The sequence below is a fragment of the Lagenorhynchus albirostris genome, chromosome 6 (genome assembly GCF_949774975.1).
Source record: "Lagenorhynchus albirostris chromosome 6, mLagAlb1.1, whole genome shotgun sequence".
Classification (NCBI taxonomy): Eukaryota; Metazoa; Chordata; class Mammalia; order Artiodactyla; family Delphinidae; genus Lagenorhynchus; species Lagenorhynchus albirostris.
The window spans coordinates 35,396,729-35,540,907 of NC_083100.1; the positions used below are offsets into that span (position 1 = coordinate 35,396,729).

A 144,179-nucleotide genomic window follows, 5' to 3' on the forward strand; every position below is an offset into this window, starting at 1 on the left:
TAAATGCTAACCTGGCTTCTAAACATTCCTTTGAACTCACTAGTAATCAAAGAAGCATAATGTAAAATAACACTAACAATCTATTATTCATCTATCACATTAATAGAGATTCTTAAATGATGACAATATGGAGGAGGATTTGATGAAATAAGCACTTTCATGCCTTATGGTGAGAATATAATTTGGGACAATCTTTCCGGACAGCAATTTGGCAAGAGGTACAAGGGCCATAAAAATATTCATATATTTTGATACCATCATTTCATTCCCAGGCATCTATCTTATAGTATAAACCATGGACAGAGATTTAAATGTAAGAATGCTCCTTGCAACACTATTTATAATAGCCAAATGTACAATGAAAAAAGAATGATTAGCAAATTATGTACATCTACCACATTCTATGAGATGTTATGCAGTCATTAAAAATCATGTTGACAAAATCACGTTCAAAGGCAGAAGGGGAGTGAAAATAGGATACAGAACAATGGATACACCATGATCTTAACTATGTAAAATAATATATCCAACACACATTGCAAACAAAATGATGTTATGTTTAAAAATTCAGCCATTTCTGAATTCCTAGATAGAAGCTGAAATGTGTATTAGTTAGGGATTGGGAGGGTGGGGAGGGGAAGTGCCTAAGCCGTTGTCCTTGGGGAAGCTCTAAACCAGCAGAATAATCCAAATCCAATTGCAAAAAATATTCTGTTTAATATTATCAAAGTCTGGAGAGGGCAGAAGCAAGAAGAACTACAACTCTGCAGCCTGTGGAAGGAAAACCACATTCACAGAAAGAGACAAAATGAAAAGGCAGAGGCCTTTGTACCAGATGAAGGAACAAGATAAAACCCAGGAAAAACAACTAAATGAAGTGGAGATAGGCAACCTTCCAGAAAAAGAATTCAGAATAATGATAGTGAAGATGATTCAGGGCCTCAGAAAAAGAATGGAGGTAAAGATCGAGAAGATACAAGAAATGTCTAACAAAGACCTAGAAGAATAAAAGAATAAACACCTAGAAGAATTAAAGAACAAACAAACAGAGATGAATAATACAATAACTGAAATGAAAAATAAACTAGAAGGAATCAATAGCAGAATAACTGAGGCAGAAGAACGGATAAGTGACCTGGAAGACTGAATGGTAGAATTCACATCTGCAGAGCAGAATAAACAAAAAAGAATGAAAAGAAATGAAGACAGCCTAAGAGACCTCTGGGACAACATTAAACGCAACAATGTTTGCATTATAGGGGTCCCAGAAGGAGAAGGAGAGAGAAAGGATCTGAAAAAATATTTGAAAAGATTATAGCTGAAAACTTCCCTAACATGGGAAAGGAAGTAGCTACCCAAGTCCAGGAAATGCAGAGAGTCCCAGGCAGGATAAATCCAAGGAGAAACAGGCCGAGACACATAGTAATCAAATTGACAAAAATTAAAGACAAAGAAAAGTTATTGAAAAAAACAAGGGGAAAACGACAAATAACATACAAGGGAACTCCTGTAAGGTTTACAGCTGATTTCTCAGCAGAAACTCTACAAGGCAGATGGGACTGTCATGATATATTTAAAGTGATGAAAGGGAAGAACCTACAACCAAGATTACTCTACCCAGCAAGGATCTCATTCAGATTCAACAGAGAAATCAAGTTTTACAGACAAGCAAAAGCTAAGAGAAATCAGCACCACCAAACCAGCTCTACAACAAATGCTAAAGGAACTTCTCTAAGTGGGAAACACAAGAGAAGAAAAGGGCCTACAAAAACAAACCCATAAAACTTAAGAAAATGGTAATAGGAACATACATATCAATAATTACCTTAAACGTGAATGGATTAATAGCTCCAACCAAAAGACACAGGCTCGCTGAATGGATACAAAAACAAGACCCATATATATGCTGTCTACAAGAGACCCACTTTAGACCTAGGGACACATACAGACTGAAAGTGAAGGGATGGAAAAAGATATTCCACGCAAATGGAAATCAAAAGAAAGCTGGAGTAGCAATACTCATATCAGATAAAATAGACTTTAAAATAAAGAAGGTTACAAGAGACAAGGAAGGACACTACATAATGATCAAGGGATCAATCCAAGAAGAAGTAATAACAATTATAAATATATATGCACCCAACATAGGAGCACCTCAATAAGTAAGGCAACTGCTAATAGCTAAAAAAGAGGAAATCGACAGTAACACAATAATAGTGGGGGACTTTAACACCTCACTTACACCAATGGACAGACCATCCAGACAGAAAATTAATAAGGAAACACAAGCTTTAAATGACACAATAGACCAGATAGATTTAATTGATATTTATAGGACATTCCATCCAAAAACAGCAGGTTACACTTTCTTCTCAAGTGCACATGGAACATTCTCCAGGACAGATCACATATTGGGTCACAAATCAAGCCTTGGTAAATTTGAGAAAATTGAAATCATATCAAGCATCTTTTATGACCACAACGCTATGAGATTAGAAATCAATTACAGGGAAAAAAACGTAAAAAACACAAACACATGGAGGCTAAACAGTAGGTTACTAAATAACCAAGAGATCCCTGAAGAAATCAAAGAGGAAATCAAAAAATACCTAGAGACAAATGACAATGAAAACACAATGATCCAAAACCTATGGGATGCAGCAAAAGCAGTTCTAAGAGAGAATTTCATAGCAATTCAAGCTCACCTCAAGAAACAAGAAAAATCTCAAATAAAGAATCTAACCTTACACCTAAAGGTACTAGAGAAAGAAGAACAAACAAAATCCAAAGTTAGTAGAAGGAAAGAAATCATAAAGATCAGAGCAGAAATAAATGAAATAGAAACAAAGAAAACAATTGCAAAGATCAGTAAAACTAAATGCTGGTTCTTTGAGAAGATAAACAAAATTGATAAACCTTTAGCCAGACTCATCAAGAAAAAGAGGGAGAGGACTCAGATCAATAAAATTATAAATGAAAAAGGAGAAGTTACAACGGACACCGCAGAAATACAAAGCATCATAAGAGACTACTACAAGCAAGTATATGCCAATAAAATGGACAGCCTGGAAGAAATGTGCAAATTCTTAGAAAGGTATAACCTTCCAAGACTGAACCCAGAAGAAACAGAAAATATAAACAGACCAACCAGAAGTAATGAAATTGGAACTGTGATTAAAAGTCTTCCAACAGAGGCTTCCCTGGTGGCACAGTGGTTGAGAGTCCGCCTGCTGATGCAGGGGACACAGGTTCGTGCCCCGGTCTGTGAAGATCCCACATGCCGTGGAGTGGCTAGGCCCGTGAGCCATGGCCACTGAGCCTGCATGTGCAGAGCCTGTGTTCCACGACGGGAGAGGCCACAACAGTGAGAGGCCCACATACCGCAAAAACAAAAAAAACAAAAAAAAAATCTTCCAACAAACAAAAGTCCAGGACCAGATGGCTTCACAGGTGAATTCTATCAAACATTTAGAGACAACTTACACCCATCCTTCTCAAACTCTTCCAAAAAATTGCAGAGGAAGGAACACTCCCAAAGTCATTCTATGAGGGTACCATCACCCTGATACGAAAACCAGACAAAGATACTACAAAAAAAGAAAATTACAGACCAACATCACTGATGAATATAGATGCAAAAATCCTCAACAAAATACTAGCAAACAGAATCCAACAACACATTAAAAGGATCATACACCATGATCAAGTGGGATTGATCCCAGGGATGCAAGGATTCTTCAATATACGCAAATCAATCAATGTGATACACCACAGTAACAAAATGAAGAATAAAAACCACATGATCATCTCAATAGATGCAGAAAAAGCTTTTGACAAAATTCAACAGCCATTTATGATAAACACTCTCCAGAAGATGGCATAGAGGGAACCTACCTCAACATAATAAAGGCCATATACAACAAACCCACAGCAAACATCATTTTCAATGGTTAAAAACTGAAAGCATTTCCTCAAGACAAGGATGTGCACTCTCACCACTATTATTCAACATAGTTTTGGAAGTCCTAGCCATGGCAATCAGAGAAGAAAAATAAATAAAAGGAATACAAATTGGAAAAGAAGAAGTAGAACTGTCACTGTTTGCAGATGACATGATAGTATACATACAGAATCCTAAAGATGCCACCAGAAAACTACTAGAACTAATCAATGCATTTGGTAAGGTTGCAGGGTACAAAATTAATGCACAGGAGTCTCTTGCATTCCTATACACTGACAACGACAGATCAGAAAGAGAAATTAAGGAAACAATCCCATTAACCACTGCAACAAAAAGAATAAAATACCTAGGAATAAATCTACCTAAGGAGTCAGAAGACCTGTACTCAGAAAACTATAAGATGTTGTTGAAAGAAATCAAAGATGACACAAACAGATGGAGAGATATATCATGTTCTTGGGATAGAAAAATCAATATTGTGAAAATGACTATACTACCCAAAGCAATGTAGAGATTCAATGCAATCCCTATCAAATTACTGATGGCATTTTTTACAGAACTAGAACAAAAAAATCTTAAGTTTGTGTGGAGACACAAAAGACCCCGAATATCCAAAGTAATCTTGAGGGTAAAAAAAACGGAGCTGGAGGAATCAGACTCCCTGATTTCAGACTATAGTACAAAGCTACAGTCATCAAGACAATACGGTACTGGCACAAAAACAGAAATATAGATCAATGGAACAAGATAGAAAGCCCAGAGATAAACCCACACACCTATGGTCAACTAATCTATGACAAGGAGGCAAAGATATACAATGGAGAAAAGACAGCCTCTTCAATAATTGGTGCTGGGAAAACTGGACAGCTACATGTAAAAGAATGAAATTAGAACACTCTCTAACACCATACACAAAAATAAACTCAAAATGGATTAGAGACCTAAATGTAAGACCAGACACTATAAAACTCCTAAGAGGAAAACATAGGAAGAACACTCTTTGACATAAATCACAGCAAGATCTTTTTTGATCCACCTCCTAGAGTAATGGAAATAAAAACAAAAATAAACAAATGGGACCTAATGAAACTTAAAAGCTTTTGCAAAGCAAAGGAAACTACAAACAAGACAAAAAGACAACCCTCAGAATGGGAGAAAATATTTGCAAATGAATCAATGGACAAAGGATTAATCTCTAAAATATATAAACAGCTCATGAAGCTCCATATTAAAAAAATAAACAACTCAATCCAAAAATGGCAGAAGACCTAAGTAGACATTTCTCCAAAGAAGACATACAGATGGCCAAGAAGCACGTGAAAAGCTGCTGAACATCACTAATTATTAGAGAATTGCAAATCAAAACTACAATGAGGTATCACCTCACACCAGTTAGAATGGGCATCATCAGAAAATCTACAAACAACAAATGCTGGAGAGGATGTGGAGAAAAGGGAACCCTCTTGCACTCATGGTGGGAATGTAAATTGATACAGCCACTATGGAGAACAGTAGGAGGTTCCTTAAAAAACTAAAAATAGAACTACCATATGACCCAGCAATCCCACTACTGTGCATATACCCAGAGAAAACCATAATTCAGAAAGAGACATGTACCCCAATGTTCATTGCAGCACTATTTACAATAGTCAGGTCATGGAAGCAACCTAAATGCCCATCGACAGAAGAATGGATAAAGAAGATGTGGTACATATATACAACAGAATATTACTCAGCCATAAAAAGGAACAAAATTGGGTCATTTGTAGAGACGTGGATGGATCTAGAGACTGTCATACAGGGTGAAGTAAGGCAGAAAGAGAAAAACAAATATTGTATATTAACGCCTATATGTGGAACCTAGAAAAATGGTACAGATGAAGCGGTTTGCAGGGCAGAAATAGAGACACAGATGTAGAGAACAAACGTACGGACACCAAGGGGAGAAAGTGGCGGGGCTGGTGGTGTGATGAATTGGGAGATTAGGGTTGACATATATATGGTAATATGTATAAAGTGGATAACTAATAAGAACCTGCTGTATAAAAAAATAAATAAAATTCAAAAATTCCATAAATAAATAAAATTAAAAATTAAAAAAAGAAACCTAATGAATCTCAAACATAGTAAACAAGATGAAATCCCCCCCCAAAAAAAATATATATCCAAAGTCTGCCTTCACTTTGATAGGCAGTGGGAGCCTGTACAGAGCACCTCCATGAATTCAAATAACAAGTACTTATGGAGCCTCCACTATGTGCCAAAGCACTGTGCTTGGTGAAGTGGAGACAGTATTAAGCAAAAGAGACACCGTTCCTGCCTTCACAGAGCTTACAGTCTGATCAGTCATTATCATTACGCTGTCTACTGATATTTTTTTTCTCAATAGTAGCAACAAATCAGGGATTTGGGAAAGAGATGTCCAGTGGGATATGTGTGGTTAATGGATGCTGGACACAGCAATGTCAGATACTCCGTTGTCAGTTTCCTTTCCTGCACTGAAGTTCCCTTGTGGGAGCCTCAAGACATGTAAAGTCTGTTAAACACGACTGCCTCATGCTAGCTAGGCTACGGGGAATAACAGGATGGGCTAGTGCCCACCCTTTGCAGCAAAGCAGGCATAAGTGACCAGAAGAAGCCTAGCAAAGTGCTCACAAGAGATGCTGAGAGAGAAGCGCAGAGCAGCTGCCAGTCCAGAGCAAGAAGCAAGGAGAGCAACTGGCGTGTGTTTGTGGAATGTGCAGACTGGAGAACATATGAAGCATCTCTAGAACACATGAGACAGATATAAAATCCTGGAAGGGAATACACCAAATATACCTTCGGGTAAGGAGGGTTCTGGGTATATTTATTTTTTTCTTCAATCCACATATATTATTATTACATGAACGAAATATAATTTTCAAAACCTCAGCCCTTAACGCCCTCATATCGTTTGTGTTCCTATTACTCTTTGTCTTCCTTCTTCATCTTTCATATTACTTTCTTTTTCTTCCTTCCCTCCTTTTCCTGCCCACGGATCACAAGTCTTGTCAGACAGCCACATGTGTAAGCAGACTCTTTGTGCCATGACCTGTGTTTGGTATTAAAATAGCAACGCTCATCACGCACTGTTTAAGCATTTCACGTGTATTGACTCCTTTAATCCACATGACAACCCTCCTGGGTGGTAGTAACACTATCCTCATTTAGCAGACAAGGACAAGGAAGCACAGAGGCATAAACCAACCTGCCTAGTCACACAAGCAGGACTTCCATCTGAACAGGGGCACTCAGGTTCCAGAGCACACACACACCTAACCACTTCACTGGACAGCTTGGGGGAAATCACAAAGGACCACAGTTACAATTCTTACCCCAAGACTGCTTAGTATCTCAGCTTTTATATGAAATTGAGGGTACAATTCCTGGGGTCCTGAGCCCAAGTATCTGATAAGTGGTGTGACACAAATCCCAGCTTAGTGCCCTAGAGGGCACACTGTATCCACCAACCGTGCCATACCCTCACCAACAGAAAGGCAGGCCATGGGACTCCACTACTTAGCCATGTGATCCCAGGTAAGTTACTTAAGCTTTCTGACTTTCATTTCTCAATCTAAAAAATGCGACAGTAATACCCACCTCATTAAACAAAGTTTATATATCCTAAGCATGATGCCTAGCACATAATTAGTTCTCAATAATGTTAGCAAACTTTGTGTGTTAGGGGACTCAAGTGTCCTCATGTAGCTTACCTTCTAGGGGTCAGCAATCTGCAGCCTATAGATTAAATCTGGCCCACTGCCTGTGTTGTAAATAAAGTTTTATTGGAACAGAGCCATGTTCATTTACTTACGTATTGTTTAATGGCTGTTTTCATATTTCGATAACAGAGCTGACTAGTTGCAACAGAAACTATATGACCTGAAAAGCCCCAAATTTTTGTTCTTTGGTCCTTTACCAAAAAAGTTTGCCAACCTCTGCTATAGACACACTAACTAGATGGGGTAACAAAACAAATACACAAAATCACATATTTTTGTCATGTTTTAGATCTATATTTCTATTTTGTTTATTTTATGGAAAGCTAAAGTAAGGTTTACATTCTAGACAAATAGCATAGAAAACACTAACATAAATATTTTTAAATTGTCATCTTAAAAAAATCACAAATACACAAAGTCATTCGGCAAGATGTGAAATGGTTTACAAGTTCCCCACATCATTTGTCCTTTCATGTGTCATTTCAACGTTGCTGCTGAAGGCTTCCTTCCTAGGCACTGATATTCTTATCAGGGAGGCAATGATCTATGTTTCAGCCTCTTGGTTCATACGTTTGGGTATCATCTGCCTTGCCCTGAGATGAATCAGAATGAAACATTACAGGCGTGAGAATGGGGAGGTTATGGCTTCCAGAATAAAACAGCAGCCTAGTGATCTATAGAATGTCTCCAAAGAATATTAAATTAATCATCCAAGGATTATTGTGTATTTTTCCGAACATCTGTGAGCTCTTTCTTTAAGGTGTTTGGATGGAGTTTCTACGATGAGGTTGTAGCAGGGAGAGCACCGTTACTGTCACACAGATGGCATATGGGCATCAGATGGGCACCAAGGACTCAGCATTTAGAGTCCGGTGGATTCTCTGGAATATGAATACCTGCTTCCCCGAGGAAAGGACACTGGGCTCTGTGGTTTGTTGAGAGGAGGCTTAGGTTGGTAGGCATGGAAAATCTGTTTTTCCTTTTGTGCTCTTTCAGAATCAAACAGCAGCCAAAAATCCCAGAGGAAAAAAATAAGATCTCTTTTTAGAAAGATAATTGAGGGGGAGGGGGGGCGGACCCAAAGTGTAGCGCAATCATACATAGTTACCAAGAAAGTGAGGGATTCCTCCCAAATTAAATTTCACATTGAGCGATGAAGATTACAGATCCTGACTAACCAGGGACTTGGGGGAGCGCGGTTTGGAGCCAAAGAGATGACTGTGGAGAAGTGGAAACAATTTAGTCTAATGTAAAAAGCTGTTGTGTCTCAAGCATCCATCAAATTAATTGTGACAAAAATGACTTTTCAAGGAGGGTACTTAACAGAAAGGCATAATATCAGGGTTTGGTTAGACTGTACTGCACAAAGACAAGGCAGTGAATCAGAGAAAGAACAGGGACTCTGAACTGAGACAGACCTCAGTTTGCAGCCCAGATCAGCCACTCACCCTTATAGAAGCTCAAAGAAATTACTTCGCCTCTTGGAACCTCCCTCTCCTTTCTCTGCAGCCGGTCATGCCTTACAGTCCACTCCAGAGAGAAAATGGCAACCCTCAGCCCCAACCTCAGGCTATCTGCACTCCCTCCAGCTTCAAGCTCATCTACAGCCACACCTTTTCATGCCTTTTTCCTTTTTTTTTTCTTCTGAAGACATGCATGTTGTTGTGGGGTTTTTTTAAACATCTTTATTAGAGTATAATTGCTTTACAATGGTGTGTCAGTTTCTGCTTTATAACGAAGTGAATCAGTTATACATATACATATGTCCCCATATCTCTTCCCTCTTGCATCTCCCTCCCTCCCACCCTCCCTATCCCACCCCTCTAGGTGGTGACAAAGCACCGAGCTGATCTCTCATGCCTTTTTCCTTCCAGCTAATGGAGGGCCTCTCCTCCGGTTCCCTTTAAGACCACCTGTGTTCCCGCCCTTCTCCCCTTCTCCCTTCCACCTCCTCTGGAACCCCAGTCTCTGTATCTCTGGTCTGTTCCTCCCTACCCATCTCCTAGTAACACGAGCAAATATTCCTCTTCTCTGCCCTAGAACTCCTTGATTCTCCAGTTGCCTCCAAATTCTGAAGACACACTGGGCTCCCAAACTCATTCTCAATCCCATTACTAGAAATTCTGGGTCAACAGATCCAGAGTGGGGCCTGGGGAATTTGTGTTCTGAAAAGATTCTCCAGGCCATTTGAATATTTCCTTCCACCCCAACCTGCTTCCCAGATGAAAATCTCTGCTTTGAACTTAAGCATCTTGTGAATGACTAAGCCAGGCCAGGTCATTCACAAGATGCCTGAAGTCACAGGTGTACACCTTTTCAGTTGTATTAGCTCTGTGCCCTCTTGGGGAACCAGATGCATCTATGAAAACTTAGCTCTACCAGGTACCTTCTGTTCCACCTAAGGAGTCAAGCCAATTGTATTTGGCTGGGCCAAGTACAGAATTGAAAGTACCCTTTGAGAGATCCTTTGCAGATTTCAATGGCAATTAAGTATTTTCATGTCTAACTTCCCACTCCAATGCAATTATACATATGCAATCCGTGTTTTCAGGTGCTGACCTCAAATCCCAACAAAATCTCCATCAAGTATCTCTGGGAGTTCTCAGAGGTGACTCATTAGTGATTTGTGATATTTTCATTCTCTTTTCTTGATTCATTCTCACTTCCCTGGGTGCCACCATGTTCATCAGTCTCTCCTGAACCTGTTGGGCCAGCCACCTTCCCCATGACTCTACTGTTTCCATCCCCTCTTCCAGATGCCACTGCCTTAGCTGGATACCACTTTGGCCAGACCACTCATCCAACAGGTTCTGCTGCCTCCTTCAAGAAATCACAGGCTTCTAGTGTTGATTCAAGGGGAACTTGATCCCCAGACTGCTGTTGGGAAGTAGGGAAAAATGTGTCTTTCTCCTTAGATTCTCTTAGAGGAACATCAGAGCAACATGACTTGATTCATCAGCATAAAAGATGTTAGAAATAGCTTTTTGGGGGCTTCCCTGGTGGCGCAATGGTTAAGAGTCTGCCTGCCAATGCAAGGGACACGGGTTCGAGCCCTGGCCCGGGAAGATCCCACATGCCACGGAGCAACTAAGCCTGTGCACCACAACTACTGAGCCTGAGCTCTAGAGCCTGTAAGCCATAACTACTGAAGCCCGCACGCCTAGAACCCGTGCCCCGCAACAAGAGAAGCCAGGACAACGAGACGGTGCTACAAAGAGTAGCCCCCATTCGTTGCAACTAGAGAAAGCTCGCGCACAGCAACGAAGACCCAATACAGCCAAAAATAAATAAATTAATAAATAATAATAAAAAAAAAGAAATAACTTTTTGGTAGTGAAATTAGTGGTATTCAAGATGGGTGCTTGGCTAGATTTTGTTTTTGTTTTTGTTTTTTGCGGTACGCGGGCCTCTCACTGTTGTGGCCTCTCCCGTTGCGGAGCACAGGCTCTGGACGCGCAGGCTCAGCGGCCATGGCTCACGGGCCCAGCCGCTCCGCGGCATGTGGGATCTTCCCGGACCGGGGCACGAACCCGTGTCCCCTGCATCGGCAGGCGGACTCTCAACCACTGTGCCACCAGGGAAGCCCTTGGCTAGATTTTGATGAGGGTATCTGAAATACTTCTTAGCTGTTTTTGGTGTGTGGATTGAAGATTGGGGGATTTCCAGTGCTAACCAAAGATTATACTAACCCTCAGATGTAGGTTAAAATTAATTTACATACATATATCACATTGTTCATACTGAACTGTTTCAAAATAAAATACTACACAGGCAGTACAGCAGACTTAGACATGTTTCTAGTGGAGATCTGGATCAGGAGAAATATCCCAGGGACAAACACTCTACTACCCGCAGAGTTGCCCTTCTCATCCATATTTAAGAATTAGTAACATTCTAATTCAAAGTATTGAGCCAGATTCCTTTTTCTAGAATGAGTTCTTTTTCTCTCAGGAAGTTGCTCAAACTCATTTAAATAGACTCTGGGTGGCCCATCCAATATTTCCCCAAATATGCCCAAACTTGGCATTCCACCTCAATGTAGCTCTTGAAATTTTGCTACCACGCCAGCATATGTATGTATGTATGTATATATATATATAAAGAGAAAAGAACATATATGCTATGTTCTTTTTTCCAGTCATATTTCTTTCCTCTCAATAATTGAGTTGCCCTTCCTTTCTCTTTCAAGAATTGTTTATCGTGGGACTTCCCTGGCAGCGCAGTGGTTAAGAATCCGCCTGGCAATGCAGGGGACACGGGTTCGATCCCTGGTCTGGGAAGATCCCACATGCCACGGAGCAACTAAGCTTGTGCGCCACAGCTACTGAGCTTGTGCTCTAGAGCCCACGTGCCACAACTACTGAAGCCTGTGCACCTAGAGTCCGGGCTCCACAACAAGAGAAGCCACCGCAATGAGAAGCCCGTGCACCGCAAACAGTAGCCCTCTGCTGGCTGCAGCTAGAGAAAGTCCTGTGTGCAGCTACGAAGACCCAATACAGCCAAAAATAAATAAATAAATTTATTAAAAAAAATAAAGAATTGTTTATCGCATTTAAGGTTCAATGATACCTTTGTTTTACTTTGCTGTTAGAAGTGGAGAGGACCCATCACTCACTCCCCATTTATTAGCTCTAACCTATTTATAACTAGATTCAAGGAGTCGATGAGGAAAGTAGTACGGTGCTGGCAAAGTTGATTTGCGTAATGTGCAGAGACACTCAGCCTCTTACTCCAATTTCAACTTATCCACTAATGAGACTAAAAAGCTGGAGAACTTCAGACCTTCCCAGCAGGTGAAGGTCTAAAGCAGCTATAGAAGATCAGGCTCTATGAAGCAATTCCATCTGAAGTCAGGAAAACCCAAAAGGGGGAAAAAAAAAGTGACCCAAGGATTAGCATGAGCCATTGGCACATTAGACCCATCCAGGAAAGACCCCATGGACATGGGACTCTCATCAATGTCCTGCTCCAGGGTGTTGAGGTATGAACAAGGGGGTAGGAGGAGAATGCCCCCTCCCCATATACTCCTGATCAAATACTTTGACCTCTAGGGCATAGTCATAACTTCCCTTCTGCCCAAATTCACTTTTCAAGAAGACATAAGGGGTCTTCTGTGCTAAGGAAATCGAAATTTCAGAGGAGGAGCAAAATGGAGTTAAACTCCCTCTTTTTGGTTCTCTCTAGCTTTCTTTCCTCCTAGGCAGCTGGAGGGTAGGATGGGAGTAGACGAGGGTCTCCTGCTTGGGAAGTGCTTCTCCTTTTTGAAGACTTCACAGACAATGGTGGCAGGGGGGACCGGAAACAAGGGGGCCTGGAGATAGCTATCAGGACTGTCTATCTCAACCTTAAGTTAATGGGGTGAACAGAGTCCATAACTGTCCCATGTATCTGCCCACTTCCCCAGCATTTGGGCCTAAAGACCTAGGTGGATATTAAAAAGTCAGTAATAACTCTTAGGCATTTGTGCCTTCAGAACCAACTGGAGCATCTCCACCAACCATTCAGATAATAGGGAGCCCAGGCATCTCTTTGCTTTCCTTGGAGACCAGCATTTGACCACAGATAAGCCTTTCCCAAAGCACCTGCTTAAGTTTCCAAATATATCCTGCATTAGCATTAACCCCCACTTCATTATCATAGGATGACTGTTCTTCAGCAAAGCCTGTGTGCCATTTCCATCCCTCACACTCACGTAACAGCAGTGGAGTTTGGACACATGCTTGATTGCTTCTGATACAAACCTGACAGTTGCTCATCAGATTCTTTTCTAATGGCCTAATGTTAAAGCCTTAGTAGACCTTATTAAGGAATGATTACCTCATTTGAATCTTTAATTATCTTCCACCTTTTTATGGATATAAACATGCAACTCCCTCATAGAACTATCATCATATGAGTATGTTCATTAAGTCCAAAAGCTGTCCTTTACCATCGAGGCCCAGAACATTTAAGCAATACTTTTCTGAATATCTCATCAGTTGAATTATCTGATTTATTTTACACTTTTCAAAACAGTAAGCCCTAAGTTATGAGGTTTTGTCATATCGCTTACATTGAACGCTGCCGTTCCTCTGGTTATCTCAAAACAGTGGATGCCAATTTTCATTTGGAGGTGTGAAATTCTGACTATTGGTCAGTTGTCAGAGGTGAGAAGAGCCAGATGATTGCTAATTATAAGTTGAGTCCTGTTTAGTAAAATCCATATTCTGTCTTGATAAACTTTCTGCTAAACATCTCAATTAATAGCAAAATGGTTCTGGAGTTTATTCTGAGGTGACAAGTTTACTTTCCAAAATCAGATTAGAAATTAGTTGGGTTTTTATTTTTTCTTTTATTTCTTTGAATTTTTAACTTTTCTGCAGAGAAGATGAATTTCTCGTATAACTTAATAAAACTGTTGTAAAGAAGTGAGTAATATTGTGAACACTTCAAATTACCATGAAACTGTTAACCCCAAGGGAGGACTGTTTGGATGGAGTTGCTGCCCAGCACTGACTCTGAGTGCAGACTTTCAATGCTTCTATAGTTCGTTAAAGTGAGGTCTTCTGGGCTCATATGGCAGCGTGAATTCAGCTTTGAAAACTCACTCTGCTCCAAACACATACATGGATAAACACATGGATCAAATACAGAAATACAGAAAAAGAGTACTAAGAAATTCGACTGACAGAAAAGGCGAGATTAATATCTTACTGGGCCAGTCATGGAAGAGAGATATTTTTTTCTCTAATTCTCTGTATTTAAAAAAAAATAATGGGGGGAAGGGAAATAGGTGAAGGAGGTTAAGAGGTACAAACTTCCAGGTGCAAAATAAATGAGACATGGGTATGAAATGTATAGTGTGGGGAATATAGTCCATAACTATATAATATCTTTGTATGGTGACATATTGTAACTAGACTTACTGTGGTGACCATTTTGAAATGTATAGAAATATCAAATCACTGTATTGTATAACAGGAACTAACATAGTGTTGTAGGTCAATTGTACTTCAAAAATAAATAAACAAACTCATCTAGAAATCAGATTTGTGGTTACCAGAGGCAGAGGGTGGGGGGAGGGGAACTGGATGAAGGCAGGCAGTCAAAAGGTCCAAACTAAAAAAAAATTATGTTTTAAAATTTGAGATAATTGTAGATTCACTTGCAGTTGTACGAAATAATATAGCGAGACCTTATGTACCCTTTACTCAGTTCCCCCAGATAACACCTTGCATAACTATAGTGCAATATCACAATCAAACTATTGACATTGCTATAATTCAATGATCGATCCATATTTCTTAAGTTATACATGCACTTATTTGTTTGTGCATTTAATAATGTGCAATTTTTTTTATGTCACCTCTTTTTTTTTTTAAAGATGTTGGGGGTAGGAGTTAATTTATTTATTTTTGGCTGTGTTGGGTCTTTGTTTCTGTGCGAGGGCTTTCTCTAGTTGTGGCAAGCGGGGGCCACTCTTCATCGCAGTGTGCGGGCCTCTCACTGTCGCGGCCTCTCTTGTTGCAGAGCACAGGCTCCAGACGCACAGGCTCAGTAGTTGTGGCTCACGGGCCCAGTTGCCCCGTAGCATGTGGGATCCTCCCAGACCAGGGCTCAAACCCGTGTCCCCTGCATTGGCAGGCAGATTCTCAACCACTGCGCCACCAGGGAAGCCCAATAACGTGCAATTATATATTGCATGTATAGATTCATCTAATCACTTCCACTGTCCAAATAGATAAGAGGTCCATCACCATAAGGATCCCTTCTGTTACCTCTTTTTTTTTTTTTTTTTAATGAAACCAAAGAGAACACCAGAGATGTAGAAGAATGGTTGTGTGGAGTTTCCTTTGCCCTTCCTAAAACACAGCTGCCCTGTGGTGGGTCTGCCTCTTTGCTCTGAAGGCCAAGAAGCTCCCTAGGCCATTCGTGGCGGGATGGTGGCGGATCACAGCTTTGGTTCTGGAGATTGTGGAGGAGATGGGACATCAGGGCAGAAGATGGGGGAGAAGAGCAGCCCTGTGAAAAGAGAAAGTCAGTTCCCGGCCTTCTCCCTCAAGCCCAGTGAGTCCAAATGGTGAAGGCGTTTTGTGCATGTGCTCTGTCCACATTTTTTCCTTGAACCCTGTGATCCTTCATGAGACACTGGATTTCTGTTTTCTTCTTCTGCGGAGCCCCTAGACATGTCGTCAGGCTGCTTTCTTGGGGGCGGTGGATGAAGCAAACATATATTCTCCCCTCGTCTCAGTACTCGGTCACCTGAGCCAACTCGGGTGTCAAATTGACAGTAATGTTTTTATACAAGGCATCGTATGTGACGTTTGCAAAGTAGTTCAAGTTGTTGAGACCGTCCAGCCCTTGCCGTTCTTTGGACTTCCTCAGCAACGCGTACCTGCCAAGAAACTGGACTTCTCCTCGGTGGTGAGGAAGAATGGACTTGTACTTCCCTGTGTCATCTTCCGGCCGACTCACAGAACAGCCTGCATTCTGTACTCGGTTCCACAGGTCGTCATCTTCTCCACCCCAACCCCAGAAAGCATTAGGAAAGCCGTTGATTTTCTGAAACTGTTCCACTGTTAAGCCGCTCACTCCGCCAAAGAACTCAGTATAAGGAAGCAGATACATATACTTATCCAGTTTAGTTGCAAAGTGCCTTGGCATCTGTTCCACATCCATAGTAGTTACAATCGCTTTCTGGTATATGATCCACATCACGAAAAATAAGACAGTCCCAGTCCAAGTCCTTCATTGCTTCTTGAAAACCCACATTAAAAAGCATGGCTCGGGGGCTTCCCTGGTGGCGCAGTGGTTGAGAGTCCGCCTGCCGATGCAGGGGACGCGGGTTCGTGCTCCAGTCCGGGAAGATCCCACATGCCGCGGAATGGCTGGGCCCGTGAGCCATGGCCGCTGAGCCTGCGCGTCCGGAGCCTGTGCTCCGCAACGGGAGAGGCCACAACAGTGAGAGGCCCGTGTACCAAAGGAAAAAAAAAAAAAAAAAAAGCATGGCTCGATTAAAGGGTTGGGTGCCAACTTGCTCCACCTTATAAAATGCAAACTGTAGGCGCTGGCGCTGGAGCATGGGAATCAGGTGTCCGAGCAGGACCAGGAGGTGCTCATGGCGGTTCCAGAAAGGGATAAGGATTGCCACCTTCCATCGAGGAATGCAATCCGATGGCTTCCAGTGACCTCCGAGCTTGATGGTTGGGTCTCTAGAGAAGAGTTCATGGACGACATCCATTCCAATTTCACTCATGTTTATGGCTATGGGGCCCTTCATGGAAGGGAGCCTTTCAGGGCAGGTATGGTTTGCAAAGTAGGTGAAGTCTTCAGGAAGCAAAGTTGTGGTTTGTAGGAAGGTTTCGCTGTGGTTCAAGTCAAGAGGATAATCTGAGTCATTCACGCTGCTGTTCCTCTTCGCGTAAGCGCTCCGAACTACCTGCTCGTAAACCTGAGCGCCGATCGTTCTCATGTTGTCCCAGATGAGAATGGCTTGAGCCTGCATCATGAAGAGGTAGGTGTTCACTGCTAGTGTCGGAGGGTCTCCTGCAGAGGCGGGGGATGGCTGTGGCTCACCGCGGGAACCAGGACACTGGCAGCAGAAGCCCTGGGAAGCACTCCCTGGCGTGAGCCCTCCCAGAGTCCCATTCTACTGCCTTTTTATGACCACAGACACCGTCTTCCCCGCCCATCACTATCCCCTAGCAACCACTAATCTGTTTTCCATCTCTAAACTTTTGTCATTTCAAGACTGTCGATAAATGGAAGAATCACAGAGTATGGGACCTTTTTGAATTGCCTTTTCAAACTCAGTATAATTCATTTGAGATCCATCCAAGCCGTTGCATGTATCACTTCCTTTTTACTACTGAGTAGTATTACATGGTATGGATGTACCACAGTTTGTTTATCCATTCACTCATTGAAGGATCTTTGGATTATTTTTAGTGTTTGACTATTACAAATAAAGCTACCATGAGTTATGTATATATTTTTGTGTGAATGTTAAGTTTTAATTTCTCTGGGATACATGCCCAGAATTTTTTTCAATCTCCAAAACTAAAAACATAATAGGATGAAATCATGTATCTCATACAGTTCTCACAACTAGTCTTTGAGCCTGATCTGGACTACTGTACCCATGTTAAGAGATAGAGAAACTGGAATTATAAAAATGATTCATCAGATTACTCCAAATGTAAACTTTGAAGTTGGAATTCTTTCTCATTAAGGCCTTGTTTATTCTTTAAGGCAGCCCTTTTAGAAGGGAAGTTTTCTCCATACCTTGAAACATGATGTTATCTGCCATCTCTGAGATTTTTCATCTTAGTTTAGGTACTGATATCTAAAATATCCAAATTCTGCACACATTTAGATGTCTGTGATTTTGAAAATTGATCCCTATCCCTTTTCTCTTAATGAAGAGAGCAGCCCAACCACTGCAGACAATGAGGAATGCATTAGCACCAACTGGGGAAGAGCAGGAATTCTGCAAACCCTTCATCTGAAGCTAGCTAGCAGCCAGAAATTCCTCCTCCCCATAAGCTAGAAAACAGCTGTCCCTGAAAATTGTTGCTCCAAAGAAGGAATTACTTACACTCTTTTCTTTAACTCAAAAGATCAAGGCCTGGCAGAATGGAAGACCAAATCATTTGTCTGTTTATTCACAAAGGGCAGATTTAGCATCCCCAACCTCTAACTGGCTACAACCTGCAAAAGCAAAACTGGAAACCAAGAACCACCGAACCCTAAGCGTCATTATAGCTTCCTTTGACCGTTTCATTTTATTCAACTGGGCTACTCACTGATTACATTTTTGTCAATGTTTTTCTGTGAAGGAGATGAAAAGACTTAAAGACTTAAACCTGTGATCAGCAAAACCTAAGAAAAAAAAATTCTAAATCCATCAATCCCAAAATGTGCATTTCAGAAGATAGGGAGCCGGTCTAATTTAACAATATGCTAAACGGGTAAAATATTTTGCCTTAGAATTAAACTCGTCAGCAGTGAACCGTGAAGCTTCTACAGTCTGTCTGGAAAAGACAAGAAGTGGTCGGGCTCTGCTGTGAGAGCCATGAATTCAGCTTGGGGCAGGCAGAGGACCAAGGGACCTGAATATGCCACTTACAACAACTAATTCAGATTAAGTGACTTAAATCTATATCTACCTTTCCTGGATCCTGGGTTGGACTTACATATGAATAGAATTGATCCTTGCCAATGAGATGGGATTTCACAAAATAAAACAACAATGACAATAACAGCTAACATTTATCAAGTGCCAGCATAGGGCTAAATGCTTCACAGGGATTATTTCCTTGAATCTTCATGATACTCCTATGAGGTAGGTATTATTATCCCTATTTTACAGTTAAGGAAACTGAGACTTAGGATAAGTAACTTGCTTATGATCTCATAGCTATTAAGTGACGAATCTAGGCTTCAAATCTGTGCATGTGTAATTGTTGGAATTCAAGTTCTAAACCATATGCTCAGGTTTTTACTCTTAAATTTTACCATTAGAAAGCCATTTTTTTGGCATAAGACATAGTCCCTTATTAATTGCCAATCTCCTTTGAAGGGATTACATGTTAAGGCGTTATCAATTACCAACTCCATTGTCAATGAGTTCTTCAAACCCTTACAGCTTGATAACAAACTGGGAGGAAATGCTTCAAAGAAACAAAGGGGAGTGGGAGTGGGAAGTCTAAAGGAGGGCAATGAAGTTGTGGAGAGGCTCTGGGACTCTACAAGAAGGCTGGAGCCAGAGTCACTATGACTGCCAACAAGCCTGCCTGAAGAGACAGATTTAGAGCCAGCCCACTTTTATCCTTCTATCTGTAAAAGATATTCACACTGACACAGAACCAGCCCTACTCACTGCCCATTCTTTTATGCTATAATTAACTTTATTGATACTTTTAGGAGTCAGTAGTACACATCCCCCAAAACTGCCCATATGCTTTCATCTACTCCTTTGCGTCTTACACTCCAATCTTCTTGCCTCTGTTGATATTCAGTAACCTTTGATGAGTAAGGAACCCATTTACAAATTAAAAGGATAGATAGGAGTGGAAATGAACGTGAGCTGAGGATTTGTTATGCACCAGATACTGTGCCAGAGATTGACATACATAACCTCATTAAATACCCTCAGCAACCCACCCAGGATGGTGTATTATCTCTGTTTTACATAAGCAGAAACCAACAACCAGAGCCCACTCACAGTCTCACAGTTTAGTAAAAAACCAAGCACAGCTCTTTCCAGACTCCAACTTCCATTTTTGAGCCACTACATGATAAAGTAAATGAACTACAAAATAAATATCTTTGAAATGAATCCCATATTAAAATTAAAACAATATTCAAAGGGGAGCAGAAAGGGAGCTGATATCTCATATGGATCTTAGTAGTCAAGACATAAAAGAAGGTTGGATTGGCCTGGAGGGGGGAAAGATAGTGAAAGTGATGGTAAAGAAAAATTAGCCAACCAGATGCCTCAGTTGATAGTCACTTGTTTCGTGTGGTTGAAAATGACACACACTGGTCATGATCAACAGAAAGATGGCCGAGGTTTTGAATCCTCAAATCCTTACCTGAGAGGTGGACATGTGCAGTTTACATTCTAAATAAAGGTACATTTCTTGTTACAGTGATGGTTGGGGCCCCAAAGCCCAATGTGGTCTCCTGGCGAGGTGGGATAGGCCACCGCGAGCCCTGGCTCCCAGTTGGCCTTCTAGTAGCAGCCAAGCAGGAGACAGTCCCGGCCTTCTCATCACCCTGTTACAAATGAAGCTTTCCCGGTTCTCTGCCCAAAGTGAGAGCTTTTAGCTTTTGCAGCTCTCATTGGAGTTTTCCCTCCAGTCCTTAGCATGACTTTCTAAATGAAGGAAAGGATGCACAAGAAAGTGGCCAAATTATGTCCTTGTCTCATTCCCAAGTGCGTTTCTCTTGGCTTGAGGAAGAAAGCTTTGTTCTTCTCTTCAGGTAAGTGTTTAATCACCCCCTCTTCACCCTACTGGTGAAAAAGGGATTTCTATCCTAGGGTTATGGAAATGGCCAAAAGCATGACACCTAACACTGCACAGCAGTTTATCAGTCATATATACTCATAGCCCGGGAGAGGAGGACACAACATACCACACATTGTCATGTGGGGACTTGGGAACAGAGTGAACGGTCGGGGGTTGTGGGAGACTGCAGTTGTAGTATCAAAAGGGTAGTATCAAATCAGGTGCCTGCTGAGTTCCATGTGATTGGCTTATTTGAATAATTCCATGGGCAGGCAGGGAACTAAAGCCTGCTACTCAGGGATGAGCAGGCTCTGTGGCTGGTTCCCAGGATAAGGCTAGAAGACCTTATCCATGGGAGCAGAGTTGTGGGGGGGAACCTGTGGTTAGGCCATTGGAAGCACTCTCAGTTTCCCTCAGATGTCAAGGCATATCTGTTGGGCCTTATACCACAGTAGGAATATCATTAATGGAACAAACAAAAATAGAGAAGGAACTATACACATTTTGATTTGTGTATGTCCTTCTTCAATTCACATGCCCTAGAAGTAAAGAAACATACTGTTCCTCCCCTTTTGTTCCCCTTCATGAAGCCTTGGAAAACATTTTGTCCTTTTTTTTTTTTTAATATTTATTTATTTATTTTGGCTGCTCCAGGTCTTAGTTGCAGCATGTGGACTTCTTACTTTGTTGCAGAATGTGGACTCTTAATTGTGGCATGCATGTGGGATATAGTTCCCTGACCAGGGATCGAACCCATGCCCCCTGAATTGGGAGCACAGAGTCTTACCCACTGGACCACAAGGAAGTCCCTACTTTGTCCTTTTTGATGGAACACCTCAGTAACTGGACACTTAGTTAGTGTCATTGTTTGAGGAAGCTAATTTTTATCTGAGCAAATGCTGCCATCCAAGTTTTTTTTTTTTTTTTTTTTGCGTTATGCAGGCCTCTCACTGTTGTGGCCTCTCCCGTTGCGGAGCACAGGCTCTGGACGCGCAGGCTCAGCGGCCATGGCTCACGGGCCTAGCCGCTCTGCGGCATGTGGGATCTTCCCGGACCGGGGCACGAACCCGTGTACCCTGCATCGGCAGGCGGACTCTTAACCACTGCGCCCCCAGGGAAGCCCCCATCCAAGTTTTTAAAATTAATTTATCAAATAGTTATAGATACTCTAAGTACAGACCATTTGTATTGGAGCTGTATCAGTCAGAGTTCTTTGGTTGCACACAGCAGAAACAGAAGCTGGTTGATTTTAGCAAGAAGTAATTTATTGGACTGGATTTGAGTAGATCAGAAATGCACCCGCCCCCCCAAAAAAGCTTAAGGAACCCAGATTCAGAAAGAACAATAATTTGGGCAGCTCTGCTGAACTTGTCAGCAGGAACGAATGGATGCTCTATTGAGGGCAGCATAGTAGGAATGAATTAGCTCTAACACAGTCACTGGCTTTAACATTCACATTCCAGGAAGAGTCACTGGCACAGCTTGAGTCTTGGCCAAGGGAAGGGGGACACATTGAGTGAATGCTGAACCCAATCTGCAACAGGTTGGGGATGGCTTCTCAAAGGAAAATCAAATGACTGTTTACCCTAAGAAAGGAAAAGGGATTCTGAGCAGACAAAACAAAACAAAACAAAAAGAGGTATTCATTTCTAGAGATACTTTATTACCTTATGTGAATTAGAAAATCAATGCTTATCAAATGAAAGAGGTAAATCATATTTTGGGTCATTTGTGGTGCTTTCTACCGTGTCATTTCTGTTTGTGTATATACTTTCTCATTTCATCAAAATGAAGCATTTTCAGGGCCTCAATACTGGTTGTAGGGTAGATTTGTTATGAACTTAATCCTCAGATGGGTCAATCTGCCTTTAAGCCTTACCTCTTAGTCCAACCACAAGAATGGGTCTTTTAAACTTTTTTCACAAAGAAGTAGGGATAGGAGTGGTTCAGTGGAAACTCAATATGTTGAATGATTTAAAAACTATTTAGGGGCTTCCCTAGTGACACAGCGGTTAAGAATCCACCTGCCAATGCAGGGGACACGGGTTTGAGATCTGGTCTGGGAAGATCCCACATGCCGCAGAGCAGCTAAGCCCATGCGCCACAACTACTGAGCCTGTGCTCTAGAGCCCACAAGACACAACTACTGAGCCCACGAGCCACAACTACTGAAGCCTGCATGCCACAACTACTGAAGCCCGCGTGCCTAGAGCCCGTGCTCCACAACAAGAGAAGCCACCGCAATGAGAAGCCCACACACAGCAACGAAGAGTAGACCCCGCTCGCCGTAACTAGAGAAAGCCTGCACGCAGCCACAAAGATCCAACGTGGCCAAAAAAAAAAAACTGTTTAGCGAAAGCTTTAAAAAAAATTTTTCTTTGGGCACACCACCTCACAGCATGCAGGATCTTAATTCCTCGACCAGGGATGGAACCCACGCTCCCTGCAGTGGAAGTGTGGAGTCTTAACCTCTGGGCCGCCAGGGAAGTCCCTAATGAAAGCATATTATGTGCACATTGTAGTGCTAGACTCATGGGCAGTAAAAAGATAGAAACACACAACAAAAAGTACAACTGCCTATACCTAAGGAGTTTACAATGAGCATATGCACACACAATTAAGTGAAAGTTCAAATAATAAATATGTAACCCAGATGCAGCAGAAACTCCACATTCCTTTCCCTCCCAAAGTTACATGAAGAATCCCAGAAGCTTGTATACTCAAGGTCACTTTTGAATCTTAGTATATACTACCCCTGGAATCTTATTTTCACATTTATTTCTGCCCTACAATTGCTTCCTTTCTCTGATCTGTACCAAACCAGCAACACTCACACTTTTTTTAAAAAGGCATATTTGAGTATAGCAAACTTCACTCAAACCTTGGAGAAACGAAGAGGACTCACATCACAGAAGAGCTAATAGGTTAAAAAGTATTCGATTTCTATATTTTTAAAAGTTCTTTGGATATTCCCAACAATTAAGTCCCCAGCATCCTGCTATGTATTTTAGCCCTCTCCTTCTCTCATTCCTTGCCAGTAATTTGTCCCATGTTATTATGCAACGCATTTCAGCTCTCCTTAATTCAGCCCCAGTCCTCTCTTGGCAAATCCCAAGCTGTTAGACTCAAGCTCTAAGAAGAAGCTGGCTATGGGGTGGTAGGCTGGGTGAATAATTAAAGTCTTGCATAACAGTGCACCAGCCCTCTGCTCTCAGAGTTGCAGGCTCTGTTCTTTGCCCCAGGACTGTGCCCCAGGATACAATCTTCCATTGGCCAAATAAACGTAAAATCTGATACAAAGCTTTCCAAAGGTGGTTGCTGGGACCAGAAAATCAGGATAATTTAATGCCTAGGTAATATATGATCACTATGTAATCCCCAATGGAAAAAGAAACAACTTGTACATCTTTCCTTCTGCTTTCCTTATCAATTATCAAAAGAAAGTTTGCTCTATTCAGAACCTGTCACTGCCAAAGAAGCAGGGATTTTCATTTGAGCTAGGGAAATGCACTCCAGCTCCCAATCCAGGTCATTAATAAATATGAATATACAGCCAACAATCACCAATTATTTGAAGGAAATGAATAACATAAAAGAGAGGGAGCAAACTCAGAGAGTGGGAGAACTAATTCCTAAAGAAACAGGGTTAATAGAAGAAACCAGAAATAAGAGTTAATAGAGTCAAGAGTATGTCACATCCAAAGGAAGAACAGATGGCTGTGAAAAAGAATCTATCAGAATCCTTGGAAATTAAAAATATGATCACCAGAATAAACAACAGATGGTCCAAATAACAGAATTTACATAGCAGAAGATAAAGTTAGTAAATTAAAATATCTGGCCAAGGAAATTTCTGAGTGTGCAGTAAAAAATAATAAGATGAAAATAGGTACAAAATTAAGAGATAGGAGAGAAAGATACAGGAGATCCAACATTCACCTAACTGGAGTTCTAGAAGGGGAGAAAGACCAAGAGAGAATAACCAAAAAAGCAATTAGGTAAGCTCATGAAAAATGCTCAACATCACTAACCATTAGGGAAATGCAAATCAAAACCACAATGAGATACCACTTCACATCAACTAGGATGGCTATTATAAAAAAACAAAACAGAAAACGACAAACATTGGCAAGGATGTGGAGAAATTAGAACCCTCTTGAATGCTAGTGGAAATGTAAATGATACAGCTGCTGTGGAAAATGGTATGGTGGTTCCTCAAACACAATTAAACAGGGACTTCCGTGGTGGTCCAGTGGTTAAGACTTCACCTTCCAATGCAGGGGGTGTGGGTTCAATCCCTGGTCAGGGAACTAAGATCCCACATGCCTCATGGCCCAAAACATAAAACAGAAGCAACATTGTAACAAATTCAATAAAGACTTTAAGAATGATCCACATTAAAGAAGAAAAGCAATCTTTTAAAAAAACAAACAAAAAAACAATTAAACATAGAATTATCATATGATTCAGAAATTCCTCTTTTAGGTATATATCCAAAAGAACTGAAGGCAAAGATTCCAACAGATATTTGTATACCAGTATTCACAGCAGCATTACAATAGCCAAAAAGGTGGAAACAACCCAAATGTCCATCAATGGATGAATGAAAAAACAAAATGTGGTATATCCATATTATAGAATATTAGCCTTAAAAAGGAATAAAATTCTGATATCTACAATATGGAGAAACCTTGTAAACATGCTTAAATGAAACAAGCCAGAAACAAAGAGACAAATATGGTCTGATTCTACTTATATGAAGCCCTTAAGAGTAGTAAAATTTGTAGAGCCAGAAAGTAAAATGGTGGCTACCAGGGGCTGGAGGAAGCAGGGAACGGAAAGTTATTGCTGAATGCTTCCAGTTTCATTTTGGGATGATGAGAAAGGTCTGGAGATAGATAGTGGTGATGGTCACCACAACGTGAATGTACTTAAGGCCTCTGGATTGTGCACTTAAAAATAGTTAAAATGTTATGTTATGTACATTTTAACACAATAAAAAAATTTAAAGCAAAACAAAATATATTACAGATTGTGTTTGCATTTAATTAATGACATTTTTAAAAAGAAAAAATTATGCAAAATTTCTGAAATAGTTCATTGAGCACTGAGCAGGAATAATTTTAAAAGAAACAAACCTAGACACACCATGGTGAATTTTCTGAACTCTAAGATTAAAAGAGAATCCTAAAAACGATGAGAGAAAAAGTAGATTACCTACAAAAGAGCAGGAATCATATTTGCATATTCTCTACAGTACAAGATGCTAGAAAACAATGGAGTGATGGCTTCAAAGGGTTTTTTTTTGTTTTTTAATATTATTTTTTTCACATCTTTATTGGAGTATAAATGCTTTACAATGTTATGTTAGTTTCTGCTGTAAAACAAAGTGAATCAGCTATATGTATACATATATCCCCATATCCCCTCCCTCTTGAGCCTCCCTCCCACCCTCCCTATCCCACCCCTCTAGGTGGTCACATGCACTGAGCTGATCTCCCTGTGCTATGCAGCAGCTTCCCACTAGCCATCCATTTTACCCTTGGTAGTATATATACATCAGTGCTACACTTTCACTTCATCCCAGCTTCACCTCCCCACCATGCCCTCATGTCTGTTCTCTACGTCTGCGTCTTTATTCCTGCCCTGCCACTAGGTTCGTCAGTCAGTACCGCTTTTTAAAATTCCATATATATGTGTTAGCATACGGTATTTGTTTTTCTCTTTCTGACACTTCACTCTGTATGACAGATTCTGGGTCCATCCACCACACTACAGATAACTCAATTTTGTTCCTTTTTATGGCTGAGTAATATTCCATTGTATATATGTGCCACATCTTCTTTATCCAATCATCTGTTGATGGGCATTTAGGTAGCTTCCATGTCCTGGCTATTGTAAACAGTGCTGTAGTGAACATTTTGGTACATGTCTCTTTTTGAATTATGGTTTTCTCAGGGTATATGCCCAGTAGTGGGATTGCTGGGTCATATGGTAGTTCTATTTTTAGATTTTTAAGGAACCTCCATAGTGGCTGTATCAATTTACATTCCCACCAACAGTGCAAAAGGGTTCCCTTTTCTCCACACCCTCTCCAACATTGATTATTTGTAGATTTTTTGATGATGGCAGAGGATTAGACCCAAGAGCCCAACAGGCTCCCCAGTGCCTAAGTGGACAGGGAAACCACTGGCCCTGTTCCCTTCCATTCCTGCGTGCCCCTGCCCCATGTCTCCTCCAGGGTCTTCCCCAGGTTAGGGGTTAGGTGGACCCCTAACCGTGGGTGGATCCCGCTGTGTGTAGGAACTCCTCCCCTCCCTCAGTCACCCCTCAGGGGTGCCGGTCCCAGAGGTCCAGCCTTTACTTTTGCTACCCCTTCCCTCCCTCCCACTCCCTCAGGACCCGCATGGCTGGAAGGGGCCTAGGTGGGCAGAGTATCAGGCCTGGGATCTCAGCAGGCTTCCAGGGGCCCAAGTGGGCACGGGAAACCTGGCCACGCTCCCTTTTCATCCTCTGCCCTCCCAATGGTCCCCCAGTTTCCCCCTTCGGGCATGGGATCCCTTCCCTTCCCCCAGCCGCCCCTCAGGGGCACCAGTCCCCTCCCGCCTCCACTTCTCCTCCTCCCTGGCTCCCCTCCACGACCCACATCCTATCCAGTCGCTGGGGGTTCCTCCCATCCCCTTAGGTGTCCATGGTCCCCCACTGGTGCCTGGTAGGTACCCTAGTTGTGTGGAGATGTGAATTCCGCATCCTTCTAGTCTGCCATCTTCTGCCTTCAAATTTTTAAAGGAAATTATTTTGAGCCTAGAAATCTTTCTTCAGCAAAACTGTCATCCACATATCCATGGAGGGAGGGAAAGTTTAGGCATTTAAGTTATCAGTTTACCACTTAAGAATCCTTCCTAGAACAGTTATTGGAACATAAGGCAAACTAAAAAATTGATTTTAAAAAAAAGTGCAATTTAAGGAAAAAATAGATACTAATAGGAGATTTAATTAAAAAGTAAATAATCGTTGATAATATGGCTATAAAACACACTATAATTTTTTAAGAAAAGATAAGCATGATATAAAATAATTCATAATAATTAGAATTTAAAATTCAGAGTAATTTGAACAAAACCTGAGAAAGGGAAAGGGATATAGAAATTAAGTAAAGGGCTTCCCTGGTGGCACAGTGGTTGAGAATCTGCCTGCCAATGCGGGGGACACAGGTTTGAGCCCTGTTCTGGGAAGATCCCACATGCTGCGGAGCAACTGGGAGCCACAATTACTAAGTCTGCGTGTCTGGAGCCTGTGCTCCGCAACGAGAGGCCGCGATAGTGAGAGGCCCGCGCACCGCGATGAAGAGTGGCCCCCGCTTGCCACAACTAGAGAAAGCCCTCGCACAGAAACGAAGACCCAACACAGCCATAAATAAATAAATAAATAAATTTAAATCATATGGGCTTCTAAGAAGACCTCTGCTTAAAAAAAAAAAAAAAGAAATTAAGTTAAAAGATTTGCCTTGTTTTGAGGAGAGTGAGATTTTAGATACAGATTAAATATCAATTTCAAGAGAGAATGTAAGTTTAAATATAGTTATTAAAAACCTAAGAATACTAAGACAATAAGCATAAGACTTAGAATTTTCAAATACCATGGAGAAAAAAAAAAGAAAGTCTTATTAGCAAAAGTGAAAAAACAAGGACCCAAAACAACACAGGCAAAACAAAACAAAACCAAAAAACAAGAAAAACCAAAGACAAGAAAGCTTTTCAAACAGGAAGCACAACCCAAGCAGGCAAGAATAGAATGGACTGATTGATTGAACAAGCATATGAAGCACTTGCCTTGTCCTAGGGACTGTTCTAAGTGTTTTACAAGTATTAGCTGATTTAATTGAGCAATCAAGCATGCTGGTATCTCAATGAATGTGAATGGATTAAATTCCTCAATTAAAAGAGATTCTTATGTCTTAAGTTGTGTTAAGGCAGAGAGAGAGAGAGAGAGAGAGAGAGAGAGAGAGAAGAATATCTTAAAACTGAATTAAATTTTTGAAGATGAAAGGTAGGAAAATTACAACAAAACAAGACAAACAAAGCGGGAATGGCAATATTATTATTGAACAAACTAAAATTCAAGTTGAAAAGTATTAAATGAAAGAAAAAGAATTATTTTATGATGATAAGAGTTATAAACTATTAAAAGCCTTGGGAATACCTACTTATGAGCCTCGGAATAATATCAAAACATTAATCTAAAGCTATTAGGAATACCAGGATTTGAATTGATTCAGGGGGTTCAAAAAGGAGGGAGAGATTTTTGGTAAAAAGGAATTCCCCAACAGTACTCGTAACTGAGCAATAGCAAGGCCACCTCCACCAAAACTGAGGGTCAGTGGAGAAGGAGGCTGAGGGAGAAATAAGATTAGAAAGATAGAGCAGGTTGAATAGCAGGTAAAGAAGTCTAGATTTTACCCTCCAGGAAAGGTGAAGAGGAGCAGAAGAGAGAAGTGATGAAAGGTGATCTTTTGGAAGATGGGGCAGGCAACAGTGTGCAGGTCTGGCTGAAGAAGAAATGGAGTATTCACAAAACAGGCCCAAGTGCCTGCTTACTATTGGTAAATCAGTAGTACATTTTCTTGTTATCCTTAGGTTCCTAGCCTATCACAAACTCTTTGGAAATTGAATTCAGTAAGGTATATGAGAGCATGCTGAATATTGAGGTGTTATAAGTATGTAATATTAATATTAATTATTCTCATTCATTCTATAGTATTATGTTTAAATACTTAGAGTCCTCTAAATTATGATCAATGTAAATTGGTCCCCATAATCCTTACCCTGTAGGTAATTGGAAGCTTTGAAGAACTTGATCAAAGTGAATTCTTTCATCAAGAATCCAAGAAAAGACAGAGTATGAGCAATTACAGAGGCTATCCAAGCATATCTGCTTTTCTTCTCCTTTCTTTCTGTGCACAGTATCCTTCTCTACACGAGGCAGAGTTAAGATCTGGGAACTTGGGAAGGGTCCTACCAACTAGGACAACTCCTGTTTCTCCTGTGGGAGAAGCTTTTTTTGGAATATTAAATCAGTTTTATAAATTTAAGAAAACGTTGATACCTACATTTTTAAGGAAATATAATTCCTGACTCTATAGTGCTTAGGATATGTGGAGAAGCCTGGTTTTAGGAACTGTTATCAGAGATGGTCTCCCTGCCAGTCACCTGCATCAGCGGAGAGGAGCCAAAACAGAGATAATCCCAAAAGTAGATCATTCGAAAACACTTGCTCTTTAGTTCAGGAGCACAATCAATTACTTTTACTTCTTGCAGCTAGTTCTTTCTAATTACATATTCCCTAGGTTAATGTTCAAAGTCATTTTCTATCCCTGACCACACAGTAATTTATAATGGGAAGAATGGCCCCGGTATGCTGGTTGGCAATGGTACATGAGCCTGGGATTAACTAGTTGCAACAGATAATTACAAATGGGTAATTCACAGCCAGTAAATTGAGAATGCTTTTTTTTTTTTTGGCCACACCCCACAGCTTGTGGATCTCAGTTCCCCAACCAGGGATTGAACCCGGGTCACGGCAGTGAAAACCAGGAGTCCTAACCACTAGACTACCAGGGAACTCCCGAGAATTCTTAAACATATATTTGTTAGGAGCTAACAGTAAAATTTCTATGATATCTGTGATTCTGTGTGTGTGTGTGTGTGTGTGTGTGTGTGTGTGTGTGTGAGAGAGAGAGAGAGAGAGAGAGAGAGAGGAGGAGAGAGAGAGAAATGAAGAAGGATTTTATGATAATTTTATGGTAATCCTTTAACACTAAAAGGCAACTACTAAGGTCTTGCTTTTAGGAATTGAAGTAACTCTCTTTAGCTACTTTCTAAATTTGAAAATGTGAGGATATTTATTTTTAAAGGAAAAAGTTCAATAATAATCTTTAAGTAAATGATTTTAATGTCACATACCAGAAAGAGAAGATATTTATTAAATACAAGGCATCTTTTCTTAACTGGTTTCATCAAGAACAATCATTTGCAGGATTTTTTTGTTTGTTTGTTTTTTGCGGTACGTGGGCCTCTCATTGTCGTGGCCTCTCCTGTTGTGGAGCACAGGCTCTGGACGTGCAGGCTCAGCGGCCATGGCTCACGGGCCTAGCCGCTCCGCGGCATGTGGGACCTTCCCGTACCTGGGCACGAACCCATGTCCCCTGCATCGGAAGACGGACTCTCAACCACTGCGCCACCAGGGAAGCCCATTTTCAGGGTTTTTATCAAAACCTCACATTAGCACTGGCAACAAAAATAACATAGTTTAGAATCTTTCTGGCTTCACCAAGCACCTTTGTGAGCTACTAAGAGCATTTATTAAGATAGATATAATTATTATTGAAGGGTATGAGCTATTTATCTATTTTTCCATAACATCTATAAATATAATAATTTAGAAGGAATTACTATAATCAACGTGTATACACAATAACATTTTCTTGGCAGGTAGGAACAGGTGGGTAACCTATTCTTTGTGAGTCTGTCCCAAATTACAAGGTTAAAGATAAGATGGCTATTGATATTTGGTAATAGCAATTGAGAAATTAAATAGATACCAGCTCATAAAACCTTATATTGGAGACAACTGTAACTCTACCCACCTCTCATTTTCCCCTTCCCCTTCTCAGAGAGGATGCCTGGTTGTGACTGGAAGGGACATTAGAATAATGTGTCCTTGCCTGTCGGACCGTGTGAGCTGAGTGGACCAAGGTTGAAATCTCACCAAAGCTGAGGCCATCGCGTTCTCTTTCCTGGCTGTGGAAGTACAGGCTAGAATGCCATTTGTAATCAGAAATGGAAGCTGCTGTTTTAGGGACAGTTGTAATGGGATATTTTCCCAAAGACAAAAGTATGAAGCAGGTGCAGCAGAGACAAGGGTCATGGGGCCAAAAGGACAGGGAAAGAAAGAAAGTGAGAACGAAAGCAAGAATTTTACTAATACCTCTCTGGTTCTGTAAAATTCTGCTAGACTTGCTAAAATAGGGCACCTTGAGATGTGTTTGTATCCTTACAATAAACCTCTCTGTAATTAGCCCAGCTTAAGTGAATTTCTTCTTGCAACTACGCATAAGAAACTGTTCAACTACTATGTTAATTTTCAAGACTTCTAAAGATGGCAATAACTTACATTTTCCTGCCAGAATTTGAGAGAAGCAAGCAAATCTGACACCAGAAATGCAGTTGCCTCACTATTGGTTTGTATCCCAAACCAGTTTAGGGAAGCAGTGTGTAAACCTTATTTTTATATGGCCATAGCCAATTTACCCTACTTAAAAGTATAACCATAACACTAAGAAGTGGCCAAGTATTTTTAAATTATTTTCTTTTAAGTGGTGGTCATACTACGTGTAGAGATTATGTGGAGCAACTGGATCTTTCATACATGCTGATGGAATAGTTAAATGATACAATCACTTTGGAAAACTACTTGACAGTTTTTTTTTAAGTTCACAATATAGCTACCTTATGATCCAGCAATTCTACACCTAGATACTTACACCAAAGAAATGAAAACACATATCTATAAAAAGATTTAAATAAGAATATTCATTACATTATCATTTATTATAGCATAAAATCAGAAAGAACCAAATTGTCCAACAGGAAAAAGACGGGCAAACCAGTTATGGCATAATCACACAATGGAATGCTGCAAAGCAATAAAAAGGAAGAAACAACTGATGCAGGCAATGACATGCATGAGACTCTAAAAGACCTCGTTGAGTGAAAGAAGTTAGACCCTGAATTACATACCGTATGTTCAATAACAAGCAAAATTAACATATGGAGCTAGAAACCAGAGCAGTGGCTATCTGAGGGGAGTGGTTGCAGACTTTGAAGACAATTTTCTAGGGTAAGAATTTTCTACGGTGATGGTAATGTTCTATGACTTGATTGGGTTTACAGGTGCATACATTTGTCAAAATTCATCAAACTGTACACTTTAGATCTATGTGCTTTACTGTGAGGGGAAAGTCAAGATATTATTTGACCAAAAGAAATATAGGGGGCAAAAGACTGTTACTAAGACACAGTCAGTAAAACAGGAACACAGATGCGGGGCACCCTCAGAAGAAACAGGCTCTGGCATATTGTTCAACCTCAAGGTTCCTGACATGTCTGCTTCCCCCAGAGGCCTTGATAGTAGATACTTACCATGAAATTCAAGCACACGGAAAATGCAGAACATTTTCATGTGTATCAACAGTAATAGTTTTGAGGGCAAAACATACAGTAAACGAGTGCAGTCCCCAGCCCCCAATTGCAGTGTTTAATCCCCAGCTCTGCCACTATTTATGAAAGCCTAGACAAGTTAGCTAAACTCTCAGCTGTAAAATAGTGATGATAATAATAGCAGTCATCTCGTGGGACCACTATGAGGATGAAATGACTCTCACATGCAAAGCTCTTAAAAAATGTTTGGCATATAAGAAGTGCTTGATAAATGTTAAGAGTCCCACAGAAAAGCAAAAAAGGATTAGAGGTGAGAGCTTCCAGGAAGATGGCGGAAGAGTAAGACGCAGAGATCACCTTCCTCCCCACAGATACACCAGAAATACATCTACGTATGGAACAACTCCTACAGAACACCTACTGAATGCTGGCAGAAGACCTCAGACCTCCCAAAAGGCAAGAAACCCCCATGTACCTGGGTAGGGCAAAACAAAAAATAATAAACAGAGACAAAAGGATAGGGACGGGACCGGCACCAGTGGGATGGAGCTATGAAGGAGGAAAGGTTACCACACACTAGGAAGCCCCTTTGCAGGCGGAGACTGCAGGTGGCGGAGGGGGAAAGCTTCGGAACCGCGGAGGAGAGCACAGCAACAGGGGTGCAGAGGGCAAAGCGAGGAGAGATTTCCGCACAGAGGATCGGTGCCGACCAGCACCCACCAGCGCAGGAGGCTTGTCTGCTCACCCGCTGGGGTGGGCGGGGCTGGGAGCTGAGGCTCGGGCTTTGGTCGGATCCCAGGGAGAGGACTGGCGGCGTGAACACAGCCTGCAGGGGGTTAGTGTGCCACGGCTAGCCCGGAGGGAGTCTGGGGAAACGTCTGGACCTGCTGAAGAGGCAAGAGACTTTTTCTTCTCTCTTTGTTTCCTGGTGCGCGAGGAGAGGGGATTAACAGCGCTGCTTAAAGGAGCTCCAGAGACAGGCGCGAGCTGCGGCTAAAAGCGCGGACCCCAGAGACGGGCATAAGACGCTAAGGCTCTTGCTGCCACCACCAAGAAGCCTGTGTGCGAGCACAGGTCACTATCCACACCCCCCTTCCGGGAGCTTGTGCAGCCCGCCACTGCCAGGGTCCCGGGATCCAGGGACAACTTCCCCGGGAGAACGCACGGCGCGCCTCAGGCTGCTGCAACGTCATGCCGGCCTCTGCCGCCGCAGGCTCGCCCCGCACTCTGTGCCCCTCCCTCCCCCCGGCCTGAGTAAGCCAGAGCCCCCAAATCAGTGGCTCCTTTAACCCCGTCCTGTCTGAGTGAAGAACAGACGCCCTCCGCGACCTACACGCAGAGGCGGGGCTAAATCCAAAGCTGAGCCCCTGGGAGCTGTGAGAACAAAGAAGAGAAAGGGAAATCTCTCACAGCAGCCTCAGAAGCAGCGGGTTAAAGCTCCACAATCAACTTGATGTACCTGCATCTGTGGAATACATGAATAGACAACGAATCATCCCAAATTAAGGAGGTGGGCTTTGACAGCAAGATTTATGATGTTTTCCCCTTTTCCTCTTTTTCTGAGTGTGTATGTGTATGCTTTTGTGTGAGATTTTGTCTGTATAGCTTTGCTTCCACCATTTGTCCTAGGGTTCTATCGATCCGTTTTTTTTTTTTAATTTTTTTTCTTTTTCTTAATAATTATTTTTTTATTTTAATAACTTTATTATATTTTATCTTTATTTTATTTTACTTAATCTTCTTTCTTTCTTTTTTTCCTTCCTTCTTCCCTCCCTCCCTCCCTCCCTTCTTCCTTCCTTCCTCCCTCCCTCCCTCCCTCTCTCTCTCTCTCTCTCTCTTTCTTTCTTTCTTCTGCAGCCAGGAGTCAGTGCTATGCCTCTGAGGTGGGAGAGCCAACTTCAGGACACTGGTCCACAAGAGACCTCCCGGCTCCATGTAATATCAAACGGTGAAAATCTCCGAGAGATCTCCATCTCAACACCAGCAGCCAGCTTCACTCAACGACCAGCAAGCTACAGTGCTGGACACCCTATGCCAAACAACTAGCAAGACAGGAACACAACCCCATCTATTAGCAGAGAGGCTGCCTAAAATCATAGTAAGTCCACAGACACCCCAAAACACACCAACAGACGTGGACTTGCCCACCAGAAAGACAAGATCCAGTCTCATCCACCAGAACACAGGCACTAGTCCCCTCCACCAGGAAGCCTACACAACCCACTGAACCAACTTTAGCCACTGGGGAAATACACCAAAAACAACGGGAACTACGAACCTGCAGCCTGCAAAAAGGAGACCCCAAACACAGTAAGATAAGCAAAATGAGAACAGAGAAAAACACACAGCAGATGAAGGAGCAAGATAAAAACCTACCAGACTAACAAATGAAGAGGAAATAGGCAGTCTACCTGAAAAAGAATTCAGAATAATGATAGTAAAGATGATCCAAAATCCTGGAAATAGAATAGAGAAAATGCAAGAAACATTTAACAAGGACCTAGAAGAACTAAAGATGAAATAAGCAACAATGAACAAAAAATAAATGAAATTAAAAATACTCTAGAAGGGATCAATAGCACAATAACTGAGGCAGAAGAACGGATAAGTGACCTGGAAGATAAAATAGTGGAAATAACTACTGCAGAGCAGAATAAAGAAAAAAGAATGAAAAGAACTGAGGACAGTCTCAGAGACCTCTGGGACAACATTAAACGCACCAACATTCAAATTATAGGGGTTCCAGAAGAAGAAGAGAAAAAGAAAGGGACTGAGAAAATATTTGAAGCGATTATAGTTGAAAACTTCCCTAATATGGGAAAGGAAATAGTTAATCAAGTCCAGGAAGCACAGAGAGACCCATACAGGATAAATCCAAGGAGAAACACGCCAAGACACATATTAATCAAACTGTCAAAAATTAAATACAAAGAAAACATATTAAAAGCAGCAAGGGAAAAACTACAAATAGCACACAAGGGAATCCCCATAAGGTTAACAGCTGATCTTTCAGCAGAAACTCTGCAGGACAGAAGGGACTGGCAGGACATATTTAAAGTGATGAAGGAGAAAAACCTACAACCAAGATTACTCTACCCAGCAAGGATCTCATTCAGATTTAATGGAGAAATTAAAACCTTTACAGACAAGCAAAAGCTGAGAGAGTTCAGCACCACCAAACCAGCTTTTCAACAACTGCTAAAGGAACTTCTCTAGGCAAGAAACACAAGAGACGGAAAAGACCTACAATAATGAACCCAAAATAATTAAGAAAATGGGAATAGGAACATACATATCGATAATTACCTTAAATGTAAATGGACTAAATGCTCCCACTAAAAGACACAGATTAGCTGAATGGATACAAAAAAAAGACCCATATATTTGCTGTCGACAAGAGACCCACTTCAGACCTAGAGACACAAACAGACTGAAAGTAAGGGGATGGAAAAAGGTATTTCATGCAAATGGAAACCAAAGGAAAGCTGGAGTAGCAATTCTCATATCAGACAAAATAGACTTTAAAATAAAGAATATTAGAAGAGACAAAGGAGGACACTACATAATGATCAAGGGATCGATCCAAGAAGAAGATATAACAATTGTAAATATTTATGCACCCAACATAGGAGCACCTCAATACATAAGGCAAATACTAACAGCCATAAAATGGGAAATCGACAGTAACACATTCATAGTAGGGGACTTTAACACCCCACTTTCACCAATGGACAGATCATCCAAAATGAAAATAAATAAGGAAACACAAGCTTTAAATGATACATTAAACAAGATGGACTTAATTGATATTTATAGGACATTCCATCCAAAAACAGAATACACATTTTTCTCAAGTGCTCATGGAACATTCTCCAGGATAGATCATATCTTGGGTCATAAATCAAGCCTTGGTAAATTTAAGAAAACTGAAATTGTATCAAGTATCTTTTCCAACCACAATGCTATTAGACTAGAAATCAATTACGGGAAAAGATTTGTAAAAAATACAAACACATGGAGGCTAAACAATACACTACTTAATAACGAACTGATCACTGTAGAAATCAAAGAGTAAATCAAAAAATACCTAGAAACAAATGACAATGGAGACATGACGACCCAAAATCTATGGGATGCAGCAAAAGCAGTTCTAAGAGGGAAGTTTATAGCAATACAATCCTACCTTAAGAAACAGGAAACATCTCAAATAAACAACCTAACCTTGCACCTAAAGCAATTAGAGAAAGAAGAACAAAAAAAACCCAAACTTAGCAGAAGGAAAGAAATCATAAAAATCAGATCAGAAATAAATGAAAAAGAAATGAAGGAAACAATAGCAAAGATCAATAAAACTAAAAGCTGGTTCTTTGAGAAGATAAACAAAATTGATAAACCTTAGCCAGACTCATCAAGAAAAAAAGGGAGAAGACTCAAATCAATAGAATTAGGAATGAAAAAGGAGAAGTAACAAATGACACTGTAGAAATACAAAAGATCATGAGAGATTACTACAAGCAACTCTATGCCAATAAAATGGACAACCTGGAAGAAATCGACAAATTCTTAGAAATGTACAACCTGCCAAGACTGAATCAGGAAGAAATAGAAAATATGAACAGACCAATCACAAGCACTGAAATTGAAACTGTGATTAAAAATCTTCCAACAAACAAAAGCCCAGGACCAGGTGGCTTCACAGGTGAATTCTATCAAACATTTAGAGAAGAGCTAACACCTATCCTTCTCAAACTCTTCCAAAATATAGCAGAGGGAGGAACACTCCCAAACTCATTGTACAAGGCCACCATCACCTTGATACCAAAACCAGACAAGGATGCCACAAAGAAAGAAAACTACAGGCCAATATGACTGATGAACATAGATGCAAAAATCCTCAACAAAATACTAGCAAACAGAATCCAATAACATATTAAAAGGATCATACACCATGTCAAGTGGGGTTTATTCCAGGAATGCAAGGATTCTTTAAAATACGCAAATCAATCAATGTGATAAACCATATTAACAAATTGAAGGAGAAAAACCATATGATCATCTCAATAGATGCAGAGAAAGCTTTCGACAAAATTCAACACCGATTTATGATAAAAACCCTGCAGAAAGTAGGCATAGAGGGAACTTTCCTCAACATAATAAAGGCCATATATGACAAACCCACAGCCAACATCTTCCTCAATGGTGAAAAATTGAAAGCATTTCCAGCAAGATCAGGAACAAGACAAGGTTGCCCATTCTCACAACTCTTATTCAACATAGTTTTGGAAGTTTTTGCCACAGCCATCAGAGAAGAAAAGGAAATAAAAGGAATCCAAATGGGAAAAGAAGAAGTAAAGCTGTCACTGTTTGCAGATGACATGATACTATACATAGAGAATCCTAAAGATGCTACCAGAAAACTACTAGAGCTAATCAATGAATTTGGAAAAGTAGCAGGATACAAAATTAATGCACAGAAATCTCTGGCATTCCTATACACTAGTGATGAAAAATCTGAAAGTGAAATCAAGAAAACACTCTCATTTACCACTGCAACAAAAAGAATAAAATATCTAGGAATAAACCTACCTAAGGAGACAAAAGACCTGTATGCAGAAAATTATAAGACACTGATGAAAGAAATTAAAGATGATACAAATAGATGGAGAGATATACCATGTTCTTGGATTGGAAGAATCAACATTGTGAAAATGACTCTACTACCCAAAGCAATCTACAGATTCAATGCAATCCCTATCAAACTACCACTGGTATTTTTCACAGAACTAAAACAAAAAATTTCACAATTTGTATGGAAACACAAAAGACCCCAAATAGCCAAAGCAATCTTGAGAACGAAAAATGGAGCTGGAGGAATCAGGCCCTGACTGCAGACTATACTACAAAGCTACAGTAATCAAGACAGTATGGTACTGGCACAAAAACAGAAAGATAGATCAATGGAACAGGATAGAAAGCCCAGAGACAAACTCACACATGTATGGTTACCTTATCTTGATAAAGGAGGCAGGAATATACAGTGGAAAAGCACAGCCTCTTCAATAAGTGGTGCTGGGAAAACTGGACAGGTACATGTAAAAGTATGAGATTAGATCACTCCCTAACACCATACACAAAAATAAGCTCAAAATGGATTAAAGACCTAAATGTAAGGCCAGAAACTATCAGACTCTTAGAGGAAAACATAGGCAGAACATTCTATGACATAAATCACAGCAAGATCCTTTTTGACCCACCTCCTAGAGAAGTGGAAATAAAAAGAAAAATAAACAAATGGGACCTAATGAAACTTAAAAGCTTCTGCACAGCAAAGGAAACCATAAACAAGACCAAGAGACAACGCTCAGAATGGGAGAAAATATTTGCAAATGAAGCAACTGGCAAAGGATTAATCTCCAAAATTTATAAGCAGCTCATGCAGCTCAATAACAAAAAAACAAAAAACCCAATCCAAAAATGGGCAGAAGACCTAAGTAGACATTTATCCAAAGAAGATATACAGACTGCCAACAGATGCATGAAAGAATGCTCAACATCATTAATCATTAGAGAAATGCAAATCAAAACTACAATGAGATACCATCTCACACCAGTCAGAATGGCCATCATCAAAAAATCTAGAAACAATAAATGCTGGAGAGGGTGTGGAGAAAAGGGAACCCTCTTGCACTGTTGGTGGGAATGTAAATTGATACAGCCACTGTGGAGAACAGTCTGGAGGTTCATTAAAAAGCTACAAATAGAACTACCATATGACCCAGCAATCCCACTACTGGGCATATACCCTGAGAAAACCATAATTCAAAAAGAGTCATGTACCAAAATGTTCATTGCAGCACTATTTACAATAGCCCGGAGATGGAAACAACCTAAGTGTCCATCATCGGATGAATGGATAAAGAAGATGTGGCACATATATACAATGGAATATTACTCAGCCATAAAAAGAAACGAAATTGAGCTATTTGTAATGAGGTGGATAGACCTAGAGTCTGTCATACAAAGTGAAGTAAGTCAGAAAGAGAAAGACGAATACCGTATGCTAACACATATATATGGAATTTAAGAAAAAAAAATGTCATGAAGAACCTAGGGGTAAGACAGGAATAAAGACACAGACCTACTAGAGAATGGACTTGAGGATCAGGGGAGGGGGAAGGGTAAGCTGTGACAAAGTGAGAGAGAGGCATGGACATATATACACTACCAAACGTAAAATAGATAGCTAGTGGGAAGCAGCCGCATAGCACAGGGAGATCAGCTCAGTGCTTTGTGACCGCCTGGAGGGGTGCGATAGGGAGGGTGGGAGGGAGGGAGATTCAAGAGGGAAGAGATATGGGAACGTATGTATATGTATAAATGATTCACTTTGTTATAAAGCAGAAACTAACACACCATTGTAAAGCAATTATACTCCAATAAAGATGTAAAAAAAAAAAAAAGAAAAGAAAAGCAAATAGGAACTCTAAAGTGGATTCTCATGCATGGACTCACTGTTGGGCAAGTTTTAACATATGTAAGTAGAAAAAGATAAAAAGACCTTTGAAAACTGTAATCTGCTTGTATATTTCTCTGGAAATGGCATTGGCAGTTTTGTGGGCAATCAGCAGTGATGGTTTCCATTCAGAGAAGAGGCACTTCTGAACTTGATACAGCTGTTTGCAGGGAACAGAGAGACTGTGAATTCTAGTCAAGGTTTCACCATGTTGCCTACCAAAGTCAGTTGGTTTATAAAGGAGCTTTGGGGTTAAAAGCATTTTTTCCCACACCAATGATTGTAAAGTCAACATTCCACTAACTGAGGCTGTTACTATGTCTGCTTGTTTTTTCCAAATTAGATAAACTGTAACTAGTCAGAATACTAGTGGAATTTTTATTTTTAAGATTTTTTTGATGTGGACTATTTTTAAAGTCTTTATTGAATTTGTTACAATATTGCTTCTGTTTTCTGTTTTGGTTTTTTGGCCTTGAGGCATGTGGGATCTTTGCTCCCCAACCAGGGATGGAACCTGCACCTCTTGCACTGTAATGTGAAGTGTTAACCACTGGACCACCAGGGAAGTCCCACTAGTGGAATGTTGAATAGTGCATTTCCTCTTATTGGTTTGTCCTTCATTTGATCAAAACCTACGAACATCTTCATTTCATTTCAGATTTGACCAATGGTATCCATGAATTTGACCTCAAAATGACTACTTTACTACAAACTAGATTAACTTAGCCAGCTATATTACCAGCAATAGTTTGTCTTTGTTCTGAGATAAATATACTGTCCTAAAAATCTGATATAGCCCTCCTGACAAAAATTTGATGAATTCCCTAGCAGGTACAGGAATCCAGAGACATTACTTACTGAAATGGATACAGCCATATAATGTATCTTATTGAATCAGAAATATTTCCCAGTTGATTATTGGATGCATAAATCTAATCAGAGTTATCACCTATCAAATTGAAAACATTAAACTTACAAAGCCAAATGGAGCCACTGGCAAATCATAAATATTGCCATGGCATCTGCATATCAGAACACTGTTTCTTGACTCAGGACTTGGGAGAAATGTTAACTCTTTCAGGGGACCAGGAGTAGGGCAGCTGGGCTCTCCTAGAGACAACTTCAAATAATCAGGTTTAGGAAACCAAACTGCCCTTCACATCTGAAAAGGCACCCTTCCAAGCAATACATGACAAAGAGTCTCCTTCAGACTCCCTGTTCTTTCTCTGCTGGAGCCGGTGACCTCCAAAGCTGTAGACAAAGCAGCTTTTCTGCTGCATTTAAAATAAAACAAACAAACAGCACAGGAAGGTGACCCAAGGTGATCAAGAGACTATTAGGCTGTTCTCACTGATCATAAGAATGTAAAGTTGAACTCATTAATATGCTGTTGCTGTTTTTCTCCTGAGAGAAAGTTGAATTTGGGGTTACCAGGAGAAAGCAGAGCCACCCCAGGGTGAAGCAAAGAAGGTTTTTTTTTTTTTAATTTTAGAGTGGCTTATCAAATACTGTATTATTCTCCTCCTCTCTATGGCCCATTATGTTTTTCTTTGTCTTGTATGTACACTTAGACATCAAGCCACCAAACACCTTATGTATTTCTAGATAATTCAGCTTTCAAATAGATTATGTTCTTTTCCCAAAAGCATACTCATACCAGTCAGATCATGTTTCCTACTTTTTAATTTGGAAACCAAGGTCACCAGTATGCCCAGGATGAAAACACTGCCCCATTTTTTGCAGGCTGCCTGTCTTCATTCCTCTGTCATTAAGGGGGGCAGACATTTTGCTACATTGGTATTCTCTGCCATAATCTGTATGTTAGTTAACATTCTTTTGGTTGCCAGTGAGAGAAACAGTCTCTGGCTGAGTTAAGTGAAAAAGGTAATTTCCCACTAGCCATCATTTTACAAGGAGATCCGGCTCGGTGCTTTGTGACCTAGAGGGATGGGATAGGGAGGGCGGGAGGGAGGCTCAAAAGTGATCGGATATGGGAATACATGTATACATATAGCTGATTCACTTTGTTGTACAGCAGAAACTAACACAACATTGTAAAGCATTCATACTCCAATAAAGATGTGGAAAAAAAAAAAAGGTAATTTATTGAAAAAATGCTGAGGCAGCTCTCCAAGTCAGAGGATGAAGAAAATGGCCAAGGCTGTTGGAAACCTCAGCATCAGAGATCTGTGGACCTTTCCTCTACAGCAGGGGTCCCCAACCCCCAGGCCATGGAGTGGTACTGGTCCGTGGCCTGTTAGGAACTGGCCCGCACAGCAGGAGGTGAGGGGCAGGCAAGTGAGCGAAGCTTCATCTGTATCTACAGCCACTCCCCATTGCTCCCATTACCGCCTGTCAGCATTATGGTGAGTTGTATAATTATTTCATTATATGTTACAATGTAATGATAAAAGAAATAAAGTGCACAATAAATGTAATGAGATTGAATCATCCTGAAACCATTCCCCCACCCCCCTAGTCCGTGGAAAAAGTGTCTTCCACAAAGCCGGTCTCTGGTGCCAAAAAGGTTGGGGACCACTGCTCTAGAGCACTGACATTAACATGAGTCAGCTTCAAGTGATCCCATCTCTGTATGTCTCCATTCAAAACCGGAGATTCCAGAGAGAATCTGATTTGCTTAGGTTTGGTTGATTGTCCAATGCTGTATCAGTCAGCTCTAGCTAGAGGGGAAGGCTACTTCACGTAACTTGTCTATCCAGAACAGTTTCCATTCAGGTAAGGGAGAATGGCCATGCTCTGAAAGGTGATAGAAGCCCAGGAGCCCTCTGGCATGGTATAGAGAGTGCCAAACTAGCAGCGGATTATAATATACCTACCAAGTGTGACAGACTAAGTTTTAAAAAAGAAAACTTCTATAGCCAAGTAAGATACATCCACCTCCCAAATAATAGGATAGAAGAAAGAAGGGCTCTTTAAAAATGCCAGCCAGTTAGTTTATGGTCTCGATCAGTGCTGCAGAGATGGAAAAGGAAGGTATCAAAAAAAGTAAAATAGCAGATTTACTATCTACAAAAGATTAACAGCTTTGCCAGGCATCGGCAAGTGTAGAAGTAGGGCAGAGTGAAATGTTCCTGTGGGGTCCACACTGATGAAAAGGGGTTGACTGAGCAGATTGACCAACTTCTTTCCACCATGGGGAAAAAAAATCACCACCCATCACGATCACATCTGGTCAGTCTAAGGAGGTGTGTGGGAATCCAGATGGCTTAAGGTTTATTTTCACAAATTGAGACAAACAAAGGATTCTGGGACTAAAAAAATAACCAAATTTCCAATTCTTATCAAAATGAGGGATATCACAGACCATCAGTCTCCTCTGAGGATTTATTCACGTCCCCCTTTTTGGATTAGGAGATACCAAAAGGCCCAGAAAGAAGCTGTAACTTGGTGAAGGTTAGCATCAGTAGAGTTGATAGGGCCAGAATATGGGTGAAACCCAGAAAACAAGATGTCGGCCAGCACACGAGGCAAGCCAGCTTCAGAGCTAGAGTTGCCTTGTCCAAGCATCAGATTGGCTCATCCTCTCTCTGAACACTGGGAGAGGTAAGTGCCTGGCTGGGAACCGCAGCCCCTCCTGGCCTGGGGCAAGAGCTGCACCAACCCTCACAACCAAGCCTGAATCTGGAGGAGAGGACGAGGAACTGAGTGCAGGACAGTTGCTTCCATACATGTGGAACCAAGACCATTGACTGAAAGAATCTAAGGAGGTCATAAAGACATGGCTAGGGGCTTCCCTGGTGGCGCAGTGGTTGAGAGTCTGCCTGCCGATGCAGGGGACACGAGTTCATGCCCTGGTCCGGAAAGATCCCACATGCCGCGGAGCGGCTGGGCCGGTGAGCCACGGCCGCTGAGCCTGTGCGCCCGGAGCCTGTGCTCCGCAACGGGAGAGGCCACAACAGTGAGAGGCCCATGTACCACACACACACACACACACACACACACACACACACACACAAAGCCATGGCTAAATTCTAGAACATATTGAAACAAAAATAAGAAAATATCTTTCTAAACCTATAAAAAAGAAAATCACATTCTTTACTGGTGTGTTAGAAAAACCTGTCACAGTCTCACCTAGTTTCTAAGCATTTCAGTGTGGAAATTTATCTTTCTGTTTACCCGTGACCCTGGGTAGAAATCTATAGAATGGATGGCCTCTCTCATATTTAAATTGTGCCAACTAGGCCTCTGAGAGATATTCTATCCTGATAAGTGTTTATTAGCGTAGTGCTTCTAAACCGTATCAGACCCAATGTCTCCTTTTAGAGCAAATATTTTATAACATCTTCTTTCTTATCTTGAGATTATAATCACAGATAATATCTTACCTTCACACATAATTTTTAAAAATCTATATAATGCTATAGCTGTAATTTTAAGGAGAAATAAAAGGCAAGTAATTAATCATAGAATAACATATTTCGATATGTAAAAAGTTCAGAAATGACTGCATGAGAAGACGGCATGAAAAAGTCAGATGTTTGCACCTATATGTAGAATTGCCATGATTTCAACAGCTAAAAATGCCAAGTGCCAACTGATATAGGTGCCATGCTGGCAACTCAAGTGCCCCAGTTTTTTGAAGTGGCTAACAATTCTTGTTTAGTTCCCAACAAAGCAAAGTGTACTCTTCCCCCCATTTGAATGGTAGTTGCACTCATGGAAAAATTCAGTATATATTTAAACTGTATCCAAAATAGTCTGTGTTTATATAAAAATAGAGTAAGGCTTTAGGCTTCGATCATTATAAACAGATTTTTCCCCTACACTGATGTCTTCTGGGACATTTAAAAGTCGTGCAGCTCATGCATCCCTTATTCACTATGCAAGACTGTCCTGTATATCGCAGGATGCACAGAATCCCTGACGCTTACCCAGTGTCTGGCAACTGTGCCATTCATTGCGGTAGTTAGAAAATTCTCCTCCATGTTTCCAAGTGGTCCTTAGGGGAAGATATCCCTGAAAGCCACTGCATTAGGGCATCTCAGTATGAAACACCACTTAAAATATAAGGATCAATTAATTGGCCCTTTTGTGTTATCATCATACTTTTAATGAGAAAAAATTTCAAGCAACAGGACTGGAATCTGGGAGCAGGGAGAGAGAGGACAACTTGAAGATCCCTCATATGATTTAACTAGAGAGCAAATAAGAATATTCTAAAAATTAGACATTTGATCCAAAAAACTAATAACACTATTGTTGAAAACCAAAATCATGTACCAACCTATACAGGCCAAACCTGCCAGGTTTTAATCAAAAGGCCAGAATGGAAAGTCTTTCACCCATTTTTAGATCCTCATCTACCTGCGAGATCACTAACATGGCATCGGATCCTAATCTGTCCTGTATTTCTGACCTTCTAGAATACTTTGTGTCTGCGGGTTAAACATTTGATGTTAACCATCTGTGACTTTTGTATAACTGAAGTGTTAAGCCCTTTGAGGGCAGGGATCTTTTCTCCTGTTTCTTGTGTTTCCTCATAGGAACCAGAACAAGACGACAGACTGGTGAACACTTCCAGGGAGAAATGGATGGGAAGAACTACTCACAGCGATGCCCTAATCAAGAACATTCACTGTCTCCAGAGAGAGGGGAGCTGGCAGGATGTGCCCAAGTGGATTTCAGAGCAATTTCAGAATTGAAAGATGGAGATAACTTGTGTTTTTAGTTCATAAGTCTTCAGATCAAGAATTGCTGTCCTGGAAGAGTACACCTGAAGCACCTCATCAGCTGTTGGAGCTGATTTCAATAATGAAATCCTAGACTTCAAGTCTAATGCCATAATGACATGAGACTTTTGAGGGGCATGTAAAGACTGTAGTAGATTTGAAAAAAAGGGGTCACAATTTCTTTGAATTTCCTCCCATTAACACTTGGTCCTGTAACTTGCTTTTGCCAATGGGACATTAGCAAATGGGAAGCAAAGAGAAGCTTGAAACGTGTTTGCATGTTGGATTTGAAATATTTGCTTGGAAACTATGTAAGCGAACTTGAGCTAGCCCCCTAAAAGATGGAGCATGTGGAAATAGGCCCCAGCCCTTCAGCCCATCCATGAGCTGACTGCAACCACATGAGTAAGCCTGAGTTAGACCAGCAGGACTGCCTGTGTGAGTCCAGCCCACATGGCCAACTTATAGAATCATGAGCTAATCAACGATTGTTGTTTCAATCCACTACTTTGTGCGGATGGTTTGTTATGCAGCACAGATTAACTGATACAGTAACTATATAGCATCTAGTGATGAGAACCTCAGCACCATGAACAGCTTGTGTTCCCTGGCTAGTACTGTAGAATATTTCATTATCTGGCTCACTGGAGACATCCAAGATACCAGCTTATCAAAAGGAACACTGACCTCTCTGATTACTGACTTGTTTTATATATCCAACTTTCACACATAAAGTTTTCAATCTTGCTAAGTTATCAGATCCTGAAACCGCCTGAGAAAAAGAAACTTCATGGTCCAGTACACATACCTGACATTTTTAGGCAGTTTCTCTAACTTTAATTTTACCTTTGGCTTATGAAATCTTATATAATGGATCAGTTGTGCTCCCTAAAAGCTTTGGAATTTTATCAAATTACAAGTTGTTAGTTGACCCCATGTATCTCTCCCCATTATCCTGGCTTACTGCAAGGTACATGTGATTAAATATCATTAACCAAAGAGAACTGAGGAAGTCTCATAAATAGACACGCCAACCCTTCACCAAATACATTTCACAGGCTCTTTCAGAAAAGAAATGCTGGACTTTTCTTTTGGCATTTCTGTTACTGAATTCAATCAGAATTGTGTGAGATGAAAAGGGTACTAAACTAGGAGTTAAAAAGCCTGGCTTCCTGTCTAGACCTTTCCATCTGTTTGCCATGAGCTCTCAGAGTAATTTAACCTCACTAAGCCTCGGTTTTCCCATCTGCTGCTGGGAACAATAAAACCTGCCCTGCCTTCCTAGGTGTGAGGAATAAACAAGGGGATGCTTTGGAAGGGGTTTTGAAGACTGTGAGATGGTCTACACAGATCAGCAGTATCAGGTGTTGTCTGGCCCACAGAGCCCTTGCTTTGCAATGTTTCCTCTAATGATAAAATTTTGCCCATAACAGTAACATGTTAGTGAAGCAGTAACTGCAGTGCTCACCAGACAGAAGAGCAAGCAGTCTGAAGCACCACCTCTGCAAAGCTCCCCCAAGCCTTGCTGCACTGACTGTTGGGAAGGGGGGACTTGGCCCCCTCCCCGGGGGCTGTCTCCACCTTCAGAACTGCCCTTCCCCCCACATTGCAGAAGGTCTCCACATGATGAGACGTCTTGCAAGGACATGTGTGGACATCCCAGCCCTCATGCCTAAATTCCATCCACACTCCCTGAGAACATCTTCCCTTTACCCACCTCGTTCTCCAGATGTCCACCCAGGGAAGATGCCTGCATGGGCCCTGGAAGCAGGCCTGGGCTCTCTGGACAGTGGAATTCTGGGGTCCTGGATACCCAAGTGGATGTGGTCAAAAAAGGGGGATTGGGGGCTTCCCTGATGGTGCAGTGGTTAAGAATCCACCTGCCAATGCAGGGGACACAGGTTTGAGCCCTGGTCCGGGAAGATCCCATATGCAGTGGAGCAACTAAGCCCGTGCACCACAACTGCTGAGCCTGCGCTCTAGAGCCCACGAGCCACAACTACTGAGCCCACGAGCCACAACTACTGAGCCCGTGTGCCACAACTACTGAAGCCCAGGCGCCTAGAGCCCGTGCTACACAACAAGAGAAGCCACCGCAATGAGAGGCCTGCGCACCGCAACGAAGAGTGGCCCTGCTCGCCGCAACTAGAGAAAGCCCGCGCGCAGCAATGAAGACCCAACACAGCCAAAAATAAATAAAATAAAATAATTAAAAAATAAAATATTTTTAAAAAGGGGTGATTGGGGCTTTAGGTGGAGACATCCTTCTAACCTAGGGATTGGCATGGCTGGGGAAGGGTAGGAATGAGGCCCCCTAAAGCCTGAGGTCCAGGGCAGGAGCTCCTCCTTCCCAAGTCTAAGGGCTATTCAGAGAGAGAGAATGAAGAGATTTGCTTTTAGATGAGTCAAGTTTGAGGAGCTGGTGAGAAATCCACGGGGAGATATCCTGTAGACCTTTGGAAATGTGGATGTAAAGTTTGATCAAAGAACCACAAGCCAAAGAAACTTGAACATCACTAAGCTAAAGAAATGAAATGAAGTGGGATTTCCCACACAAGCTGACAGATGGTAGAAAGTTGTCAGAGACAACAGAGGCTTGCAGTGCCCCTGAAATCACTGCTCCTAATAAATAGCACAGCGGTGGTTGTCTCTCCCTGTCTTGGAAAGGCTGTTTTAGTGAGATATGTGACTTTACAGTGACCATTAGGGGCATTTGAAGGTATCCTAAGATAGATTAGGTTTGATTACAAGTGCCAAAAAATATCCATTACTTATATAGTAGCTGTCCAGGCTGCAATCTTGGTGCCGCAATCTTTAGAGGCCCAGGCGCCTTCTGTCTGTCATTCTGAAAAATAGTTTCCACCTCCTGGTTTAAGATAGCTGCTCAAGCTTCAGTCATCATGTCCACATTCCAGTCAGCAGGAAAGAAGAGTAGAAGATATACCTCTCTCTCTCCCTTTACCAGAACTTAGACACATGATCACATCCAATTGCAAGGACTTGGAAATAATAATTTATTTCAGTCAACCAGGGTCCCTCCCTCCTAAAAATTAGGGCTTCCATTATTAAAGAAGTAGATAATGGAAACTTAGGGACAATTAGCCGACTCTGCCACAGGTTGGAACAGAAGAGATAACAGAAAGAGTTGCCTTAGCAACAGCCTCACTTTGCTACTGATTCACTGAAAAGTCCTGGGCAGTATGTCCACCTTTATGTTCTGGTCACTCTGCTGCTGTTTAGGAGGGTGTGGCAGAAGCCTTCCCAGCTCCCCCATCCCATTTCTTCTCAAATAAGCCTGCAGCAGCAGGCTACTATCTAGATACTGAGCGGGAGTCACGTCTTAATTTGTCCTTGCACTGCTCATCAAAGGCTATTTGTCTCTGAATGAGCTGTAGCTGTAGCCGTTATTATGCCCAGAAAGGCTGTGAAGTTTCCACGGATCAGCAGTTTTGGTAGTTGACTCTGCCTGATCAGATGTAGAACAAATCATAAACTATTCAACATGTAAACACTGAGGATGTGCTCTGCATGGGTAACTCCAAGGAAGTTTGGTTTGACTAAATGCATCCTGGGAGGGTTTTAACCCAGTCCATGGATTAAAGGAGGGAGGGGCAGCTCTAAAACCTATCAGCAAAGTTGGAGAGGGTGTTGCAAGGGGGCTAAGGGGCAAAATAAGGAGCATGGGAGTTATTTTCCATAGATGAGTCTTTCCTATGAGAGTCTGCTGTCTTCCTTCCTGATTAGCCCCTCAAAGTCAAGGACTTCCTGGGTGCCCATTGAGGAAAGACTTTGTCACACAGCAGTCTAGGCGAGGAACGACGGCATGACAGATCCCTTGGAAGGAGAGCAAAGCTGCCACTCAGGCTGAATCCTAGTGTTAACCTGCCTCACCTAGTAACTCTTTTCCTAGAACAACTCTTCTTGGTCTGTTTTTTCCACCACTAGCCACTCACTGAAGGGCCAGGATGGTAGAGCACCATTCTGGCACACGCATGGGATTTGGAGCCACAGGTTACAATGCCAGATCTGCTATTTACTAATCACATAGTCTTAAGTGTTGTAACTTTCTGAGTCTCGATTTGCCTACCTGTAAAATGACGGGGAGGGGGACGTAGCTCAGAGGATTGCTGTGAAGCTTAAGTAAGGTAATTTGCATAAAATCCTAGCCCGTTCAGGTCCACAAGCTATAATTTCCTTCCCCCTTTCCTCCTCCCCGGCTGGAAACTCTGCGGCATATGTGAGGACTGCCCCGGAAAACCTGCTGTTGCCCAGGACAACAAATCTCCCGTCTTGCTGTTCCTGACTGCCTGGTTGGGCACTCCTCTTCTGCAGCTCTTTGCTCACCAGTCACAGACTGTCCTTTCTCCACAGCTGCCTGGCCCCCATCAAGTTCTCCTTGCCCCAGAGAGGCTTATGGAGGAAGTCTTTAATTTCTCCGACCACAAAAACTGCTTGTTAGCTAAGCAATACGTCAGCCCAGATGAACGGGGCCTGGCCAGTCCAGGGTGTTAGTAAATTCGCAGCTGTGAAAACATGCCGTCCCGGTGGCTGAAAGTCCCTCGATGCTGAGGGCCCTCTGGAACACCCCACAGTGGCTGAAATCTTCTCTTGGATCAGAGCAGGATGCAGGTCTAAATGGACAGACTGGAAAGCTGACTTGCTTCCTTAGGGAGACAGAAGCGGTGAGACCTGCATCTGCCTCATCTTATTCTTCCTCCTCACAATGCAAGGAGCCCCTGAAGCCAGCCCTCTACTGGGGCTCAGGTCCCAGCCCTTCACAGCGTCTCCCTCAGTCACCCTCTCCTCTTCCCTGTCAATGCTGCCCTCTGGATTGGATCGCTCCCATCACCATACAAACAGACTTGATCATCTCCCATTGAATAAACAAACAAAACAAAACAGAGACCCTCTCCTCACCCTCCATCACCCACCAAGCACTACCCCATTTCGCAGACGCTCTTAGAATAATTGTCAGCACTCTCTGTAGCCCTTCCTCACGCCCGTTCCCTCCACAACACAATCCAACCTGGTTTCCATTCCCTTCTCTCTGCTGCCACTGTTGTTATCAAGACCTCCAACAATCTCCGTGTTGACAGCCCCAGAGGAACGCTTTTTGTCTTCATCTCCCTTGACTTAGCATCAGCTTTCAGTGAAATGGACGGCTGTCCTTCTTTTAACCTTTTCCTGTCTTGGCATCCGTAATCCCAATCGTCTCCTGGTTTTCCTCCCCGCTCACTAATCGTCCTCTCTCCGGCTCCTTTGCTGGCATACCCTCTTCTATCCAACCACTAAATACTGGAGTAGCTCACTGCTCAGCCCACAGACTTATTTGTTTCTTTTTTATAGCCGATCTTCAAGGGCAACATATGTCTCATCCATTCTCATGGGTTTAGATCTCTTTAAATGCCATTTATATGCTGATTATTCCTCAATTCATAAATATTTCTCAGACTTCTCTTCTGAAATCCAGACTCAGCTCACTACCAGAATTTTCCACTGGATGTCTCATAGGTATTTTCAAATGGTCAAAATGGAACTTTTGATTCCCTTAAGCTCCTCTTTCTTCCTCAGCCTTCCTCAACCAAGAAAAAGACATAACAACTCTATCCAGTTAGTTGCTCAAGCCAGTAATCCCTGTTAAATGTAAGCTCCACAAGGGAAGGGATCTTTGTCTATTTTCATGGTTGACGGTCCCAAACAACTAGAGCAGTGATAGACACATACTGACTCAATATATATTGTTGAATGAATGACTCCCTCAATTTTTCTCATGCCTCACGTCCCATGCATCAAGTCTGATTAATTAAACTTCCAAACCATATCCCACACATCTTCATCTCATGCCCACCATTCTGCTCATCTTTCTCCTAGATGTCTGAAAGAGCCTTTCTTTTTGTCTTGCTGATTCCAGTTTTTCTCCTTGCCAATCTGTTCTGTTTATAGCATCAGATGATATCAGTCCTTGGCTTAAAATCCTTCAGGGACTTCCCCTTGGGCTTAAAAGGAAATAGAAACTCCATTATTTGGCCTACAAAGCTTTGAATGACCATTGTCCAACTCTTCCACCTCATTTTATAACCTTTTCAAATTTTCTCATTAAGTTTTGGTCATTGGTCTTCCATGAATTCCTGGAAATTTCCAATCTCTTTCCACCTCAGGGCCTTTGCACTTTCTGCTTCTTTTCCTAGAGTGTTCTTCCCATTGCTTTCTGTATGGAGGGTTGTTTCTCAGCCTTTAAGTTTCAGCTTAAATGTCACTCTCTCAGGAAACCTCATTGACCATCCCTCCTAAAATAGCCCGCCTTGGTATTTTTCTTATTACATTTCTCCCATTATTAACATTAAAGAGAAACTATCATTATTTTGACCATTTGTTTGTTTAAATGTTTATCATCTCTCCTCATCTTTTCCCCTACTCCTCCCACAAATGTAAACTCCATAAAGTTAGAGACTGTCTGTCCTGTTCACCATCGTATGGCTCTGGGTCTGGTCTGTAGCATTTGCTCTACATTTATTGAATAATAAATGAATGACTCAGATGTGCTTCACCTATCAAGTTACATGTGCATTCCTGAGATATCTGGTCCTACCTTCACATTCATTTGAATGTTAAGTAATTCAGATACCAGCTGAGGTACCCATTCTTTCAGATTTACATATAGTTGAGAGGAACTCCCTCTCCTGCAAAAGTCCAAGGCCCTCGTCAAGATGTTTTCGAATTCCTGATGTCTTAGGTTCTTAAGAGCAGTTCTGCTTTTAATTTTCTGCTCCTGGAAATTCTCAATCTCATTCACATCTCTTCTCATGCAGCTGTTCTTAGCTCTCTGCTCCAAGTTGACCCATATGAGAAACTCAGCTTTCTCTTTCTCATTGGCCTCAAACACCACCAAACCAGACATATAAGGATACAGCAGACTTTGTTGAAGTGTTGGAGCACTGGTCAGGATGGAGAAGAGGCAGCCAGGGAAGCAATAGAGTGTTTATACTATGGCACTATAAAACAAACGGCTTTACATTTAGATATTAAACTTTGTTGTCCTTAAGTGTCCTTTAGTCCCCAGCAGTAGCACCACCACCCTGCCATTGTTGATTTTTCACTGGTGCCATTTCTCAGCCCCTCTTCTCCTTTGCCTTTGTTTTTCACCTCATTTCTTTTGGAAAGTAGCTTAATGCTCTCTTCCTGTTCTTTCAAACCAGAGGAGTGGTGGGAGGGGGCAGGATGGGAGGAGAAAAGGGGCACTTGTCTTCCAGATAAACAGAGGGTAATCTACTCCAGGAAAATAGTCCAGTCTCTTAGGAACAGTGGCTTCAGGTTATTGGGGTTTTAAAAAGCACTTTTTAAAAACTCCACTTTAGGGCTTCCCTGGTGGCACAGTGGTTAAGAATCCGCCTGCCAATGCAGGGGACACGGGTTTGAGCCCTGGTCTGGGAAGAGCCCACATGCTGCAGAGCAACTAAGCCCGTGAGCCACAACTACTGAGCCTACGTGCCACAACTACTGAGCCCACGTGCCACAACTACTGAAGCCCATGCGCCTAGAGTCTGTGCTCCGCAACGGGAGAAGCCACTGCAATGAGAAGCCCGCGCACCACAATGAAGACCCAACGCAGCCAAAAATAAATAAATAAGTAAATAATTTTTTAAAAAATTCTAAATAAATAAATAAAAACTCCACTTTACCTACACATTCTGTGTGCCAATTAAGAGAAGTATATTTATTGCCATATGTGCCTACATTAATAGTGATATAGGGGACTTCCCTGGTGGCGCAGTGGTTAAGAATCTGCCTGCCAATGCAGAGGACATGGGTTCAAGCCCTGGTCCAGGAAGACCCCACATGCTGCAGAGCAACTAAGCCCGTGCGCCACAACTACTGAGCCTGCGCTCTAGAGCTCGCAAGCCACACTACTGAGCCCGCGTGCCACAACTACCGAAACCTGTGCGCCTAGAGCCTGTGCTCCGCAAGAAGAGAAGCCACCGTGATGAGAAGCCCGCACACCACAACGAAGAGTAGTCCCCGCTCGCCACAACTAGAGAAAGCTCGCGTGTAGCAACTAAGACCCAACGCAGCCAAAAATAAGTAAATAAATAAGTAAATTTATTAAAAAAATAGTTTTATATATATATATAGAGAGAGAGAGAGAGAGAGAGATGGAGAGATGGAGAGACAGACAGAGAGACAGAGCGAGAGAGAGACAGAGAGAGAGATTTGGGGCAACTGTTTTGTTGTTTTCCAAAGAGCTCCTGTAGATAGGCAAGAATTCAGTGAACTTGATTCTCTGTGAGTCAAGACTTTGGAGTCTGAGTAATGATTCCCCTTGACTGGGTCTGCATTCACCTCACCCAACCCGTTCATGCTGATACCTGTTACACCTCGGCTCAGGTTGACCAAGTAACCAAGCTGGCAGAGTGATCTGGGGAAAGGGTTAAGACATTTACACAGGTTCCAGTTAAGATCAGAGCCAAGGAAGAGTAAGAATCCTCATTTGGATGTACAGTTGGGGACATTGAAGGGAATCGTCTGACTTGATTTCCAAAGAAACGCTCTGAGCACATAGGAAAACTCACACATCTCAGAAACAATAAAGAAAATAATTAAAGGACTATGCTCCTCTGGTGAAAGATTGAAACCATTTTCTCTAGATGAAAACAACTGAGAAGGTCATGTATAGATTACCCAAGAAGCATACTAGCTGACTCTCTAGAGCCCAGAGCCAAGAATACTCTCAGACTTCAGTCTGTGATTGAAGTAGCTTCCCTTCGTTCTAAGTGCAAGTTGATATATTCTAGACCATTCGGGGTCCCAAAACTTGGTCTCTGAATACGAAGAATTTATACTTTTAGAGAGAGTTCTGACCCACTGCTGGCTTGCTTAAATTATGGGGAATGGGGCCATAAACAGAATGATCTGCATTAGTTTTTGTGTGGGTTACTGAGTGACATACATGCCAAGTAATCTAGAGAGGATGGAGGTGGGACTGTCCCACCACCCCCGGTGAGGGGGAAAAGGAGAGGTCATTGCTGTGCTGTGCCCTCTCCTTCCCCACCGAGGGCAGAGGGGGCCAGTCCTCGCTCCCAGCTCACTGTCTCTCCCAAAGTGTCCCCTTTGTAAACTGTCTGAAAAATCAAGGGAAGCAGAGGTGGATTCTTTGCCTTTGAAGGGATCTGTGGCCTGTGCGTTGGGACGAGCCACAGTACCTCTGACAAGAATTGCACTCTCGCTTTCTGAATGGTCCCTACGGCCCACTGTTCTCCTCCCCCTTCTCTGCCTCTTGCCTTCTCGAGCACTATGCCCGTAGCCCAGGTCAGTGGAGGCCACCTGGTCAGAGCTAATGAACTCCTCTTCCTGTTCCTCTCCTCGCCTTCAGACATAACTCACTCGGGAGATCCAGAGTGAGGATTGGAGGGCTTCTGGACTAATGTTTGTGGCCAACAGGTGACCCAAAGTCCTCATATCCCCTTCACTGAGTAGTTTTGTAGTCCAGGCATTGCTATGGCTCTCCCTTCCCTCAACTCCCTCCAAATTCAATCCACAGGCAAGACTTGTCTATAGATCTCTCAAAGCCTGCTCCTTCCCTCCACTCCCACTGCCACCAGCCTCACCCAGACCTAGACTCCTGCATCGGCCAGTTCCAGCCTCTTCCTTTCCCTTTTTGCTTCTCTTCCTGTTTTACACACACCAGCCTGAAGGATCTTTTTTTTTTTTTCTTTTGGTACACGGGCCTCTCACTGTTGTGGCCTCTCCCGTTGCGGAGCACAGGCTCCGGACGCGCAGGTTCAGCGGCCATGGCTCACGGACCCAGCCGCTCCGCTGCATGTGGGATCTTCCAGGACCGGGGCACGAACCCATGTCCCCTGCATCGGCAGGCAGACTCTCAACCAGTGCGCCACCAGGGAAGCCCTGAAGGATCTTTTAAAATGCTAATCAGATGATATTACTGCCCTTCTAGAGTCTCCAATGTGAAGGCAGCTTCAGAATTTCTATACAGGTTGTATAGAAATTGTGGAACAGCAATTAAAGAATGAGGGGAGGGGGCTTCCCTGGTGGGAGGGTGGGTGTGGAGGGGACAGGGCGGCAGGGAGGCCCCCAACCACTTTGAATAAAATCCACTGTATTCCATGGCTTTAAAGCGCCTACATGGAGGAGCCCTTCTCTTCCCTTCTGCCCTGAGGTAGTCCCATTTTCCCTTTGTTTACCAGTCCTTCCCACAAACCAAGCTTGCTCTGACCCTGCTCTGTCCTTCCCACAGGTCCTCCCCTCCACCTCTGCTGCTGCAGGACTGGATGCTCCTTGGCCAGCATGTCACCTCTTCAGAGAGGTCTTCTCTGACCTCCCCGTCCAAATTGAGAACCAGGTCCCATTCTTCCTTCTTCCTCCCTCTCATTATTCTGTGTCACCACACTGTTTTTTTCATAATACTTTTCCCAATTTTGTCAGTCTTCCTGACTAGACTGTAAGTTCCAGCATTGCAAAAAGCATATTAATTTTGTTCATTGCTACTCCCCAGCTCCTAGCACAGTGCCTGTCATCGTAGGCACTCAAAAAATATTTGTGAATGAATGAAATTTACACTGGCTGGCTGTATTATTTCTCTTCTGGTCAAAAGAATCATGTGTAGCTAAATTAAGAAAGTAACAAGGATTAATAGAAAATTTGGGCTCTGCACACAGAGCTTCAGAAATTCAGTTGCATAATCCTAAAAGCTGGAGTTGAAAATATAGATGTGTTATCAAAGGACAGACTGATGGTGCCTGAACCCAGAGAACAGGTATCAGGGATTTGGGAAGGGACATTGAGAGATATATCACCACCACATTTAAGCATTGAATATGTCTAGAATCATATGGTCTAGTGCAGGGTTTCTCAGCCTCCATACTATTGAAATTTGGGGCTGAATAAGTCTTTGTTGTGAGGAGCTGTCATGTGCATTGTTGGACATTTAGTAGCATCTGTGTCTTCTACACACTAGATGTCAGTATCACCCCATCATCTGTGGTAAACAACCAAAAATGTCTCCAGAAATTGCTAAATGTCCCTGGGGAACAAAATCATTCCAGTTGAGAACTACTGGTCTAGAGGAACACTTAACCATCTTCAGGTGAACTGCAGTGAAACCTTGGGTACCACAAAAGAAGGAGACTAGAAAACTAGATTGGTAGTACCTTGCTTTTTATTCCTGGCATGAGGACTGGCACGAAGTATTCAAAGGCCGAAATGTGTAATCAATCTAGCTTTAGCTTCAGAAATAGACAAAAGACCTAGAGGATGAAGCTTGAAGCTCACTAGAGATTTCCAAAAGAAGAAGGAGGTGAATTAAATATGACTAGATAAAATAATTCATGCAACAGAGGAGGATTTAATTACGGGTGACTGCAGTCTGTGAATGTGAATCCAAAATGTGCCAAAGGCACATCATGCAATGATGACTGAAATAATGCTCATCATAAATGACTGGCTTATAAACCAGGGCTTCCTGGATGGCACATGTGGAAGGAGCTGCACATGGCAGTGGCCTTAGTCAACAGGCAAATCCAGGTAAGCAGTCCAGAAGCTGACAAACTGACGGTATCATTGGCCCATTGTACTGGGATGAGAGTGCTTTATAAATTGTCTTGACATCAGTCCAAGCACTTAGAAAACCAGAACTAAGGTTTCAGGTCTTAGGTCTGGAAGGATGTGGCATGTGTGGAGATAAATGGAGTAGAGAGAAATGACAGGAATGAGACAGAAGTGAAACACGCTCTACCCACTCGAAATAAACGACCAAACTGTACTGCAGAAATGCAAATTTCGACACAGAGAAGGCTGCAAAACAGTTAAGTAAATCAGTGTCGAAGGAACTTGGAATGGAAAAGTGATTACAGTACAGAGCCCTCCCAAGGAAAACAGGAAACACGCTGCACTGGGAGGAAAGCACAAAACCTTTCTCAAACAGACAATTCTACATGCAAATGGAAACTTGAAAGGAGATACGGAGCCACCAACTCTCACACAAACACTCAGTAACCACATAACAGCTGCCTGATGCAGAGCCGAGTCTGTGAATATGTCTTTGAAATTATCAGTGGCAACAGCTGAATAGGACAGAAGCTGTGAAGGCTTCTCTGTTAAGACAGGCTTTTAGAAAAGATGTGGGAGACCACAGACTTCATGATTTCAGCAGCAAGAGAAAAGTGTTTTGAAGCTCTAAGCCATAGCTTGAATGTAAGAACCGCTAAGAAAGTTATGTTTAATTACAAAGAAATCAGCAGAAATTTTCAGTGGGGAAACCGTCCTGCAAATCTGTGAGGTTAAACTGCAAAGGAAAATGTTAATGGCTGAAGCAGGCTATCCAAATAATTTCAACATCTTTCTGGAAAGCATTTGACACCGTTCTTTGTAAAAAAAAAGAAAGAAAGAAAGAAAAGAAAACCCTAATCTGCAAAAATATATTCTGGCATTTACGAGGCAAGCTATTTTGACCACAAGGAGAAAAAGAAGCCCCCAAACCAATTTTGAGATAGGCTATTGGATTACAGTCAATATTCTGGCATGGCAGGAAGAACACTGAGGCACATCTGAAATACCGTGTGCGGCTGTGATAAGGACATAAATATGGAGAAGGTGGAGCAGAGAGCAACCAAATGATAAACAGACTCAAAGGTGACATACTTTACATTAGCACGTATCTTGCAAAATCAGCAACTGCGCAGCACTTGGTCAGCAAAGAAGGGAATTTATGAGAGAATTTCATTGAGATGTTAGGGAAAAATCTAAAGGGATTACCGATAATGCAGCAGGGCTGCTTAACTTTGAATGTAAGACCAGGGTCTGCAAATTCAGGTGAATAAGACAAAGAAATTAAAAATATTTTTCCTGTTTGTTTGTTGTGGGAGGGTTTGGGGGTTTTGAGGTGGAGAGAGGAGTCTTGAGGGGTGTTGAATGGGAAAGAGGAATTGTCAGAGCTGTGGGAAGGATAAAGAAGAAGAGCATGGGACTGCCCTGGCGCTCCAGTGTAAGACCCTGCACTTCCAGTGCAGGGGGCATGGGTTTGACCCCTGGTCGGAGAAGATCCTGCATGCCACGTGATGGGCCAAAATAATAATAAATAAATAAATAAAGAACAAAAGAAGAGAAGAAAGGAAGAAGAGCATGAATTTTACAGCATCTTGGACATGACAGTATAAACTAGAGAAACAGACATTTTTCTCCTTGGGTCCACCCTTGGTTTTATACATAAATACTTCCCTTCGTGGGTCCACCTCATAAGTGGATTTTGTAAAATCCTGCTCTACAATGTAGAAAGCAACTTGTTTCACTGTGATAGAGAATCTGGGTCACATAGATCAGAGCTCTTAATGTCCTCTCTGGCTTCTTTCTTCTGTCATTTCAAGGCCAAGTGCTTAGCCAAGATTCAGCCCAAATTCCATCTCCTCTGGAAAGTCTTTGCTGGCTTCTCCATTGAAAGCGATCTCTTCCTGTTCTGAACTCTTCCACCATGTACTACCTTTCACATTCATTTGAAACTGTTTAACTGCCAGCAAGGGGAAGCCAACTCGATTATAAGAAATTTATAGGCAGCAACAATATCATATATGTTTTGTGTTTTCCTTAATACCTTTCATTGCACATTTTGGTAGAGGTGTTACTCCTTTGGTAAAAGAGTTAACTTAAAAATGAGTTATGTTTGTTTGATGAAGTACACACAGAATCTCATAATGAGCTCATTGAATCTTATTATCTTAGGAGAGCCATGCAGTGGGGTTCTGTTGTGGTAATAATAATAGCTACCGTTTATTGTCCCATTACTATATACTTAGCATAAGTTATGACAAGAGCAAAGAAAAAAAAAGAATCGAAAGAAGAGTAAGTCATTTTGAGCGGTGAAAAGAAGCAGGAACAGATTAAAACTGGGAGAGAACTGGGATCTAATTCTAATTAAGATTTTAAAATGGAAGAGATCAATTTTCTTAGAAAAGAGAAAAAGGACTTTTAAATGCTAATGTACGGCTATATTTACACTACATTATTTCATTATGTCTTCATTTGGTGATCGTACTCTACAATATATGAGTGTGTACCTATACATATGTAAATGTATTTTTTAAAGTTCTAGAGGGACAGACACCTGCTAATAACTGTGATTTCCTCTAGGGAATGAAGTAACTAAGTGATTGAGTAAACCCAAATGAGACCTAATTTATGTGACCACATCCAGTACGGGGTGTGAAAAGAGAAAGAGAGAGAGGAGATGACTGAGGACTTTTGATTTACCTCTATTTGTGGATTATTTTTATTTTTATAAATGCGTATTCACGTGTGTATCATCCAGAGTCTATCAGAAGAAATAAACCACCCCAATTATTTTAACAGTGAGAATTTAATATAAAGAATCTTAAGCTACATATTACAGAACTGAAGAGGCAAAAAGGGGACCCTGAAATATCACAGGGGTAGTAGCTGCACAAAGCAGCCGTCACCTCGGGCTGGGGAACAACGAGAGGAGGTTGGGATTTTACACTTCAGGAGTTTGGAGCTTGGCTGGTGCTACTGCCTCAGGCCCTCCCAGGACAGATTCAGACCTCTGACAAAGCGGTGTCTGCAAAGGTTGGGAAAACTGCAAACTGGAATCACCTGCCTCTGGGGAGGGCTTAGGGTGAAGGGCCATAGCTGGGCAACACCACAGGAACAGGAAGCAAGCAGGAAGCAGCTAGTTCTTCCTCTTCCTGCCACCTTTCTGTCTCCCTTTGGCGCCCCCGCATGGAGACAAGTGGCTGAGCATTTTTCTCAGTCGCAGGGCATGTGCGTAGCTTATTAATTAACCTATTTACAGCTTATCGATTAAGCTGTGCTGCAAACTATGATCCTGGGGGATGAAGTAAACAATTCAGCTCTATCATAATCACAGGAGTCAGAAATCGCCTCAGAGAAGTTATAAATGGACCCTATGCTTATGTGGAACCAGTTTCCTTGGAGAGAAACATTACTTTGGTAGAGAGTACACACAGCTAGGAGCCAACAGTTTTTATTCTCTTTCTGGCTCTGCTACTGAGTGGGCAGTCTTATATAAGCCACATAATCTCTTGTAAAATAACAGCAATAAAAATTAATTCTTGTATGGTGCTTATCATGCATCAGGCACTAAGTGTTTTACGTATATTAACTAATTTAATCCTTGCAACAGTTCTATGAGGAAAGGGACTTTAGTTACTTCACCTAAGGTCACAAAATAGTGAGGAAAAGACCAGAGTATGAACTCAGCAGTCTGATACACAAATTTTCTCTTCATTACCAAGCGTTGCTGCCTCGCGAACATCTATATGAGGCTTATTACATGCCAGGTACCTTTCTATACCCTTAAAACAGAGAAAACCCCTCTGAGGTAAGGACTGTCTCCCCCATTTTACAGATGAGGAAAATGAATCCAGGAGGCTCTCTGGCCTCCATTTCTCTGTCTGTCAAATGAGGAGGTTGGATCAGCTGACACTGAAGGATGTTTCTGCAAGATGCTAAGATTCTATTATAAAAGAACTCAAGGGTCCTGGCTAAAACTGGACTAGAAAGACTCGTCTTACACATTTGCAGACCCTCTGATCTCACAAACTTGATAATAGCCCAGTCGTGTACAAAAGTACAAAAATTGCCAACTTGACCCTGGTTATTATTCCTCATCATCTATTCTCTTGCTAGGAATTAGATGGGAAATAAAAGGAAGGGTGTCAACAGCTTTAAAAAAAAAAATTCATTTAGGATAGTATGTTTCTCGCTTTTGGCAAGTAGCTCCGAGACCATATCCACATCTGACTATAACCCTTCATGTTAAATTGGGAAGGGGATAACACAAACTTTTTATCACCTTGCTCTCCCCCATTTTTATACTGTTTGACTTTTAGATTTTCAGTCTATCACAAGCCTTTGAGATAGGTTAGTATTTTCACAGCAGAAAGGTTCAGAGACTAGGGAAGCTCAAGATCTTGCCTGAGGACACCCACCTGGTAAGAACTGAACTGGGATTTGAACTTGTGATGAGTTTTACCTAAAGTGACAGTATCAGGACTGCGAAGACTAAAATTGATCTTGTCTTAGAAATCCTTTTTTTTTAAATAAAAACTCTCCTGTCAGTGTGTATAACCTTGTAACTCTTGACAAGTCAGGGATAGGGACACTGATAAACCTGCAGCCCTTCAGCAAAGTGACCTGACACCAGTGAGTCGCTGGCAGCAACACTGCAGCAAGTCACAGGCCAGCCAGGTCCCACGCTGACGAGGTCTGGGGGTCCCCAGGTCTCTAATGTCCCTAGGAACTTCACATCACACTATGGGGCCTGGTATGTGAAATATGGACCTCAGGAATTCAGTGATTTTTTTTGTATGACAGACACCCATCTTCTTAGAAATGTTCCTGTGAAAACAATTGTGCAGGTAGGCAAAATCAAGCCCTCTCTGTTCACCAACAGATGACTTTAGCCAGCATGTTTACAGTGCCACTTTTATAAAAGTTCCTGATAGTCTTGTGGACCCTAATCTGCTGGGAAATGAGGGTTTCCCGCAATAACAAGAGGCCTGTCTCAGAGAGAGATTTGATTCCTCATTTGAACATCTGTAGAACGCCTTAAATTATTTAGACAGGAATGAAAATGAAGGGAGGAGAGCAAACCTCCCCAGGGAATGGTCCTGGAATGCAGGTTCTATGTGACTTACTCTAAGAAGAGTTCAGTGGAAAGAGGGTGGAGAGCTGCTTCAGTTTCACCCCCTCCCTCCCCAGAAAGGCCAGAAGTCCTTTGGGAATCCTATACTCCCCTATACAATACACCTCCCACAGCTTGTGCCCCATGTCTGCCTCCAACTTGGAAATGAATTACTGTAATCAACTATCAAGGTCAACAGCTAATTGAATCCAACACTACTGAAGGGAAGTTGGAAGGCTTTGGGGGTTTGTTACATTGGGCTCAAATCCCAGGTCCTCCATCGACTGTGCAAACCTATGCAGGTACTTTGAGCCTGGGTTTCTTCATTTGACAAATGAGGTAATAATACCCTTCTCATTGGCTGGTGTATTTGTTTCCTATGGCTGTCGTAACAAAGTACCACAAACTAGGGGCTTAAAATAACAGAAACTTTTTCTCTCATAGTTCTGGAGGCTGGAAGACTGAAATCAAGGTATCAACAAGACTATGTTCTCTCTGAAGGCTCTAGAGAAGAATCCTTCCTTGCCTCATCCAGCTTCTGGTGGCCCTTGACGTTCCTTGGCTGATGGCAGCATAATTCCAACCCCTGCCATCTTTGCATGGCCTTCCCCTCTGTGTCTCTGTTCTCCCTTCTTATAAGGATATCACTCATTAGATTTAGGGCCAACCCGAATCCAGGACGATCTCATCTCGATCCTTAACTAATTACATCTGCAAAGACCCTATTTCCAAATAAGATCAAATTCTGAGGTTCGAGGTGGACATGTGTTCTTGGGGTTGGGGGGCACTACCAACACAGGATAACTGGTTAGGGGGTTGAATGAGAAGGTTGTAGTTAAAGCACCTCATATAATACCTGCACATTATAGGTCTTTAATAAATACAGGGGTGGATATTATTTTCTGTTATTATTGCTGCAGCTGGGGTCACCTTTGCTTTTCTAGGGAATAAAGAAAAAGGTTTGATTTGGGAATGAAAGGACAGGGCTGGGGAGTAGCAGGGGAAGGGGCAGCGGAGAAAAAGTAGGAAGTTTGGAAAACGGGAGGAGAAAGTGCTGAAGGGACACACACTGCCTGGGCTTGCTTGGTTCCTGTGCCCTCAGAGGCCAAGGCCTGGGATGCACTCGGCATTAGGCAGGAAAACTGGACACCTCAGCCTGGCCCAGGCCAGCCACCTCCCATTGTGGCCTCCCTTCCCTGAGGGATAAGAAACTGAAGAATCTGGGGAAAGAAACTCTCTATGTGCCCACTTCTTCCTCTCCTTCTGGTACAGGTATTTCAGAATTTTTCTTATGGGAGTGGGAGAAGAATTGACTCTGGAAGCAAGAGTCGCAGAGTGTAGAGGCCTCCTCCCTGAAAAGTAAGTGAATCTCAGCGCTGAGTGTGGAGAGAAACTCCTGTTATTTCAGAAGATTCCTGAGTCCTGGAAATGAACCAAGCATAACAAAAATATGAAGTCAAAGGCAGCTGGAAAAGCTAGGCCTCTTCCTCCCCAAGGCCAGAACGATGGGCATCCTGGATGCTCTAAAATTAAGTCAATTCTGAAGACACCAAAATTTCATCCTGATGTAAATTTTACACTGCCAAGCACTGTAGCTAATGGTTTGATAGAACTGTGGTACATGTTTAGGTCACTGGAAGAGATCGAACGGCAAGAAGTGAGTCATGACTAAAAATCATTAAGTATAAAGATTCTCTTGAAGTCTAACTTCTTTCCTCCAGAGACCAGGCCCAGTAGCCTGTCAGCCAGGTGTTTGTTTTTTTGTAAGTGTTCATGAACACTCAGTCTAAGTTCATGGGCTACTTCTCAGAATAATGTTTTAAACAAAACAAAACAAAATAAAATAAATAAAGTAGTACAAAGCAAACTAATAATATCAAAAGACAGTTATTAAAATACCAACAACAAAACAACAGATTTGTGATATGGTCCATATGTGTTTCTTTCTTAATGTACTAAATCACAAGATCTAGCAGCAGGTCCTACAGCTACTGTAATTTTGCAGTAAGGAGGGATATAAACGATACTTCAAGATCTCTGCAGAAACCGTGGTGAGCTCGACAAATATCCGTGATTTGCTGTCTACATTCATAATTGAAGAAAATGCTAAATTTCAGTTGGAGGGTAGTCGAAATAAACACAGTTCTTTTCTCATCCAAGTTCACAGAATTCTATTCTTAGGGATCGGTGGGCCCCATATTTAGAACCCCTATTCTGAGCACACTTTTCAAAAGTACCCAATTTTTGGTGGGGCTCTGCCAGCAAGCCCAAGTACCAATTCCGTTATGTTAGCAAAGGAGGCCCCCTGCTGGCCAAAATGCGCATGCCATCCATCCCAAAACATTTAATTGGCCGTGTTAGAAAACAATGGGTCAGGCAATTAATTCACTGACTCGCATCAAGAAATGAAGCGCGGAAGGCTGCCTGTCAGCCAGGCCCCGGGGTATCTAATCAGTACAGATTTAAAAGCCCCATTTGGCTTAATGGGCAAGTGCTGATGGCTTGTGCTGTTGTTCATTAGCAGAAGAGGTGATGCCAGCCTGGACTGCTGTTTCTAAGGGGGCCGCTTTCTACTCTCCCGGCCAACGACAAATGCGGCAGATTGCTTAAAGGTTACATTTCCCCAGGGGCTTGTCTGACCAGGGTCTTTAAACTCTGCTTTCAGTGCTTTTGGAGCTTGGAGCCAAGGGCAAAAGAAGAAGAGGAGATACGAATTCAGGACTTAGTATGTGCTAGAAACCAGGCTAAGTTATTTTCACTTAAGCTATTGCAGTTAACTCCTCAAGCAATCCTGCATGAAGTTACTATTATTATTATTTACAGAGGTAACTGAGGCTTGGAGAGGAAGGTTGTCACTTGCTCATGGTCGCTGTGAATGAAGGGCTGTGTGGGCTAGGGGTATGCGTAGCACATCTGATGCCCAGTTTCTGCCGCCAGAGGCAATGAGATTCCCACACCAGTGCCGACTACTGTTAGCACAGAGTTCTGGGGCCTGTTGTCTGGTTTGAGCCCGAGGCTTCACTCTTACTGATGGCGTGAACTTAGACATGTTTATCAATCATTCTGTGCCTCAGTTTCCCTATCTGGAAAAGTACCGGTTGTAAGGGTTGTTGTAAAGATTAAACATAAAACCCACAGAACGGTGCCCAATATCTGTAGATATTCAAGGACTGATAGCTATTATTACTCTGAGAAGATACTGCCTCCTGAACATAAAAGCAGCAACACAGCAGCCAACAGCCTAAACCAGTGTTCCTCAACTACAGGCAGTTTTGTTCCCTGGGGGGCATTTGGCCATGTCTGGAGACAGTTTTGGTTGTCACAACTAGGGCCCATCTAATGGGTAGAAGCCAGCGATATTGCTAAACATCCTAGAGCGCACAGGACAGCCTCACCACAAAGAATTATATGGCCTCACATGTTAATAGTGCTGAGGCCGAGAAACTCTGCCCTAACCCTGAACACCAGTGAGGTGGAGAATATTTTGTCAGTTACGATGAGGGGCTAGGTTGAAACTGGAAGCCCCCATCCTAATGGAGGGAGGCTAGGTAATAACCAAGTAAATAAACAGGAAACTATTAGATGACAAGAAATTCTGTGATAAAAATAAAGCAGAGTGGCAGACAGAGAGTGATGGAGTTGGGCTCTTTCTAGTGGATGAGCAGAACGTACTCTTAGAGGAGGTGGCGTTTAAGCGGGACTTGAATGACGGGAAGTGACCAGACCTTGAAGATCTGAGCAAAGAGCCTGGTTGGCAAAGGAACAATTCCTGCGAAGGTGTCAAAGCAGGGACAACCTTGATGTGACTGAGGACAGAAAGAATAGGAAGTTAGCAAGTAGTGGTAGGGAGGGAAATAGGGAGTCAAATAAAATTCCAATAAGGCGTCACAGACGGCTTCCTTTAGATAGTCCTACTTCTTGATGTACTTACTCCCTAGGAAAAAATCTTGCCTCAAAGTATTTGACAATAACTAAAATATGTGATTTGTTATGTGATATAAACTTTAAGTTGGTTTTAAAATTGTTGTTGTTGTTTCCTTTAGGAAGCAATAACAGGGAGTCTCTTCCCTGGCAATGAATTAGTTAACAAGGTCAATTATTGGATTTGGTTACTTCCGGTTTGAGATAAACCATATTGTGTCTTCCTGTTCTCTGTAGCATGGGGCTTGTTCAAATGCAGTACCATAAGAGGAAGTTTAAAAGGAGGGAGACCAGAACACAGTTCCATTTTGCTCCGTTTGAGCCTTTCAGCTGCCCTGAGTAGAATGCAATATTTTGAGAATCAATAAAGCCGGGATAGGAGGCGGGGAGGACGGCAGGCAGAGTGCCAGCCTTGCCCATAGCTACTCTGCACTCACAACATCAGAGGCTGAGGAAAGGTCCATAAAAGGAATCGATTATCTAATTCTTCCTCTGTTTCTGGTGAATTTCTCACATATTGCTGAGCCAGAGTTGTAATTTATTAAGCAAGTAAATGAAGTAAATTTTGATAGAATGTCTAATAGACTGGTTTATAAAATGGAGTGGGAGGGGCAAGCAGAAGGAGGTTTCTATTTTTGAAGATGGGATAAACTATATTCAGGGTCCTCCAGGCAGAAATGTGTGTGTGGTGTAAATAACAGGGACTGAGCCCCCAGAGGTCTGGACAGATTGTTTGGAGCATCCTTAAACAGCTCTAGAATCGAAAGTCTTCTCCGGTGCTCTGTTACATTTAGTTTAAAAAATTTGCTGGGCATTGTTTAGGACTATTACCAGACCCCAGTTAGAAAGCACACGGGCTCCTAAAGCTAGCTCTCAGTTAGTGAAGCTGGCAAAGCAAGTCAGCCAGCTACCAGAGTCAGCACTGGTTCATGACTCAAGTAACCCAATTAGGGCAATTTGCTGTCTCCTCCTCTTCCTTAATCTTAGGACCCCTAGTTTTATTCAGGACAATAAATTGTACTCAGCTAAAAGACTATGTTTGTATTTCCCACCACAACCAAAGTTGTATGTGGCCATATGACTAACTCCTAGCCAATGAAATTAAGTGGAAGTGTTTTGTGTAAACTCTTGGAAAGCATCTTAAAAGACAGCTGATGTATACACTTAGCTCATTCTTTCCTTTCTCCCCTTCTGTTGCCTGGAATATGGATATGATGGTTGGAGCTCTACCAGCCATTTTGTGCTATGAGGACAGGGTCATACTCTAAGGAACGTAGTGGTGACTAGAAAGAGCCTGGATCCCAAAGACCTTTGTGGAGTTGGCATACCAGCCCAAAGAATCCTATCTCTGGACTTCTGTTGTATGTAAGAGAAATCAACTGCTTCTATGTTACTTAAATCATGATTTTAAAGTTTTTGTTTAATGCAGTCAGAACTAACCCTAAATGGCACACCAATATTTGTATAATGTACCCATATTGCGAGATTGAATGACCAAGATTAAGTACTCTCATAAAGCCTTATTTTATCTAAGTTTCTTAAAATTATCATTTTGAAACAATAAACAATTTATAGTAAGATTGACACTATATAAAGTCTTAGCTGACCAATTTTGATTTAATCTAAGGGGTATTTTAATGCACCTTGGCAGATCTCATCAAATGAAGAGAATGGAATTCAGGTGTTCTATGGCCTTTTTCATTTAAAACTGGTTTAAGACATCTGCAATCATTGGTGTATACAGGACTAGAGAGAGACTAGAGAGATCTTCAGGCTCCTATAGCAGCGTATCAATAATTCTCAGTTTATGTCACCAAAAGATCCCAGAAGTCCCTCTATTTCTTGAGCCTCCTGATCTCCCAGATGCAATCGTGTGCACTGACTGGCTCCACAGTAGCCATCCCTGGGGTTAAAACAAGAGAGAGTTCTTTGCAGCTTGTGGTAATCATTACTGCTGCTCACCAAATGCTTCTCAGACTCTGCCTTCCAGCCACATGATAGAATTGTACTTCCTGGATCTCTGTGGTTGAGTAGGGCCATGTTCTGCCCAGTGAATTGTATTACCTCCAAGTATGGCATGTATTGCTCACGTGAGACCCTTCAGAGTTGTATTTTTCATTTGCCATAGTATCAGGCAGTGGCTGCCCATCACCTGTGTCCAGGAGGGAAGGTGATGCCACCACTGAGCGGTGTCTCCAAGTGTCTCTTATTGGACATGTAGTTTTGAACAAGAAATATACCGTTTTTTGCTTCAATCCATTGAGATTTGGAGATTGTTACTGCAGCATAATCTATATTATCCTGACTGATGCATTACACCATCCAGAAAAAGGCTTCCGAGGATGGCAGTAATCACAGAGGAACTGAATGTTATAATCTATGGTTCCAGCAATCAGAGAAGACATGAGGGTAAAAGTTCCCTCTGATTTGACTCATACATTTAACCCTTTTAAATTCTGTTAAAAAACTTTTTTGTTGAGAAGCTGCCTATAACATATCTATGTACAAAAATCTGTCAGTAAGCAAAGCAATCCTCCTGTTTCTCAGTGACTTCAGACCCTAACAAACTTACTGCCGATCCCGCATTTACATTCCATACACAACTGGCTCCACCGTGTGGTGTTCAGAATAAATAGCATTTATTATAGGACTATAAAAGCAAGGTCACGTAGCTAGTAATACCATATACGCCTTGAGGGGGGACCGTACATGATAAAATAAATTACATCCAGCTTGCTAGGGCATTAAATCAAAAGCAAGAGGGAAAATATTTCTGTCACGTGAGCCAGGAAATGCAACAGGAGTGAGGCTCGCTCATTTATTTGTTGATTCAACTAATATTTACTGAGCTCTACTATGCACCATATATTATTCTGGGCCCTGGGGATATAGCAGTGGAGAAGACTGACAAAGTTCCTGCCTTAGTTGGAAAGACAGACAATGGAACAAATCAACAAAGTAATATTTACTACAATGTTGGATGTGACAAGTGCTATAAACCAAATTAAATCCAGGTTAGGGCATAGAGAGAGATGGGGAGGGGTTCTTTTAAATAAGGTTGACAGAAATAAAGGCAAACAATCCATATTTAGCTCTCCCAAAGTTCATTTAGATAAATGACCCAAAATATCAAATACATATAAATATGAACATTCTCTTGCAGACATAAAAGGTTAAAATGCTTCAAGATGCCCAAATCTTGGTTTCTAAACATGATCCTGCCTCAGGCTCTTCAGGCTGGTATAACAGAAACACCATAGCCTGGGTGGCTTATACAACGAACATTTATTTCTCGCAGCTCTGGAGACTGCAAAGTCTAAGATCAAGGTGCCAGCGGATTCAGCGGCTGCCGAGGGCCGCTTTCTGGTTCCTAGGGGGCCACCTTCTCACTATATCCTCACATGCAGAAGGAGGAAGCTCTCTGGGCTCTCTTTCATGAGGTCACTAATCCCACTCATGAGAGCTCCACCTTCATGACTTAATTCCTTCCAAAGGCCTCACCTAATAACATCCAACTGAGGATTTCAATATATGAGTTTGGGAGGGACACAAATATTCAGTCTATAGAAATTTCCCTGAAAAGAAATGATGACTCCTTGGAGAAAGCACTGATTTTTCAAATCTGAGGCAGGAAGTGGACAAGAAGATCCTGGGACTTGTTGTTGTGCCAGAAAACACAGACGCATTCAGACAGGGTCGTGACAGTCTTTAACTTGAAATAGCAGATTATAGGGGATCCCACTGGCAAACTGGGGGCGATTTAAGCACCAAGAAGAATAACTACTGTAATTGATATTACATTGAATGATTAAAATTCATGAGTTTGTGGTGAGTTTTTTAAAGGGAAGGGGCTCTGCTTTATAGAATGCCAGCAAAAGGTATTATAGAATTAGAGAATCATTTTGCTAATTATAATGGAATACTGATTCATGTAAGGATTATCTTGTATATTAATTTCCTGTTGCTGACGTAACAAATTACTACAAACTCAGTGGCTTAAAACAATACAGATTTATCATTTTATAGTTCTGGAAGTCAGAAGTCTAAAATGAGTCAGCATAGCTGTGTCCCTTTTGCAGACTCTAGGGGAAAATCTGTTTCCGCCTTTTCTAGTTTCTAGATGCCGTCTACACTCCTTGACTCTCATATCACTGCAACCTCTGCTCCATTATAACATCTCCTTCTCTCTGACTCTGACCCTTCTGCTTCCCTTTTATAAGGATCACTGGGATAACACTGGGTTCACCCAGATAATCCAGGATACTCTCCCCATCATGAGATCCTTAATCATATCGACAAAGTGCCATTTCGCCATGTAAGATAAAACATTCAGAGTCCAGAGCTAAGGTTGTAGACATCTCTGGGAGCCGTCATTCAGCCTACCACAAATTGTATGTGTGTGTGTGTATATATGTACATATATGTATATACATGTATATGTATATATAATGTGTGTTATATATTATGAAGTACACAAATCACTTACAAGATATTCTTGAATCTAATTAAGGCTTTAGCCCTAACTTCCAGGTTATAGAAATGACATCATAATAAAGTAATCAAACACATTCAGGATATGGGACATGCTGTATGTCTACTATCTCCTCAAAATTGAAATGTCATACAAAGGATGGAGGATATCCTAAAAATTTTAAAAAGACTTAAGAGATAATAACAAAATACAATGTGTGAACCTTGCTTGAATCTCAGTTCAAAAAGATATTTTTAAGACAATTGGTAGAATTTTAAATTTGTTTTTAAATATTAGATGATATGGAATTATTGCTAATGTTCTTATGTTTACATAAGATAATGTCTTTATTTTGGGGGAATGCATGTTGAAATATTTAGGAGTAAAGTATACGACGCCTGAAACTTACTTTCAAATGGTTTAGATAAAAACCGTGTGTGCGTGTGTGTGTGTGTGTGTGTGTGTGTGTGTGTGTGTAAAGAGAGAAAAGGAAAAAGAGATAGCAAAATGTTAATGTTTGATGAATCTAAGGGAAGAGTATATAGTTGTTTATCATAAACTCCTAGAGAAAGCATAGGAGGTAATCTCCTTGACACTGGTCTTGGCAAAGATTTTTTTGGATTTGACACCAAAGCAAAGGCAACAAAAGCAAAAATTAAGTAAGTGGGACTACACAAACTAAAAAGCTCCTGCACAGTAAAGGAAACCATCAACAAAATGAAAATGCAACCTGTGGAATGGGAGAAAATATTTGCAAACCACATATCTGATAGGAGTTAATATTCAAAACATACAAGGAGCTCATACAACTCAACAGCAAAACCAAACCAAAACAAACAAACCCAAATAACCCAATTAAAAAATGGGCAAAGGATCTGAATAGACATTTTTCCAGAAAAGATACACAAATGGCCGACAGGTACTAGAAAAAGTGTTCAACATCACTAATCATCAGGTAAACGCAAGTAAAAATAAAAACCTAATACCTGTAAGGATGTTTATTATCGAAAACTCAAAAGATTAACAAACACTGGTACGGATGTGGAGAAAAGAGAACGCTTGTGCACTGTTGGTGGGACTATAAATTGGTACAGCCACCATGGAATACAGTATAGAGGTTCCCCAAGAAATTAAAAATAGAACTAACATATGATGGAACAATCCACTCTGCATATATATATCCAAAGAAAATGAAAATGAAATCATTATCTCGAAATGATATCTGAACTCCCATGTTCATTGCAGCATTATTCACAATAGTCAAGGTATGGAAACAAACTCAATATTGACAGATGAATGAACAAAGATATGGAATATTTGTGTGTGTTTGTGCATGTGTGTGTGTGTGTGTGTGGTAAATTATATAATGGAATATTATTCAGCCTTAAAAAAGAATGAAATCCTGTCATGTGCTACAACCTGAATGAACCTGGGGGACGTTATGCTAAGTGAAATAAGCCAAAAAAGACAAATATTGCATGGTATCACTGATAATGTGGAACCTTACCCCCTCGCTGCAAAAATAAAAAAGACAAAAAAAAAAAAACATTGAACTCACTGGGAGCAATTGGATTGTAAGATCTGTAAGGATAAAAGCTAGTGAAGTCAAGACAAATACCTTAGGACCCCTACCATACAAACTTAAATGGTCAAAATCTTTGGTGAAATGACTCATCACAGTAGGGATAAAACAGCTATATTCAATAACACGGATAGGAAAATTTTCCTGGGGTAGAAGATATGCCAATTTACTTCATCTGTATCTAACATAATTTGGGGGGAAAATTTAAAGATCGGTTAGAGACCAAAAGTGACCCAGTGCATCCAGCCTTTCAACCATCTCTAAGAAGGAGCCAGACGCACCAGTAAAGCCATGTTGGATCAGCTTGGCCTTCACATAAATATCCCCAAGTGACCTCAGTCAACACCACATAGAGCAGACAAACTTTCAAGTCAAACCCTGCCCAAATTTATGAGTAAAATAAGTGATTGTTATTTTTAAGCTACTAAGTTTTGGGTTTGTTAAATGGTAATAAATAACTTTCAACATTACCGCAGTCAGCTTTGATAGTGTCCTTGCTTCCCAGCCCAAGAATATGTCTCAGGCTACTCTTGCTTGTTTTCTGCATAGACCTGGAATTGCTCCCAATGCCCGTCTCCTTTCATTGAGAAACCATATACAAAGAGCATTATTTGGGTATCAGGTACTTTTTTTTAAGAAACAAAACATTACAGTCACATTCCACTCCCGTCCTCCCGAGGTAGTTGTCACTATAATGAGTTTAGTGCCATATTAATCTCTTGAATTTTAAAAAAGTTTTACAATTTATGTATACTTTCACAAACAATAAATCACAGTGTATTTCATTGATTCTAAACCACACATTCACCATCCATTTTAAAATCACTGGAGATGCATCTTAAAACAGATGGGAAGTGATAGTTTAACTGGTTGCATTTTTTTTCATTTTAGCAATATGTGCCTTACTGATCTATTATCTGTTTCATCTAAGATTAGATGAAACATAGATTAGCTCTTTTATACTTTATAAAAAATTTAATCATTTGAGCTTATTTTCCTACAAATTACTTTTCTTGCTAAATATTTTAGCAAACTTTGTTTAGGTATAATTTGCATTAAAAATATATAATAATGTAGGGGCAGGACAGGAATAAAGATGCAGACGTAGAGAATGGACTTGAGGACACGAGGAGGGGGAAGGGTAAGCTGGGACGAAGTGAGAGAGTGGAATGGACATATATACACTATCAAATGTAAAATAGCTAGCTAGTGGGAAGCAGCCGCACAGCACAGGGAGATCAGCTCTGTGCTTTGTGACCACCTAGAGGGATGGGATAGGGAGGGTAGGAGGGAGGGAGACACAAGAGGGAGGAGATACGGGGATATGTGTATATGTATAGCTGATTCACTTTGTTTAAAAAAACAGTATATATATATGATAATTTACATATAACAAAATGTACCCATTTTAAGTCCACAGTTTGATGAGTCATGATAGCTGTACAAAGCTGTTTAACTTTTCATTATTAAGCTATGAGCATTATTTATATATTCTGGATACAGGTCCTTTGTCAGATATATGGATTACAAATAGTTTCTCCCAATCTTTGACTTGGCTTTTCATTTTCTCGCTGCTGTCTTTCAAAGAGCAGAAGTATTAATTTTAATAAATTCCAATTTAGAAATTTTTCTTTCACGATTCACACTTTTTGTCTCCTAAGAAATCTTTCTCTATTCCAAGACAGCAATTTCTGTTTCCTTCTAGAATTTCTAGAGTGTTAGATTTTGTTAAGTCTATGATCCATTTTGCAATCTAAATTTTGCACTAAAATTGTGTATGGTGTGAGGCGAGAGATGAGGTTATTTCCTATTTGAATATATAGTTACCCATTTGTTAAAAAGACTTCTTTTTTCTCATTGAATAACTATGGCACCTTTGTCAAAAATCAGTTGTCCAATATGCATGGGTCCTTTTACTCTATTCTGTCCACTAGCCCCTAACATTTCTTATAAAACAGGTCTTCTGTCAACAAATTCTCTCATCTTTTCCTTGTCTGAAAAAGTCTTTTCTCACCTTTTCTGAAGGATATTTTTGCTGAATATAGAATTCTAGGTCAACGGGTTTATTTCCTACGGTACTTTAAAGATGTCATGCCAAGGCCTCTAACCTGCATAGTTTGAGAAAAGAAATATAGTCATTCTCTGTATGGAATGTGTCTTTTTTTTTTCCTCTAGCTGCTTTTCTAATTTTCTCTAGTTTTCAACAATTTGATTATGATGTACCTTAGTGAGGTTTTCTTTTTTTTTTTTTTTGCAGTACTTGGGCCTCTCACTGTCGTGGCCTCTCCCGTTGCGGAGCACAGGCTCTGGATGCGCTGGCTCAGCGGCCATGGCTCACGGGCCCAGCCACTCCGCAGCATGTGGGATCTTCCCGGACTGGGGCACGAACCCGTATCCCCTGCATCGGTAGGCGGACTCTCAACCACTGCGCCACCAGGGAAGCCTGTGAGGTTCTTTATGTGCTTCCCTGCTTGTTGAATTTCTTGGATCTGTGGGTTTATAGTTTTCATCAATTAGGAAAACTTTCAGACATTATTTCTTACATTGTTTTTGTCTCCCCTATCCCAACTTCTAGGAGTCCAAATACAAGTATGTTAGAGGACTTCATATTACTTCATAGGGGAGTAAGTTACTGTTCTATTTCTTTTTTCTCTTTGTGCTTTAGTAAGCCTCACTGATTTTTAGTACTGTAGTGACCCATCTGCTATAATTCCATCTGTTCTTTCTCATCCAGCTAGTGACCAAAGAGGTAATCAAATAGCAGCAGTGATTTTGAAAAAGAAATCTTACACATACTTGAATTATTGGTATAAGTGTATTAACCACAAATAAAATATTTAAGGACTATTAATTTTAAAATGTGTGATTTTTTCAATATCTTCTTTACTGTCTATAAAATGAGTTTGTGTATATATACATATACATGTAACATTAGAAATGATACTGAATATGATGCCAATGATGGGCTGCTGTAATTTTTTTACTTTGACTTCCTTCTACAGAAAGTGATGACAATCTGTGGAAAATGCTTTATTGTATCATGCCAATTTACTACAAGGAGTATTTCAAAATAATACAAAAGTAATCCACAGACTTGATTAAGTGAAGATCAACTGATCTGAAAAATTTTTCTTCCTTAGTTCTTCTCAGTAATTGCTAAAAGTCCAATAAGCTGATTTTTCCAAGATTGATTATTCTAATAACTTTGGGTGTTCAATCCGTGAAATGGTCCAGTCAGGCTTTACTCCTTGTGTAAACTCCCTCTGAAATCTAGGGAAAAAATTATAAATAATGTGAATCTTATATCAGTCCAAATACTTCCTGGATAACTACATAATTTGCAAGTATATATTAGAGGCAGTTGTTAGCAAAAAGCTAACAGTTAATGGTAAATAAAAATCAAAAGTTTAATCTATTAATTTGATCACAAAATATATCCCCACAAAATCAGAAGTGCATTCTCAACTAAAATGAGTATTTTTAATGGACTGATCTACACACTCTCCAACATCTGCCAGTCCTTGAGAGGAACTTCAGTGTTATTCTATTGTTAAGTACTAGCCATAATATACGCCTAATACGAGGAGAAATAAATTGGAATATGGTGATAAAAACAGCACTTTCATGGAAGCTGGTTTATGTGGTTAGACTTACTCATAGCTTGCATTAAGACCAATCTTGAAAATAGCAGTGTTTATGAGCTGCCCGTGATCTTAGTAGGGAATATCAGAAGAACCAAAGGTTAGTGTTGATTATAGTGTTCTAAATGACATCTTAAAAAAGAGACAATTCAGCAGATTTAAATTAAGTATTTAAATATACAGAATATTTTGGGTAATTACAAATAAAGCAAAATTCAAAACAGAAAAAGAAAAGAAAAAAAGTACATCTCCTTCAAGAAAAGTGAAGAAAAAGAAGATATAATTCCCTTTACCTTAGCAAACCAGCATATTTTCTTTCCTAGGTCGTTTTTGGGATTTGTTCATTATTTTAAAGCAAATTTGTATAACTCTGGTGACATAACAGTATTCTCTTTTAAATAGATATTAAAATATGACATAACAGTATTCTCTTTTAAATAGATATTAAACTATGTCTCCACTGACTCGCTTGACTTTTTCACTGTTCCAAATTTTATTAGTACAATAATACACTAGAGTGTCTCTTTTAAATAGTTTGTTAACCTCCTGTTAGACAGTACCTCCTTAAGGGCAGGAACCCTTCAATTCTGTATCTGAACCCCTACCAGAGTACTTGGTAAATAGGAGATGGTCAATAAATGTCTAGTGAGTGGATGGTCCATGTGCCAATTATGGCAGATCTTATTTTCCCAAGATGGTCATAACTACATCTTGCATCCCACATGCTCTTCTGCAACGTGAACTTGCTGCTGCCCCATGAAGAGGTGGAGTCTCTCCATGCCCTTTCACCGTGCAGATCCTGTGACTGCTTGGACCAGCAAACCATGGTGGAAATGATGTTGTTCCAATACTGGGCATAGCCCTTTACTGGTCTAGCATCTTCTGGCTTCTGCCTCTTGGAAGCCAACCACCATGTAAACATGTGACTAGCTTAACACTACCACAAGCCCAAGCCGCAAGGAGAGGCCTTGGAGAATGAGACGTCATGTGGAGAAGCCAAGGAGCACCATGGTGCTGCCCACATGAGTGAAGAAGCCATTGTGGAAATGAACCCCTAGCTCCGGCCACCCCACTTGATGCCAGAGGGAGCAGAGAAAACTCCACAGCGGAGCCTTTCCAAAATTCCTGAGCAGTAGAATAGCAGGCAAAATGAATGGCTGTTTGATGCCACCGAGTTTTGGAGTGGTTTGTAACGTAGCAATAGACAGCTGAAATACAGTTTAATTAAATTCAGCAATATTACCTCTTCCTAATTTCTGAACACTCCTGTTTCATGGCCAGTGTGTCTTTCTGACTTTCTCTCTTCATAAATAACTTGTCAAATTTCAATCTTTTTCTCCCTAAATCTCCCTTTAGTTTTCATACTTTCATACTACCTTCTATTTTCTAGAGAAAGGAAACAACGAAATGTGATTAGACTTACTCATAGCTCGCACTAAGAAGTTGTTTAGTTTCCACGTTCTGATCCCCCAACTTAACCTGGAACACACTGGCTCCACTTATAGTTTCACTGGGGATGTTGGCACTGGTTAGATACCAAAAGCACATCAGGATGTTAACAAACTTCCTTCCTTAGAGAAAAAACATACACACATACAAATACAAATCACAATAATCTATCATTCTTATATCCTTAATGAAATCAGCAACTGGCAGTAATTATACAGCTGTTACAGACCAAATTTGGGGCTCATTCTAGTCTAACTTAAGATACCTGTATTGACACGTTTTTATTTTTAGAAAATTCTCCTGGGGTTTATGACACCTTCCTCTCTGGATCACAGTAGTAAGAGCTACTATTTACTGAGCAGGTACTTTTTACCAAGTACACTACATGGATTACTTTCAATTTGTGGCATTTTCTAAAATTATGATAACAGATATCTATTGTCAAACCAAAAATGAGGGGGGGGAACACTTTTTTGCTGCTATGTCATTAACTTAACCCCAACTGCCAGAAAGAAGCCTTCTATTCTACCCCTAATTCACTTTACTATGCCCAGTGATTATGACAACGTCCTGTGCAAAAATCAGGTAGTAACCATGGTGCTAAGATGCAATTTGAAATATTAGGAAGAAGAAAATATCATTAAAAGTACCTTTACAAATGTTTCAAATTAATATGTGTGTGAAAATTTTTTCACTATTAACAGTCCTCAGTCAGAACTGCCTTAGCAAGTGTGTAAGCAAAGAGTAGATTTCCTGTGTGCCTAGCACATAATACACTGCAAATATTTGTAGAAGGAGTAAGTCAGTAAGTTTTCAGGGAAAATAGGACAAGGAGATGAACAAGATAAAGGCTAAAGTTCCTTTCAACTATTTTCATCATCTCCAAATAAATCCAATTTGGGAGTTCTGAGTTAATGTTACTTTCAAAACAGTCTTTAGCTAATATTATTTACTTTTTCTTTTACTCTTTACTCCTACTTAACATACAGCTAGACACCTAAAATATTCAATTGTTTTCCTTTCAGTTAGGAAATCTGAAACACAAATATTTTCATGTTAAGGTATGGGAGCAGCTTGTCTTAGACAATTTTCTTTAACTTAAGTTACAATGCTCTCTTCTGTGAATTAAATAACATTAGGGGAAAGTTCTAGATAGAAAGGCATAAGAAACTATTACCATGTCCCAAGTCTTCCAGAACTAGGGCTTTAAAGAATGAATATATTATTTTCTCTGCAGTTCTATAAGTATCCACTTGTACCAACAAAATGTCACTATTCCATGATTATTCACTAACTTAGCTTATCTGGACAATCGTGGGTCATTTAAAGTTGACTATGCTCCAGCATTACCTTTCTCATCGTAGTAAATGGAGATGTCTCCTGTTGATGTATATACAATTTCATCTATGTCAGCAGCAAGGGCATTTTTATGGTTGTCAGGTAGTGAAGTAACCTTTCCTTTCAATACACGTAGTGTCTAAGTATGGAAAAAGCAAACCATAGGTCACTTGTTGAATTTTCAAAAGCTTTTCAAAAAGTGGAGTGAATTCTTCATGGAATGAATTTTGTAAAAATATTTTAAAATTTACTGCCATATTTATTCATTTTCAAAAGCAAGGCTGAGGGGCTTCCCTGGTGGCGCAGTGCCTAAGAATCTGCCTGCCAGTGCAGGGGACACGGGTTCGAGCCCTGGTCCGGGAAGATCTCACATACTACGGAGCAACTAAACCCATGCGCCACAACTATTGAGCCTGCGCTCTAGAGCCAGAGAGCCACAATTACTGAGCCTGCGTGCCACAACTACCGAAGCCCGTGCACCTAGAGCCCACGCTCCACAACAAGAGAAGCCACCGTAATGAGAAGCCCGCACACCACAACGAAGAGAAGCCTCTGCTCGCCGCAACTAGAGAGAGCCCGTGCGCAGCAACAAAGACCCAATGCAGCCAAAAATAAATAAATTAAATTAATTAATTAAAAAGAAAAAGCAAGGCTGAAAGGGATCTGATTATTCAATTAGATAATTCGTAATAGAACTGTTCTTATACAGAATTCTATATAAGAACTGAAAGACATCATATTAACTTACTTATGCCTTAAGTAGCAAGTCATTCTATACTTTTATATGACCCCAAGTACCCCAAAGGCAAGATACAGGGACTCTACTTTGGCTGATGGCATGCATACTATTTTATTTTATTTTTTATTTTTTTATTTAAGGGTGATTTATTTTACTTAAGGGTGGCAGTGGGAATAGTCATAGATTTCTAATACAAACCAAATACAGAAGTCAAACAACCATAAGAATAATGAAAATCTAAATATTAAAAGCTAGTCTTTTAGGAGAAAAATAAGGAGACTTTTTTTTTTTGTCAATGGTAATGGATATGTAAGGATACTGACAACATTGGAATAGCAGAGGAATTGAAAATGCTATACATTGATCAATGGGAAACTAGCTAAATTAATTATATTGCATATACACAATAAAATACCATGAAGAAAGCAAACACATATATAGTCTTTGGTTGAACCATATACCATTCTAAGTGCTCTACATTACATATACTATCTCACGTGATTTCCCAACAATACTACTACTATCCCACTTTACATATAAGACAAGAAGTTAAGTAAGCATGCATACTACTTTACAACATAAATAAGGACAACGTATATCATTCTACTGCAAGAGAATAATACATTTATTTTTAAAGGAAAAATAAAAGTATACTTTACCTCTTTGGCCACAAGTTCTTCCAATAGATCAAACTTACTCTGTGACAGCAACTTGGACACATGAGCAAAAGCCTTAAAAAAACAGTGGAGGGAAGGTGGTGATTATTATTTCAAAATATCATGTGAAATACCATACAATGTACAATGCTCATACTTGAATGTCTAAGTGTAACAAAGACTATTTTATGATAAAGGCAATAGACAATGTCAAACACTAGATATCGGTGTTAGGCATAACTCCTCCAAAGTTGGTTGACTTTTCTTTTCTCATATAGCCTTCCCACATGGGCTGAATTGTGTTCCCCCAAATTCATATGTTGAAGCCCTAACTCCCAGTACCTCAGAAGGTAACTGTATTTGGAGACAGGACCTTTAAAGAGGTGATGAAGTCAAATGAGGGTGGGCCCTAATCCAATCTGACTGGTGTCCTTACAAGAGGAAATCTGGATACACACAGAGATACTAGGGCACACAAGTACATAGGGGGAAAAAAAAACAACATGTGAGGACACAGCAAGAAGGCAATCATCTACAAGGAAAGGAAAGAGGCCTCAGAAGAAACCAACCAACAAGGTGCCAACACCCTGTACTTGGACTTCTAACCTCCAGAATGTGAGAAAATAAAGTTCTGTGGTTTAAGCAACCCAGATTGAGGTATTTTGTTGTGGCAGCCCTAGCAATAATGGAGTTGAATTTTGAGGAAAAGCACACTTCCAAATGGATTCAAGGATCCCTTGCAAACACTTTAGAGGATCTCAGGGTTCAGAAACACTGTATGTTTTAGTAAGCCTTTGCGTGCAGAAGATGGGTGAAATTTGGTAAGAAGAAACAAAGACCATAACCATCATGTTGAAACCCAAACATGAGACTCTAGTTTGTGTGGCCAAAGAAGATCACACCTGAGCAAATTATCCTATAAGGTAATAATGAACCATTAGGAGGCTGCCCTGATAAGGCTTTGGTGATATAAGATTGCCTAACCTAAACAGGCTTCTAGGAAATAGCCCTCTTTTTCATAGAAAAGGCCAAAATATGCTAGCAAGATACAGGAAAACAGACAGTACATGGTTAGTGGTTTGAAAGCAGTAATAGGGAAGGTATCATGTCATATGTGCATATCAATGGAAAGTAGGGTTTGTGGAGCTAATAAAGCTGTTTAAGGACCACCTATTCCTCTGGCTCACATGATGAATAAAAGCTTGCCTAGATTGGTATAAAATAAGCTACAGGATATATCGTATAACGCAGGGAATATAGTCAATATTTTATAATAACTATAAATGGAATGTAATCTTTAAAAATTGTGAATCACTACATTGTATACCTGTATTTTATATATATATAATATATATAATATTGTACATCAACATACTTCAAAAAAAATTTTTTTAAATAATTTTTTTTAAAAAAAAGCTTGCCTAGATTGTACTTAACCATCTCAACTTCTAGTGACTCTGGAGGACCAAGACTGCTTATAGAGTGGGTTACAGGACAATGCACCTCAGCACTTGCTAGCTATGCATCCTTGAGCCAATCGTTTCACCTTTTTAGAACTTGATTTTTATCATCTGAAAGAATTAGACTAGGATAATGAGCACGAAGGTCCCTTTCTGTTTTATGTTCTATGATTAAAAACAAAAAATCTTAAAGAACATGATCTAATTGATAACTTGATATTCACATCCCAAGATAACATCTTATTGATAGGAGGTTAGTCTAAGGAGAAAGGGCAAATTGAGCCATGAGAGTAGATAATCTACCCAGTGTTTTTGCATCAGATTATTTCCAAGCCCTAGAGTTACATCTATGTAAAGTTACATCTATGCAAAGTTACATCTATGCAAAGGAGATCTAGTAGGAGGAAGGTTTTTCAGCTATGTCCTTTGAAGTCGTACGTGTTGAAAAACTGGTTTGCTTGATCTGAAAGGTATGTTAAAGTAACCGCTGGTTTAATGGAATCACTAAATATTTGCCATGGATGACCCAACATTCTTTTTGGAAATCAGAATGGTTAAATGCACAAAAATTGACTTAGATGAGGCAAGACTGTATACAAACTGGCTGATGAAGGGGTGCAGATACTACTTAACAGCAAGGATAAGGGCTAAAATAGCTCACAGCTGGAGAACCTTTAGGATCAAAGAGTGACTAAAAAGTGTCCCATGCTCCTCTGTGTTCAGAGAAAATAGGGACTTAGGCTTGAATCCTGCCCATAGTGGGGAGATGACTTCCATTCTTTATTTATTTATTGACACATAAATAAGCATGAGGTAGACAAGCTCAAGTCATCAGCAGAGTGGTGGAGAACAGTAGCATCATGCCCATTTACCTCTGCATGGACAAAAGATTTTGAGAACTGACATGAGCAGAGGTTTATCCCTTACAATGCTGTTAATCAAGCTTGCTCTTTACTTTTTAATTTTTTTATAAAAACATAAATCAGTCAGGAGTTGACTCGGGGAAGCAAAAGCAGGAGTTAATATTGACATTGATTATAAAGTTGAAAACATTTAATTTATAACTGACAGGTCACATAAATAAATATCAATGGCTGTGTTTATAGAAATAATCTGAAAAAAAGCTAGGATTAAATATATCAATACCAGCATACGATCAATTTTGTCTTTTTCAGAAAAAATAAAGCCATGTAGCTTTTATGTGGCAGAAACAGGCTTTGAATCCATTTCTGACTCAAAACCTGTAGAGAGTAGAAAAAGTAATTAAGGGACTTCACTTGGTGTCTCCATCGAAACCCTATTTCTCGGCGACCTTGCAACAGAAGCAGAAGCTTAATTTAAATCAAGAAGTGGCCAGAGGGCTCTGTGTCTGGGTCACTACCCACATGTTATCATTTGAGACCCAGTGGAAACCTCACCGCTAAACACTTCTGCGTGTCTAACAGTTGAACGCATGAGAGGTGGAGAGATTATTTGTAGAGAAATAAACAAACCTGCTTCGCTCCCTCTGAGAATTCTGCAATGCTGAACTCTTGGTCGAAATAGGCCCAGATAAGGAAGGAGTAAATTCGAGTCCGAATCCAGTTGATGGGGTTGGAGAACCCCAGGATGATCATCTTGGTTTTCTGGCGCTGCTGGGGCTGCTCCTCGGTGCTGTAGATTCGCCGAGGGCAGGAAGGGAAAGCGGGAAGGGTTGTGGGGAGTCCCAGAGGGCTGAGCAGGGGACGCTGAGGAGCTCGAGCAGGCAGCGCCAAGGCCGCGGAGGCCCAAGAGACTCGAGGAAATGGGGCCGCTCCCGAGCCGAGGCGGCGGCGGCAGAAGCAGCAAAGTCCAGCCAACGGCGGCCACACGTCGGCCGAACCGGGAGTCCAGAGTCGGGCAGCCGAGCCCGGCAGAGGCCGAGAAAGCAGCAAGCGGGGTAAGAGACTGACGGCCAGCGCCATTTTTGTGACCTTTCACCCCTTGCCTGTGCAGTACGGAAACAAAGTCGGCGGGAAACCACCTCGGCGGGACTCGGAGAAAGAGGCTGGAGAGTCAAGCTGGCCAGTTACTGCACTTCTGATGAGTTCGCCACTTCCCTGCTCTCCATCACATGCCCGTCGGCCCCCAGCCCCGCGCTCGGAACCCGCCGTTTTCGCGACTCAGCCGGCCTCGTGGACCTTTTCTCTCCCGGACCTGTTTCCGGGCGGTCCGCGCGGTTGGAACGTGTTAGGGCCGAGGTTCCCAGGACTGGGAAGAGGACGGGCGTGAGCAACCATGGCCGGGCAGTGCTTCCCGGTACCCCGGCTCGAGGGCGTTTCGCAGGAGCAGTTCATGGAGCACCTGTATCCGCAGGTGAGGCCCTCTTGCGGGCAGAACCGCGGGAAGCCGGTGGATACCCGTCCCTAGCGCTCCAGTGGCTCCGAATTGGTTTCTTGCGATCCAGGGTGTGGGAGGAGGTGGCTGTCGGCCTAAGGTGGCAGGTTGGCCCGGCGGCCAAGGGAGAGGGCACATAGGGGATGTTGACTGGCTCATCTGTTAAGTTTTCCGTTCCACGTTTCTGGGGAGCAGGTTGACGGCAGAGCGCTGGCTACGAGAAATATTTTGCCCAAGAAGCCCTACTAGCTGCTTAGCGGCCTTGCGGGAGTCTGATTACAAAGTCTTCTACCGTTACCATGGCAACCCAGGGAGTTCCCCACCATCACCACCACCACCACCAGTCTTCCATCGGGTTTTCTAAAATGTAGAGGAGGTTTCGCCCCCAACCCCAGCCAGTGGCTTGAACGGCGCCTGTCAGTCTACGCGAGTTGCTGGATCTGAAGAAGTTTTTCACTGCACTGAGCCAAAAGGGGAAGCAATGGGAATCCCCCGACAAACTTCCAGTGGTCTTGGATTCTAACTAACGTGGGTTCTAGTTCAGACGTTCGATTCTCTTATACGTATAATTTGAACCTTAGTTCTCAGAGAAAAATACTAATGGGGAAAAAAAGTGTTTTTACTTGCCGTGCTTTGCAAGGGAATCCAGGCTTCAGAAACACTAAGATAAAGAGGCCAGCAGATATTTACAGAAAAAAAAAAAACCCCACAGGTTTACAGTTAGCCTGCTCATGATAAAGAAACCCGCCCCCCCTCCAGCAATTTCAGTTGATATTTACACCTATAAGGGTGGTCATTGAGCTACAGTCCTTACAAAAGTCAGGGATGAACTTTTTTTCTTTTAGGAGTTAGCAACCTATAGGGAGGATTCAAGCCTTAATTTATTTGGGAGACTAGTGCTAGATAGGTTGCTGTCCTCCCTACCTCACTGCAGGACACGTTAGTATAAGATGCCTTCAGGACAGTATTATGAAGACCAAATGATGTATGTATGTGGAAATGCTTTGGAAGATGAATAGCAAAAAGTGTTTTGTAATTTAGGCTTCCCAGACAAGACATACAATATGTCACAAAGCATCACTAAGCTTCATAAAGTGGAAAATTACAAACAACACTCTGGTCACAATGTAATAAAACTAGAAATTAATAACTAAATTGCAAAACAAGACATTTTTACCTGAAAACACTGAAGAAAAGCTGTGAGGGGTTATAGTCCTATCAGATTTTTTAACATGTTTTAATATTGAATAGTGTGGTAGGGGTGCATGAATAGACAGACTAGAGGAATAAAATAGAAAGTCTGGATGAAGATAGACGTGTGTACACACACACAAGTATTTATCCAGGCTCTGGAGATATATATATATGGAAATTTAGCATGTGATGAATGTGACATTTTAAAAATCACTGGGGCAAAGATGAACTTTTAAATAAATGGTGCTTGGACAAGTGGATAGTCACAGTCATTTAGAAAATGATAAAATTAGATTTATATCTGACACTGTACAGAAGAGTTATCTCCAAATGGATCAGAGATCTAAATAAAAAAAAAGAAACTACGTTAAATACTAGAGGAAAACATTGGTAAATTTTTCTGCAATCTAGGTCTATGGAAGGGCTTTCTAACTATGACTCAGGTGTGATAAATGATTAAAATTGTACATAAAATACAAACTGGGAGAAAAATATTTGCAACATATTTCATTAAAGGGCAGTAAAAGCCCATGTATGTAAAGAACTTTTAAAAATTAATGGAGGGGAGGGCAAAAATCTGATTAAAAAATGAACAGTTGACAAAAAGATAAAAACGGCATCTAAACACATGAAAAGATGTTCAGTTTTATTCATAAGAGAAATTAAACTGAGATACCATTTATCTATAATATTGGCAAAAATCAAAAGGCTTTAATAATAATATTCTTTGTGGGTCTGTGAAGAAGCTGGTACTCTCACGTTTTATGCCAAGTAGTACAACCCTCATGGAGGGGAATTTGGCATATCTAACGAAACTATTGATGTGTTTACTTTATGATATAGCAATTCCTCTTTCGGAATTTACTCTGGGGATATATTTCCAACAGTATGAAAATTTCTAGTGTTTATTATGCTTGCGAATTATTACAAATAACCTAAAAACCTATGCATAGGAGACTGATTAAATTGTCCATTTACACTAAGGTGTACTAAGCTGTAAAAAAGAATGAGGGAAATAATCTGAACTGATGGTAGTGATTTCCAGGATATATTTAAAAATTTTTAAAAAACAAAAACAAAAACAATACATAATAAGACACTTTTTGTATAAAAAAGAAGGGGAAATAAGAAAGTATATATATTTTTGGTCACTATGCAAAAAAGAAATACAGGGACGATAAACCAGACATTAATGAGACTGGTTATGTATAGGGGATGAGTGATTATGAGGTGGGTGATTATAGATGCGGTGACCTTTTTTGTACAGTTTTGACTTTGGAGATCACGTTACTGTTTTATATTCTACAGTAATAATAATAGTAAAATTAACAAGGATAAGGAATGGTTCAAAAAAACCAACCAAACTCTAATATAGAATATAAAAGTAACAAGTGAACCTAAGTAAGGGAGAGGAGGAGAAGTAACCTAAATCACTTTTGAACACAATTCTTTGATTATATATCAGTCTAAAAACAAAAAGAACCGTAAACAATACTGAATTCTAGTTTGTAGACTTTTTTTTTACAGTGGTATAACTTAGCAATTGCAAAAGCACTTATTGTGAATTCTGGGATTGTACAATTGATTAAACATTGAGGATGATAGGAACCAGGTTTCCGACTAAGAGAAGGGAGTTTACAAATACATAAACAATGAATATTAGAATAAATCTTGTGGTATAAGATCAGAATTAGGTATCCATATTGGGAGTATCATGGTTCATCATACATCCATTAATTGTGTGTGTGTGTGTATAGTACATATTGAGAGAGAAAGAGAAATAGATAAATAGATATAACTATATGCATATGCAGAATATGTGTGTGTATATATATATATTTGGGGAGGAGTGAGTATATACACACCTTCATGTGTTTCCTAGCTCTGTCCACTGAGAAGGCCTAAAAGTAATGACACACCAATAGTCATAAACACATTCAGCACCCAGATCATGGTTTCTAAACAGCATTCCCCACTAGAAGAAACCAGAGCTGCTTGAAGAAATGACTAGAGGGCTGGGACAGAGATGTAAAAGGATACTGGATTGTGTTATTTTTCCATAAAGTAAGAAGTGCTCAGGTAAAACGTCACAAGAGGCAGGTCGAAGGGACTCCTGCTGGCCAAATCTGGGATAACTTGAGCATCAAAATTATATCAGTAGACTATAACTCAGTGAATAAAATAAGTGAATGGAGAAGTTAGAGCTGATTTTTACATTAGAATACCAACTAGTACATGTAGAAGGTGATGGAGTTTTTTTTTTTATCACGATTTTTACACTCATCGTAGCAATACTTGATTGAGGCAGGAATTACCAGTTGATCAAAATTAACATCATAAATAATAGGGAAAATATCATGTGCTACCTGATGTGTTGCACTGAGAAAGACACAACATTGCTTTTGTGGTACATTCTTTCCAAAAATGAGTAACCTGAATCTAATCATGAAGAAACATCGGATAAACCCAAGTTGAAGGGCATTCTACAAAATAACTAGCCTGTACTCTTCAAAAATGTCAATGTCATAGAAGAGAGTCTGAGGAACTGTTCCAGAGTAAAAGAGATATAGTAATTAAATACAATGTGGCATCTCAGATATAGGGAAAAAATATAGAGGATATTATAAGGACAGTTAGCAAAATTTGGATACAGTCTGGATTAAAGTATTATATCAGTGTTAAATATAATTTTGATAATTATTCTGTTGTTATATAAAAGAATGTCTTTGTTCTCAGAAAATATACTCAAGTTTTAGAGATAAAGGAGCATGATGTCAGCAACTTACACTGAACTAGTTTAGAAAAAATTAAATTATCTTTAATATGTTTCTCTCTGTACACATATAACAAGAGTGAGAGCAGATGGTAAAGTAAGTGGAGCAAAATGTTAAATTAACAACTAGTGACTCAGAGTAAATGGTATACGGGAGTTCTTTGTAATGTTCTTACAACTTTTCGTTAAGTTTAGAATGGTGTCAAAATAAAAAGTTGCAAACAGTATTTGAGTATAAAGCACAAATTTTAATCAGTTGTATGTTTTGTCATAAATAACACTTTAAATAAATATGCTTTAAATAATACTCAGATTTCTCTTGTTTCTAAGCTTATGGTGGCACTTCTGTTTTGTTTGGTTTTGATTTCCTAATGTTAAAATTTTGTTCTAACTATATTACATGGGTCCTCTTCCTGTTTTAGTTACAGCATGAATTGTCAGAAGGTTTGATTTTTAGCATCTTGGGATAAAGAATCATTTCTTATTTGTTTTTATCCCTTTATTACCAAATATAGCTCCTGATACATTGTTGGTTTTCCCTAATTTTTGGTTGATTTTTTCCACACAGAGAAAACCTCTAGTGTTGGAAGGAATTGATTTGGGGACATGTACAAGCAAATGGACAGTGGATTACCTAAGCCAAATTGGAGGGAGGAAAGAGGTGAAGATTCATGTTGCTGCAGTTGCCCAGATGGACTTCATTAGTAAGAACTTTGTGTATAGGTATTTTCTTCTGAGGTTTACTCTGGGGATACACATAACTTTTTTTAAACCTTTAAAATATTTTTGCATTATTATACAAAGATTATATGGCATTTTCTCTTTTGGCTAGTTTGATATAATTGTGGAATAGCTTACTAATTTTTAAAGAATGGCTTTTAAAAGACAAGAATTCTGAGCTTACATAATTATACAAAGACATTTCCAAAGACCATTTTAAAAATATAGTGTGTACCCAATACCTTCTGGAGTCATGGAAAGAGCAGAATTTCTGTAACTGAAGTTAGATTCATCTAAAGCTCAGTGTACTGTATTCATTCAATGCTTCATTAATTACTTGATCCTCCCACATTAGTAATTGTTATCTAGAGTAATAAATTCTAAAGTTTTCCTTTATAACCTATTTTGATTTTTAAGTGCCTTATTTTGGGAAGATTTTTTAATTCCAGATTGTTTTTAGATAAGTATAAGCTCATGTTTTCTTTTTCTGCCCTCTCCAGAAATATAAGACAAGTGGTTACTATGTTTGGTATAATCTTTTATCAACTTAGATAAATCAGGCTTAATTTTCTTTTTTGTCCAAATAATCTTAAATACTTTAAATGTCCCTCATGGTTGTCGTTTTATGCTTTGGAATGTCTTAAAAGTAAAAGATAGGTAAATGCTGCGGAATATCTAAACTTGAAAGCTTTAAATGCTACAGCCTTATAGATTTAATATGCTATTTATTCCCATGAGTTTATTCCCTTGAGTTTCACTAAAAATGTTAAATTTAAAAACAAACAACTTTCCAATTCTGAGCACATGCAGTTCCCAGCAAATTCAGTCTATTGAAAAACCATGTTGTTCACAAAAGACTGATTTTTAAAGAAAGGTGGCTTTCACTGTTCCTTCCAGAGTTTAAAGATGAGTTAAACAGAGCTTCTAATGTCCAGGGCCGTTCTTTTCTCAGTAGAGTTTCCCAAGTTCATATAGCAGCTTGCCAAAGCATTTCTCGGTTTTTGATCCTTTGAATATTTGCCATTACAGTTTTGGTTTTTAATAGGCCATGGATTGAATTTAATTACCATAAATTTTTCCAAGTGTAAGAACTTTTCATTTTTTATTAAATCAAGAAAGTGGAAGAAAGTGCTGGAATGATGAGCATTTTTCAGCCTGCAGTTAATGATGTTTATTTTCCAGGGAGCCCAATGCTGTAACAAATGGGTATTGAAACTTCATCTTGAGTTGCCTTGATGTTATGTCCTATAAACTTTTCAAAACATGTTTTTGAAGCACATATATTATGTAATAGTTCCTATTCCAGCTTCCTCTAAGCCTTTCACTACAGCTACTAAGGAGTTGCAAGATTAGTTTCTTAGAGTAAGAAGGAGAATAGATTTAGTCATTTTTGGCAGTTATCAGGGAGTAGGAAAGAAGGGAGGCATCTAGACCAAAGACAGAGACTAGAAAGTAAGAAAACCTACGCACATATATAATTATTATCAGTTCAGATTAAGGTTGCATTTCTGCTTTTTAAACATTTGAAGATAAATATGTTTCCAAGTCTTAGCTTTTACTTCTCTCCTCTTGGTAGCTCTAACTGTTCTTCCAGAGTCAGTATACTATAAAAAAGAAGAGCCTTGTGTAGTGAAAGGATACAGTTGTTATTCTTCTGGCCATAGATTTTTTTTTTAAGTCTGAATCTTATATAAGCTTTGCTTCACTGCTTCTGCCTATCACATCATCTGACTCCTATCATCATCCTGCTCTCATTGTTTGTTATACTTTCATCATTCCTGATCTTGATTTTGTGAAGCAGCCTTTCCAAAATGGGGAGCAGAACAGTGAAGATTTTTTTTCTTCTTTTTCTAAATGTTGGTAACTACTGCATGCTGCTGTATTATCATTGTTGTTAACCCCACCACCTGTCCTTTATTGAACACCTACTATATGTCAGGTACTGTGCATCCTAGATTATATTGCTCATTTAGACTTCTGTGAGGTAGATTTTTTAAATAATAATTATACAGATGAGGAAATGGAAGTTTAAAAATGTTAAATAACTTAAGATTGTATAGCTCTAAATGTTGGAACTAAGACTTATACCCAAATTTGCCTGACTCCACCAAGTCCTAATAATCCTAAGTCCTCCTTGATACTACCTCCCTTACTGGTCTGTATGTCAGTCCAGACAAGTGGAACTTCTATAGCAGATGCCCTTCTTACTGAAACATGCATAGGATAGATAAGACCTTAAGACCAAGGAACTTAACAATTCATATACCTCATTTCCTCTTCTCTCAACTTAGTTTCTATAGAAGCTCTGACAGGTACTACGACCTAAAGGAGAAGGTTGCTGGGGGCACCCGAGTTCTGCTTCTCTGGACTGAGCTACTCTATCTGGCCTCTTCTTGTAAAGGTCTTGGGTTCTCTCCAGTAAAAAAGCTAAGCCTTAGCAACTGCACCAATTTCAGAGGTAGTTTTGGCCCAGAGAGGCTTCCACATTGTTCCCAAACTCTTCAAAGATGCTTTGGTAGGAATGAAGAGTATATAGTGAGGTCAGAGATGGAAAACATTGAACAAATAAATTTGTTGATATTATTAGCCAAAACTGTAGTAGTAGATTGGTCTGAGTAGATGACAGACTCCTTTCTTCTCTCTTGGAGTGCTCACTCTACATAATTATCAGCAGTGTGTCCTCAAATTCTGATTGACACCTGCTCGTCCATAATTTGGCATCAGACTCACTTACCTTTGCAAAGGGATACAAGGCAGGAAACGGTATTCCAGCAGGATAGAATCAGTGGGAGTCCTTATACCAATCCAGAAACCATTTTTTGGCTCACCAAGTGACAGCTTACTTGTAAGGGAACAAGACTGACTATAGAGGTGGTTGCAGAAACACCCTAGCTTAGCTAAGCCACTTAGTGCGCAGAAACCAGCAGCATGAAATGGCTCATGACCTTGGCTTCTCAGTTCCTCCAAGGAACATGCTCAGTTACTGAATTATGCTGCACACGGAGAAGCCAAGTCCTCTGCTTCCTAACAGGTGGCTATAGTCCACTCACCATCCTTCTAGTCTAGACACAATAAATAAGGGGTCTTTTTATTTATTTATTTATTTTTGGCTGCACTGCACAGCATGCCAGATCTTAGTTCCCCGATCAGGGATTGAACCTGTGTCCCCTGCAGGGGAAGCGTGGAGTCCTAACCACTGGGCCGCCGGGGGATTCCCAAAGGGTCATTTTTTACAATAAACAATGTTACCTGTTCTGACAGCTGACATTCCACATTTATCTTAACCTAGTATGTTTCTAGGAAAACATTGCAAGGTCATCTTCTTACAAGGAAATCTTACCTCCCCAGTACAGATATCAAGTGGAAAGATATTTGGTAATAAGAGTGAAAGATTACAGGTATCATCTGCAGATAGGGGGCAGTACATTTGATTCTAGAAGGTTGAATGGATAGGATGTGATGCAGAGAAAAGACAGCCCTTCAGGCTCAAGAGCGTGAGGTAAAGGAAACAAACTTTGCTTCTGCAGTGTTCAGCCCTGTTCACCAGGATGGAAGGAGACAGGCATTTGGGCAGAAATATTTAAGAAGAATAAAATTTGGTCACTTCACTGGAATTCCTGAGCTATTCCTCAGAAGCCTGAAATGATAGAGGGTGGTACAAGGAGGATGAGAGCAGTTTTGTGTGCTACTGCCAGAAGGCAGGCAGGTTGGTGAGAAGCAGAGGGGCTTTGTCTTCATTGGACTGTTTGCTTGTTGTCTCTTCCGAAGTAGCATTGGTGTTGATAGCTTGCCCCATTCATCACAAGACTTGTTTTGCGAGGACACTTGAAAATTAGTAGCAATAAAAGCTTGAAAGTTGGTTTATTTCCAAAGATACCATATATACCATAGAACCAGAAACATTTTTCTTAACAGCAACTTAGAATAGGAGTATATTGATATGAGAAGGATCCATCTGTACTGTGGATCTATTTGAAATCAAAATTTCAGCCAACCTAGGTCAAATAAGCTCAATGCTAAATGAATTTTGAAAATTTAGAATTCCACATAATAGGTTATAATAAAAATTATGGATATTGTAAAACAGAAGATATATCAAACTCCAACAAGCAGTGTGTGTATATATATATATATATGCATATATATATATATAGTGACTAGAGTATTACTAGATGATTTATTGTTACTAAGTCCAAGGATTCTTTTGTGTTTATTTCAGAACTTTACCTTTTGGCAAGTTGGTTCAGAGGGCAGCTGAAGAAAAGCATAAGGAATTCTTTATTTCAGAGGTAACTGCTTTTAACACATTTTCTTAAGAAAGAATTAATATGTAAATACTAAATTATTTTCTTATAAAAGAATATTAGATGTGTAAGAACTATAGCCTTCCATATATCCTAGCTGTGTTATTTATTAGGTCTCAAACCTTGTCCAAATTATCTTTCTATGCCTCAGTGTTCTCATCTATGAAATAGGAATAATAACGGTATCTATTTCATAAGCTTTTTGTGACAGTTAACTAAATAAAATCTATAGAGTACTTAGCACAGTGCCTGACACATAGGAACCACTCACTAAATGTTAGCTATTAATATTACTTCCTCTGAAAACGCTTTGGTCTGATATGCCAAGTTCAAATGCTAATGGAGAACTTTATTTTCATATCTTACTATTAATTTCTATATTTTATTATTGTTATTATCAATGTGACTTCTATTGTGTGTATTTACTATAATATTTGTTCAGGATTAAATGCAGAAGAATTCTACTTATTTACATTAAATCCAGCTTTAAATAATTTAAATGTCTTGAGATAAGTCATTGAGGCTTTTATAAATACATTTTTTTAAAAAAATTTACTCTGTTATCTCAAAAGCACATTTGAAAAATAAACTGCTTTTTAAGCTTTGAAGAAAGCTATTGTCTGCATCTGAGCCAGCTGGGCTGCTGGTCAGTTTGGTGGTAAAAATGTTTTGTTTTCACAGTTCTGTCATCGGGTGATGTTTACACTAGATCCACCAGTATCCCTACAAACTCCAGAAATCTGTATTCTATAGTATGACTAGAATATCTACTAAAACTGAATCCATTAGCTGTACCTGAAAAATGTTTTTTAACTTTACAGCCATGCTTTAACATACATGTTCAGTTGCCCTTTGGTATCAGTCCTTTCCTGTCCAAGGGTAATGAGTGGCACAGATGTAAATAGCCATGAAATGTCAAGTGAAGTAAAAGAAACAGAGACAAGATAAAGGGCAAGACAAGATAAATTAAAGTCTAAAAATTAGGGTGAGTGTGTAAGTAAGATGAATATGGACTATTAGTTCAGTTCTCTAGGAAGCATACGCTGAGATGGAATTAGGACTACAGAAGGTTTTTTGGGAAGTAATACCTGTGAAAGGAAAGGAGAGGATTGGGTAGAGGGTGCCATCAGATGGTGATGCAGAGCTGACAGTCTCTCTGCCAGATCAGTGTGGAACTCCTGAGCGAAGACGACCTCTTAGAGGAGTCCTGTCTTGGGTAGCAATGTCTAGGCCTTTTACCATCTTGCTTAGTCATTGGCTGGGGCTACCCCACGAAGAGCATGACCTTTAGTTCAAAGGGTGAGGTGGACCTGCAGGAGTTAACAGCTGGCAGCTGTAACTTAATCACACTCCTTGCAATAAGTTATGAACCCTTTCTTGAAGGGCAGTCTGCGGTGCATCTCTGTACCTGCCACATGAATTTACCTTTTAAATCCTGAAACATTAGAACTGGAAGAGACTCTTAGAATTTTAAAGAACATACTTTGAAATCTATTTAGCCAGTAATAAATTTATGGAACTTATCTGTTATGGTACTAGTTAAAATTTCAAAAACAGTGAATCTAGGAGTTTAGTAAAATTTATGAACAGAGATGTATAATATATTGTTAGGGTAAATAAAATACATTTTGAAGTTCGTGTTATAATGGTCAATGTAAGTATAAAAGAGGCAGAATTCTTGAGTTGGGTTGCCCCTGTGTTTGACCTGATATATCTCAGTTCTCTAATTATTACAGGAAATGCAGGCAATACAGTGCGTCATAATTCAAATAGTTCCCTATTAGAGCTACTCAGTGAAGTTATAATTGACAATTTTTTAAAGCATCAACTTAAACTTATTACTATGAAATGACATATTTCTAATTCGTACATGAGCTGACTCTTAAGGATTTGGCTTGAGAATTATGTGATTAGGGATAAACTTAGCTTTATAAAATGCAATGTTTCAGATTTTAAAAAAATTATTTTTAAAAGTATAAAGTATTTTATTTATCTTCTATTCTACATTTATATTATATTAGTTTGTTGTTGGCCCTTAGCAATGCTCTGAGATCATATGTGCTATACAAATGGGAGTTCTTTTAAGTCTTAAGGCACTGTTAAGATTGTAAATAATTTGGAGTATAAAGTCTAAATTAAGCATTGTGGCTTTAGATGTGGTATGTATGTGTTGCCTTTAGGATTTATTTTACTTAATGTTTTGTGGATCCTGTCGTTATTACTAGCGGCATATAGAGACATTTCTTCATACAGCCACCAGAGAGCATTAGTACAAAGGGTAAGAAAATGGAACTTTTTCAAAAATGACTTGAGGGTTAGCTTTTCAGATTCATTTCCTTCCATCTTTACTTTCTAATATTTTTAAGTAAATACTGATGTTGTTTTTCTTTGGAATGTTTAAGAATGAGAAGTACTACCTACGATCACTTGGAGAAGACCCTAGAAAGGTAAGAATTCTGAATGTAACAAGTTGTCTAATCTCTCCACAATTAAGAAATCTGTTCTACTGTATATTTTACAGATGGCCATTCAGCTAGTAAAATATAATCTAAAATAATTATAAAAATCCTGGATAATTCATATATATGTATTCAGAATCAAATTGATATGGACACAGTGTTAAGGAGTGGTCCCTAAAATGATCAAGTCAGATTCTATCTTTTCTCTTTATGGCACTATTATTTCTTTACCTTCTTTTATTCTTCTCCCTTAGTAGTACCCACAGGTTTTATGTAATTGATACCTTATATTCAAGTTGATGACTCCTAAACTTCAATATTAGAGTAGATGGCAATTGTATGATTCTTGCTTAAAGTAGGAAGAACTTTTCTATTAGTGAAGCATGTTAAGCTTAACAATAGTGATATTGTTGAATGTCTTGGTACATAGTCTGTCATTCCTTCAGTTGAAAGATCATGCGTTGGCTATGGTCACATCCTAGTATTTTAAAGCAGTGAGCAGAGTTTTGCCCCATTCCTCCTTATTATCATGGGCTCTGATGGCAGCCTTAGATAAAATAAGCATTATGCCAATATTGTGTTTATTATTAAAATTCTCATTATGTTTCTCTCAATGCAGGATGTTGCAGATATCAGAAAGCAGTTTCCTTTATTGGAAGGAGATATTAAGTTTCCAAAATTCTTCAAAGAAGAGCAGTTCTTTTCCAGTGTTTTTCGAATTAGCTCACCAGGGTTACAACTTTGGACCCACTATGATGTATGCTACATAAATGAGAAATCTAAAACTACAGTAGCTCTTTAGAATTTATGGACTTAACATTCACAGTTTCAACTTTCTGGAGGTTACCCCAAAGATCTTTGACATGTAATTTGCTGAAACATGAAGTTTGAAAACAGGTGCTCTGCAAGGCAGTGGTATGGGAGTGAATTATTTTAGTTAATGCCAAAGCCTAGTTAGTTTCTTATATTTGCATTTCTCTGTGGTCTTATTCTTGGTTCCTCATAATATATATACTACGTTTTTTGAAGTGTTTTTTTTAACATGTGAAAAGTGGACACCAGATGAGGGGGAAAGCTGCGAAAGTGGGAAAAATGTTAAGGTTGTAGTATGAGGATGTTGAAGTGATACATGACTAGATGGAACCATTGTTGAGGAGAAAGGCAAAAGTTTGTGGAGAGCCATTTCCAATTATAAGAATTTGGGGACACCTGAAGGTCTTAGGCTGTATATCCCTTGAGAATGTCAAGTGTCTGCTGTATTTATTGAGCAGCAAGATGTGTAGAGTATTGATCTTGATCATTTATTCTATGGTGTTACAATTTTATTTGCTTAAACATATGCATATAAGTATCTAAAAATATTAAAAATCTAGTATTGTGTTTGGTTTGGTGTTGGGTGGAGAAATTTAGAAAGCTTAAAGCAATACCTAATAGGTTTCTAAAGATAAAAGAATATTTTGAAAAGTTCTGAGTTAAATTTAATAAAGTTTTAGAAGTGTGTTTTACAGTTTAGCTGAGGCCCTCGGGAGGATTTTAACATAGTAACTCTATAATTAAATGAGATAGATATAAAGTCAGCATATTTTTTAAGGTTTTATTTACATGAATGATAAGGTGAGAAAATGATGTAACTCAAACTTTTTAACTGTATTCAATGACTATTTTATGTAGTATCCATTTTATCTTAAATATAAAGTTTTTCTTAACCATAAAAATAAGTCAAAGGAATGCTAGTTATATAGTTAAAGTTTATATAAGTCAAGGGTTAGTGGTAAAAGGAGAAATGCTTAGGTAGAAGTGATATGTACTCAATAATCATGAATATATCTTGCTTAGTATATATTTTAATTCCTTAGCTGAGAATTATGTAGCTCTGCCTTTTAACATTTTTCAAAATTTGTACTAATTTAGTATACCCTTAAAAACACAGGAAAAGTCAGGATTGCTCCATTATTAATAGGTTCATCAAGAAAATTTGCCAAGTTATAGTCCTATAGAAATAATTTGGAAATTAAGATACATACCTATAACCAAATTATGGTTGGCCATATAGTAAAAGAGTTTAGCAGTAGTTGCAGCAGTACTGTTTATTTTCCCAACACCTGGTTTTCCTAAGTGCTTTCAACCTGTTGTCTAATTTTGGCCTTATAGCATTCCTTGACAGATAAGTAAAATAGATACTTACCAAGGGGAGCCTCAAATAGGTGTAACTGTACTTGCTGTCAGAATGGTGGGGCAAAGGCAAATAGTCTTCTGACTTCAGATTTCCTAGTAGCTTGCCCATCCTTCCCATTTTAAGACAGTGTTGGAGAAATAACGACACAGTTGTGTAATACAACTGTTTTCCTTGTTAAATTAGAATATTACTATAAGTTTTAGGTAATGTGAGTCAAGCTTTATTAAAGGATAGGATTTACGGTTAACTGTTTGGAATACCATTGGTTCTGTGTATTTGAATTTTAGATACTGCTTATTCATAAGTTCTTATTTGTCTTCAGGTAATGGATAACTTATTAATACAAGTGACAGGAAAAAAGCGTGTTGTACTATTCAGTCCTCGAGATGCCCAATATTTATATTTATCAGGTACTGTTTTTTTTTTTAAGTTTAAATTTCTGAAGTTTTATTTATTCAGTTAGCTTTTTTTTTAATCTCTTCATTCTCATAGAAAAACTTTATAGGGCTTCTTCCTAATTATGATGTATTGTATTCTCCATTGTGTATGTAATGATAGGCAATATGAAGAATGAGATTTTCAGATTATCTTAATTATATTACATGGAAGTCAATGGTTATAAATAAAGGATGTGTTATTGAAAATTGTCTTAGGTTTCAGGAGAATAGTAATCATTCCCACATTGTGAGTACACAAAAGTAGTTGTACAGGAAAAAAAAATTTTTTCAAATTTATATTTGTGGTTACTTTTTAGAAAAATGCTAACTGCTCAATCTATATTATCCTTTTTTGGAACTTTTCAGGTACTAAATCAGAAGTACTGAATGTAGATAACCCAGACTTAGCTAAATATCCACTGTTTTCCAAGGCTAGACGGTATGAATGTTCCCTTAAAGCTGGAGATGTATTATTCATTCCTGGTAAGATTTCTAGACTTCAGTAATTTGATGTTTATAATATTTGTACTCTGTCTTCCATCCATTATATGATTATTTTAGTAAAAAAATTTGTTAGATGTATCCTGTCATATACAAGATGATTTTTATACACAGATGTGTGTGTGTTTAAAGTATGCTTAGACAAATTCTTACAATATTAACAATCTTGTTTTCAAAGGCAACCTATAAATATAATATTATATATATATAATATTATTATACTCTAATTTCTTTATTCTTTTATGAAAGGATCTCAAACAAGATACTTTATATCTAGGAGAAGATTATACCTCATTGTACTTTTAAAATCATTTTGTTTCTAAAATATTAACATGTTTTAGAACTGTCACTTAAGTATTTACCAAGAAATAGTAAATATATTTCAAAGCCAAGAGAGATTAGAGATTTTATTAAATATAAAAATGTTAGTCTTAATACCTATGATATCTTTTGTGTGCATCATTTTTCTACAGTCTGAATTAGTGTCACTTAATGTTTTTGAACAGTAAATAGGCATTAGTTACTGTTAGTAACCAGTGATATAATTAACATCTGTAATTCTTATGCAAAACTGAATACCTGAAGATTATAAAGATTATAAAATCATAATTAAGATTAAAGGGATGCATTAACAAATTCTATTTATATAGTTTTATTTTCCATATCTAAGTTAATAAGTTTAATATGTTTAATAACTTTTCAGTGATAATAAAATTAAGTTAAAAAGTATTAATAATAATATGATATTCTCATTTGGGACTAGATTATAAATTCTTTGAGGACAAGAAACCATGTTTTGTTAATCTTTGTATTGTCCTGATAAAATGTCCTTCACATAATTGTGTATAAAAATTTGATACCTTGGGGCTTCCCTGGTGGCGCAGTGGTTGAGAGTCCACCTGCCGATGCAGGGGACACGGGTTCGTGCTCTGGTCCAGGAGTGGCTGGGCCCGTGAGCCATGGCTGCTGAGCCTGCTCGTCCGGAGCCTGTGCTCCGCGACAGGAGAGGCCACAACAGTGAGAGGGCCACGTACCGCCAAAAAAAAAAAAAAAAAAAAAAATTGATACTTGACTTCTTAATCTTCATTGAAAACAACCAGCACATTTTTTTTTAACATCTTTATTGGAGTATAATTGCTTTACGATGGTGCGTTAGTTTCTACTGTATAACAAAGTGAATCAGCTATACATATACATATATCCCCATTTCTGCTCCCCCTTGCGTCTCCCTCCCACCCTCCCTATCCTACCCCTCTAGGTGGACACAAAGCACCGAGCTGATCTCCCTGTGCTATGTGGCTGCTCCCCACTAGCTATCTATTTTACACTTGGTAGTGTATATATGTCCATGCCACTCTCACTTCGTCCCAGCTTACCCTTCCCCCTCCCCGTGTCCTCAAGTCCATTCTCTACATCTGTGTCTTTATTCCTGTCCTGTTCATCAGAACTTTTTTTTTTTTTAGATTCCATATATATGTGTTAGCATAATTTGTTTTTCTCTTTCTGACTTACTTCACTCTGTATGACAGACTCTAGGTCCATCCACCTCACTACAAATAACTCAAATTTCTTTTCTTTTTATGGCTGAGTAATATTCCATTGTATATATGTGCCACATCTTCTTTATCCGTTCATCTGTCAATGGACACTTAGGTTGCTTCCATGTCCTGACTATTGTAAATAGTGCTGCAGTGAACATTGTGGTACATGACTCTTTCTGAATTATGGTTTTCTCAGGGTATATGCCCAGTAGTGGGATTGCTACAACAAGCACATATTTTTTAAATCCATTGCCATTACTTAAATTTTGGGGTTTTGTGTCTTGAGAGCATGGTTAAGGGTGATGCAGTTCTCCCTTATTCTGTATACAACTTTAAAGGAAGAAAAAAAAACAAAACAAAAGAGAAATACTGAACATTTGCATATATTTTGAAGTAAGAGCAAAAGTCCCATCTTCGGATGTAAATTTAACAGAATAGTTACCTTTTTTTCCTGTTACATTGAATATGGAAAAAAAGGTTCTGAAAGAAAGAGTAGTTAAGATTAAAACCATGTTTGGAACCTAGTTTTGTAAATCAAAATATTTTAAGCTTTTGTTTCTCCTAGAGCACTCAGAATGAGTTTGTTTCTAAAATTTAGCTTCTTATAAATCTTCCTTTCTCCTTTCCACAGGATTAAACTTTTTTTAGATGTGACTAGTATTTCATCTTTATTATATTGTAGTGTTGCTTTAGTATTTCTGTAGCACCTGTGTTTTGAAAATATTTAGACTCAATTGAAAACAAAGAAGTAAGCTTTCTAGTGGAAGTAAAACATTAATTAGCTATATGATAAAAGTTTACTCATCCTCTCCACAACCAAAATATTTGCTTTAGTTTTATATACTTATTATAAAGGAGCTGAAAGAAATATAAGACGATTATAATTGCATTAGAAATGTAAAACTGAGGAGGCTACAGTGAATGCAGATTCAAGCAAGTTAGAAAACCAAATGCAGCTTGTACAGGAAGTCTTTGAGAACAAAAGTACTGTACTGAGTCAGAAAAGGTCAAAGATACTCCTCAAATAATTGAAATGTTCTGTGTATAAAAAATGAACACTTTTGATGTGGTTGTGTGACTCAGGAAGTGTAAACAAGTAACACAAAACACAGCCCCAAATTACAGAACTACAAAACAAATATAACTTTATTATGTCTTTCAAGTTAAAAGGAAAATTTGCTACTTCCAAAGGTTTTAAACGTAGGGTTGTGCTATTGACACTTTAAATTGGTTGGCAATTCATAAAAGTTAAAATGATTCTGTTAAAAGCTGGGAGTGTGCTAACGAAGGGATCTAGTTACAAGAATTATTTCTTGCATTGGCTATAATGCAATTCGTGATATTTCACTGACATTTTGGGTTTTTTTTTTTAACTGTAGCTTTTATTTTTAACTTTTTTTTTTAAAAAACTTCTCCAGCTTTATGGTTCCATAATGTAATATCTGAAGAGTTTGGAGTGGGAGTGAATGTCTTTTGGAAGCATCTTCCATCTGAATGCTATGATAAAACGGATACCTATGGAAACAAAGATCCTACAGCAGCATCAAGAGCTGCACAAATTTTGGACAGAGCCTTAAAAACCCTGGCTGAATTACCAGAGGAATACAGGGACTTCTATGCACGGCGAATGGTCTTGCACATTCAAGACAAAGCCTATAGCAAAAACTTTGAATAAATATTGAAGTGAATGCAGTGAGCATAAACTTTTAAATACAGTTCAACTCAAATATTGGAGAAGTATAACAAGATGTAAATTATTTTCTTAAAGATTTATCCTTTGTTAAAATAGGAAAGATACATCAATCTCAGATTTACAGATTAAAGAAGTATGAAGACATGTTTGTGTGGTTTCTACTTAATACAGATTGTTATGGTTGAAAAAGTGCTGCAGTGGGACAGCTCTTTAGCTTTCAGGTGCAAATAACTAAAAATCCAACTTAAAATGACCTAAACAATAAGAACGTGTATTGAATCATTATACATGAAGTCTACTGATAGAAAGGGCTTCAGTATTTCTATTCCAGTGATTCAGAAGGGTCACCAGGAAACTTTGAGGGTTTTTTTCTCCTGTTTTCAACTGCAGCATTGGCATCATACTAGTGCTGGCTTCCCTCGTGGTCATGGGATGGCTGCCAATAGCAGTTGGGGCTGGGTGCGTGTTCATTTACATGAAGTGGAGGAATCAGGGAGGATTCCAGGGGCCCTCTTAACATGCAAAGCTTTCCCAGAATTTGCCACCAGATGCTTGGGTCTCTTTGATCTAAAGTGGCTTAGACCTGTCCATCCCTGAGCCAGTCACTGGTAAAGGATATGGAATAACTCTTAGGTCAGTTGGAGCTACTGGAGCTGGAAGTAGAATCCGCTGCCCCTGAGACACATGAGGTTGAATGGATAATTTTTAGAATCAGAATCCAGATAAGGAAAAAACATGGGCAACGAACAATATGTACTACCTTAATCTTTTGAGCTTTTTATAACATACAGATGCCTAGGCCCCATCTTTGTAGACTCTGATTCAGTATTTTTAGGGTTTGGCATAGGTATCTATTTAATAGAACTCATAGATTGTTTTGATGCATAATTAGGATTGAGAACAACTGGATTAGATGATAGTGATTTGGACTATTAGTTTTGTGATTTGTCCAAAGCAAGTGTTTAATCTGATCCTGGTTTTCTTGGTACCCAGTAAGTTAGGCCTGCCCTTTTCAGTTTTTGAATGTCAGAAAATATTCAAATCAGTTTTAATTTATACCTATGGCTAAACTTTAACCTAATTCAAGTTTTCCCCAGTAGATGTTTTCTGCCTATCCCCCTTTTTTTAAAAAAAATTTCTTTTAAGAATGAATACATGAGAGATCCCAATAACATCATTATTGAAGACAATCAGCGATTGTTTGTGGATCTATGCCATTCTTTGTTTTGCACCTAGTAATTTTATTGCAGTGTCATTGAAGAAAGCCCATATATATTTACTGAATACAAATGTGCCCATCTAAAGCAATCTGAGTACATCGATTTAGTGCATTTTAATTATGGAGAAAACTTTCTTTTAAAAATAATTTATCCACTCATACCGTGTTTGGAGTTGGATTAATTTCAGGTATGAAAGGCAAATTACAACAAATAAGAAAGGAAAAGTATATAAAAAATTGTTCTCAACTTCACAGGCATCTTTGGGAAGAGAGAATGAAGTTAGGTCAACAAAAGAAGTCTGTCAAAAAAATTGTTTTATATCTATTAGATTTTGATGATTATTTCTTAGGTTAAGCAAAGAACTTCTTTAATGATTTTCTTTGGGAAGAAAAAAAAAAGCAAAACCCCTTTTAGTTGGAATAGTATTTAGAGTCAGCTCTTTAATAAACCCTTTTTTTTTTAACCAGTAAGAGAATCAGTGCAAAATATGTATGTCCAGGGTCATGTGGAAAACTAGGAAGTAAGGCTGAGATTACAATTTGCCTAACGAATATTCATTTTAATTCAGTTTATTTGGAAAGTAAACTGGACTTTAGGCAAGTTAATCTCCTAAGAAGCTTACTTTCCTCATCTTTAAAATAAAACTTGAACGTTATAGGATTGCTGCAGAAATAAAGGAGATAGCTGAAGGGCAGGAACATGGTTGATGGCTGGTGCTAGCTTCCATTTAATATTCCTTTGCTGAGATATTTGAGGTAGTTCCTGTTGCAACATTATAATATCTGCAATACTGATGAATCCTTTGGGAGGTTTTATTTATTTTTGGGGGGGAGTTAAAATTCCTGGTCATAATTTTTAATGTTAGGGTCTTTTATTTTTTTGGCCACGCGGCACGGCATGTGGAATCCTAGTTCCTTGACCAGGGCCTGAACCCATGCCCGCCCCCTGCATTGGAATCGCAGTCTTAACCACTGGACTGCCAGGGAAGTCCCCTAGGGTCTTTTATTTTAAATGCAAAATATTTTAATCTTTTTGCCTACCTGGCTGAGACCAAATGAGATGTTTTTCATATATAAAATAGTACACAGCATGTTAGCTGCAACTTGTCAGGAATTCCAAATCTCAGAATTTTGTTGCTGAAAGGGATCTTAGAAATCATCTAGTCAATCCAGATTGCTTAAATGACTGTCTAGGCTGACACAGCTGGGTGATAGAAACTTGAAATTATAGTTGTGGTGCCCAGATTAGTAACTCTCCATTCTTACCCTTAGGTGCAGCTCATCTCAGATACTTAGGGATACATTATATAGTTATTCTCTGGTTACAGTTCAGGGCCACAAAGGAATTTTTTTCCTCTGCCAGCAAAACAACTCAATGTGCTGCTTGCTACACAGACAAGAGATACAAAGTAGACTAATAAACAGGTAGACAGCAGAGTGTACTATAAAAATGGAATAGCATGCAGTCGAAGAATGAGACAGGTATATGTATGTACTGGCAAGGTATTTTCCCAAGGTAATTAAATGAGAAAAAGGTTTGAAACTATGAGTATAGTACAATGCCATTTGTGTAAAAGGTATGCTGTAAATAAACATTTATTTGTATATGCATAGAATTATCTCTGCAAGGATACATGAGAATCCAGTGATACTGACTGCCTCTGAGGTTAGACAAGTAGATGGGAAGACTGGAATTTGCAGTTATTATCTGATTTTTTTTTTTGCCCTGGTATATATTATTCTTTCAAAATAAATTTTAAAAATACATGTGAAGATTGTAATTATTTTCTTCTCACAAACATTAACAGTATTTTTCTTGGTACATAATTACATCTGAATTCTATTTATTCAGTAATTTCAAACTTGTCACTTCGATGAAACATCAAAACAAGGGAAACAAGGTCAACATGGCTTATTTTCTATCCTTTTGAACAGCAGCTATGTGAACATTTGGAAAGAACCTTAGTAATGAGGCTTTTCTTTTTTTTTTTTTGCGGTACGTGGGCCTCTCACTGTTGTGGCCTCTCCCATTGTGGAGCACAGGCTCCAGACGCGCAGGCCCAGCAGCCACGGCTCACGGGCCCAGTCGCTCCGCGGCACGTGGGATCTTCCTGGACCGGGGCATGAACCCGTGTCCCCTGCATCGGCAGGCGGACTCTCAACCACTACGCCACCAGGGAAGCCCAATGAGGCTTTTCTTACCCATCTAATGTTGCCAACAGACATCAAAGCTTAATCTAAGAAGTTGACCCCACCAAAAAATGCAGGAAGCAGGAATGCACGTCTGGATGGAGTTGGAACTGTGCTGCTGTGACTCCTTCCCCCAGTGCTAAAAAACAGCCATAGTCAGGAGGAACTAACATAGATTGGTAGTCACCCACATATCTCTGGTGTTACCTTACAGTCTTTTTTCAAGCATACAGGCCATGGGTGTTCGGATGTCTTAAATACACCTAAGTTATATTGTATTTTTTCAAGTTCCATTAAATACTAAAATGACCATCCTAAGTGACTGCCTGTCTCTACCACTAAGAGCTGCTTGGCCTCTCTGCCTTTGTAAAGAGCAACCTGAATTCACAGATGTCTATCTACATGAATATCTTATCCTCTAAAGCATGTTTCTCTTAAAAGCCCTTAAATGAAGTGTAACAGAATAGCTCTTTTAAGAATAATACCTTTTTGTTTCATATTTTTCCTCTTAAGCCTTAGGCTATTACACATTTCCATCCTCACATGCTGGAACTGTTTTGTCTGTACTGTATCCTCAGTGCCTAGACCTTCTTTGCCCTTGGTGGGGCTTAGATATTGCATGAATGAAATGAAAAACAGATCACACCATATTCTAACCAAGTCTCTTGATGACAGCTAAAGGAATACAGATGATTAGCGTAGAAAAGGAAGAACTTACTTATTTTCGAGAGATTTTGTTGTCTAGGAAATCCAACAGAAGGAAATGATGCTATTTTCTGTGGAGCAATTTAAAGGAAAAGAAGAGATGTATTTTTATAGGAAAGGTTCAAAGTTGCCTGTATAAAAAAACATGGAGGTTAATGAAAACACACACAAACCCAAACTGGCAAAGTGGAGAGAAATCGCTTCCTTCCAAATAACGATCTAAAGTTTTAACAAATCTAGTAACAAACAGCACATCCAAACAGACTTCTGTGGATTAAATTTAATACAACTGTACATTCATGCTGTGGCGGTAACAACTTTCACATTATTTGTTTGACTACTTTTCTCAGTTGACTCTTTCATGACACAAACACAAAGGCACAATCCAAAGGATACACTAACATTTATAATAGTTTTAAACAAATGTGGAGAAAGAACAAATTTTAAGTATTAAACAAATATTTGAATATGGATCAACTTGAATATATTTTCATTAAAGAAAATATTTTCAGTTCTCAACACTGTCTCATTTTGATGCAATGGCAATTCCAGGTGTCCCAGACAGTTATTCTTAATATCCATTCAACATATAACAATTACAATTAAGCATTTACATGACTGGATAGCTACAAGGACCATATTTTAAATATCTCAGATTTTTAAATGAATCTTTCTGCTAAAAGTCATACGTTTTCCATTTTAGTTAATCCTGTAGAAATAAATGCCTTTCCTTCCCCACCTCATTAAAGTACTCAGTAACTTAGCTATGTTACATTAGATACACATAAATTTAACCAAGGATTATTAAACGTATTGAAAGAAGCCATCCAATCAATAATGGTGCTTTAAGACAAGGTAATAAGTCAAATGTTAGAAATAGGCTGACTTGTTTCCTTGTTGGGAATTTTGAGTCTCAAAAGAAACAGCAGGTATTTAAAAGAAACCAAAGCAATATAAAACTACTGTACTTCATCCTTAAGAAAAAAAACATTGAAAGATACTATTCTGAAGTTCATACAATTTAAGCATCTGGTAAGTAAAAATCCTTTCTTATAAGTTTCTGAATATTTGGAATATATTCATAGAGTCATTAAAATATAATTCTGAGACGAAACCAAGAAATTAACATTTTAAACTATTGTTTTATATATTTAGACCCTCTGGGTTATTGATATTAAGCTTCAGTCTTTTTTTCTTTTTCAGTCTGAAAGCAGCATGTTACTTCCCTGCTTAATTATTTCATGATCTGCAAAAGCTAATTATTAATAAACAATTTTTAAAAAGACCACTAGCCTTTTATTGTAATCTTTCAATGTTAGTTGATATTCATTAGATCTTGGTTTCTCAAAATGTATTTATCTAGGTCAAGAAAAATGGGCAGAAGGAAACCTCACCCAAATTATGTAGCAGTGTTAAGCAAATTCAGTCTTTGAGCCAAAATTAAATCATTTGTGTCTTCAAACTTTCTCTTTCAACTTTTCATATAGCAGTATAGTTTTACATTTTGGCCAAGGAGAGATGCTTTCTTTGGGCAGACAAAATCATGCTTCAGGAGAAATAGTGACTTAGTTCTATAAAATCTGTCTCCTTTTCAATAGGGCACTACCAAATAGAGTATTATATTTTACCTAAGTTGCTCTCTTTCAAAAGATGATAGGATGAAACAATTTAAAATCTGTACTGTATTTTTACCCAGTATACATAATTATGTTCAATTTCAAACAATTTTCCAAAAGAACTGGTTTTTGCCAAAATGCAAGAAACTCCAAAATGTCTTATCCAAAAGTTGCCAATTAAAAATTAAGCCACAGTGCTTAAGTGTAGGATTTTTAAAAACTAACTTTACACTACTGCACATTCTTAGATATGTGGAAACAAATACATTTTGACTCTTAAGAAAAAACACTTGATGGCACACTGAAGAATGACACCATAAGTTTATAAACATAAGGGGCAGGGTATAGTTATTGCAAATTGATGGAAAACATCAGTGCGCCTTCACTTTGTTTGAAGAGAAACAGTGTTTCCACTCAAAAGTTTTCAGTGCCAAAATACCTAATTACCCTTAAAGTATCACCAAAATTGGTTTTAAACATTACTCAGAAAATAAACTATTTCCAACAATAACCATCTTAATTGCCTTTTATAAGGACTATATTATAACTTTCATTCTTAAGGGTCTTGTATCTCCCTGTAGGATTATCACAAACCACCTTCTGGATTTCAAATAAACTAATTCTAACCCAGTCCCAATTAAAAACTATCCACGTTCACAAGCAAGGAACACTACTGCACGTTACACTCATAGTTTAGGAATGTGTGCTTCCTTCCCCCCACCCCCCACCAAAAAAAAACCTGACAATGCATCTATGAATTACATCTCATTATCTGAATTTATAGCACAAAGTGCTTCTGCTCTTCTGCATTAATAATACTGCAGTCTCAAAATACTTCATGAACCCTGAAGTGATTCTCTATGGAAGGAGCTTCGTTTGCAAAATGAATTTGGCTAGTCACCTGCATACCAAAATCTCCAAGTATCTGAACAAATTTCTTGTGCTCCTTTCCAATCCAAGATCTCATTGGATCATGTACTTGGTAAGGTGTTACATGGGTGTGAACAATAATCCCTGTTTGTGCAAATTCTTTCAAGACTTCTGGATAAGTAATCCAAGTATTGCTTCCCCCAGAATGACCGCCATCCAGCCAGTACATTGTTTTTATGCTTTTGATAAAAGCATCAATGTTCTTGTCTTTCTTGGCTTCTTTCAATTCAAAAAGCAACTGATTCAAAACAACACAACCTTTACTGAATCCAATCAAAGTAAAAGAAGCACCATTTAGTGATGGTGGATAAAAACTCATGGCAGACTCATCAAATTTTTCACAGGTCCTCTCTTTGTCTCCCCGGCAACCATTAGTAGTATGAGAAGAACTGGATCTACAATTAGATGCTTTGGCGTCCTTATTCAAATCTTTCACATTCTTCTTTGGTAGCAAACTCTTCTGACTTAAGTTAAAAGCATTAACTAATAACGTATAAAGATGCTTAAAAGCTCCAAAGTCAGTATTGTGTTCTGGAGCACCAAACATATTGCTTTTCACAAAATTGTCATAGCAGCTGAATTTGTGCAAATGCATTCGGGAACACTTTATCACCCAAATATAACTATTGGGGAACCGGTGGGCTAAAATGGTGGCAACATTTTCTAGACTCCAGTTTTCCCACTGATAATTCTCAGGATGACGAGTCATAATTTCATGGTAATTCTGAAAGGTAAGAAAGATAAAACAAATATTAAATACACAGTTATGTAAAATTATTTCCACAAAATTAGTTTCCCATTTTTATTGGGGAGGAAGTAGGGATGTTATAATGACCTATGGTTAATGTACTAGAAATGAAAACTATAAATCTATTACCTTCTGGCTTTAAGATTTTAAACAAATCACTTCTTCAGTTTAAGCCTCAAATCCATCAAACACAGGGTTATAAGATAAAGCTAAATAGCACAGTAGAAATTTTAATAAGAAAACACTTTAGAATGATTATAGATTTTAAAATGGATTTTATTTAGTATACATATGATCTATTATTCCTAAGACATTAACTGAAAATAAAAATTTGGTTTCTTAGACAGATTTTTTGACCAACACAGAATTCTAAAATATTTTCCTATTAAAGCTGCTATTCTGAACTCCTCCCTCTTTGGATTACTCTAGCAACCTGAATGCTATGTTTAATTTCAATTTTAGTATTACAAAGCTGCAATGAACATTATAGAAAAATCTTCATGTACATCTGTGATTACATCCTTAAAAATAAATTCCCAGATGTGGAAAAACTAGGTCAAAGAATATTCATAATTTAAGGTTGACTATATAGACTACAATACTGTCTTCCAGAGAAGTATGTATAATTTTTCTTTTATCTTTGTTAAATATCATTGGCACAGGATAACTTACTCTAATTTGAATTTATTAAAAATTTAAATGAAGTTGAAATTTTGTTCATATATTTATTAGCCATCTGGATTTCTACTTGTGCCTGTTCATATCTTTTGCCTTTTTTTATTTGGTTTATTTATAAGTATTCTATATATATTAATAACTTTTTGTTTATGTTCTAAGACGTACATGTAAGTTTTGTTTTCCTTTCAATTTTTATTCATAATATCCTTAAAAAAGGGAAATTCATTCAAATTTATTTCATTTATTCTATAAAATTTATTGGATACGTACTGAACAGTCATGGATCAGAAGAGATGAAACCCCTGCCCACAGAGAGTGCACATTCTAGTACAGAGATACATAATAACTCCATGAGTTAATAGAGCAGCACCCTCCAACAGAAATATAACATGAGCCACATGTACAATTTTCTAGCAGCTATGTTAAAAAAAAAGTAGAAAGTTAACAGGTGAAAAAAAAATTTTTTTTTTTTGGCCACGCCCTGCAGCATGCAGGATCTTATTAGTTCTCTGACCAGGGATTGAACCCATGCCCCCTGTAGTGGAAGCATGGAGTCTTAACCACTGGACCGCCAGGGAAGTCCCAAAATTATTTTTAATAATACATTTTATTAAGCCCAATACATCCAATATATTATCATTTCAACATGTAACCAACATAAAAAATACTGAGATTATTACATTTCTTTTTCTTTCTAAGTTTTTGAAATCTAGTGTATATTTTACACTTACAACACATCTCAATTTGGGTGCTAAATTTTCATCGGAAATACTTGATCTGAATTTAGATTTCATAAGATTTACAGTTGCAAAAGTAGATTCACATACCCAAGTTGCTCAAACACACTTAAAAGTTTTCCAGGAACTGAACTATCAGTTTTTAGATTTAAAGTTAAATACAATTTAAAATTTAGTTCTTTGATCACACTAAATTTCAAGCGGTCAATAGCTACAAGTAGCTAGTGGCTGGACAGCACAAGACGTTATACAAGACGTGATATACAAGACGTGATAAGGGTGATAAGGAGTGATATACAAGACGTGATAAGGGTGATAAGGGGTGTAAAGTTTTGGAGTGGGTGGAAGATTATTATTTAAACACAGGGTAGTATCCAATAAGACAATAGCTGAGAAGGGCCTGAAGGAGCTGAGGGATTGAGTCATGATTATTTCAGTCATAAAGAACTGCAAAATGACCTGAAGTGGAGCCATCGTTGGTGTAACCAAGATACACCAGTGAGACCAGTGTACCTCCAGTGAAGTGAAGAAGGAGCAAAAGTGACCACTAAGAGGGTCACAGAGATTGCTGGTGAAGAGGGGAGGTGCTGATCATGCCTCGTAAGATACCCTGAGGACTTTGGCCTTTGCTCTGATAGGGTGTGGAGTAGATGGCTGATATAATCTGTTTGGAAGGATTACTCTGACTCCTGTGTGCAAAGGGGCAACAGTTTGAAGCAGGGAGACCAGTAGGAGGCTACTTAAGTATAACCCCAATGAGAGAATGTGGCTCGAACCACAGTGGTAGTAGAAGCAAGGGTGGTAAGAACTGGTCAGATTCTGTATATATTTTGAAGGTAGAGTCAACAGCATTTGCTAATGGGCTGGGTATAGGGTGTGAGAGAAAGGAAATAGAACTGTACTTTTTCCTTATTTCTAACAATCATATACCAAACATTTTTAAATGCACCTCTCTTTTGACCTAGTAATTCTACTTCTAGGAATTTATCTCAGGGATATACTTGCACACATGCATAAATAAATCTGTCTAAGGACATTTATTCCTGCTTCAGTTCTATGAGCACTCATACGGGTTGTAAAATACGGGTTGTAAAATAAGGGCTAAAAAAACCCCTGAATGCTGAGCTATCATTTGTGTTTAAAAAAAAAAAGTTTGCCTCAGCATAGAATGTCTCTGGAAGGACATATAAATCAGTAACAATGGTTAGCCTTAGGGAAGGGAAATCGGAGACTGCCTCCAGTCATCCAAAGGGATGAAAAGGAGACTTATTTTTCAATGTACAACCTTAAATAAAATGAATTTTTAGCAATATACACATTTTTCTATTAAAAAAATTAAGACTAATAAAAGTAATACTACAAAAATTTAGTCTACATGCAAAGGTATAAGGAAGATATAAAAACCACCAATCCATAAAACCACCATTAGAAATAATCACTATTAAAATTTTGGTGTCTAGTACTCCAGTGTTCTGTAGTATACATACACATATACAAGTATGTATGTAAGAGAGCATTCTTTATTTCTTCCCTCAGCAAGATTATACACACAGTTTTCACTTAAAAATGTTACAGGCATGATTCCTTATCAATAAGTATAGATTTGTATAATTTTTAGACTTCCCATCAAAAAGATTGATACCAATTGATACTTCCACTGGAAGTATACATGAATGCTTATTTTCTCATATCCTTACCCACACTGGCTATTAGCATTAATTTTTAAAATATCTTTGCTACTAAGATAAAATGATATCTTACTTTTAATTTGCATATTTTTATTCCTAATCAGGTTGAACATTTTTCTATGTTTATTGGCAATTTTCATTTGTTAATTCTCTATTCATATCCTTTGATAACTTTCCCAAAAGGATGCTCAAGTCCTTCTTAACAGTTTTTACCTCATTAATATTAAGTTTGTCATATATGTTAAAAAAAAATCTATTCCCAGAAGGCCATCATTTAATTTTTTTATGGATTCTGCTACTGCCTTCTGCACATCCAGATTTATGAGATATAAAATTATCATAGGAGCTTGGATCTGAAAGGGCTCATCTAAATCTTTTTTTTTTTTTTGATAAATATCTCTTTTTTTATTTCAGTGAGACAACAAATTTGGGCCCTTTCCCTTGTCCCTACCTATAAGAAATCTACACTCTTTTTCTGCACAGAATGCTTTCGTCCAAAAAATGAAAGAATTTGCAATTCAGGCACCAATGTAAAGAATAGAGGGATGAACATGAAAGGAACTACCCCCACATGCAGAGGTGGGCATGCGTGCACACACATGAGCATCATCAGAAAGGGAAGGAACAAATTTCCAACACAAATTGAAAGGTGGAAATATTCTTGCCTATTGAACTTTGACTTCCATTTCTTCACATATTCATCAGTGGGCATTTGTGGGTCACTAAGCACAGTTCACAGTCCCTCAAGAACACAGTCCAGTGGGAGAGACAGAGATAAATAATTACAAGGCAATATGATTACTGCTGTAAAGCAGGGATATGTGAAGAACTGTGAGGGGACATAGAGAAAGGGAGACTCAAGCTATGTTTTGGGACATCAGGGAAGGCTCCACAAATACATGAGCTCAGTTTTGTAGTATTAGTAGAAATTCCAGAATTATGCAGTAGAATTCCTATTATGTCTGAAGTAGGAATATTAGTCAGGTCTTCATAAAGACACCCAAATATTAGTTGGGAAGAACAGCACCAACACTGAATTATTCTATGGATTCCTAAATAGCTAGTTATAAGTGCCAAATACACAAGAAAGCACAAACATCTAAATCGTTTTTATAGCTAAGGAAACTGAGCTCCTACAAACTATACAGTTATTTATATTATATAGTTATTTAATGAGCTAAAATGAATAAGATTTTATGACTCCGTTTAGGCTCTACCACATAGGAGGTGGTAAACCTAAAAACTTGGTGTTTTCTTTGATTAACCAGAGGTTACATGATCAGAGTAGGAAAATGCTCATACTAAGTAACTGTGTGTATGTACTAAAATGTAAAAATAAGATTGTTACTCTTGTGTCTAATAAGTCCAAATCTAAGAACAATGGATAAGTACTCCCATATTCTAGAAAGAGACACCAGACATCCCCATAGGACTTGCTAACAAGTAGTCAAAACCAGTTCTGCAACCCAGGCTACTATACAAGGCCAATCTACAGAAGAGGTGGAAGAACGTGGGAAGAAAGGGTTTTCTTTTGAGAGAGTTTTCATCCCAGTTGGGAATGCAATGCACTTACTCTCCCTGTAAGGGTTAAAGGGTAGGAGGCATGCTTCCTCATCCCCAGTGAGACAGGCGGCAAGAGAATCTCCTGGAGAGATTAAGGGGTAGTTACTCCACAGGTAGATGCTTGCTGACCTGCAAAAACATAAAGGCCCATCCCACACTGCTACTGAAGTACTGGTACAAAGGATTTTTAGGAAAACTTGACATGTGTCTCCATGATAAAGACTTAAGTTAGGTGGACTATGGTTATAGCAGAGTGAGGAGAGCTATATAGGGTACGAGCTGTACTTCCATAAAAAATGGGTCAAGGGGGCATCTTCGCTGAGCATAAAGTGGACATCTCATGTAAGCAAGCTAAAAGGACCGTAACAGGAACAGCCTAAGAAGGCTGCTCGTCATAGCACACGAAGCCCCAGGGTATATGGTCAGATGTGAAATAGTAGAGTGTGTGTGTGTGTGTGTGTGTGTGTGTGTGTGTGTGTGTGCATGCGCGCGCGCGTGCGCGCGCACCCATGGTTCTTGGCACAGAACTCCTAAAACCCTTGGAATTTCATGGGTGACAGGGGTTGGTCACCAGAAAGACCAAGACATGATGAGAAGTTTGGAACTTTCAACCCCACTCCCCATTCTCCAGAGAGGGACTGGAAATAAAGTTAAAGAATGATCATACCTATGCAATGAAGCCTCCATAAAAATCCCCAAAGTACAAGTTTGGATAGCTTCCAGGTTGGTGAACACAGGAGGTGCTAGGAAAGAGGTGCACTCAGAGAGAGCATGGAAGCTCTGCACCTCTTCCCACATACCTTGCCCTGTGCATCTCTTCCATCTGGATGTTCACCTGTATCCTTTATCATATCCTTTCATAACAAATGGGTAAACAGTATGTAAACTGTTTTCCAAAGCTCTGTGAGCCATTCTAGCATACTAACTGAACCCAAGGAGGGGGATCGTGCAAACCCCAATCTATAGCTGTTCAGTCAGCAGTACAGGTGATAAACTAGGACTTGGCGACTGGCGTCTGAACTGGGGAGGGGAAAAGACTTGTGGGACTGAGCCCTTAACGTGTGGAATCTGACACTAACTACAGGTAGATAGCATCAGAATTGAATTGAATTATAGGACACCCAGCTGGTGTTGCAGAGAATTGCTTGGTGTGGGGGGAAATACCCACACATCTGTTGTCAGAAATATTCTGAGTGTGGTAATAGTGTGAATAGCAAAGGAGAGTCACATAGGAGAAGTGAGTCTTTTCCTACTCACCAGGACATACACTTAGGGCATGGTCATCTATATATCCTAGTGTTTAGGAAAGCAAAAGTTTTTAAAAGCTAAACTTGGAAATGACCCAAATGTTCATGAACTGCTGAATGGGTAAGCAAATTGTATGTCCATACACAGAAAACTACTTGGCATTAAAAAGAAATAAACTTCATGACAGAAACAACAGGAAGAATGCGTTTCAAAAGCATTAGGCTAAGTGAAAGAAGCCAGACACAAGACTACATACTACATGACTCCTAACTAATGAAAATCTAGAAAAGGCAAAACTATACTGAAAAGAAAGCAGATTAGTGGTTGCCTGTGGCTGAGAAAAGACATTGACTAAAAGTAGGGCACAGGGGTACTTTTTAGGGTGATCAAGATGTTGTATTACATGATTATTGTGATGGTTACATAATTGTATTCGTTGAAATTCATCAAATTGTAAACTCACACTTAAAAATAGAAATAGGGCTTCCCTGGTGGCGCAGTGGTTGAGAGTCCACCTGCCGATGCAGGGGACACGGGTTCGTGCCCCGGTCCGGGAAGATCCCACAAGCCACGGAGCGGCTAGGCCCATGAGCCATGGCTGCTGGGCCTGCGCGTCCAGAGCCTGTGCTCCGCAATGGGCGAAGCCAGAACAGTGAGAGGCCCGCGTACCGCAAAAAAAAAAAAAAAAAAAGAAAAAAAAGAAAAAAAAGAAATACCTACAATCCTGTATCCTGAGGATCTAAAAAGCAAGAAACTCAAGAAAATTCGACAGTACCTACTTAAAAAAATTCTGATCCCCCTCCAAAATCACTACTGATAAGAAAAACATCAGGAGGTACCTAAAGAAAAGTGAATTACTACGGCCTCAGCTTTCCTATAATTCAAAGGATAAAAGGGCAAGCATAGAATAAAAAAGGACATACAATAAAAGATGACTGCAAGAAGGAAATCAAAAAAGTAATGGTAATTATCATTTAAAATTACACTGTCAACCAGATCCAATTAACATCAAATAATGAATCTGTGTTAACATGAGGCAAAACTTCTAGTGGTATCCTACAAAGTTCTGTTTGGCCCTATTCTGTTCAATATTTATCCAAATTAAAAATAAAGACATAGAAAGAATGCTTATTTAATCTATATATGATATAAATGAAAATAAAGGTTCTAAAAGGATCAATACACTAAAAGATGAGCTGTATCTCACAGGGTTAATTTCATAAGAATAGACATTAGGCTGAAAAGAAGTGCAAAGAGAAGGAAATCTGAGCCTAAAAGCCCTTCATATAATAATAGCCAAGTAGCACTTAATACATTGTTCAACAGAACTTACGTTTATTCATTCAATAAGCTATCTACTGAACACCTACTTCATGCCACTCACTAAGCATCGCAGATATAACAGTGAAGAAAACAGACGTGAAGCATGCATCATACTAGTGGAAGACAGACAAAATCCACAATGAATAACTAATATAGTAAATGAAATGGATAAAAATGAATTATCCTAATTATTTATTAGGAGAAAAGTTGACAGGGATCCTGTGCACATGTATGATTATTAAACAGGATGGTCATCAAAGGCCTCACTGTGAAGGCGACTTTTGAGCAGAGACTTGAAATAGGTGAACTAATGAATCCTTACAGACATCTGCAGGAAAATTGTTCCAGGCAGTACGTGCAAACTTGAGGTCAAGTGTGTCTATCATGAGCAATATGAAGAAGGCTGGTGTGGCTGGAACCTTCTGTGGAGAGTAAAACAGATAAAGGAAACAGTCAAAAAAGCAGCAGGGTGGGAATTCCCTGGCAGTCCAATGGTGAGGACTCCGGGCTTCCACTGCAGGGGGCACAGGCTCAATCCCTGGTCAGGGAACAAAGATCCTGCGTGCCAAGCAGTGTGGCCAAAAAAGAGAAAAAAAAGAAAAGAAAAGCTACAGGGTGGGAAAGGTAAATAGAGTGAAGGGCCTTGCATGCCATCAAGAGGGCTCTGGCTTCTACTATGAGTGGCACGGGAAGCTGCTGGTGTTTCGAGCAGAGGTGTGGTATGATTTGACTTAGGTTTTTAAATGATTATTCTGATCACTTCTAGATACATTTAGGAGGTAAAGCCACTTTATTTGCTGATGTATTAAGAGAGGACAAAAGGATAATTTCAAGATTTCTAACTTGAGCAACTAAATAGGAAGTGTTTCCATTAACTGAGAGACAAGACGATGACTACAGGAAGAGCAAGTTTAGGGACAAAGATCCAGAGACTTTAGGTTTGAGATATCTATTAAATGTCCGAAAGGAAATACGTGCATGTAACGGCAAGTTTAAAGTTCCAGGAATAGGCTAGAACACAAATGTTGAAGGTCGTCAGAGTATCGGTAGCATGTAAAGCCACAAGACTGAAAGAGATCACAAAGGGAGTAAAGGTAGTCAGAGGAAAAGTCCAAGAACTGAGCGCTACAGAACTCCCCAATAATTAAAAAGTTCATCAGAAAGATAAGAAGGGAGGGTAACTCATTGGGTATTCACATATTTAATCCTCATTGATATCCTATACATCATCATTCCCATTTTGTAGCTGAGCTGGCTGCAACACAGAGAGATTTAACAATTGGCCAGATATTTCATAGCTAAAAAGTGCAGAATCAGGGTTTAAAACTAGGCGATCTGGCCTCAGAGCCTTTGATGCATTATTATTCTCTATTTCTTCTCTAAAAGCCCTGGGTTTTTAGAGGACTTCATACTCTGCATAAATCAACAGTATATCACTGTCCAAAAAGCTAATGGAATCTCAGGCTACTTAAAGAAATGGATGATGTCAAAATGAAAGGAGGTATCAGTGTAACTATATTTAGCGCTTTATAGATTTCACCTGAAGATCTGTGCTATATTCTGACTTGCACACTTTAAAAATATTTAGTAGGTGTTCAATGACAGTTAGTTATCATTATCATTATCATCATTATTATGGATGCACACAGTAGCTGGTCCACAAAACCCTGGAAGTCACTGTCAGCAATGCCATGCTGATTTCCCAAACCGAGCAAAAGGGGCATCAACTGAGTACAGTAAATTCCTCCTCTTAAATCGAAATACTAGTTTTGATTAGCAGTCAACTAGACCAGTCAATTATTTGGAGGGCAAGAGAAAAAACTACATTTACCTTCATCATCATCTGACTCAGGGCACAACGTTTGTAAACATATTTTTTTAAAGCATTAATTTTAAAAACAATAATTGTTTAATAAACTAATTATTTCACGGTTTAAGAAACACATTCAGCCATATTTTAGCTTCACCTGTCTATACCAGCACTACCCAAGAGAACTCTGTGATGAAGGGAATGTTCCGTGGAGATGCTCTGTAACTGCACTGTCCAGTACAGCACACACAAACCTTAGGGGCCGCTGAGCATTTGAAATGCAGCTAGTGCGACGGAGAAACTGGATTTTTAATTCTATTTAGTTTTAATTAAATAGCCCCATATAACTAATGGCTACCCTATTAGACAAAGCAGTTCTAGATTAAGATCTAGATTAAGGCCCAGCTTTCCAGGACAACATAGCCATGTATATTTGCCTGCAGCCGCAAGATTAATAATAAAGATAAAATCACACACAAAAAAGTACAGAATTTAGGTGAGCATCAAAATATTGACATGCTTAGCGATTCCTGTCCCTTTTCTTCCACCCATTCTCCCCTTCTTAGGGTTACTGAGAGCGTCACACCCTAGTACCAGTATTTTGTCTGTTTACTTTTTAATAACTGCCAGCACGCTAATTTAAAAGCCCTCTCTCCGCCTCCAGCCCCCTCCCCCACCGATCCTCTGAGAAACCAAGTTATAGAATAAATACACATTTTCTCGTTTCTAGGTCTTCAATTCCACCCCCTCGAAACCTGGACTGACGGCTGGCTCTTTCGATGTCGTAGCCCTCCAAGGACACCTCCTGTCTAGGGCTCTATGAGGAGGGGGTCAGGGCGTGGAAGGGGCGGTTCTGGATTTCGTGGAGCCACCCCGTTTAGCGCCATGTGTGAGTGTGTTCAGGCGAGGCAAGGAACCGGGCCCCAGCTACGAGGGAGGAATCTAGAGAATTCGCATATGTACAAGAAGAAGGAGCAGGTGCCCAGGCAGGCCGCAGGTTACCTGCACATCCCCGGGGAAATAGAGTACGTGATGCTGGGGCGGTGGTTGCGGCTCCTCCTTCGCCAGGTCCCCAGGGAGGTCCCGCCGTTCCAGTCCCTCCCCAGCGGCCGCCACCGCCGCCGCCGCCGCCGCCAGCAAGACCAACTCGTTGCCTCGCTGCGGGTCGGCTCCCGGCACCGCGGACAGCTGCACGCACTGCTGCCTGCACCGCTCGGCTGACGGGGAGCCGAGAGCGCCGCTGCGGCTGCTGCTGCCGCCCAGGTTCATGGTTCCGGCCTGAGAGCTGAACGCTGCGACTCCGATTCCGAGCTGCGGTAGCAGGAGAAGCAGCGGCGGCGACCGCAGGAGCCCGAACCCCCACATGGGTCGCCGCCGCCAGAGCGGGTCCTAGGGTGTGGGAGGGCCTGAGGGAGGACGTTGGGCCGGGTGCCCAACGGTCTGCGGGAGCGACCCGGGCGAGAGCCGACCCCGAGGGCAACGACGGCGTCAGAGGCCGACGTCCGCGCGCAGCGTGCGTAAGGGAAGGAGGGGTGTGCGCGAAATCCGACTCCGGTTCCCGGAGGGGGCGATGAGAAGGGGGCGTGGCCTGAGGCAGGACGTTTGTGATTGGTGGGTTCTGCCGCGGCCGGGAAGTTCGAACGGAAGTCTGGGAAAGAGTCTGAAGAGAGCAAAGGAAGCGGGAATGAACTGAGAACCCCGAGCAAGACGGGCGGCAGTTGTGATACAGGCGCAGCAGGTGCTGCCCGAAGGTCGCTTCTAGTACGGGGTAGAGCGTTTTGAGTATACCATGCTCCCCTTTCGGTAAGCTCAACTTTCAGGTGAGGTTTTTCTAGTCCTTCGAGCCTTAAAAGAGATACAACCCCAAAGATTAGAGTAATTCTGTCCTGTTACAGAAATCTGTGGGAAGTTTTCTGCATGCCCTGGATGAAGGGAATCTCCCTCTTCTCATACTCTCGAGTTTCTTTGTAGGTACACAAAGATTTCTAAGTTCTTGGGAATATATTTAGATAAGAAGTTTAATGCATCTCTGATTGGTAGCAGGGAGCAGGGCACATGGGGGAAAGGCGTTAGTTGTTACATACACATTTGCTGTCGGTGTTTGCAGTCAATGGGATTTGCTATTTTAAGGTTTTCAAAAACCAGCGTGAACAGTAGGAAAGTCATAGGTGTCCAACAACAATCTGTGACCAGTTGTGTATGAATAAGATTTGGACAAATGTATGCTAAAGACAGGGAAGGGAGGGGAGAGTCCAGTATTCTAAATTTAAGTGCTTGTGAGGCAAGGCACTGTAAAGAACCTTGTGGGAGAGAGAGAATATTAGTGAGAATTTAAAATATTACAGCTAGCATTTATTGAGGCATACTATAGGCCAGGAATTGAACTAGGCACTTCATATATTAACTGATCTGAGTTTATATATGTGTGTGCTTAAGCACACATACTGTTTTCTTACTCCACGTTTCAAATATTAATAAATAGCCTTGAAGTAAGAGCACAAATTAGCAAATGATAAAATGATAAAATATATATATTTTTATATATATATATATAAAGTATATATATATACTTAGTGACTTCATGAAGATGTAATGCCAGCCTACTCTAAATTATTGAGTTCCATCTGACATCATAATAGTGTAACCGATCAAAATTGTTTATTATTCTAAGTATATCTACTGCTTTCTAAAAATAAATGGTTAAAAAGAAGCAGAGGCTAATTATATAATAATGAATATATATTAACCATATTTTGGCAACCAGCCTTCATTCTATTTTGTGAATCACATGCACGTTGTTACTGTCTCTTGTTAAGTAGAGGATTACTGAAATGTAATCCAAAAACCCAAACATGTTCATGTACTCCAAATGCAGCTTTTGATTTTTGTGGTCTTGTTTTTAGGTTGACATTTTAACTGAATCTGTCACTATTGATGGGGATGGGGAGTTCTCATGTTTTGGAAAGAAAATTAATTGTAGTAACATTAAATATACAAAAAGTTATTTCAATAGCTCTAAGGTAATTGAAGTCTTTGAGAAATACAAATAAAGATTTAAAGGGCAGAGTAAAGCAACAGACTGAAGTGAGCACAAGGTTTTTTCCCCACAGTCAAGGATTTACACAACCCTACAGGAGCCGCTTCTAGAAAAAGTAATAGCTCTCAATTCATCGGTTGAGGTATTATGTCATTTATGGTAAGTCATTAACATTGTAATTCCTTCTGATAGGTCCCAGTGATATTATTGAAGTATCTGTTTTCTTTCTCTGTCCCCTCTTCCTTTTCCCAGGAAGACCAGTTTTGTAAATCACTACTTTTCTATCAACCATGGGCACAGACAGCTCAGCACTTCCTCTCTTTATTCTCCTTAAGAGCTGGGCTTTCCTTTCTCTCTAGAGATCTTACACATACAAAGTTACTGTAACCAGTTGTTTGAGTTTACTCCTTTCTAACAGATAGAGATCTCCACTAAAAACCGTTAGAAATAATAAAGTTCAGCAAGGTTGCAGGACACAAGATCAATATACAACACTTAATTGTGTTGCTATACACTAGCAATGAATAATCTAAAATGAAATTAATACAATTCCATTTACAATAGCATCAAAAGGAATAAAATACTTAGGAATAAATTTAATGAAGGAAGAGACTTGTATACTGAAAGCTACAAAACATTGTTGAAAGAATTTAAAGACCTAAATAGCACTGGGTGTTCACTCTGGCCCCTGTTGCTCCAGCACTGAACCCCTCTGAGGCGAAGGTGTCGTTTTTGGGAGGGGGGGAGGTCTCATGCTTAGAAGGAGCAGAATCAGCTCGGACCTGGCCCTCAGGGCTTCTGCCCCCACACTTTGGGACCTGATCCTGCCCCTGAGAGGGTGGTGACACCCACTGAGCACAGGAGAAGCCCAACTTACATGTGGCTCTGGTTCTAGCCCCTCTATCTCCAGCCCCTCAAAAAAGGTGATAGCTACCAGCACACGCTAGTGGAAGACTTGACCAGTGCTCACTTCAGATCCAGCTGTCCCACCAAAGCCACTGGGCACACATAGACTGAATAGAGATGTTTCCAAACAAGGACACCCCTTCAAAACTGGGATAGGTAACTGTTTCACCTAATTTCACAGAGACAGAGAAAGTTAAGCAAAATGAGAAGACAGAGGAATTTGTTCCAAACAAAACAACAAGGAAACAAACCGGAAAAAACAACTAATGAAACAGAGATTAGGCTCCTTGAAGGGAGGACTGCCAAAACTCTTGTGGACATATTTTAAAGCAACCACACCCAGGCTCCACTCCAGATCATTAGAATTCAGAGATCAAGCACAAGGGGAATAAAATAAGATATCAAGGAGATTTGGCTAAGTTATTATTTATAAAACACATAAGATGACTCTGAATGGTGGAAAAAAGAAATCAGACAGGCTAGAGACCTTGGGACTCAAGGAATATCAAGGTGGTGAATACCCTAGGTTTTAGTTTTGCCTTACATACTGCAGAAGTGATGCTAAAGAATTCAGAAACACCAGTGGACACAGACAAATATGTGTCTTGAAGTCTCAAGAAAAGCCTCTCCTAGACACAGCACCAGGAAAAGGGAAGCCTTGAAATACAGAAAACTTTCAGAAAACAAATTCTCTATCCCAGCCAAATATCACAGAAAAAGACTTTGGCTACACCCAACAAGCAAAGGCTGAGTGAGGAGCCTCAACTTCTTATAATGAGGTACCCCAACACCCCTGCCAGGGTAGTGTCAGAGAAGGCCAAGTAGAGAGCCTGGACTTTCATCTCCATTCCCCCCACACACACCCCCACAGTGCAGTGGATACTACACTGGACTGGAGAGTCAGGACTTTTACCATCGCCCAGCAATAATGAGATCTCCTCTACCACAGTGTCATTATAGACCATGTGGGGAGCCAGAACATCTACATCCAGTAGTAATGAGGAACTGTTCCCTCCCATCCAGTGTCAAAACAGGCCAAGTGGGGAATCTGGACTTCTACCTCCACCTAGTAGTAATAAGGTAGCAACTCTTCTCAGCTGGAGTGGTATCAGAGAAAGTGAGTTAGAACCAAAGTTTTAAATAAGATATAGAATCATAAAACATAATATAAAAAATTCCAGTTTTCATTTGAAAACCACTTATTATAACAAGAATGAGGTAAGTCTCAAACTGATTGAAAAGTGACAACCAACATATACCAAAAGTTAGATGTCAGAGATGTTAGAATAATCTGACAAATATTTTAAAGCAGCAATAAAAATCATTTTGCAACAAGCAATTACAAACACACTTGAAACAAATAGCCTCAAGAAAGAAATTGAAAGTTTCAACAATGAAATGGAAGATATAAAAAAAAATAAAGACATAATGGATGGACTCAAAAGGAGAATGTAGGGAAGAGAGGAAAGAATAAGTGAATCTGAAGATAGAGTAATAGAAGTTACCCAGTCTGAACAACAGAGATAAAACAGACTGGAAAAAAAAAACTCAGAACACTAGGGGCTTGTGAGACCATCACAAAACACCTAACATTCAAGTCATTAGACTTTTTTTTTGTGTGTGTGTGTGTGGTACGTGGGCCTCTCACTGTTGTGGCCTCTCCCGCCGCGGAGCACAGGCTCCGGACGCGCAGGCTCAGCGGCCACGGCTCACGGGCCCAGCCGCTTCGCGGCATGTGGGATCTTTCCGGACCGGGGCACGAACCCGCGTCCCCTGCATCGGCAGGCTGACTCTCAACCACTGCGCCACCAGGGAAGCCCTCATTAGACTTTTGAAGAAGAGGAGAAAAAGTAAGATTGAAAAAGTATTAAATAATGGCTGAAAAGTACCCAGATTTAGCAAGAGACATGACCTATGGATTTAAGATTCTGAGTGAATCCCAAACAGGATAAATCTAAAGTAATCTATGCCAATACCCATCATAGTTAAACTAAAGACAAAGAAAAAACCTTGGAAGCAGCCAAAGAAAACTGACACCTTTCCTATGGGGGGAAAATAACCCAAATGACAGCAAATTTCTCATCAGGAACCATGGAGCGCAGGAGGAAGTAACACAATATTTTTCAAGTGCTGACAAAAAAGGAACTGTCAATCCAGAATCCTATACCTAGTGAAAATATCCTTCAGAAGTGAAGGGGAAATGAAGACATTTTCAGATGAAAGAAAACTAAGAGTATTTTTAACCAGCAGACTTATCCTAAAAGAATAACTGAACGAAATTCTCTAAACAGGAAGGAAACAATAAAAGATAGAACCTTGGAATATCAGGAAGAAAGAAAGAACATGGTGAGCAAAAATATGGGTAAATACAGCAGGCCTTCCTTTTCCTCTTGAGTTTTTTTAAATTATGTTTGACAGTTGAAGCAAAAAATTACAACACTGTCTGATGCTATAATTTTTCTTCTACATACAGTTATACTATAAATGGGGAAGGGCAAAGAGAGGTATGGTATCTATACTCAAACTGGTAAAATGATGACACCAGTAAACTGATAAGTGATGGATATATAAAATAATACTTAGATCCAACTGATTAAGAATCTATACAAAAAGGTATACTTACAAAACACTATAGATAGATCAAAATGGAATTCCCAAAATGCTCAAATAACCTATAGGAAGGCAGGAAAAAGGAGACAGCTTGGGGGAGAGGTGGTGCTGGGGAACAGAACAAACAAACCAAAATTTAAAATGGCAGACTAAAACCTAAACATATAAATAATTATATTAAATGTAATTGGTCTGAGTACACTAATTAAAAGGCAGAGATTGGCAGAAGTGATTAAAAAGCACCTCCCAACTCTATGTTGTCTATAAGCAACTAACTTCAAATATAATGATACATCAAATAAAAACTAAAAGGGCAGAAAAAAATATAATATGCAAACATTAAACAAAATAAAACAGTAAAGGGTATCAGGTAAAATTGACTTCAGAGCAAAGTAAATTACTATAGATGTGCAAGATGTTACCTTTAGGCGAACCTGAGCAATTGGTACATGGGATCTCTCTGTATTATTTCTATAACTGCACATGAATCTATAGTCATTTGGATATAAGTTCAATTTTTAAAAATTTCATTAGGCTCATTTTTCATCTTACTGCAGGCAACAGTTTTGCCGGTTGTTTGCTATCACATAACATAGGTCACCATTTTTCAAGGCTTCAATATAATTTCCTAATTGACTTAGTATCCCAGATTCCCCACACTGCCACCAGGCTCAGATATCAATCTAGACCTTTTTTTTTTGCAATGGAAAGGGAATGTCATTATTCCTGATATGTGAAGAAAGACTTCTTACTTACCAGAGAATGAAAACAAAAGAAAACAAAGAGAATCAAATCCTAGTTTTAGTCCCTGAGGCCCTGGGCTGCCTTTGTTTCTGGGAGTTACCTCACTAGCCTTTTTTTTTTTTTTTTTAAGAACAACTTTTTCATATTTTATTAAAGTACATGAATTTTATATGTACTGCTTAGCAAATTTTTAAATTTATAACTTATTTTTAGAGAAGTTTTACATTTACAAAAAAACTGAGGGGAAGAGAGTGCAGAGAGTTCCCATATTCCCCCTCCCCCCAACCCTAGTTTCCCTATTATTAACATCTTCCATTACTGTGGTACATTTGTTACAATTGATGAGCCAATAATGTTGATTACTTACATCTATAGTTTATATTAGGGTTCAATTTTTATCTTTTACATTTTATGGATTTTTGTCAAATATATAATGCCATGTATCCACCATTAAGGTACCAAACTGAATAGTTTCACTACTCTAAATATCTCCTGTGCTCCAGCTATTTTATCCCTCCTTTCCTCCCTCCCCTAGAATCCTTGGAAATCTCCAATCTTTTTATTATCTCCACAGTTTTGCTCTTTCAAGAATGTCATGTAGTTGAAATCATATAGCATGTAGGCTTTTCAGATTGACTTCTTTCACTTAGCAATAAGCATTTAAGCTTCCTCCATGTCTTCTTGAGGCATAATAGCTCATTTCTTTTTATTGCTGAATAATCCATTGTGTTGTTATACCACAGTTTCTTTATCCATTCACCTACTGAAGGACATCTTGGTTGCTTCCAAGTTTTGGCAATTATGAATAAAGCTACTATAAATACTTGTGTGGAGGTTTTTTATGGACATAAGTTTGAAGTCATTTGGGTAAATACCAAGGAGTGTAGGGTTGATGGATCATATGTTAAGAGTATGTTTAGTTTTTCAAGAAACTGCCCGCTGTCTTCCAAAGTGACTGTACAATTTTTGCATTCCCACTAGCAGTGAGTGAGAATTCCTTTTGCTCTACATTCTCACCAGCATTTGCTATTGTCAGTGTTTTGGCTTTCAGTCATTCTAATAGATGTGTAGTGGTATCTCATTGTTTCATTTTGTAATTCTCTGATGACATATGATGTTGAGTGTCTCTCCATATGCTTACTTGCCATCTGTATATCTTTTTTGGTGAGGTGTCTGCTTAGATATTTGGCCCATTTTTATTTAGTTAGTTTATTTTGGGGGGCTTTGTTGGGTCTAGTTGCGGCATGCAGATCTTTCGTTGTGGTGCACGGGCTTCTCTCTAGTTGAGGGGCACGAGCTCAGTAGTTGTGGCACATGGGCTTAGTTGCCCCACAGCGTGTGAGATCTTAGGTCCCCCACTAAGGATTGAACCTGCATCCCCTGCATTGTAAGGCGGATTCTTTACCACTGGACCACCAGGGAAGTCCCTGGCCCATTAAAAAAAATTTTTTTTTTCTTATTGCTGAGTTTTAAGAGTTCTATATACATTTTGATACAAGTCCTTTACCAAATATGTATTTTGCAAAGATTTTTCTCCCAACCTACTGACTGTCTTTCATTCTCTTAACAGTGTCTTTCACAAAGCAGAAGTTTTAAATTTTAATGAAGTCCAACTTATCAATTTTTTTCTTTCATGGATTGTGCTTTGGGTATTGTATCTAAAAAGTCATCGCCAAACCCAAGGTCACCTAGCCTTTCTCATATGCTATCTTCTAGGAATTTTATTGTTTTGCATTTTACATTTATGACTATGATACATTTTGAGTTAATTTTTGTGTACAGTGTAAGATCTGTGTGTAAATTTATTTTTTTGCACATGATGTACGGTTGTTCCAGCACCATTTGTTGAAAAGACTATCTTTGCTCCATTGTATTGCCTTTGATCCTTTGTCAAAGATTATTTGACTATATTTGTGTGGTTCTATTTCTGGGCTCTTTATTCTGTTCCACTGAGCTTGTCAATAGCCCTTTAATAATTTCCCTTATTTGCTCATGCTGATTTGAGTTGAATTTTTATCAGTTGCTGCTGAAATATCACTGATTAATTCAAGCACTTGGTACATGCCAAGCACTGTGCTAATCTCTTTACATAAATTTAACCACAGCAGTCTTTTGAAATAAACGAAGAAACTTGGGATTTGCGAGTTTAAGTAACATGTTGAAAATCATACCACTTATAAGTGATCCAGGTCTGTCTGCCTGTCTATACTGTATTACCTGTCAAAGATGACCTTGTTACTCCTTACTGGGACTATTAAAGTTGCTCTAATAGTCTCTCTTCTGCTGTTTACTGCCTTTAATTATAGTATAGTTGCTTTCTAAATTAAATACTGAGTACTTAGCCAGCATTGAAATCCTAAACTACTTCTCCAGCTTTTTTTCCTGTACTCTCTTATTTGCTCAGTGGGACGACTATATGATTTTGTATCACACCCTCGCTTTACTATATAAGTATATCACCTAACCTATTCCTATACTTGCTGCATCTCTAAGTATTAAAATTCCTTCTGTCAAAGTTCATCTCAAATGCCTCTTCTCCCTTGACCCTTCCCCATTTTGTACCCCAACTTCACCCTAAAACTGGAATTGAGAGCTTTCTCCTTAAAATAACCAAAAGCATTTCATTTAAACCTCACTTGTGACACATCTTATGCCTTGTGTTTTAGTTATGTGAATTTAACTACTAGACTGTCACCTCCTCAACAGCTTGTATACTATGTAGAACCTGGCATTCATTAAAAAAAATTTACTGACTGTATAATATCTACCAAAATCTGCACTAAATGCTGGAGTGGCAAAGATCAAACACATAGCCACTGCCTTAAAAAAAAGTTATAGAATGGTAGAAGCCAGACCAGAATGCAGTTACTTTTCTGTAATTTAAGTCTTAATATGAAAGCAAACCTCTGATACTGTGAGACAGAGTACAGAGTGTGGAGTACTTAATACAGTTTGAGTTTGGGAAGGAGAGAATACTTATCAGAGGACAACAAATAAGAGTTAGGCTCCTGAATTAACAACATATGCGATAGCAGAAAGACCTAAGAGATCAGAACACATTTGGAGTGCAGGTAGTTCAGATTAGCTATACCATAGTGTTAAAGAATGGCAAAGGATGAAGCCAAAGAAGCTGAGAAGGGCTATGTCCTAAAGAAATTTCTGAGTCTTGCAAAAGAGTTAGCATTCTTCTCCTGAGGACATGAAAGTCATTATAAGGTTTCAAGCAAGGTGATGTCATGATCTCACTCATGCTTAGATGGATCATGCTGACAGTTATGTGGATAATAAATTGGAATTGGCTGAGACTAATGACCAGAAGGAAGACCAGCTAGCAGAATGTTACAGTAGTCCAGGTTGTATAGTATTAGGATCTGAGTAGGCCAAGGAGAAAAGAGAACTTATTTGAGAGATGTTTAGGAGATAGAATTTATAAGACTTGGTGATGGGGTACAGTAATTCTTTCAGATCTCAAGTTCTCTACACCTGGGGATTCACCTAGACAGTATCTTTGTCCTGCCAATTTAAAGAGATACTCCTGGGCTTCCCTGGTGGCGCAGTGGTAGAGAGTCCGCCTGCCAATGCAGGGGACACGGGTTCGTGCCCCGGTCCGGGAAGATCCCACATGCCATGGAGTGGCTGGGCCCGTGAGCCATGGCCTCTGAGCCTGTGCGTCCGGAGCCTGTGCTCTGCAACGGGAGAGGCCACAACAGTGAGAGGCCCGCGTACCGAAAAAAAAAAATAAAAAAAAATAAAGAGATACTCCTTCCTAGTCTACTGTATAAATTACTAGGATCCATCTCCTGCCTCATCACCAAGAGCCCCCTTGCCAAGAGAACCTCTACTGCCAAAGGAACTCTCCAAGCCTTATTATCAGAGCCTCTGATGCTACTAGAAGACAAAAAAGCCCCACTCACACTGCCAAACTTGGGAGAGATATACTCCTAAATGGAAAATTAGAACTTACTTTCTTAGAAATAATGTTAAAAGATAGGTACTTAGACATGTCATGTGTTAAATATCCCTTTTATGGTCTATTCTAGGAACGTAAAAGTGTTTATGGCACTTCAGTGACAAGTTCTAAACATCCTTCTCTTTAAAAAACTTGAAAATTCAGTTGAGGACTTCTTTTTTTTTTTTTTTTTTTTTTTGCGGTACGCTGGCCTCACCGCTGTGGCCTCTCCCGCTGCGGAGCACAGGCTCCGGACGCGCAGGCTCAGCGGCCATGGCTCACGGGCCCAGCCGCTCCGCGGCATGTGGGATCTTCCCGGACCGGGGAATGAACCCGCGCCCGCTGCATCGGCAGGTGGACTCCCAACCACTGCGCCACCAGGGAAGCCCAGGACTTCTTATATATACTGATGTACCAAGGAGTGGGGAACAGTCCACCTCAGCAAGAAGGAATATTTTATTGCTGACATTCTTTAAAATTGCTGTCACATAATGATAAAGATAATAAAAAATAGACCTATTTTTAGTCTGTTTTATTATTGTCTTTAAATTTTCTTGCAGCTAATGCATCCCGTATTGCCTACTCCTGGAGCTGATATTTTCTCTTTCCCCTCTGCCCCACTTAGTACACTGCTGCTTATGTATGAATTAGAAGTTGGGAAGTGAAAATCAGAGATACATTGTGAGACAGGGAAGAATTCTGAAGGAAAGAAGCCTGGACATGAATCTATATTGTCCATTTTACCAACAAAATGATCTGGGCTAGTAACAACTTCTCTGAGCCTCAGTTTTCCCATTGTTAAAATAGGGTTATATCATACTAAGTGAAGTCAGACACAGAAAGATAAATATCATATGATATCACTTATATGTGGAATCTGAAATATGGCACAAATGAACCTGTCTACAAAACAGAAACAGACTCATAGACATAGAGAACAGACTTGTGGTTGTCAAGGGGGAGGGGTGGGGAAAGGAAGGACTGGGAGTTTGGGGTTGGTATATGCAAACTATTTACATTTAGAATGGATAAATAACAAGGTCCTCAGGTATAGCACAGGGAACTATACTGAATATCCTGGGATAAACCATAATGGAAGGGAATATAAAAAAGAATGTCTGGGGCTTCCCTGGTGGCTCAGTGGTTGAGAGTCCACCTGCCGATGCAGGGGACGCAGGTTCATGCCCCGGTCCGGGAGGATCCCACATGCCACGGAGCGGCTGGGCCCTTGAGCCATGGCTGCTGAGCCTGCACGTCCGGAGCCTGTGCTCCGCAACGGGAGAGGCCACAACAGTGAGAGGCCCGCGTACCGCAAAAAAAAAAAAAAGAATGTCTGTATGTGTATAACTGAGTCACTTTGCTGCACAGCAGAGATTGGCACAGCATTGTAAATCAACTATACTTCAATTAAAAAACTAGGATTAAAATATCTATTTTTTTGTGGATTAAATAATGTATTTAAAGTACCTGGCACTTAGCATATATTCTCAACAAATATTAATTCTCTCCTGTAGTAAACATTTTCATATTTTCTGGCTGCCCAGGACGTTTTGAATATATTTGCTATGTCTAGGGAATTTCCGATCTTAATGTAAGTGCTGTTTCCCCAAGGTAAGCTCTGAAAACGAAATTTCCAGACTGTCATAGCGAGGGCACAGACATGTGACCTAAGCTTCAACATTCAGCATACCTGCATAGACTTTGATCTGGAAGTTAGTAGCTTTGAGGAAGCAAAGATTCTGATCGGAAGTCAATTTGCTAATAAAGGCATCTGACATTTGGGGGTGCAGTGCTTGCAACGTTAAATTCCTAGGGCAGAAGTGGCCTTGGTGGGAGTGGGAGTGGCAGCACTTGCTTTTAGTGTCTGTTGGGGCAGAAGTAAGTAAGACTCTGACTTCCTCATTGGGGCAGTTCTACGGGTAATAGTAAGCATTATTCCTGGAAGTTTAGTTCCATCCCTGTTCCTCCAGCCTCCCAACAATTTTCTGAGATCTCCCACTTCCTTTTAAACTTCTTTCTGCTCATTCAGTCAGAATTAGCTTATGTTACTTGCAACTGTGAGCCATGACTGATACACATTTCATCACTGGTATTGTTAGCTTTGAGAAGCAGGCTAAGAAAAATGTCAAGGTAGAGGCAGTAATGTATATAATTTATAATCACCTTAAACAAAAGTACATAATTCTATAAAGTGAATCCTAGAAAAGTTTAGTGAGCTATAACTGAGTGGAGATTGAAGAATATAGCTTTTAAGGAAATTATGTATAATATTAGAATACTTTTGTGCAAGTTTTTTCTCTATAGCTCTTGGAAATAGTTAAGAGAACTTAGACTTTCATGTCCCCCCAAAGAAATTATTTCAGAACCAGTTTATAAAGAAAATTTAATCCCTGGATATTGATTCTGCAAAGCAGTCCCAAGTGAGTTTATCAATTCAAGTCAAAGCCAGAATCAAAATAAATCAGGCATTATATGGCATATTAAATTTCTGGAGCTCAACTCAGTTCCCTTAATCTCGTAGCAGCAGTAACAGAGTGGCAGCTCTCACTCATTGCAGTGGGGAAATAACAAAGCAAGAGTAAAATTGCTGTTGCAAAATGAAGCCCATCAACACATTTCCATCTAATGCATTATAGTTCATGAATCTCCCAGGGGCCAGAAAAACACAGTGAAGGCTTTAAAAGTGAATCCAGATGTCAGCCATACCATAGCAGTGCTTTAATTATCAAAAAAGAAAGAAATAACTCCTTAGGTACATTCTAAGCAGGTGTTCCTTCACGGAAAATAGAATAGCTGAAGAAACAGCTGTGGCATTATATCTGCTTCAATCAAGATAGAATTTTGCAAGTATTAATCTATGCAACATGATGACTAATTAATATTAATTACTCCATTTTACAGATGAGGAAACTGAGTGCCTTATATGACAACCATTTTTAATTCAAAGTCTATCAGTCTTTGACAAGTTTATCACAAATGAATTTATTTTGCAAGACCTTTTAAGTATCATATAGCATGCGTTGATTTTATAGAAAACATATATTTTACACAATCCATTGTCATTTTACGAAAATTATAAAATAAAGGTGAATGAGAAGGAAACCTTTAAACCATCTCTAATAACTGCTGTTTCAAACTGGGATTTAAAAACTGGGTCCATGGTTGGGGTTCAGAGGACCTGTGAACCTCGGAAACTAAGCAAAAAAAATGACCATGTGCATTTTTCTGGGGCGAGGGTACATATACCTTCATCAAGTTCTCAATTGTCTGTCATTCAAAAATTATGAATTATCTCTATCCTTCTGGATTTTATTTATATGACTAGAGGAACAAAGACACTGCCTACAAGTCACAGGCTGAGAACAAAGGTGGCCTTTATCTAAAATGTTATGTGGGCCAAAACAAGTAGTAATTTCTAAAATTTGGCTTGGCCTTTGTGCAGCAAATTATAGAATATTAGGAAAAGACTTCCTTTTTTCCTTAAGCATTTTATTTATTTATTTATTGATGTATAAGCTGATTTACAATGTTGTGTTAGCTTCTGGTGTATAGCAAAGTGATTCAGCTTTATATATATATATATATATGTGTGTGTGTGTGTATATTCTTTTTCAGATTCTTTTCCATTATAGTTTATTACAAGATATGGAATATAGTTCCCTGTGCTGTACAGTAGGTCCTTGTTGTTTATCTATTTTATATATAGTAGTATGTATATGTTAATCCCAAACTCCTAATTTATCTCCCCCCCCATCCCCTTTGGTAACAATAAGTTTGTTTTCTATGTCTGTGAGTCTATTTCTGTTTTGTAAATAAGTTCATTTGTATCATTGTGTTTTAGATTACACATGTAATAGATATCATATGATATTTGTCTTTCTCTCTCCGACTTACTTCACTTAGTATGATAATCTCTAGGTCTATCCATGTTGCTGCAAATGGCATAATTTCATTTTTTATGGCTGAATAATATTCCATTGTGTATATATATATATATATATATATATATATATATATATATATACCACATCTTCTTTATCCATTGATCTGTCAGTGGACATTTAGATTGCTTCCATGTCTTGGCTATTGTAAATAGTGCTGCTATGAACATTGGGATGCATGTATCTTTTCAAATTATAGTTTTCTCTGAATATATGCCCAGGAGTGGAATTGCTGAATCATATGGCAAGTCTATTTTTAGTTTTTTAAGGAACCTCCATACTGTTTTTCTTAGTGGCTGCACCAATTTACAGTCCTACCACTAGTGTAGAAGGGTTCCCTTTTCTCCACAGCCTCTCCAGCATTTATTAGTTGTATACTTTTTGATTATGGTCATTCTGACTGGTGTGAGGTGATACCTCAGTGCAGTTTTGATTTATATTTCTCTAATAATTTGCAATGTTGAACATCTTTTCATATGCCTATTGGCCATCTGTATGTTTTCTTTGAGAAATGTCTGTTAAGGTCTTCTGCCCATTTTTTTTATTGGGTTGTTTGTTTTTTTGTTATTGAGTTGTATGAGCTAGGGTTTTATTTCTTATTTTTGTTTTTGTGCATGCCTGTATATGTGCAATCTGACAATTTACCTGGTGGACAAGTAGAAAAATTAAGAGAGACTTTTGCGACTCACGTTGGTGGGAAGGTCTGGCAGAAACAACAAAGTATCTACAAAGGAGTAGCAGAGTCAAGGTGGTAGTATTGTAGATGAATAATTAAAATCTGAATATACTTGATGGCAGAGAGAAAAATCTGGTTGAAAAGGAGAGAGTAAGGAGATAAATAAGTAAATGAAGGAACTGATAAAGTCCCTTAGATGCATAAAAGAGCTGGGAGTAAGGGCTTTGTGACTGAACATGAGAGGGAATTGGGGGGACCATTTTCCTTTGAGGTTTATGAGACAGGGAAAAGGAAAAATATTGAGATACCCTTTGGTGAAAAATACATCAGATGGATGGACTATTTGATGCATTTCATCATCCATTCAACTAACTCTTAGTGAGAACTTACTACATATGAAGCACTATGAATAGAAACATTTATAAGTCTTGGTCCAAGGAATTTATAGCATAACTCAGGGGACAAATATAAATCAGTTCTACAAAGAAGCAGAGTCACAAATGAGAAATAGTAAGTTTGAGAGATCAAAGGGGGGATGGTCAGGAAAGGCATTAAAGAATGGTACTCAAAATGGGTCTTGAAATATGAATAAGATTTGTTGTTAGCTAATAAATGAGGAGAGAAAGGACAATGCAGAAGAAGAAAGCAAGTACAAAGGCACATAGGGGTGAGAAAGCATGGCCTGGATAGAAAGTGCCCTGTAAACTGACATAGTGGGAAAACAAAGGACTCAGAAGTTGTGGGCAAGGCTAGTAATGATATTGGTTTCTACAAAAGTCCAGGGAAAAGAAAAAGAGATCCTTAACTGAGACAGTGACAATGGGGAGAGGAAAGAGAGAATTAACTAGAGAAATATTTCGAAAGTAAGAGTCTCAGGATTTATTGGGTTGGCCAAAAGGTGCCTTTGGTTTTTAAGTAAAAATAAAAGACACATTTTTCATTTTCACCGAGGACTTTATTGAACAACGTATTCACCCTTTTGTCCCACTACCTTCTGCCATTTTGCAGGCAACTTCATAATTCTGTCTTCCCAAAACTTTTTATCTTTTTGAGCAAAGAGCTGTCCCAGCTGCCTTTTACAGTCTTCCAGGGAATTGAAATTTTTTGCATTAAGAGAATTTTGTAAATCCTGAAATAAATGGATATCCGAAGGTGCAATATCTGGTGAATATGGCAGGTGAATCAGAACTTCCCAGCCAAGCTATAACGGTTTTTTCCTGGTCATCAAAAAACATGTGGTCTTTCATTATCCTGATGGAAGATTATGCATTTTCTGTTGACTAATTCTTGATGCTTTTGGTCGAGTGCTGCTTTCACTTGGTCTAATTGGGAGCAGTACTTGTTGAAATTAATCATTTGGCTTTCCGGAAGGAGCTCATAATAGAGGACTCCCTTCCAATCCCACCATATACACAACATCACCTTTGGATGAAGACCGGCCTTTGGTGTGGTTGGTGGTGGTTCATTTCTCTTGCCCAGTGATCTCTTCCATTCCACATTATTGTACCGTATCCACTTTTCATTGCCTATCACAATTTGTTTAGAAAACGGAACGTTTTCATTACATTTCAGTAGAGAATCGCATGCAGAAATATGATCAAGAAGGTTTTTTTGCTTATGTGGAACCCAAACATCAAAGTTATGAACATAACCAAGCTGGTACAAATGATTTTCAATGCTTGATTCGGATGTTTTGGGTATGTCGGCTATCTCCCGGGTGGTATAACGTTGATTGTTCTAAATTAATGTCTCTATTTCATCGCTATCAACGTCAACTGGTCTACCCGACCATGGAGTATTGTCCAGTGAGAAATCTCCAGCATGAAACTTCGCAAACCACTTTTGACATGTTCTATCAGTCACAGCACCTTCTCCATACACTGTACAAATCTTCTTTTGCGTTTCAGTTGCGTTTTTACCTTTCTTGAAATAATAAAGCATAATATGCTGAAAATGTTGCTTTTTTTCTTCCATCCTTAATATTGAAATGGCTACACAAAAATTCACCAGTTTTGATGAGTCTTTTTTTAAAATGCACGCTGATATGACAGCTGTCACAATACTAACAAAATTGTTTTGAATGAAGTTAAAGACAACTAAGTGCTACTAGAGCCATCTTATGGAAAAAACCAAACGTACCTTTTGGCCAACCCAATAGTATTCCTCGGGAAAGCCATTGTGAACATTTGCCCCAAAGCTGCATTATCAAACTAAGATATTGATACCTTACTTAAAGTTAGAATCAAAGTCCCACCTTCCTTTAAGGAACTATAAGAAATAGTTCTAGTATGTCTCACATCTCTGTTTATCTTTTTACCTCTATTTGGGCCAACTTTCTCCCAAATGTCCATCCTCGTAGTGCTCTAATTACTACCTCCAGGGCCCTCATGTTGTAAAACTCAGAGTACTCTTCACATTGCATTGTATGCAAATAGTACACAGTGTATGAGGTGAATGATGTCCTGCTTACCCCTTCCTTAACTCCTAAATCCTTTCGCTGTGATCTCCAAAAATGCCCCCAGAATGTCTTACTCTGTGATCAGCAAACTGCCCTACAGCCTCATCTGAATGGTTCCTTAAATTAACTGAAAGCTGCCTCAGCTCTGATGTCCTTGCCACTCTTGCAGTCCTCCCTCGTGGAAGCTGTTTTCTCTTACACCCAAAGTACCTCAGGGATAGGAGGTAGAATAGATGGCTTTGCATCCCATAACTTCTTTCAAACCATTTCACTCCCTTCTTCTCTTTCTTCAGAACTCATTCCCCTTCTATCTCTATCATCACCAATATTTAACGTTCTTCCCATCTCATCTATTTTTTTTTTTTTTTTTTGTGGTACGCGGGCCTCTCACTGTTGTGGCCTCTCCCGTTGCGGAGCACAGGCTCCGGACGCGCAGGCTCAGCGGCCATGGCTCACGGTCCCAGCTGCTCCGCGGCATGTGGGATCTTCCTGGACCGGGGCACGAACCCGTGTCCCCTGCATCGGCAGACGGACTCTCAACCACTGTGCCACCAGGGAAGCCCCCCCATCTCATCTATTGAAGACTTTAGCTTTTGGTTCACAGATTTTCTCTTCCCCTTATTCTCCTATGTCATCTTTAGAACTTTTTCATGTGGGTAACTCTGCATGTAATTCTACATCCACTTTCTCAGACCCTTGATCTTCTCACCTCCAACCCCTTTTCCTCCATTCCATCATAGCCACACTCCCATACCCATTTCCTGGATTTGTCAGAACCAAAGTTTCAAAGTCCTCTGAAATCTTGGCTGCAGATATCTGACTTTTTGACAATTATCCTTTTATTCTTTCAGTTCTTTTTCTGTAGAACATCCACAGGCACAATTTGTTGATTTAATTGAGACACCCAGTTCTCTGACATCCATTTTCATCATCAATCAACCCCCTTTCCCCTCTACCTTCCTTTTTGTCTAAGTCTATGGGTGGTTATTATGATGACTCCTTTGGTAATACCTGTTTTTGCCTTTTTGTTCATTCTGCCTGGAGAGGTAGAGAAACTTGTCTGATTGGAAATTGGGGAAGAATATATTGGGCATGCTCAGCTCAACAACTCCCTTTTTCCCTTTCTTGTTATTTTTCTTAATAAGCCTGCCTATGAAGAGTACACATCCCCCTGTATTCTGCCCTGTACAAAGATGGGAAGAGGTCTGCCCTGGCCTGGTGCTGCACTGTGCTGGGTGAACAGGCTAACCCTGAGGTTCAGTGTTAGGAAACTCACTTCTATGTCCCTTTTGCCCATGGTATTCCAGCCATACTGGTCTTTGATTTCCTAGATTAACCCAACTCTTCACACCTTCAGGACTTTTGCCATTTTCTGCTGATTCATTCTTTCTTCTGCTCTTTTTCCTTTTCTGGGGGCTAGTTTTTAATTTTTTCAGATCTCAATGTACGCCTCTCCAAACAAGTCTTCCCCGACTTTTCTATTAGGGTAGATTGTTATCCTCCCATTATTCTTATACCAGCCTCTTGTGGAGTTTAACTTGAGTTGAATGTATTGATCTGGAACTCAAAAGAGAAACAAATTAGGATCCTAATTAGGATTTAAACATGCAGAAGCATATAAGATGGCCCAAGGAAACAGTGTTGAATAAGTAGGGAGCCAAGATCAGAACTCTGAAGAATCTATAAGAATTGTTCACAGGAAGAGAATTCAGTGATGGAACTTGAGGATGAATGATCAGATAGATAGGAGTACCTTAAGACACGGGAGGAAGGGGGTATCCTTCAGGAGGGTTTAGTTTATAGTGTAGAAAGTTGCTGAGCAATAAATTGAGACCAGTGCTGAAAACTGTCAAAAGGAATCAAAGTTGGGGCCTGGGCCTTTGTTACCTTCGCGAGAGAAATTTTAGTGTAAGTAGTGGGGGTCAAAGCCAGGTTACAGTAGGTTGAAGAGTGAATTAGAGCTGGAGAATAGTTTAGAATAAGTTTTTTGGAAACTTGCCTATGAAAGAGAGGTGGGACTTCCCTGGTGGCACAGTGGTTAAGAATCCGCCTGCCAGTGTAGGGGACACGGATTCAAGCCCTGGTCTGGGAAGATCCCACATGCTGTGGAGCAACTAAGCCCATGCGCCACATTACTGAGCCTGTGCTCTAGAGCCCACGAGCCACAACTACTGAAGTCCATATGTCTAGAGCCCGTGCTCCTCAACAAGAGAAGCCACCGCCATGAGAAGCCCACGCACTGCAACAAAAACTAGACCCCGCTCGCCTCAACTAGAGAAAGCCCACACACAGCAATGAAGACCCAATGTAGCCAAAAATAAATAAATAGATAGAAAGAGAGGTGAAGCAGTGGCTAGAGGGGAACTTAGGACCAAAGACATTTTTTAAAAGACTGAAAACATTTCATTTACAGGTGGAGCTAAAGTGTCAAATAGAAATTGATGGTACAGGTAAGAGAGTCCAGTTGCTAGAGAAGGCAGGAGGCAGAAGAGTAATTAGCCTTGAAAAGGGGTGGCTAACTCTCCTAGCATATGAACACTTCTTCCTCTGACACTGGAGGGAAGAATGCGTATGGACAGACATACATAAATTGGAGACAGATGGACAGGAAATTGAGAGTTTTCTGTGAAGAATCAACAGGGCCATCAGTTGAGAATGTGAGAGTAGAGGCCTTGAGGAGAATGGTAGAAATTTATTATAGCTACTCAGGTTGGTAGATGGGGTGAGAGAAGGAGTTTTTACCAAAGAATACTAAGATTGGCAGATAGTATTTAAGTCCCAACTAAGACCAGTGTGAACATTTGTCCACAAACTCAGATCTGCAGAAAATACCACACTATTTTTTAAGCCAATTTAAATTTAAGCCTCAAGTTAATAAAGCTAGAGAGTAATTCATTCTCAATAACTATTGGGGTGCCCTAACCTCCTCCCAGAATTGTACAAAACCCACTACTGCAGAGGCCCCTCCAGACAAGTGGATTTAAGTTATTAGCTCATTCTGTTTACTAGTGAAATAATCACTACTCCTTAGCCCATGACCAGTCCTTTGTATTCAGTAACTCTGCTGCCTGCTTAGGGAATAGGAATTTTTTGCTACTTAGTAGCTTCTGTGTCTCCAGTTCAGTCTCCCTGCATGCCCTCTGATGTCTTATCTTGTACCCAGTGCTGATACTCTGGGATCTGGCAACCTCTGACCTTTCTTAATAAAGGATGTAATATAATGTTTATAAAACTGTGACTGGAGAGGCAGATAAAAAGGAAAATTGAGGTAAAGTGTTACAAGCCAGATTGGGGTAGTGGTAGAGTATAAAATTAAATTAACTCATCATTTACTAAGAGATTAGCTGCAACCTGGGTGGGAAGTTCAGAATCCTATTTTCCAAAATGAGGCGATTAAATTTTGAAAATATTTACAGTAAAAGTTTGGAAAATGTGAATTTTGAAAGATGCCTAGAACATATGGGTTTTTTGGAAACTAAATTCTGGAGTGTCAGCATGAGTACAGATAGGACTGTTAGCAAGCAGAATTCCGTTGTGATGGATTAAAGATGGCAGCAAATTCTTTGACACTCCTCTTATTGCGAGATGGGGGCTTAATCCTCACTTCTTGAATCTAGACTGGACTTAGTGACTTGCTTGATCAATGGAATACGGTGGAAGTGACATTCTGGAACTTCTGAGGCTAAGTCATAAAAAGCCTAGAGGCTTCTGTCTGGGTCTCTTGGAACACTCCCTTTTGGAGCCCTGAGCAGCCGTTTAAGAAGTTTGATTACTCTGCAGGAGAGTATATGTGGAGAGGGGCCCACCTAAGCCCAGGATTCTATACCTCCACGTTAAGACACAGATGAGTGGGTTACACTGTCTTTGACCCTCTAGCCCAGGACAGCTATCAGCTGAATAATACCAAATGGCTGCCTAGTCAAAGCCGTATGGAGCAGAAGAATCTCCTAGGCAGTCCTTGAACTTACGACTTATAAAACTCATCAGATATAGTAAAATTATAAGTTGATTTAAGCCACTAAATTTGGGGGGAATTTTTATGCCGCAATAGATAACTTGAACATCAATAGGGCGAGCAGAAGCCCAAATAAGGACTCCATGAATTAACTTAAAACTTTGGTAGAATGATCCTGGAAGTGACTCTGATCTTGACTGTGGTCTCAAATTTCTAACTGTGGATTCATATAGAGTATGGAATCTCTGATCTAGCCTGCCTGTGTTTGTAAATATACACTATATAGTTAGGTAAGTCAATTGTAATGATAAAGTAAATCAAACTCATAGTAATAATAAGTTAGGAGTCAACTTTGTAATTATTGCTGTTGTATTTTAAGTATTTGAAAAAGTAAAGAGTATTTAAAATATTAGCTTGTGATTTAAATCAGAAAAGTTAAGAAAATTTGATGTTACAACTAGGTTTTAATTTGAAATGTATAAAAGAACAAGAATAGTGCTTGAATGTTTGAGAGCCCTTATTTAACACATGTATGAGTTTAATTCATTAGATTTTTTATAGTAAATTATTTTATTTATTTTTATTAAAGTATAGTTGATTTACAATATTGTATTAGTTTCAGGTATACAGCAAATTGATTCAGATATATATATTCTTTTACAGATTCTTTTCCCATATAGGTTATCACAAAATATTGAGTATAGTTCCCTATGCTATACAGTAAGTCCTTGTTAATTTATTAGATTTTTAACAGTTATAAATCTTAGATTTTGCGTATTGAATTGTTAGTCTGCCTGGTCAGCTGGGTAAAGTGGCTCAGATAATCAGATATCTTAAATATGTCAGTATAGTTTAAAAGACTTAATTTTTTTGTAAATGAGGAGTTAACTTTTTAAGGAATTTTAATCTGTTGAACTTATGAATTAATTGAAATTCATCAAAGAGTGAATGAAAGTGATTTATAAAGGATTTTTATATCCCACAGCATTGATAATGATGAAAAAGTCTGACCATAACAAGTGTTGGGGAAGATGAAGACCACTTTGCTTGAGGGAATACAAAGTGATGGAATCCTTTGGAACACAGTTTGCCAGACCTCACAACTCAGTGATTCTATTCCTAGGTATTTATCTTAGGAAGATTCTTACATGTATACACTAAGAGATATGTTTTGAGAATGTTCATAGCAGCCTTATTCATAATAGCAAAACAAAAGAAAACAAAAACTGAAAACAACCCAATGTCCATTGACAGAAAATGGATATGTAAATTGTTTATTCAAATTATGGGATATTATACAGCAGTGAAAAATGAGTGGGAGTAACTTAGGTAAATCTCAGAAATATAGTGTTGAGTGAAAAAGCAAATCACAAAGTATGTGCTATCATCTAAGTTCAAAAACATGTAAAACTAAACAATATGATTTTGGAGTATATACACTCATTTGTAGATAAAACTACTATGGAAAGTGAAGGGATTATAAACATAAAAAAAAAATAGGTAGTTGTTTCTGGAAGAGGTGGTAGGGAAAGAGGATGTGATCAGGAAGAGGTTCAAAGGACTTCAAAGGTGATGTTATTTTTCTTAAGCTGGGTGTTGGCTACATGGATGTTTATTATTCTTTGAACCATGTATATTATTTTATATGTATCATTTTATGTGTGTATACATTCTTTTATAAGTATGACATTTTATAATTTTAAAAGTCCACAATAAAGTGAATTTATTAGATTTCTAAGTTGTGTTTCAAGGCTTAAGAAAAACTAGTGTTATACTTACAATAAATTGGATGCTATTAAAGGCACAACAATTGTTAAGTGCTGTACTCCTTTTCAACCATAAAAGTCCTTTAGAACATTTCAAAACTCAACTGTCACAGTTGATAACCTCTCTTTCTGGCTGCCCTTTCTCCCCTCTCCAGTGGGGTTCCTGACATAATATCTTTGATGAATCTTGGCTTTTACAAAAGATGGAAAGAGTTTGAGTATATGCAACTTTTGCTTTTAAACTAAACCAGCTACAAAAGTCCCCTGACAAAGGGAATCTAAAGCGTAGCTGTCTGCTTGAAATGGAGGGGAAGAAAAATAGAGAGAAATATATAGAGGACAAGCACAAACTAACAACTCAAATTGCCTTGCTCTAGATGTTTTATTATGCTTTTATAATTTTTTTTCCACATTCAATTTTTTCAGAATTTTTTTTACCACTTATGTGATCCCTTCCTATCAGTTTACTATAAGTAATGTTCATTTAAAAACTCCATATCCTAGTTTAACAGCATTAATAGCCAGAAGATTTCCTTCCCTTGCAAATACGTTTTAAAGTTTGTTTTAAATTGGTCTATTCCTGAAAGTCAGTCTTTCATCCTGGCATCTGAGTCAATGAAAAATCCTTAAATCATCCCTAGTGACTTCATAATCAAATTTCCTTCAATGAAATCCTTGTGTGGGTATTTGCTGGCTTAAAAGAAAAATCTCTCAACTACAAATTGGCCTTTAGGTTTTGGGTTCTGTGCTCTTCCCTTCAGAAATTCTGCTTAGTTCTTTTCCTTCAGCAGAATTCTCTTTTCTCATGGATCTTAAGGGAACAATTAGGCAAGGTACAAATTCCAGAACCACTCTGCCTTCCTCTTCTTGCATTTGACCTTCAGTTTTCCTCTCCTGTGTATTCATTCCTTTTCTTCCTATACCTTTTGCCACTTTTCCTTTTAACTCATTCCATTTTCTGAGAATGTAACTATTCATTCCCCAATCCCCAAAATAAACATATGAGACTTAGTATTTAGTTGCTGATCTGCCCCTTATTTCTGTTGCTTGTCTCCAGTCCCTTTTCAGTTTATTTGTTCATCTCCTGCCTCATTCCAAACATAATTTTATGCCTTTTACCAAACACATTTTCTCTTGGTTTTATTCCTTTTTAAACTTTAATTCTCCTTTTTCTTGGTCACTATTTACAAAAGTTTCACCTGGGACAAAACCATTAGATTTGATCTCTAAATTCTCATTTAGTATTTTATAAGGAAGTAGTTATTATCCACATTTTACAGATGGCTAAAGGAAGGAGAAAAAGGAAAATATCTTGCCTTAAACCATATGTTAAAACTGTTAGAGGGGCTTCCCTGGTGGCTCACTGGTTAAGAATCCACCTGCCAATGCACGGGACACGGGTTCGGGCTCTGGTCCAGGAAGATACCACATGTCGCGGAGCAACGAAGTCCGTGCACCACAACTACTGGGCCTGCGCTCTAGAGCC

General features: G+C 39.5%; 4 protein-coding genes and 1 long non-coding RNA gene across 7 annotated transcripts; 1 reads left to right on the top strand and 4 right to left on the bottom strand.

Annotated features, from left to right (window-relative positions):
• Positions 1-8,078: 8,078 nt before the first annotated feature.
• Positions 8,079-75,637, bottom strand: LOC132522190 (uncharacterized). The gene is made up of 4 exons (XR_009541108.1): positions 74,984-75,637; positions 74,775-74,868; positions 73,232-73,337; positions 8,079-8,297 (listed from the first exon to the last, which is right to left on the bottom strand). It is a non-coding gene; the product is annotated as an uncharacterized LOC132522190 (long non-coding RNA).
• LOC132521701 (beta-1,4-galactosyltransferase 5-like) lies at positions 15,859-17,204 on the bottom strand. Its single transcript, XM_060151365.1, is given in 3 exon segments — positions 15,859-16,350; positions 16,352-16,480; positions 16,694-17,204. Coding segments are annotated over 3 exon segments (1,047 nt in total). The 5' UTR covers positions 17,192-17,204; the 3' UTR covers positions 15,859-15,930.
• Positions 75,638-75,774: 137 nt separating the features above from the next.
• MAIP1 (matrix AAA peptidase interacting protein 1) lies at positions 75,775-84,054 on the bottom strand. Of its 2 annotated transcripts, XM_060152378.1 has the most exons (5): positions 83,537-84,010; positions 80,587-80,658; positions 79,201-79,327; positions 77,825-77,972; positions 75,775-76,030 (listed from the first exon to the last, which is right to left on the bottom strand). In XM_060152378.1, the coding sequence occupies exons 1-5, from the start codon at positions 83,984-83,986 to the stop codon at positions 75,952-75,954; spliced, it is 876 nt and encodes a 291-aa protein (XP_060008361.1). In that variant the 5' UTR covers positions 83,987-84,010; the 3' UTR covers positions 75,775-75,951. The 2 variants fall into 2 exon arrangements, with proteins under 2 accessions (XP_060008361.1, XP_060008362.1); XM_060152379.1 differs by lacking the exon at positions 77,825-77,972 and having other exon boundaries at positions 83,537-84,054.
• A 17-nt stretch (positions 84,055-84,071) lies between these two features.
• On the top strand, positions 84,072-102,352 carry TYW5 (tRNA-yW synthesizing protein 5). 2 transcript variants are annotated; one of them, XM_060152376.1, is made up of 8 exons: positions 84,072-84,377; positions 88,934-89,088; positions 93,305-93,374; positions 95,792-95,836; positions 96,468-96,605; positions 98,347-98,434; positions 98,828-98,944; positions 101,922-102,352. In XM_060152376.1, exons 1-8 carry the CDS (start codon positions 84,300-84,302, stop codon positions 102,176-102,178), a joined length of 948 nt encoding a protein of 315 aa, XP_060008359.1. In that variant the 5' UTR covers positions 84,072-84,299; the 3' UTR covers positions 102,179-102,352. The 2 variants fall into 2 exon arrangements, with proteins under 2 accessions (XP_060008359.1, XP_060008360.1); XM_060152377.1 differs by lacking the exon at positions 88,934-89,088 and having other exon boundaries at positions 84,302-84,377; positions 101,922-102,348.
• Positions 102,353-106,575: 4,223 nt separating this feature from the next.
• On the bottom strand, positions 106,576-120,139 carry C6H2orf69 (chromosome 6 C2orf69 homolog). Its single transcript, XM_060151366.1, has 2 exons — positions 119,654-120,139; positions 106,576-109,580 (listed from the first exon to the last, which is right to left on the bottom strand). The coding sequence occupies exons 1-2, from the start codon at positions 120,014-120,016 to the stop codon at positions 108,753-108,755; spliced, it is 1,191 nt and encodes a 396-aa protein (XP_060007349.1). The 5' UTR covers positions 120,017-120,139; the 3' UTR covers positions 106,576-108,752.
• Positions 120,140-144,179: the final 24,040 nt, after the last annotated feature.

What these genes read in the sequence shown, in the direction of transcription:
- MAIP1 (XM_060152378.1), bottom strand. Translation starts at nt 83,986, where the DNA reads ATGGCGCTGGCCGTCAGTCTCTTACCCCGCTTGCTGCTTTCTCGGCCT. An exon ending in TCTCAGAGGGAGCGAAGCAG is followed by an intron (nt 80,659 to 83,536) that starts GTTTGTTTATTT and finishes TGTTTTTTTAAG; the next exon opens with GCTTTTGCTCATGTGTCCAA. An exon ending in CATTTACTACGATGAGAAAG is followed by an intron (nt 77,973 to 79,200) that starts GTAATGCTGGAG and finishes TTTTTCTCTAAG; the next exon opens with GAAGGAAGTTTGTTAACATC.
- TYW5 (XM_060152376.1), top strand. Translation starts at nt 84,300, where the DNA reads ATGGCCGGGCAGTGCTTCCCGGTACCCCGGCTCGAGGGCGTTTCGCAG. An exon ending in AGTAAGAACTTTGTGTATAG is followed by an intron (nt 89,089 to 93,304) that starts GTATTTTCTTCT and finishes TGTTTATTTCAG; the next exon opens with AACTTTACCTTTTGGCAAGT. An exon ending in AGATGTATTATTCATTCCTG is followed by an intron (nt 98,945 to 101,921) that starts GTAAGATTTCTA and finishes AAACTTCTCCAG; the next exon opens with CTTTATGGTTCCATAATGTA.
- C6H2orf69 (XM_060151366.1), bottom strand. Translation starts at nt 120,016, where the DNA reads ATGTGGGGGTTCGGGCTCCTGCGGTCGCCGCCGCTGCTTCTCCTGCTA. An exon ending in ATTTCCCCGGGGATGTGCAG is followed by an intron (nt 109,581 to 119,653) that starts GTAACCTGCGGC and finishes CTTACCTTTCAG; the next exon opens with AATTACCATGAAATTATGAC.